Genomic DNA, 121,896 nt, shown 5'->3' on the forward strand with positions numbered 1-121,896 from the left:
GATTTAAACCTTAGGTGGGAAACTATTAGAATTCTAGAAGAAAATGTAGGAAAGACTCTTACAGACATTGGCCTAGGCAAAAAATTTATGAAGAAGACCCCTAAGGCAATCACAGCAACAACAGAAATAAATAAATGGGACCTGATCAAATTAAAAAGCTTCTGCACAGCCAAAGAAACAGTTATGAGAGTAAACAGACAACCTACAGAATGGGAAAAAATTTTCACATACTACACATCAGATAAAGGACTGATAACAAGAATATATTTAGAACTCAGGAAAATCAGTAAGAAAAAATCGAACAACCCTATCAAAAAGTGGGCAAAGGACATGAATAGAAATTTTTCAAAAGAAGATATAAAAATGGCTAACAAACATATGAAAAAATGCTCAACATCTCTAATCGTCAGGGAAATGCAAATCAAAACCACAATGAGATATCACTTAACCCCAGTGAGAATGGCCTTTATCAAAAAGTCCCAAAGCAATACATGTTGGCATGGATGCGGAGAGACAGGAACACTCATACCCTGCTGGTGGGACTGTAAACTAGTGCAACCCCTATGGAAAACAATATGGAGATACCTTAAACAGATTCAAGTAGACCTACCATTCAATCCAGCAATCCCATTATTGGGCATCTACCCAGAAGAACAAAAGTCATTCTATAAAAAAGACACCTGCACAATTCACAATTGCAAAGATGTGGAAACAACCCAAATGCCCATCAATTCATGAATGTATTAGCAAAATGTGATATATTTATACCATGGAATATTACTCAGTTATAAGAAATAACAGTGATATGGCATCTCTTTGGTTCTCCTGGAGAGAGTTGGAACCCGTTCTATTAAGTGAAGTATCCCAAAAATGGAAAAATAAGCACCACATGTACTCACCAGCAAACTGGTTTCCCTGATCATCACCTAAGTGCACATTTGGGAATAACACCAATTGGGTATCAGACAGAGGTGGGGGCTGGGGGGAGGGGATGGGTGTATACCTACTTGATGAGTGTGATGTGCACTGTCTGGGGAATGGACACGCTTGAAGTTCTGACTGGGGGGTATGGGGGGAGGGGATGGGTGCATACCTACGTGATGAGTGTGATGAGCACTGTCTAGGGAATGGACATGCTTGAAGCTCAGACTCGGGGGGACGGGGGGATGGGCAATATATATAACCTGAACTTTTGTACCCCCATAATGAGCTGAAATAAAAATAAATAAATAAATAAATAAATAAATAAAATAAAAATAAAATCACAATTGGCTGGGATCCAAAAAAAAAAAATTAAACAGTGTTCAAGTTGTAGAAAAAAAACATGTTAATCTGTGGGCTACGAGTCTCCCATATCTGCTCAAAAGAGATTCTTCATCACAGCCCCTCCAACTCTATCATAGGGAACAACTCTCTTGAATGAGTCTGTGACAAAATTGACAAAATTGAGGCAAAAAGTCCCACAGAATTCTGTATGTCCCATCTACCACCCTCCTGAGGACTAACGATTGGAACCTTTGGTAAGAGGACTGTGCAGTCATGATTAGAAGTGGATTCAGGCAATGTTCACTCTCGTCTGTCAATGATCACCGTAGTGTGTGAGAGAGAAAAGTGAAGTAGGCTGAGACTGCAGGGAGGCTCTACAGAAAGGTGGCTGGCCTTCTGCCAACTTCCATCAACTGCAGATGATTTAGCCAACCTCTATATAGAATGCTGAGGTGACAGAAAAGAGCTGAAGGCCATGGTTCTATTAACCCATGTCATACAGCTGTAGCCCTAAGGCTTAGATCCCAGCTCCTGACCAAGCAATGCTGGTGCTTCCTCCCAGTAATTCATCTTCTAAGCCCCATATTCCAACAGCTGAATCTCTTGCTGGAAGCCTTCCATCCAGTCACGTTACACTTCCGGGCACTGTCCCACAGGTGAAGGGCAAGAAGGAACTGCACACCTCCTACTGCTCCTTCCCTCTAAGCTCTCTCCAGGTGATGCCATTACAGGAGTAGGTGTGCTCTCAGGTCACTCTATCTTGCAAGCCTTTAAATGAACCTAGATGAGGTTTTAGGGAAAAAGCAAGAAGCTTGTTATGCAGGTCTGCTGTGCTTTAGACGAGAATGATGAAAAGAGAGTCTTTGAGGTTTGAACATGGTCAAGCCAAGCTCCCTAGGGTGATTTAGGCAGAATAGAAATCTAGCTACAAATATGCTTACTAGTAATTCTCCTAGGTCAGAACTCTCAGTAATAAGTGACAAAACAGGGTCCAATGAAAGAAAAGTGAGCTGGGATTCACAACTAACAGTGGAAAGTTAATTATTTTTCTTGCAGAAAAGAAGACTGTTTAAGGCAGAGAAATGCTACAGCATTACAACTTGCAACTACATCAAGATCAGCCAAGATCAGTTAATAAAGTCTTTTTTTTTTTTTTGAGACAGAGTCCCGCTCTGTCACCCTGGCTAGAGTGCCGTGGCGTCAGCCTAGCTCACAGCAACCTCAAACTCCTGGGCTCGAGCAATCCTTCTGCCTCAGCCTTCCGACTAGCTGGGACTACATGCCCGGCTAATTTTTTTCTATATATTTTTAGTTGTCCAGCTAATTTCTTTTTTTTATTTTTTAGTAGAGATGGGGTCTCGCTCTTGCTCAGGCTGGTCTCGAACTCCTGAGCTCAAACGATCCGCCCGCCTCGGCCTCCCAGAGTGCTAGGATTACAGGCGTGAGCCACCATGCCCGGCCGAGCAATTAGTCTTGTACAGAAATGCTGAATGAAGTGTTTGGGCTTCCTTTTTAATTCAAAAGAAACCAACTATCATTTCTTCACCATATCTTCACAGTAAAACTAGGTTGATTTCCATTTCCTTCTTATTCTTAGCTAAAATTTTTGAATATATTAATAAAGCAAAATCATTAATCAGATAATTTTCTTACTTTTAAGAATATGAGCCAGGCACAGTGGCTCACACCTGTAATCCTAGCACTCTAGGAGGCCAAGGCAGAAGGATCACTTGGGCTCAGGAGTTTGAGACCAGCCTGAGCAAGAGCAAGACCCTGTCTCCATGAAAAATAGAAAAAACAACTAGCTGGGCATGGTGGCAGGAGCCTGTAGTCCCAGCTACTCAGGAGGCTGAGGCAGGAGGACCGCCTCAGCCCGGGAGTTTGAGGTTTCAGTGACCTACAATGATGCCATTGCACTCTATCTACCTGGGGCAACAGAGCAAGACTCTGTCTCAAAAAAAGAAAAAAAATGTATATATGAAAAAAGATATGATCTGAGTTCCGTGTGCAATTCTAAAAATATTAATAAAGTATTGCAGAATATTTATATAACCTCTCAATCTGATTACTATCATGGGGACATTGCTCCTTGGGATACATATATATATATATAAGCAGGTATATTTGTTAAGAATTCACTTTAATCCCAGCACTTTAGGAAGCTAAAGCAGGATTTCTTGAGGTCAGAAGTTCAAGACCAGCCTGGGCAACATAGCAAGACCCAATCTCTACAAAACAACAACAAAAAAAAACAAAATCAACCAGGCATGGTGGCACATGCCTGTAGCACCAGCTACTTGGGAGGCTGAGGCAGCAGAATCGCTTCAGTACAGGAGTTCAAGGCTGCAGTGAGCTATGATCGTACCACTGTACTCCAGCCTGGGCAACAGAACAAGACCCTGTCTCTGAAAAAAATAAAATAAAATAAAAATTTTTAAATCACCTCAATAATTTTATTAAAAATTTTCTACGCTGAGTATTTCCTAAAGGAATCTGCATGACGCAGGGAGGGGCTAAATATTCTTGAGGCTGATGGCTATAGATGCAGCAGTTTAGGGGGCTAGAACTCTTTCTCATCTGAACTACCTTTATGCCCCTCTTCTGTCCTCCCTCCTCCTGTTTATGAGGCTCTGTGTAAACCAGTGAGCATTTTTTTCTTTCTCAGTCATGTGAGTCTGGCCCTGTTGAGAGAGCACATCCACTTTTCATTAGGAGCTCCAGAGACACGAAGAGGAAATCCCCACCTGTAGAAAGGCAATCAATTCTATGTCTACAAAGGCAATCCTTGCATTAGCCACAGGATGTCAGGATCCTGGGCAGCACACACAGGATCCAGAGTACCTTTTTGCACAGTGACGCTCAGCGTTGGCTGCCTCCTGGGGGCTGCGTGGTGCTTCTGGGCGTGGTATAACTGCTGGTGGAACTGCCAAGCGCCCTTCAGGGCTCCTCTTTGCTAGTCCTGAGAGTTTCATTCTCTAATAGTTCTCGTCAGGTTGGGTTGACTCCCTGAGCTCTAATGCAGTGACAAACCATTAGCTGCTCCGTCTCCAGCACTCAGAGAGTCATAACCCAAAGCCAAGGGGGAGTAATAGGAGAGTGAATAGCAAGGTTTTAAGTGGAGAGCCCTTAAGTAATAAATTTGGCCTTTTCCTCATAAGGCCGCATACACATTTTTAAATTCAGCATATTGCAGGCACCAATATTTCCCTTTGTTATTCCTGATTTTTGAGCAAGTCAGACAGTTTGGGAGTACAATACTTGATATTATGATATACATTTTGTCATTCGTGTCCTGCTTAAAAGGAGTTGGAAGATCCACCGTTGACACTATGTATGAGATGCTGCCACAGAATCTTTTGCAGAATTTCTATCAGAATTTTAAAATCTGACATCAAGAGCCTGGCTTATAATAAAATCAGATTAAGTCACTCTAAGAATTAAAAAGAGAGAGAGAAAGAGACCTTTTCAGTATTATTTTTTCAAATATATGGGCAAACAAGTTGAAAGAGGAGAAAGAAGTTCTTCTAGGCAAGAATTATAGCTTGTAAAATACTGTAACTTTGCATGGTTGATTGGTGGAATCCTAGCAATGCATAATGAGAATTTTATTTGTGAATTAGAAAACTCAGACTTCAAATTTTGCTCATTTGAGAAATGTTTTGCAAAAAAAGAGATTAGAGATCTATGAGCCATTTCTTACCTATATCACTTATGTACTCTCTGCACCCCTTTTTAAGATAAAAAATTAAAAGTAGTTGTCAGATGTATAATGTCCATTAATGAACAGTTATTTTACAGTTCTTCATACATCACTCAATTTTGTTTTCTTTATTATAAAAATATATTTGAGGCCTCTTTATTCCATAATGTCAGAAATATTTTTCTATATGTTTCTTCATAGCCTTTTTTGGCTATACCTGCTTATTCACAAATATTTCAATAAATTAAAGAAAAAAGATTTCATTCTTAGCCTTGACATATATGTCATTTCCTATGTGTTTGTGTGTATGGGCTTATATACATGTATGTTTACATATAGTGCTGTACTTATGATCAGAAAGTAGTTTTTTAGCTTCACCTCTTGGAGAAACTCTGTATTCACATCAAGTAACACTAGTACTACTCCAAACAAGAAGCACTCAAGCTCATTCTGGTTCTGTTTTAAAAGAGATTGTTTTGACAGCTCTAATTACAGCATACAGAAATGCCAGTCAGGTAGCTGAACTTGTGTTTCAAAGACTAACCCTTCAGGACTGGGTTTATTAAATATTAAATATGAGCATTAAGAATATCATACATTTTACATAGAATATTTTGGTTCCAACATGATTTCCTCACCGGAGTCATTGGTCAGTCCAACCCCTTTCTACTGTCTTCCCTGAATTATGCACGAGGCAAGGCATTTTCCTGCAGACATCAGCAAGTTAACTGGAAAAACCTCTCTGCAGGAAGCCCTGACGACATATATTACACTCCTTTTTCTGAATTATATTCTTAGGATAATAAAGTGAAGTAAGTTAAGAGAAGAAAATTAATTTTCTTTATAACAAATATCTAATGAAGTTTTTATTCGCTTATGACAGAGATTCACCACATGTTGAGAACTCATCCTGGGCTCAAAGAAAATATCAGATTTCATTCCCCACTCAAAAAGGAAGTGGGGCCAGGCGCGGTGGCTCACGCCTGTAATCCTAGCACTCTGGGAGGCCGAGGCGGGCGGATCGCTCGAGGTCAGGAGCTCGAGACCAGCCTGAGCGAGACCCCGTCTCTACTAAAAATAGAAATAAAAATTATCTGGACAACTAAAAATATATATAGAAAAAATTAGCCGGGCATGGTGGCGCATGTCTGTAATCCCAGCTACTCAGGAGGCTGAGGCAGTAGGATCGCTTAAGCCCAGGAGTCTGAGGTTGCTGTGAGCTAGGCTGATGCCACGGCACTCACTCTAGCCAGGGCAACAAAGTGAGGCTCTGTCTCAAAAAAAAAAAAAAAAGGAAGTGGATGTGACAAGATTTCTAAAGTGATACATTAGGGAGTTAATGACTAGATCACGAGGATGGAGACAAACATTTTAATCTAGCAAATATATGTAAAATATTGCTATTGTTATATCCTTCCTTATAAAGACCTAGACAGGATTAAAGGATTTACTAAAGACTACTGATGCCTACCACTGTGATTAAGGGTAAAGTGATAGATCATTTGCCTGGGATTAACATTCTGGTTTTTCTAATAAATCTTTATAACTACAAAAAAAGCATTAACTAGATGGTCAGGCTGTACAAGTTGGCTTTTTTATTTTAAGAACAAGAGTTATTTTAGGAGCAAGCCTGTATGTGAATATATCCTAACTCTATCAATTTTTCCTATTTAAAATCCAAAATGTTGGAAAATCCAAACACTTAGGATTTTTTTTCCATACTTCATTGTAAAAGTAGCCATTCCAAAGACCCTGAAACACTGCTCTGGCATTCCAAAAATGAAATTTGAGTTAGAAAAATATTTATCATGTTCAATGTCATGTTTTTAATGTTAAATATATTTAAATTATTTTAAAGTAGATATATCGTATACATCTTAACTCTCAAATAAGACACAAGTAGAAAGAACAGTACATTCTCCAACCATTCTAAATAAATGCAATTTCTACTGCACTTTTAGAGCTGTTAATAAATCTTCAAGGGTGAAACCCAAGGAATTTTCCTTTTGCAAGATTTGTTTTGATGGCTCCCAGGAGATGGACTAGAACAAAATTCATCTTATGCGATGTGGAAAGGGAGGCCATTTGTTTTATTTTTCAGAATAGTCTCTTCTATATCTTTATCTTAGGTGCAAAAAAGGACTTCTATAGAGGGAAAATTCTTTCAGATAATATATCTTTACAACAGTAAACACAGATTTGCTTATTATTTCTAGTCCACACTAAAACAAGTACCCCTACCGTATGCTAAACATATATGATGCCAAGAAATTAAAACACCAAGAACTAAAAGGGTTTTTAGAGACCATTCTATTCCTTAGTTATTAGTCCAAAAACCATACACATTGAGCATTATGGGCTCAGCATTGCACTAGACCCTTGGGGAGATAATGGCAAGCAGAAACTTGGCAGAACTTACAGTGCAGGCAAAGAGATGGACATTAATCAGCTATCCAAATAAATTTTAAAACTGTACCTGCAAAGTGTTATTAAAGAGAAGAACATAGCAATATATAAGTGTATACAATAGGGCTATCTGACCTGATGAAGCTGGTCGTGAAGCTTCTGCTGAAGAAGTCAATAGGCTGGGCACAGCGGCTCATGCCTGCAATCCCAACACTTTGGGAGGTTAAGGTGGGAGGATTGCTCGAGGCCAGAAGTTCAATACCAGTATGCGCAACAAGTAAGATCCCCACCTCTACCCAAAAAAATTAGCTGAGCATGGTGGCACGTGCCTGTAGTCCCAGCTCTTCAGGAGGTTGAAGTAGGAGGATCGATTGAGCTCAGCCTGGGTGACAGAGTGAGATCCCCTCTCTCAAAAAAAAATTGTTAACAAACCAACACCTGAGAGATGTTAGGAGTTAATGAGGCCAAGAAGAAAGCAAAGGCATTAGAGAGAGACATACACAACATGTGCAAAGGTCTTGCAGTGGGAAGGAACACAGCAAATATGAGCACCTAAAAGAAGGATTCTATATCTGGGAGAAAAGGGTAGCAAAAAAGAGAGCATGGCACATGACAAGGCTGTAGATGTAGGAAGAGGTTGACCATGTAGAGAGCATTTTAGCACATATTATGCTTTGTTTTTATTCTAAGTGCAATGAGAAGCCATTGAAGATGTTAGGTAGGAGACATACCTCAACTTCCCATTCCTTTAACCTAATTCCCCTATAAGCCTTACACTGACATTTTCCTCACTCTGTTCCAGGGAAAATGGAATTCTTTATCTAATATTGAATTTGGGAAGAATATCTACCCATGAATAGTTCAGCTCAGAAGCCCTTCTCCCTTTTGGGAGTGGGCATGCCCCAGAAGAAGCTACGATGTAAGCCTTACTTTGGCAGACCTCCCGTGTAGGAAGGCTGCCTGGTCCAGCACTGCCCGGGGATGGGTGGGCAAATCTTCCAGATTCTAAAGTGCTGCTAAGCAGTCCTTCTAGTGCTCAAGTAAACTACATTCTCTATGCACCTGCAAGGGATAAGAATAATATTAACATTTTGGTTCTTCTTTTAACTCTATTCCTGTTTTTTAATTACATTGTTTATAATCTAAGCAAGAGGAAGCATGCTGTTCATTGGAGGACCCCTCAGAAACTCAACAGGACAGTTCTAATGAGAGGGGACACATGATTAAGAAAAAGATACAGGTAGAAATAGCCATTGAGAAAAGCAAAATAGTGACTTAAGATAGGATTAGACAAGTATGGCAGCCTTTTTTGATATTGATTTTTGATATTGATCATGGATTCATAATATTATCATTGTTCTCTCTCTAAACTTTTTTCATCAAACTTGGCTTTTTGGAGGACGTATAAAGAAAGTGAATACTTGGCCTCAGCCAGGATTATAGTTTTGCTAGATGTGGTGACTCAAAGAGAGGGGCACAGGATTTCAGGATATTGGCCAGAGTTGGTCTGCTTATTTACTGCTATACCTCTAGTGCTTAGAACAGTGCCTGACACCTCTTGGGTGCTAAACAAGTATTTCTTGAATGAATGATAAGATGGATTAGAAACTAAAGAAAGTCAAGATCTGATGTAATAATAGAAAGTGCAGAGATGAATGAACTGGAATCCCTGTTGAGGTCAATGAATGATTATGGTGAAACTATTATATTTAGGTCATTAAATATGAAATGTCCGATTTTGAATCAAAAGTTTATTATATCTCAAACAAGAAGCAGTACAATCAAAGTATGCACCTAAACTATCAACATAATTTTCCCATCTTAATGGTAACTTGTTTATGCCTGTAGTGAAGAAGCCTGGAGAGTGAGTGGCAATGAAATCATGAAAGGCATTTTCCACAGCTTGTTGAGAATTGAATATTTTTCCTTGCAAGAAGTGGTCCAAAGCCTAGAAGAAATGGTAGGCAGTTGGTGCAAGGTCTGGTGAATACAGGGGATGCCAGAGAGTTTCTAAATCCAGCTTCTGTAGTTTAAGCAGTGTTGTTTTTTGCGACATGTGGTCTTGGAGGATTGGCCTGTCTCCATTGACCAATTTCAGCTCCTTAATCTCAAGCATCCTCATCATTTCGTCCAAACAGTTGCAGTAGACATCTGCTGTAATCAATTGACCAGGGTTCTTGAAGCTGTAGTGGATAATACCAATGCTAGACTACCAAACATACACTATTGTTTTGTTGTTTTTTTTGATGAATATTCAGTTTTGGACCTTGTTTCAGCACTTCATCTTTATCCAACCATTGTGCCGAATGCTTGCAATTGTCTAGAAGAATCCATTTTTCATCACACGTAACAATACAGTGTAGAAATGGTTCACCTTTATGTTGTGACAGCAAAGAAAGCCAAGCTTCCAGATGACTTCTCTGCAGACGCTCTTTTAATTAATGCGCAACCCATCCACCCAACTTCTTTACCTTGATCATTTGTTTCAAATGGTCCAATATTGGAATAGTAACATCAAACCTTGTTGCTAATTCATGCGTAGGTTGAGATGGATTCGCTTCCACTACAGCTTTCGGCTCATCATTATCCACCTTAGCCTCAGGTCGCCCATATGGTTCATTTTCAAGATTAAAATACCAGAATGGAACTTCTCAAACCATCGATGCACTGTGTATTCATTAGCCATATCATTCCCAAACACTCTGTTGATATTTCAAGCTCTTTGAACTGCATTGGTTCCACAACAGAACTCATATTAAAAAATAACTCAAATTTTTGACGTATCCATCATTTCACAAAAATTGATCTAAAAAAAAATGAAAGATAATCACAGGCCAAACTGTGCATTTGAAAGAATGAGGATGTACCTTCACAATAAAAATAAAACAAGAAGTGTCAAAGTGAAATGTCAGAGATATCAACTGTCAAACTTAGTGCTTAAGGAAATAGGACATTTCATACTTAATAACTTAATATGCTGGAAGGAGGTGGCAAGATATTAAGAAATGATTTTCAAGTTACAGATTCACAAGTGATGTATTAGAATATGGTACATGGAATGGGAGGTTGAAGAGAAATGGAGGTGATCATTGAGGACATGGAGGTAAAGGAACTTGGGGGCCATGGTATCAAACTATTAGCCAGGCTGATAACTAAACTAGGAAGAGGCAGAAAGACTATACACCTGATGCCTCTTCTTAATTCATTAAGAAATGAAGAAATTGATATTTAATATTTGGTACCAAGAGAAAGAAAAAATAACTTTGTCCTGCCTAATTCTTGTATTTCTTATAAATATTCATAAATTCTATTCATATCTTCATTCAATTCCTTCCTATCCTTAGGTTTATAGTCTAATTATGACTTTTAGCCAGGATTCATTTTCTTGAAATTAAATATTCGGGTATACAGGCGATGAGTCCAAAGAAGTTCTAACAGAGTTGTGCTTATAGGATTACCAGTGTCATAAAACTAGGGTATGATTCATGGTGAGAATATAGGATACCTTATCAGACAGCATAGAAAGTAGGGCGTGATAGTTAACAGGAAGGACTCAGGAGTCATAAAAACCCAAGTTCAAATGCTGGTTATACCACCATTTGCTATGATTTTTTAAAAATCTTTTCAAAAAGCCTCAGCCTCCTCATTTGTAAGGTATATGTAACAACAGAACATATTCCATAGGGCTCATTATGAAGATTAAATGAAATAATGCACTTTTAAAACTTTGTAGGATCCAAATACATAATAAACATTATTGGTAATTTTTATGTTATAAATTTTAAAGTATTTTTAAAATAAAGTAATAAAAGAGTAATATCTTACTACATACATATTTGTATCTATCTTGTGTGTGTGTGTGTGTATGTATGCTATCAAAAAGTACAAAAGAGGCTGGGTGTGGTGGCTCATGCCTGTAATTCTAGCACTTTGGGAGGCTGAGGCCAGAGGATAGCTCGAGGTCAGGAGTTCGAGACCATCCTGAGCAAGAGCAAGACCCCGTCTCTACTAAAAATAGAAAGAAATTATCTGGCCAACTAAAAATATATATAGAAACAATTAGCCAGGCATGGTGGCGCATGCCTGTAGTCCCAGTTACTGGGGAGCTGAGGCAGAAGGATTGCTTGAGCCCAGGAGTTTGAGGTTGCTGTGAGCTAGGCTGACGCCACGGCACTCACTCTAGCCCGGGCAGAGTGAGACTCTGTCTCAAAAAAAAAAAAAAAAGTACAAAAGATCTGATAATAAAAAGCAACAGTCCCTTCCCTACTTCTCTGGATAGAAGTCCTTTATCAAATATGTGACTTGTAACTCTTTCCTCTCACTTTGTGTCTTGTCTTTTTACTCTTCACCAATGTCTTTCAAAAAGAAGAAATCTTAATTTTGATACCTATACGTTAATCTTTTCTCTTATAGAGAATGCTTTTGGTGTCACATCTAAGACAACTTAAATTAATGCAAGGTCACAAAGATTTTCTCCTATGTTTTATTTTAGAAGTGTTATAGTCTGGAGTCTTACATTAGCTTTAGGATCCATTTTAGTTGACTTTGGTAAAAAGTATTAGGTTTAGGTGGAAGTTCATTTTATTGCATATGGGTATCCAATTGTTTCAGCATGAATTGTTAAAAAAGACTATCCTTTCTTCATTGAATTTCATTTGTACCTTTGTAGAATCATCTTTTGTATTTTTTACTTTTGTTCTTCACGTGATGAACTGGAGAAAGGAATCATCTTTTATTTTTAAAACACCTTCCTAAATTATACTACAACAAGATATTCGAAGTTCATCCATGTATATTCTCTATCCCAATCCTAGAATTAGCTATTTCTGCAAGGAGTGTGGTTACTTTAATGGGAAATATGTGTGTCCCCCTCTAGAGAGCCTTTCTGGAAGTCCCACCCAACAACTTCCTTTTATATTTCATTGTCCACATCCAGCTGCAAAAGACGCCAGAGAATGTAATCTTCTGGCAGACTTCCTATGCAAGAAAGAGAGACTCGATGATATCAGGAAGGAATTTACATTTGTTTATAGAGTAAATGATGTAATAGAGAATAATTTCTTACGACCAAAAACACAACTCACATTGATACAGTTGACCATATTACAATTAAATTTACTGTAGAACAAATAATGATTCTCAAAATTTGGTCACAGTGGGAGATTTATAACATTCAAAAGAGAGCTGGTGTCCAAATCAAAAGAAGCCACACGTGATTCATCTACTTTCAGATCTGATATGATCCAGATATCCTGGACTTTAAGCTGATGCTATAATTATATAAGTTTTTTTGGATCATGGAAAGGAATAAGTGTATTTTAAATATGGAAGGATATAAACTGTTGCCCCAAATGGCAAATTGAGGTAGACTGTCTGCAAAAATGGCTGCCAAGAAATCCTGTCATTCTGTATGTACACGCCAATCTCTTCATCAAGAAATGGAGTTTACTTCCTTCTGTTTGAAATTCAGCTGACCACATAACTTGCATTTACCCATAAAATATGGTATAAATTATGTTGTGTGAATTCCAGGACGTAGGATACCAAGAGGCCTGGAAGCTTCTGCTTTCACTCTCTTGGAGAACTGAGGCACCATGTCAAGCAGTCTAGCCATCCTGCTGGATAGGCCACATGGAAAGAGGCCCAGAGAGCCTGTTTCAGCCATTGCAGCTGAGGCATAAGACATGCAAGTGAAGTCATCTTGTATCATCTAGACCTAGTCAAGCCTCTAGATAACTACAGCTGCATAAGCAGTCCCATGAAACTAGCAGAGGAACTGCACACTTGACACCAGTCCAACTGAACTCAATATAGATATCAAAAACAATAAATGGCAGTTGCATTAAAGCACTAAGTTTCAGGTGGTTTGTTTTGAAGAAGTAGATAACTAAGTGTGAAGATACTTGTGACCCATGTGAATAATAACCAAAGAGCAACGTCAGTATAGGAGGATCTTAACAATCATGTGGACACAATCTGTGGATTTTCATCTTTTTCTCCAGCCACCCTTGCCCTTGCCCAATTGGCTCTTGAACAAAGTGACCATAGAAAAAAGGATGGAAATTATACATGGGCTCAGCAACATGGATTTCCATTTGCCAAAGCCAATCATACTACAATCACTGCTGAGTGCCCAAAATACCAATAGCAGAGACCAACACTGAGTCCAACACAATTTCATGGCTGGATCAGGCAGTCACTTAGTGCCAGGTTGATTACACTGGATTATTTCCATCATAGAAAGCTCAATGCTATGTTCTCAGTATAGAATAGACATTAACCATGGACATAGATATAGCTTTCCTGCCTGCAGTGCTTCTGCCAAAATCACCATCTGTGGACTTAGAGAAATCCATATTCCGTATCATGGAATGTCATGATATTCCACATAGCATTGTTTCTGACAAGAAAATTTATTTTTTAGGGAATGAAGCCTGGCAGTGGGCTCTTGCTTATGGAACTCACTAGTATTACCACATTTTCAATCACCCTGAAGCAGATGGCCTGATAAAGTGATAGAATGACCATCTGAAAACTCAGTTATAGCACAGTGTGGGATAACTGTGTGGCTGAGATAATGTCCTCCTGGATGTGGCACATATTCTGAATCAGCAACCAATATACGGTACCATTTCTCCCACAGTCACGATCCATGGCTCTGGGAATCAAGGGGTAGAAATGGGAATAACTCCTCCTGTAACCCTAATGATCAGTTAGCAAATTCTTTGTTTCCCATCCCTGCAATTCTAGGATCAGCTGGTTTAGATGTCTTAGTTTCCAAGGGAAGAATGGTTCTACCAGCACACACAATAGTAGCTCCATTAAACTAGAAACAGAAATTTCCACCTAGCCATTTTGGTTCCTCATGCCAGAAAACCAACAGGCAAATAAGAAGAGGGTTATAGAACTGACTGAGGTGATTGATCCTGATTATCAAGGGCAACTGGGTTGCCAAATACAACATGAGTAGGAGAAGGAGTATGTCTAGAATGAAGAAGCTCTCCAGTATATTTCTTAGCTTTCATGTGTACTATTGTGATAAAAGTTAATGGAAGAGTGATATTATCCAGAAGTCAGAATAGAAGAGTCGCCCTTTATCACTCCCCCAACAACAATACAAGTAGAAACTATTCAAAGACATGAATACCATCCTGAGTTCACAAAAACTCAGGGTAGAAGCAAAAAACCCCCTGGGCCCCCAGAATGAAAAGACGCCATGACCAGTAAGAGAAATTGTCATTTCATACTGTGCCACACCTTCCCACAAACTGACACCATTAACACCACTAACAAAGAATTTCCCTAGATGCACAGTTTCCAAGTTGAAAGAAGGGAATTGGAATTGAACATTCAATCTCCCCACTAGTCTGGGAATTTCTGTTAGAAAACCACCACAGTCCCATCCCATGGGAACCATCAAGAGTGCTAGGAGGGCTGAGGTGAACTGGAGGCAAAGAGTGGGGCAGAGATCACAGCAACTAGCACGTGGATCCTTACCACTACCAATCAGCAAGGATGCCACATCGAAGAGACTAGCCATAGTGCTACAAGGGAGCAAAATTTGTGGGAAGGCCTGATTACTTGGTGGGATTTTCCACAGCACCTACATGCTTGTGTGGACCCTTCTCCTGTCTTACAAACAACTAAAAGGTTGGCATTAAGTTCTGGTGCCCACTTAAGTATTCTACAGATTGAGAAATAATAGGAGGACAACAATATCATTCTGGGGCAAAGTTTAACAATTGCTGCTCACAATAAACCTTCCCCAGACCAGGAAACAATGGCAGGGCAGCAATCTAGTTCCAGAGCAGTGTGTTCCATTGTTCACTGTGTAAGTCTTCCTTAGACCAGAAAACAATAATAGAGCAAATTAGTTCCAGTGCGGTGTTTTAGTTCCAGTGCTCACTATAAGACCTCTCCATAATGGGAAGAAACAACAGGTTAGCATTTAAGTTTTGATACTAAGTAGTAAAAGGTCTAACACCTTGAAAGAAAACCTGCAAAAACTGGAAAAGGTGGCTGTCTCCTCAAATGCACAAACATCAGTGTGAAAACACAATTGTGAAAACTCAGGGAAATATAACACCTTGAAAAAAATGCAAAAAAACTCCAACAATGGACCCAGAAGAATTGAAGATCTATGAAATACATCTTATTAAAGATCTATAATCCTCTTAAAGAAGTTCAGAGAATCACAAGAAAATATGGATAGAAAACTAAATAAAATTTGGAAAACAATCCAGCAATGAAATGAGATCTTTGACAAAGAAATAGAAACAATGAAAAAAAATCCTAACAATAAAAAATGCAATAACTGAAATGAAAAACTCATTAGAAAGTTCAATAGCAGACTTGATCAAATGGAAAGAATTAGCAAGCTTAAAGAGAGAACATATGACATTACCTAATCAAAGTAACAAAAAAGAAAAAAAGAATAAAAATGAAGATGGCCCATGAGAATTAAGGGACACCATCGAGCAAACTAGCCTGCATATAAGAAAACTTCCTGAAGGAGACAAGAGGGGAAAAAAGCCTAGAAAGCATTACTAAGGAAATCATAGGTGCAAAATTCTCAAATCTAGAAAAAGATGACACCATTCAGATACAAAAATCTCAGAGATCATCAATCACATTCAACCCAAAGAGGAAATCCCAAGGCACATCATAATCAAATTAACAAAAATCAAAGACAAAGAATACACAAAGCATCAAGAGAAAAGAAGCCTATAACATCCAACAGAGCCCCAGTTTGGCTGTCAGCAGCTTTCACATCAGAAACCCTGCAGGCCAGGAGATAGTAGGATGCTACATTCAAACTGCTGAAGGAAAAAATATCTTGCCAACCAAGAATACTACAAAGCCATCCTTAAAACACAAAGAAGAGATAATGAATTTCCCATACAAACAAAAGCTGAGGGAATTCATCAATACAGGCTTGACTTACAAGAAATTCTAAAGGGAGTTCTTTAGTCTGAAAGAAACAGACACATGTAACAAGAAAACATTTGAAGGTTTTAAACTCACTGATAAAAGAAAACAGAGTAACACTGTATTTTGAGTACGTAAACCACTTGTATCTTAAGTATGAAGACTAAAAGACAAGACTATTAAAAACAATAACTATATCAACTGCTTAAGAGAAAGGCAATATGAAAAGATGTAAACTGAAACACCAAAAAGCAAAAATGGGGGGGAGGGAGGAAAAGTGTTAAAGTGTAGAGTTTGTTCTTGTTACTTTTTCATCAAAGTTAAGTCATTATCAGTTTAAACTAAACTGTTATAGCTATAAGATGTTCTTGTAAGCCTCATGATAATCACAAAGCAAAAATCTAAAATAGATACACTAAAAATAAATAGCACAGAATCAAACTACTAGAGAAAAATCACTTAAACACAAAGGAAGACAGTAAGGAAGGGAAAAAGCAAGTATGGCTCTACAAAATAAACAGAAAACAAGTAACAGAATGCAAGTACTAAACCCTTAACTATGAATAATAACTTTGAATGTAAATGGAACAAATTTTTCAATTAAAAGACCAAGAGTAATTGAATGGATTTAAAGAAAAAGGCGGGGGGAGAAGCCATGTGTGGTAGCTCACACCTGTAATCCTAGCACTTTGGGAAGCCAAGGCAGGAGGAATGCTTCAGGACAGGAGTTCAAGACAAGTCTAAGCAACATAGTGAGACCCAGTTTCTACAAAAAAAAAAACAAAACAGAAAAATTAGCTGGGCATTGTGGTACACACCTGTAATCCCAGCTACTCAGGAGGCTGAGATAAGAGGATTGCTCAAGCCCAGGAGTTTGAGGTTGTAGTAAGCTATTAATGACACCCCTGCACTCTAGTGTGGGCAACAGAGCAAGACCCTGTCTAAAAATAAAAGTATATATTTTTTAAAAAGACCTAACTATATGTTGCCTAAAGAAATTCATGTCACCTATAAAGACATACTCAGATTAAATGTGAAGGGATGAAAAAAGATATTCCATGCAAATAGAAACCAAAAAAGAGCAGAGTGGCTATACTTAGATAAAATAGATTTTAGGTCAAGAATGGTTAAAAAAAAAAAAAAAGACAAAGGCTTATAGGGGTCCAAGAAGATATAAAAAGTGTAAATATATATGCATCTCACACTGGAACACTCAAATGTATAAAACCAATATTGCTAGAAATTAAAAAAGAGATTGAATGCAATACACTAATAGTAAGGGACTTCAACATCCCATTTTCAGTAATGGACAGATTATCCAAACAGAAAATCAACGAACAAACATCAAAGTTAAACTGCACTCTAGACCAAATAAACCTACAGACATTTACAGAACATCCCATCCAATGGCCTCAGAATATACATTGTTCACCAAAGCACATGGAACAGCCTGCAGGACAAACTGTAAGTTAAGTCCCCCCCAAAAATTTTTTTAAATCAAAATAATATCAAGTATCTTTTCTGACCATAATAAAACTAGAAATAAATAACAGAAGAAACACTGGAAAATGTACAAATTCATAGAAATTTTAAAAATATGCTCCTAAACAATGAATGGGTCAATAAAATTAATAATTATTACTATATATTACAAAATAGCTAGAAGATTTGGTATCTTCCCGGACAAAGAAATGATAAACATTTGAGGTGATAAATATCCTAATTACCCTAAGTTGATGATTACATATTGTGTGCATGTACCAAAATATCACCCTATGTATGTACCCTATAATTATGTACAATCATTATATATCAATAAAAAAATAAAAATAAAAATTTTTAAAGTTCATGGAAGACTACAAGAACCCAATAGAAAGAAGCAGGTCTGCTAATATCACAGATCCCTCAAAAATTAAGATTAAGGTCACCCCAGCAAGTATGGAACCGTAACTAGCCGAGTGCTGCTAAGGGCAAAGGAAATATCAAATGGGCAGTGCAAGAAGAAAGTAAATAAAACTATGTGACCAGTTGCAGAAATAAGGGCTAATAATTATTAAAAATACTTCTGTTTTACTTTTAGATAAGTGTGTGTGTGATGTGTGTAAATTCTTTTTCTCCCTTCTATTCGCCTTCTATCTAACATAAGTTATCTTAATAGTGGTTAATTATATACTCTTATACCTCAGAATTTAAGTTATAGGATATCAAAGGTGGAGTAGGACCCGGCTAGACGGAAAAGAAACATCACCCAAAGATAGCTAAAATGACCCGGGACTGTATATACCCTTCCCTGGGGAAAAGCTAGCATCTTTTCTTCAGTTGTTCCATAGACAGGTACATCATGCTAAGTGGAAGCATGACTTTGCTATTGTCCTTATTTGGAAGTTAGATACAGTTTTAAAAGGTATGTGTGAATGCCAAGTAAGAGGTGAACTGTGTGTGGTCATTGTGTTGTCCGTCAACTTGGTTAAAGTGGAAACTCTATTTCCTGTATGCATCAAGGTTAGAGCTGTCCTGAAGAAGAAGTTGCTTGAGATTTGGGAGGTATGAGTAAAGCAGCAGCCATTAGTCTCTGAAGGTCAGATAAAGTGCCAGACAAATGAACAGCAGCCTGGCAGTTTCCAGTTTGTCCTCACTCTTCTCTCCTCTTCTTCCCACCTGCTAACCCAGCTGACCAACAGCAGCTCAAGGCCCACTAGCAGATGCCTGACTGAGAACCCACAGAGCCAATAACTACTCAGCAGCAATACCTCCTCCCAAGTTCCTCCTCACATTCCCGTACTGGTGGCTGAAAGTGCCTGGCTTCTCAGATATCCCCTTTAAGATCTCACTTGCCTAGGCCGATGTCTGAAAGGGTCTTCCCAACATCTTGTTCTAGAATTCTTAACGTTTCATGCCTTAGGTTTAAGTCTGTTATCCATCTTGAATTGATTTTTGTGAGAGGTGAGAGGTGGGGATCCTTAAGTGTTTATCAGGGGATGAATGGATAAAGAAGTTGTGGTATATGTACACAATGGGATATTATTTAGCCATGAAAAAGAAGGAAATTTTGTCACTTGCAGAAACATGGATGGAACTGGAAGACATTATTTTAAGTGAAATAAACCAGGCACAGAAAGACAAATACTGCATTTTCACACTCATATATGGGACCTAAAAAAAATTGATCCCATGGAGGTAGTGAATAGAATGGTGGCTACTAGAGGTTGGTAAGGATGGTGGGAAGGGGTAATGAAGAGGTGTTGGTTAATGGGTAATACTGTTAAATAGAAGGAAAAAGTTCTAGTGTTCAATAGTGCAATAGGGCAACTATAGTTAACAATAATTTATTATATTTCAAAATAGCAAGAAGTCTTCAAATGTTCCTAATATAAAGCAATGATAAATGTTTCGAGTGACTCATGTCCCAATTACCCTCATTTGATCATTACATGTTATATGCTTGTATCAAAATATAACAGGTACTCCATGAATATGTACAATTATTATGTATCAATAAAAAATTTTTTAAAAAAAGATCTCACTTGCCCACCTCTGCCATTGCTTCAGGAGGACTGGGTAGTGACTCCTTTTCTGATCCTCCAACTCCCTCTTTTGGGCCTTCACTTTCCCAGTTACATTCATAATTGTGTAAGGGCCAATTCCTATAATATGATGCCCTTTTCTAACACTCATATCGGTTCTGCTTCCCCAGACTAAACCCTAATACGAGGTTAAAGTCTAGATCATGTCTCAGTCCCTTTTGCACTGCTATAATAGAATATAACAGACTAGTTAATTTATGAAGAACAGAAATGTATATCCTCACAGTTTTGGAGGCTGAGGAGTCTAAGATTGAGGAGCTGGCATCTAGTGAGAGCATTCGTGCTGCATTATCTCACGGCAGAGGTAAAGGGGCAAAAAAGTAAGAGGGGAATGAACTTGCCCTTTAAGAATGGCACCAATCCCGGCTATGACGATGGACCCCTCATAAACTAATCACCTCTTAAAGGCCCCACCTCTTAATACTGTTACAATGGCAATTAAATTTCAACATGAGTTTTGGAGGAGACATTCAAACCATAGCAGATCGTTTATTTTAAACTATCTTTTTAATACAGGCATACCTCAGGTAAGTGAATATCACAATAAAACAAGTCACATAAATTTTTGGTTTCCCAGTGCATATAAAAGTTATGTTTACATACACTGTAGTCTATTAAGTGTGTGATAGCCTATGTAAAAGAAAACATGTAGATCCCTTAACTTAAAATATTTTATTGCCAAAAAATGCTGACACAGAGACACAAAATGAGTACATGCTGTTGGAAAAATGGTGCTGACAGACTGGCTCAATGCACGGTTGCCAAAAAATTTCAATTTGTGAAAAATGCAATATCTCCAAAGTGCAACAAAGCAAAGCACAATAAAACAAGGTATACCTGTATAAAAATTTAAAGCTACCAATTTCCCTCTAAGGACTTGCTTTAACTGGATCCCACACATTTCAATTATCATTCATTTCAAATTATTTACTAATTTCCTTTGTGGTTTTTCTTTATAAAACCTAGAGTTTTACCCTGCTCTTGAGGCTTTCCACTGTGTTTTGTACCTCCCTGAATAAATTCTTCATTTCCAAGAGTTCGGTTTGATTTTTCTTTAATATTTCAATTTCTTTAGTGAATTTTTCTTCTAAGTTCTGGATTTTTTTTTGTGGTTTCTTTGTGTTCGTTATCCATTTTTTCTTGCATATCATTCAGCTTTCTTACAATCCATGTTTGAAATTCTTCCTGTAACATTTTAGTGTTCTGAATTTGGTTTGTGTCCATTGCTAGAGAGCGTTCCTCTTTGGAAGAGTGATTTCCGTTTGATTCTTTATGCTCCCAGAGTTCTTTCGCTGAGTCCTTCCCATCTGGATCAATGGTTACTTCTCTTCTTTCAGCTTTCGTCTGGATAGTAACACGCCTTGTGCTCTGTTCCTAGGCTGCATAACAGCCTAGGTGTGTTGCTTCCTTTGTTACTAGGGGGAGCCACTTATGTGTTGTTCAGGATTCTTCTACCACAATGGGGGGGGGGGGGTTGTTCCTGGTGGTTCCAGCCCCAGAGTATTGTTTCACCTAAAACCAGTTTGACGAGTTAAGTCACTGGGCTGACGACTTTTGATCTGCAGCCAAGATTCACACTGGTTGCAGAGAGAAAGTGTCTTTTTCTTGTCTCTCCCTCTCTAGAGATGGTTTCTACCTCTTTCTGCGTGAAAGATACTGTCTAGGGGGAGGGGGTGGTGCCTCTGTTTGCCCGGCGCCGCAGCTGCTGCAGATCCCGTGGGCAATGGTCTGCCCGCCCCAATGTCTGCAAGGTCCAGCTAATGTCTCTGGACTGGGGAAGCGCTCAGAGTTCACACAAGGGCGGAGCTCCTAGGGAGAGTCCGAGGACTAGGGGAGGGAGCCCCCCGGCACCAAATCGCACCACAGTAGCCAGGCTGTTGACCCTGAAAATGGCGACTGCCCACCTGGAGATCGCCAGCACTGGTGGTGAATGTTCAGGGGTTGGCAGGTGCCGGAACTGGGGGCTGTGTCGTCAAGATGCCCCCTTGTCTCATTTATGTCGCCCTCCCACCATCTCACGCCTGTTCAGCAGGGGCTCTCGTTCTTAATAGCCCGCAGCGGTTTCCAGGTTAGAGTCCCCTAATTAGTTTTCATCTCCGTCAATCTGGACCCGCTGAGTGGTAGAGGCAGTTCAACTGCCTCCTAACTGCCTCCCCCGGGGAGCGCAGTCCTAGCACAGAGCTTGGAGTCCAAGCTGCTTCCCGCTATTGTCTCCTCTCCACAGAGCCCGCGTCTCCTGCGGTGACTCTGCACCGGCTTCAGGCAGATCCCTGACTGAGTGGGAGTGGGGGCCAGTGGGAAGCAAGATGTTCTCCTGTGGGACTGATCCCACCTCACTCGCCGGTGAGACAGGCGCAGCCATCCCACGCTCTACTCTCTATTGTTTGTCTCGCACTCTCCAGATTTTCTCCATCTTATCTCCTGTTCACCTTATCTTTTTCTTGCTTTTTGTGTCCCACGCTGATTCTCTGTGGATTCACACCGCTGTTCTTGCGGGGGAGCCATCCACTCGCGTTGTGGCAGGTCAAGATCTATGCCTTCCTCTCTGGAAGCACGAATCCAGGAGGTCACCTCCACTCCGCCATCTTTTCTCCATGAACTAAAACCTAGAGTTTTAGACCTAAAGTTTATTTAGAAGTGTGTAGCTTAATTTCCCATTATTGATTTCTAATTAAATACCATTCTTGTCAAAGAACATACTTTGTAGGATTTTAATCCTATATAGTTTACAGAGACTTGTTTGAAGGTCCAGAATACAGTCTGCCTTGAATGTCATATGTGCAATTAAAAAGCCTACACATTGTAAGTTTTGTGGCATAATGCTCTAAAAATATTAGGTCAAGTTAACTGATGTGATGATCATATCTTCTACATCTTTACTATTTGTTTTTCCAAGTACTAACAGAGGGATATTAAAAACTTCACCAATGATTGTGTAGTTTTTATTTCTTCCTTGAGTTTTGCTTCATGTATTTTGAAACTCTGATATGAGGAACATACATATTTAGGATTGTAATATCTTGATGAGTTGATTCTCTTTATTTCTGATAATCTTTGTCTTAAAGTCTATTTTATCTGAGATTACTATAGATACACCAGTTTTCTTTTGGTTTGCATGGTATATCTTTTTCCATCCTGTTATTTTCAATCTTGTCTTTATATATAAAATGTCTGGTGTCTCTTATAAATTTTACACTATTAGGTTTCACTTTTTTAACCAGTCCAACAAGTTCTGCCTTTCAACTGGAATCCTTAGTCCACTTTCACTTAATGTCATTATTGATACAGCTGGGTTTAAATCTCCCATCTTGCTTTATGCTACCTATTCTTTATTCCTATTCATTCTTTCCTTTCTTCCTTAGGGTTAACTCAATATGTTTTATTGTTCCATTTTATTTCCCTTATTGACTTTTTACGTATACTTTTTTGTATTATCAATTTTTAATGGTTGATCCAGGGAAGTGTTATCCAATCAAAGTTTCTCCAGTTACAGAAATATTTTATATCTATATTTTCTGATACAATAGCCACTAGCCATGTATGGCTACTGAACTTTCAACATATGGCTAGTGTAACTGAGAATCTAAATTTTTTAATTAATTTTTAAATTAAATAGTCACTTATGGCTACTGGCTACCATATTGAACAGAGCAACCACAGGGATTACGATATGATTCCTTAATTTATATAGTGCACTGTTTGTTAACATTATGCCATTTTGACAGCATAACTACATTTACACTCCTTGAATCCTTTGTGCTATTATTGTCATGTATTTTACTTTCATATGTGATAAACCCCACAATACAGGTTTACTATTTTTGCTTTAAACAATTACTTTTCAAGAATTTTTCAAAGAAAATAGTATTTTAATATTAACTACATTAAAATAGTCTTTTATGTTACTATTTTATAGTTATATAATGGCATTATATTACCATTTCCAGTGTAATGCCATTTCCTGTTGTAGATCCGAGTTTCCATCTGGTATCATTTCCCTTCATTCTTAACAATGTCCTTTAGAATTTCCTGTTGTGCAGGCCTGCTGGATATGAATCTTCTCAGCTTTTGTTTTACTAAGAATGTCTCGCCAGGCACAATGGCTCTTGCCTGTAGTCCAGCTTCTCAGGAGAATGAGGCAGGAGAACTGCTTGAGCCCAGAAGTTTGAAGATGCAGTGTACTATGATCGCACCTGTGAATACCCAAGGCACTCCAGCCTGGACAACATACTAAGACTCCATGTCTATTTTTCTTTTTTTAAAGCATTTAGCATTGAAAAAGAATGTCTTAATTTTTGAAAGTTTATTTTTCATATGGATATATGCTAATATTTAAAATGCCTTCTGTTGTCTTCTGGCCTCTATTATTTCTGATGAGGTTAGGTGCCATGTTTATGATTATTCCCTGTTTGTATCTTTTATATCTGTGTGCTTTAAAGATTTCCTCATCTTTGTCCCCAGTTTGATGCCTAAGGATAGTTTTCTTTGTATTTATCCTGCCAGGTGTTTGTGGAGCTTCCTGGAACTGTAGGTTACTATTTTTGATCAAATTTGGATAAAGTCTGGTCATTGTTTCTTCAAATTTTTTTTTTAATATATATTCTCTCCCCTGCAGTTAAACATGTTAGCCACTTAATACTGTTTCACAGACTACGGGGGTATGCTTTTTTTTTTTCCAATTGTATTCTCTCTGTGCTTAAGTTTAGATGATTCCTATAGACATGTCTTAAAATTCACTAATCTTTTTTTTTCTTGTTCTGTCCAATCTGTTCTTAATCTTGTCCAATAAATTTTCCATTTCAAATATTGCATTGTTCAGTTCTAGAATTTTTATTAAGTACATATATACATATACATTTTTTAACCAAATCTCACTTGGAATTCCGCCACCTTTTTGCCTCTTATAATCATCTTTTCCTGTAAACTCTAACATATTATCACAGCTATTGAAAATCTTTGTCTACCAATTCCAACATTTAAATAATCTGCAGGTCTGTCTCTATTGACTTTTTTCTCTTGACTACTGATCAAATTTTCCTGTTCCTTCACATATTTAGTATTTTTTTATTGTATACTGAACATTAAATAGTACACTATAGGGACTATGGACATATTATCTTCTTCTGAAGAGTACTGAGTTTTGTTTTAGCTGTCAGATCACCTTGAACTTGTGGAGGCTTGATCTTACACTTTGTTTAGGTAGATCTATTTCTGTTTCACCCTTAGTCCTAGAGCTCATCACTTAGTCCTGGAATTTAATATTTTTTCCAAAAACGTGGCCCTTCTGAAGTTTCAATGAAAAACCTGAGGTTTATACCAAATCCCTCTAACTTGGCAGGACTCACACTTCCAAACTCTGTTTCTCCTGTGGATGACAACAGCTGAAATCTCTATCTAGCTCTTTTAGAGATTTCTGTCATTTTCTTTTTGGGCTCCTTGGAGTCTCACTCACTTATACACTTCAATGGGTCAGTCAAGAATTTAAGGGCAGGTTATATGCAAATTTTACTCCAAACTAAGACTCTCCCCCACCCCCACCCCAACACACATACTTCAACTTCCAGTCACTCTATGATCCTAAATTCTGTCCTCAGTTCTACCTACTCCCTACTGTATAGACTGAGGAATAACCTCAGATTAAAAGCCATATAAAAATGAATGTCGGCTGGGTGTGGTGGCTCACACCTGTAATCCTAGCACTCTGGGAGGCTGAGGCTGGAGGACTGCTTGAGCTCAGGAGTTCGAGACCAGCCTGAGCAAGAGCGAGACCCCGTTTCTACTAGAAATAGAAAAATTAGCCAAGTGTGGGAGGCTCAGGCAGGAGGATCCCTTGAGCCCAGGAGTTTGAGGTTGCTGTGTGCAAGGCTGATGCCATGGCACTCTAGCCCAGGCAACAGAGTAAAACTCTGTCTCAAAAAAAGAAAAAAAAAATGAATGTCATTCACTCTGGGGTTCCTTCTCCCAAGGGTAAAAATTTCCTCAAGTTTCTGCCTGATTCTGATCATGTTCCAGTGCCCTCACACAGTTGTTTCTTAAATATTTTTTCCTCTACCAAGCCTCAGCATCATTTCTATGGTCACACACTGGATGCTGTCATCAGCAGTAACTGCACAAACTTTGAAATCTGAATTTCAAACTTCCTATTTTCTGACCCTCACTTTCCAGCTTATTTACTCAAGAATACCTATTCCAATAATTAATTCTCTGACCTCATTAAAACCTCCAGTCAATGACCATACCAATTTTTTACTATCCATGGTTCAGATGTCTTCTTTTCTTCCTTACCCAGCCTAGATTCTTTGGTCTAGCATCATAACACATCACCTACAACTCCTTTACCCTCTCTCTCCTTCCCTTGTGCTCATCTGACAACACCCCAATCCAATGATCTCCTTACTCTAGGACCACGCACCACAGATGGCCAGATCTACTTCAAATTTACAATCATATATCTGCAAGGGGGCACGTAACAATGCCAAATAATCTCATTCTCTTCCCCAATAAATTCATGCTCTAGATAACTATTTCATGTCCACTCTTTCTCCAATACATACATCTCCATATACCCCTTTACGCTTAGCCCATAACCTTGCCACTTTCTTCACAGAAAAAATTCAATTACATGAAAATTATCTCATATTTTCCTTCAATCAAGTCTACCAATCTACCCACATTGCTATCCTTAATATGACATATCTTTTTTAAAAAACCCTTCCCCTTGATCCCTTTGAACAATTATTTCTCTGAAAAATCACCTCCTCCAGCAAGGCTTTTCCCAACTTCTGTGATGGAAGTTTCATCATCATATTATAGGACCATTTTCATATCAGTTATAAATACCTGAAATTATTTTATTATGGTCTGACTCCAACCACCAGAACCTCAACTTCCTGGACATAGAGATTCTGTCTTCTACATCATTGTATAAATAGTGCCTGACACATAGTAAATGCTAAATAAAAATATCTATTGAATAAATGGATAGATTATTGGACTGATTATAGAGAAATAATAATTAAGTTAACCAAGATCTATCTACCAGTAGACATAAAAAACAGAACTTACAGAAAATGCAAATATATACTGAAACCCGATATTTTTATGAATATCCAAGCCTATTTTGCTACTGACACTATTATGTCCATTATTCAAAATAATGGTACATGTGTGAGGAGATATATTACCCAAAAAACTCTGCTCTTTGCTGCTAAATACTAGACATAATTCACATATTTCTAATTAAATATTTATGATATTTTAATTAAATATTTATATTTATGATATTTTAATTAAATATTTATATTTTAATTAAATATTTATAATTAAGAATCACCAAAAAAATAAAACACACCAATTACTTTTTAAAAAACAATTCAAATAACTTTTGTTATCAACAAAAAATAGCAAAGGCATTATCCAAAATAACTATTATCATTAGTGATTTAACTATGTCTTTTAAAATTAAAATGAGGCTTAGCATATTAGGAATTTTTTGAACATTAGATATTATAAATCACAAATGTTTAGTTCTAAGGCAAAACTATCAATATCCCATCAGTAAAGACAATAATAAACTAAGCTAAAATGATGACCAATACTCTTAAAAGTAATAAAATCAATCAGTACAAGTGAAAAACCAAGAAAGTAACACTATAATCCATTTTCTCTACTTTAGATTACTATATAAGCACTTTATAAGTGCTTTATAAGGATTAATCACTTTGTTAATATATTTTACCTTAAAGATACTCATTCTTTCTACTTGTGTTTACTTTTATCTTATTCACTAAATGGACTATTTTTCTTTTATAGGAGATTGCTGGGAGTTAGCTACTCTCCCAGCAAAACAGGTCCCAGGCAGGACTGTCGCAAGAGATTTGGAAATAAGAGAGACAGAGACAAAGTGTAGTTTAAAGTGATGGGGGAGTCAGGGGTCCTCCAGCATTCCTGTGAGCTGTGAGGCCCTGAGTGAAACCCCACATCAGTATTTGTTGTTACACAAGCAGTTGTCCCTGGTCAAAGAATTATGTGTACAGATCATTCGTTAAGGTTTCAAGGCTCCCCAAAGGTTTCAAGGGACCCTTACCTAATTCTGTCTACAAGAATAGACAGTTACAAAATTTTTCTAAGATCAACATTTTAAGTCCTAAGTTAAGAATAGACCTAGCTGACCATACAAATTAAAGATAAAAATGTGTAAAGCAGGAACACTGACTCTGTATACTAATCTAATCTATTTCTCTATATACAGAGACACATGGTCAGGAGTGAAGCAGGAATAGCCCTGAAGTTTAAGATAGTTCCAGCTACATGTTGTCTGCTGGGCTGGCATTTCGATCAGCTTCTTAGCTTTGGACCCAGTGCCGAGCTCTGCCTTCCACAAGCTCCAGGCTGGCTTGCAGGCCTCGAAGTCGCACTGCCTTGCAGACACTTCTGATCAGTGGAATGCCCCCCTTGTTGCTAAGCAGCTTCTAGTCTGTGAACTAACATGCCCACAGATTCCTTCAAGGCAAAGCTCTGAAAAACTTCTGAAACTTTTCATGTCTCTTAATTCTATATTCCAACAGGAGATGATATATGTCTTGAGTGAAATTATCTGTCGTTGTCTACCACACAGAATTTGAATTTGTAAGAGTTCTGAGAGTTACTATTAAAATATGATATTCAAAAATTGGCTTCATGTCTATAATTATAGATAATTTCAGAAATAGAAAAAAGGGAAGTTTACATTTTAAACCCAAAATCAAGGCTTTTTATGTACATTTTTATGTACAATCTTTCTTCACTGATTTTACTAGGAAAGAAGCAACTTTAGAAGTAAAACCACTTAATAAAGCCAAATAATAATACAATTATGTTTATAAAATCTGATGACCATATTATAAATCATTGCCAGTTTTCATAACTAATGTTTCCCATAAAATTACATTTATACAAAAAAAGTGAGGAGTTTTTTCCCTTGCAAATAACATATTTGGAGGCAGAAATGGGTAAATGCTATTTGCATGAAAAATCAATGAGGAATACTCCATGATGAAATCCTGAGGCAGATGTACTTTTTAAAATGTTTTAATCTTTAATACACTTACAAGTAACAAGTCATATAATTTCTTATTCATGGAATATATATTTCAGTTTTTTTTAAAAGCCTGATATTAAAGAGTTTCTTTAATGTTTATGTTAGTTCCAGTGAACAATTATTAAAAAGTGAAAGGCTATGGCCAGGTGCAGTGGCTCATGCTATAATCCGGGCACTCTCCGAGGCCGAGGTGGGAGGATTGCTTGAGGCCAGGAGTTCGAGAGTGGCCTAAGGAAGAGCAACATCTCATCTCTACAAAAAATGAATTAGGCAGTCATGGTGGTATACACTTGCAGCCCCAGCTACTTGGGAAGCTGAAGTAGGAGAATCACTTGAGCCCAGGAGTTTGAGGTTGCAGTGAGCTATGATGACACATCACTGCACTCTAGCCAGGGGGACAGAGTTAGAGCTTGTCTAAAAAAAAAAAAAAAAAAAAAAAAAAGGCTAATAAATAATTACCTATTTCTTTAATATGCTTTTTTAATAGAGTAAGGGAGCTGGTATGGTCTGAATGTTTGTGTCCTGCCAAAATTCATATGTTGAAATCCTACCCCCCAAGGTAATGGTATTAGGAGGTGGGGCCTTTGGGAGATGACTATGTCATGAGGGCAGCGTCCTCATGACTGGGATTAGTGTCCTTATGAGAGACCATGTGAGGACATAGCTAGAATGCACCATCTATGAAGCAGAAAGTGGGCCCTCAACAGACACTGAAACTCCCGAGGACTTGATCTTGGACTTCCCAGCCTCCAAAGTAGTAAGAAATAAATTTCTGTTGATTATAACCCACCCAGTCTCTAGTATTCTGTCATAGCAGCCTGAACGGACCAAGACAAGAGCCAAGTAATCAGCATGGTGTAAAAAGTCACGGAGCACTGCCTGATTTCCTGCACCAAATTTTAAATATAAAATTATAATCTGTTAAGACAACTACAGGACCTTTCGCAAAGAAAAATGCTTATACAAGGATACATGAATATTTGTAAAAATAAAAAGAGCTAATACACAGGATAAGCACAATAGAAAAGGGGACAATAGAGGTGATGAAAGAGGGAGAGGAGGAGCCTGGGAAGGAGAGACAAAGTGTGAAGAGAGAAGAGAGAGAATATGCATTAAGCTAATCAGTAAACAAAAATGTAGATTAGACACATGACAGGTAGTGATTCATTTTACCAAAAGCCTACTTACGGGACACAGTTAAATGCAAAGTCCCACTGCATCTAAGCACAGTATTATTTATTTATAAAAATACCCATTCACATCTGTTTTAAAGAACTACATCTACACAGTAAAGTATGGTTATAAAAAACTTTTGACTTTATACTAAGTCAGACCTAATTTTTTACTTGTAGCATCAATACAATTTACTTCTATACCAATAACAATTACATCCAAGGGCCAATAATTTACCTCCCTGAAATTCAGCATCCCTGAAATTCAATGGAAAAGATTATTTAATAACATTTTTAAACAGCCTATTTAGGACAATAAATAGGAATGAAGAAATTGAAGAAATTATGTAGAGGTGCTCACCTACACAATTCACCAACAATGGTGGTAGTGAGGAGCTTGTTTCTTCCAAAATCTTCAAAACAAACCCTAACATATTAGTGGTCATAGCTAAGGAAAGTTGTGTCTGAGGTCTTAAAGTTAGGGAAAATAATTTTTCCTAATACAATTATCATATTCCATGTAAGCAGTCTTATAATCCAACCTATAGAAAGCTGCCAGGCACCATGATTTACTTTGTATATTGTAGTTCTCAACTCTTTATACTAGTATGTGTGCGAAGTTTTCATAATATTCTCTCTCGTTACTAAGCACAGTGATTTTCAACCTCCCATAAATGGGTTAAAAGCATGGTCACCTTGTGTATGAGGAAATACTATTCTCTTAGCTATATGGTTTAAATAACAACCCACAAAATAATCTACACCACATCAAAGTGCAGTTAGAGTGTACCATCAGCTACAGATCCACAAAACCTGGAACTTCCAGGAAAAGTCCAGGAAAATCAGGCAAATATAAAGCATGTGAATTTAAAAGCCAACTATTGTAATACAATAAAAAGGTAACAAATTTCAAAAGCCAGATTAAATTTTCAGTTAAAATACATAATATTACACACTTTGAGAAATTTTTGTAATAAAAATAGTAATAATAGTTTTTAAAACTTACTTAAAACTGTTTAATGAGAACAGGTGACTAGAGAAACACTGTATACTAAAGAAGATTTAATAGAACCCCCTTGTTAAGCGGTCAGTAAAAAATAAGTGAAAAAATAATAAGTAAAGTAAGTATGCAGGTTAGCAAAACAATTTGAAAAACTATACATACTTTCTTAAAGAAAATTTTACACATTTATAAAACACTAAATTTTAAGTTTTTCAAGTATTAAAAAATACTCTAAAATGTTTTATTCAAAAGATAAAAATAAAACATTCTTAAAATCAACACAAATTAAAGTAAAATTTTGAGATATAAATGGTGTTTATGTAGGGATGGTCTTTTTAAAAAAATAAATGACTAAAGAAAATTTGTGCAGTTTAATTTCAATGTGAAAAAAATTACTTCAAAATTATTTCAGCCCATTTGGTAAAAAAACCAGTATAGATTATTATATATTATTTTTTCTCTATATGCCAAATAATCATTTAATATTAGGTGTTTGAGATTACAAATCAGTTAACTTGTTTTTGAATCTGAAAATAAGTCAACAATAAAAGACAGAAATCTAACTTTTAATATTTTAAAATGTTTTCTGCATAGTTTCCCCAAATATTAGCATTCTAATTGTGACCAGCATTATAGCTTTTTAATTAGGGTCTAATCCAGGGTAAAAATAAACAAATAAATAAGCATAACAACTGTCAGAAACAACCACTGGTGTATGCTCATGTTTCTCACACACACACAAATATTTATCAAGCTTGCTTTTAAAATACATGTTTAGCTTTTCCTTACAACTTAACACTGGATACAGGAAACTCTAGAAATCATAAAGACCAAAAGAAAGTCCCCATTTCTTGTGAAAATTTGTACATAATTGCAGTTGGATATAAATTTACATTACACACACGTCTCTTATTCAATACAAAATCTTAGCAAATATGTTCCCAATAGGGCAGGGGGAATTTGTTCTTTCGAATTAAAAGTTTTTGCCCATTAAAAAAGATTTAAATAGCCCTACTTACAGAAATATGTTCTCAAAGTAACAGCTGTATTATATTCTAGTTATTTTCCATATAAAAACTTCAACAAAAGCAGTTTACCACAATCAATAAACCTGTTCAGTAAATACTCAAAACTCATACAGATGAATACAACGAAAAATAAAAATTTATCCAGAGTGATTGCAAATGAAAATGTATGTGATTTCAAAATTACATGCACCTCTTTAAAAATTAGGGCAATTAATAGATCACTTAAATCACATTAGCTGAGGTCAAGTTTAGCCCCTAAAGAATACTTAAAGTTTCCTTATTCTTTTATACTATTTTATAAAATAAGTAAGTTGAATCTAAACTACTGTTTTCTTTTGCTACTTATTTTAAACTATGAAGTTCAGGTACTTGATTGTAAATTGATGTAGATATCTCTATTATTGCTCTACACCTAATTATCCATAAACATTAACGGAAACAATACTGTTCCAATCAGGCATGACTTCCTTCCATTTTATAGCAAGAACTTCTAACCCAGCTCAACAATTAATCATATTTTAAATTATGGATTTAAAAACATGTTTTAGAGGCACATTTTTAAAAACAAATACAGTATGAACTCTTGCTTTTTGCTGAGCCAGTGAAATTTTTTGTTGTTTTTATGGCTATTTGGTTTACTTCCTTCTTCTGGCAAGATTAGTATGTAACTTTCATTCTTCCTCAGAAAGTTAAAAACCCACAGATCTAAACTGCATGGAAACTTAACTGGGTATCCTCAGATAAAGACAAGTAAACTAGCACCATAGAACTGTACTAAATTTTAACACTATTCATTAACAGTTCCATTTTCCTGAGTTTGCGTTTGTTCTTTGGCATTGGCTTAGGATATAATCCATTTTTCAGAAGGTGTTCTTTGCTGAGGCGAATTTGAGCACCGTGCTGAAGCTGGAAAGAACATAAGGCTCGAAGAGGGCGAAGCAAAGTCTGTTAAGAAAAAAAAAGATACTAAAAAAAGTTATCTATGAAAATCATGATATTCTATCGACATTTTACCTTCAGAAACAGGACTACTATGTTTCTCTTTATTATTATTGTCTTTTAACTATGAAAAACAATAAGTACTCTAATAAATATATATAATTATTTCTAGATAATTAATATATTTAAACTCATAACTTACATACCACACTAAGGAAGTCTAACAAATAGGCACAAATACTTTACCTTCCATGGGAAGCTTATATTAAAAAAAAAAAAGACACAAATATTGATTTTCTATATAGGTATTATAATAAAGTCTGAACTTAGTTTTATACATTAATTTATTCAAACACCATGAAAAATTGATGCCATTATAAAAATTTAATCTGAAACAAGTAATCTAACAGAAACCTTTAGATACAAAGATAAGCACATCAAATTAGTTAATTCAGTTTCAATCACAAATTGATGCAAGCATACTGACACCTGGTAACAATTAGATGATGGGAGCAGTGGGCAAGTGGTTTACTACTTCTCTCACATTACTCCATGGACCACATACAAGTTAGATACCCATGTTTTGGTGCATTTGAAATCATTCTAACTGTATATGTACCTGTCTACATTCAAATACCTACAGGGCTAAGCATGTAATGTAAATATGTAAACTGAGTGGACTTATAAGCTAACAGACAATAGTTGAGATTGTAATACAAATGGAGTATATTCTCAGCATAAAGTTATTCAAAAAATAAAAAAAATAGTAACACTATGCCAGTGTTTTAAACACAGATTGAGCCAGATTCTTTCTTTGGGCCTGAGATCCCTGATCTAAAGCTTTTAAATAATAAAAACACAGAACTGCAACTAAACAGACTGTTAAAGGAGCACAAAAGAAGCAAAGAAAAAAATGAATAGATTTAACTACAAAGTTTCACAATGTCTATGTGAAAATTTATTCCTCCTCATATACGACATAAGTGGTAGAAAAGGGGTCAATAGCTTTAATTTACAATGAACTCTTATAAACTGTGGCAGTCACTGGCAGTTGCTTCTCCATATTCATTCGTTTCTTCCTTATTAAAAGAATCCAAATGTTACTCAAGGAGGCAATGTGTCCAGCCAGTAATATTACATGGACTAATGACACAGTCTATCCAATGAGGTGACGTGGAAGTGGTTGGGTAGGGCTTTCTAAGATACTCTTTAAAAGAGAACAGACTTAGCCGGCATAGGCTTTTGTTCTTTTTTCCTGCTTCGTACATGATTGTTGGGGGTGGTGGGTCAACCATCGTGTCACTACAATAAACATGAAAATTAAAGCCAAATATATAAGATGATGGAGAGAAAGATGGAAGAAACTTGGGTCCCTGATGTCCTCTGCAAGCTGCATTCTCAACCCAGGACTGCCCGTGTCAACATTTCTTACTCACAGGAGTAAAGAAACCCCAATGAGATTTAACCACTGCACTAAGGGCTCTGTTACATGTCATCAAACATAATTCCTAACAGATATACATCAATAAGAAAAAAGGCAAACATCTTCGAAAAGCTCTGTATAATATTATAGAAAGCTCCTTAGGAATGTTCTCTTAATTTCTTTTAATGAAGGAAACAAGAGAGGAAATAACTATATATTACTTTACCCACTTTACAGAGTCAACACGGTACACTGATTGGATTCTGAAACACCATACCTAGGACTACATACACACTGAGACAACTGAAGATTTTATTGATATTTTATGACATTTATTAGATTCTTCATGTTTAGGAGAGAATTAATATTCCTATGGTCAAGGGTTTCCAACTTTCACATCCTAAAGATAAGATTTTGTCAATTTACGGAGATAATTAAAAGAATGCATTTCGGAGATAGACCTGGATCAGATCCCCACTCCATCTCTGCAGTTGTCACTAGGGATGTTCACAAATATGCCAGTCTTCCTTCTTGATACATAATCAGGTTGCATTTTCTATCCCCCTTTAAAGTTAGGCATGGCCATATAACTTGCTTTGGTTAATGAAATGTGAGCACAAGTAATATGTGCCGTCTTTGGGCAGAAGCATTAAAAGCGGTGTAGGATTCACCACTTTCCTTGATGAAAGTGGAATGATGTGTCTGGATAGTTCCTCCATCAGGCCGGGGGCCTGAGTGACTGCAATGAAGAGGTCCTGTGGGCAATCCCACCGGACAAACAGCACGACACATGCATAAACCTTTGTCATGTTGTGCCATTTCAATTTTATAGAGTTTTAAATTACTGAAATCTAGCCTAACCTAGTAAATCCTTTTGTCTATATATGCAAAGTGACAATTTTCAAAGAACCATTACTACCAATCATTGGTGTCGTGTAGAGCTAAGGCACTTAGGATAGAGCACAAAGCTTTGCCATATCTATTTTTAAAAAGTTCATAAGGTAAAACTTCGTAAGTATCAATCTATAGGCAAGATCAGAGAGGCAAGGAAGGGCACAGGTAAAAGGATTGGAACTTTCTGAGTGCCCGTGTTGACAACTGTGGCAATTAACACACATTACCTCACTCAATTCTCACAATACTATGGGGTAACTATTTTTCGTATATTACAGATTAGAAAACAGCACAAAGAGATTATGTGAACTGCCCACTGGCAAAAGTGATGATAGTAAGTAATGAGGTTGTAATTCAAACCTACTTGAGAAAGTCCATCTCATGCTACTTCCAGGTAGCTATGCTGTCATATCATGCTACTTCCAGGTGTTTGAAAAACTGCTCTAGAATAAAGGATGACAATAAATCAACAGACTAACAATCCTATTCTGTGCCAAGTTGTTTATTTTAAGGAACTTTACCTCTATAGAATGAAGACAGGTGAAAATTTACTACTCTCCTCCATCATCTTAAGGTTTGATAATAATCGAATGCCCCAATAAAAGGTTACTGGAAAAAAAATATATGTCATAGCTTTCCTTCCCAGGAAAGGAAGAAAATATCTATGTTCAGAGCAGACAGTAAATGTGTGTCACAAACATGATAATTTTTTATTGTTAACTAGACTTGAACAGGCTGCACTTGGGGTTCTTCCACTAGGAAAGCAGCCTGTGCTATAAATTGAGTGGGGCCAATTTTTGCCATTATAATAATAAGCAAATTGGGATGCTTCATTACGCATTTCTTCTTCTCCTGATCCCACCAACTATCTCATCAGCACCTCCCAAATCACAGACTTGATTGTCAAACATCCTTTTTATACTCCTGGCCACTGTAGTATGAATACTCCTGACTACCAAAGCAAGCAGAATGAGGGTTCTAGGACCTCCCTATTACTTTGGGATTTTATGTTCAATTTGATTCTCAGACAACAATAAAAAAAGGTAAAGAGATGGTGGATGCTGTCACCACGCTATATCTTAAACTTTGCCTTTTGTTAGATATTATACTCAGAACATAAGATATTTTGCAAGTCTCAAGTTGTCATGACAAGGATTTCTTTTTTGTTTTAAAAGATACCATATCACAAAGCACATCCAATCTAGCAAAAGTCAATGTCAGCTTTGGGCTTTATGTCATCAGTGAGTGCTTTTGGTTGTATCAAAAAAAGTAGTCAAAGAATAAAAATTAAAATATGCTGATGGAGAATAAGCCCTAAAACAATATTAAGAAAGTTGCCCTAAATATATAATATCATTTTTTGAAAAAGTTCATTCTCAGGCAACTTTGAAAGAATTCATTCGATACCTGTAGAATCCAGAATACTTGTAAAATAGAACCTGAAACATTCTTGATGATACATTAATTAATGCCAGAATAATATCTTACAAAACTGGGGGGGGAGCAGTATTATTGTAATAGTAGTACAAACCCTAACCCTTTTATACTAATACAACTACTATTACTATAACCATCACTATTACCAGCATTAAAGCATCCATTTAAGATTGCAGTAAAGATCCAATTCCAATTGTGGGAATAAGAGATGTAAGACCATAGAGGATTCTTTCCAGAATCCAAAAGGAGAGAAAAGCAAGTTCCACATCTATAGCCAAAGAATACTATATTTTTCCCTCAAAATTTGAACTTTTAATGTGTCATTGGTCTGTCTGATGTTGTCTGATCCTAGAATTTTACATCAACAAAAAGGAAAGTACAGAGACTACACAGAAAGCAAGTTTAAACCACAGCACTGGGTTTTACTTTTCTTTTCAGATACCTATAAAAAGAATATTCTTTGTTTCTCAAGAATACACAGGGATGACAGTGAATGAACAAAACAGAAAGGCAAGTATAGGGGTATATAAAGTGCCATGTTCATGGCCAGGCATGGGAATAGGTGATAAGGTTGGAGGAGAAGGAAGAGAGTCTGAGAACACTCCCTGGTCATTTACGGTAGGGATCTAGCATCCTTTATGAATTTTTTCTAAAGGACAGAGAACAGAGAAAATGAAATTGCCTAGACCCAAAACAAAGTCTACTCACACACACATGCACACTCAAGAAAAGCCTACATATGAAAGCCTACTTCTTTCAAAAGAAGAAAAGTCTCCAACTCACATTTTCCACAGTTTAGGGCAGAAGAGAAGAAAAAAGTAATTCAGCGCTTGCTTCTGGCATTCTTTAACACTCCTTGCGCCTGAGATCTTTTTGTTCTCTTTAGGATTAATATCTTGGTAACTAATCCAGTTACTTTCAACTGAACTTGTAACCATCATTGAAATTTCCTTCATGGCTAAGGCACACTCTTATAATAGCAACCATTGTGCATAATGAGAGAGAAAGAAAACAAACAAAAAAGAGTACCTTCTATGCATATGTGGGGGGAGGGAAGGTATCAGAGGGGGAGTTATAAACTCCATTAAGTTATGTTCATTATCCTATGATTTTTCTCCTGGAGTTGTACTTATCAAAATTTTTCAATGATTAAAAACCCCTAACAATTTAAGTTTTATTTCGCTTTTTCTTTTGCTACAGACGCAGTTTCTTACATGTTCCAAAAGATTGAGCTGTTAATAAGCTCATTAAAATATTATTCTTTATTGATGCTTATTAATGATATATGAAATCATCATGCTTTCATGGAAATTAAATAAAATGGTGATTGTAAGTTATAACCTGTTCATATTCTATAGCAATTTTTTCTCAAAGAAGGTCTTTTTTACACTGTAAACAAGGTTAGTATGATAAACAAGAAGTTAGTATACATCCCGAAATAAAGGCACCAGTGCAAAAACAAAAATGTTGCTGTAGAATGTTCCTCTAACTAAAAAGAAAAAAAAAGTTGAGTATAAAAGAACAAAAAATACTAAAAAGAGAAACAGAAAATACTAAAAGAAAAATCTACCCCAAAAACTCTAGTTAATGTTGTGCTACTTAAATGCAATTTAGCATATTACAAATGCTGTTTGCACAGCTTAGTATGAATATTTAAATAATGCAATCTGGAATGCTAAACTAACACAGGAAAACACCAGAGGGGAAAAAAGGTTATAAAAGTACATAAATTTCTATCACAGATACATTCTACTTGTCACTAGAGTTACAAATTTAACAAGTTAAGCATATCTAAATTTTCTAGGTAAAATTTAACCAAAATCCTACTGTCAAAACCTACAACCTTCCAAAGACATACCTCTTGTATATAACTATTTTTCTCCAAGATTGAAAGAGCAACAGCTGCACACTCCAGTGTAGAAAGGCACCTATTAGTTGGTTGCATCCGAATTACATACTGACTAGAAATGTTAGTTTTTAACTGCACCTGAAACCAAAAACAGAATAGTACAATGAAATTTTTGTTTTAAATGTAAAATTATAAAGTCCGGGTTTTAAATACTAATTACTTTCCTTCCAAAAGTGTCAGCTTTTAATATTTAATAGAAATATTAAATATATCAATATCTTTCATATATATTCTTTTATTATTGGTAAATAATAGAAGTAAAAGAATAGTTACATGTATATCTGACAAAGATATATCCAGAACATATACAAATTACTACAAATCCAACATAAAAAGACTAGCAACACTACCACTCCCTAAGGAAAAGAGTAGTAGTGAATACACACTTCACAAAAGAAGATAGAAGAATGGCAAATAGGTACCTGAAAAGGTGTTCAAAATGATTGAATGCAAATTAAAACCACAGGGGATAACATTCCACACCCACCAGAGTAGCTAAAACCAAAAAGGATATGGAGTAAATGAAACTCTCATACATTATAGTGGGAGTTAAAATAACATAATCACTTTGAAAAAATTTGACAATTTTCTTAATTGTATGGTTTATCCTTCTTTCCTTCCTTCCTTCCTTCCTTCCTTCCTTCCTTCCCTCCCTCCCTCCCTCCCTCCCTCCTTCCTTCCTTCCTTCCTTCCTTCCTTCCTTCCTTCCTTCCTTCCTTCCTCCCTTTTTTGATACAGAGTCTGGCTCTGTTGCCCGGGCTAGAGTGAGTGCCGTGGCATCAGCCTAGCTCACAGCAACCCAAACTCCTGGGCTTAAGCAATCCTCCTGCCTCAGCCTCCCGAGTAGCTGGGACTACAGGCATATGCCACCATGCCCAGCTAATTTTTTCTATATATTTTTAGTTGGCCAGATAATTTTTTCTATTTTTAGTAGAGACGGGGTCTCACTCTTGCTCAGGCTGGTCTCAAACTCCTGACCTCGAGCGATCCACCCTCCTCGGCCTCCCAGAGTGCTAGGATTACAGGCGTGAGCCACCGTGCTGGCCCATTATTTCTTAATATAAACTGATAGATATACATCTGTGTGGATGTGTATATAAACAACAGACACACAAAGGTATATAAGTGTGTGTATATATACATCCTCTCTTTTTAGATGAAAAGTAGCATACCATACTTTGTATTATCCATAGGGATAATATTTTAGCTGAGATCTGATGACTGAGACAGAGTCGGACATGAGAAAGGCAATAGAAAATCAAATGTCAAAATTTTGGCCTTTGATTTCTATTTTAATTAAATGAAACTCAAGTAATTTTACACTAGGGATAAAGCTATATCCCTAGCTCACATTCCGATCAGAATCAGATTTAAGGATATGTGGGTAGATGATAATTTCAACGTTTGTTTATAAAATATGTGAACGTGGGGATTGGAGGTAGTGGTGTCTAAGCCTTAACGCATAGCAACGTATTAAAATCAGGTGCCCTCTTATTTTCTAGCATCCCCACAGTTGTATGAGTTTCTCATTCCTTTAAACCATCAAAACTCTCTCATCAATGGCATCTTGTCCCTCAATCCCTTCCCTCCTCTGTGTCTCATGCAGTTCCCATGATGAGAAATATGGTTCTTTACTCTGTGCTTTTTGTTCAAAGAATTCTTCTCTACAAGCTTGTATTCTTTCCTTCCTGAGAAAGAGAGGAGAGAGGAGAGGGGAGAGGGGAGAGGGGAGACGGAAGGGGAGGGGAGAGGGGAGAGGGAGAAGCAAGCTGCTGCTGCTACTGCTGCTAATTGAACATTATAAAAAAAATGTATATGATTTTGGAATACATCCTTTAAAGCAGATTTGAGTAATAGTGTTTTATGTATGATTATACTGAAATTACTCTGCACTTCTACCAACGAAAAAGATAGGAAAGAGATGCAGGGAGGGAAAGAAATGGAGGAAAATGGTTGAGAAATATGTATAGTGATAAAAGAAAGTTAGCCCATTATTAAATAACTAAGAGTAATTCACAGTGTCAATTAACAGTAATTACTAACAGCTTTGATATTTCATCAACGCAACTAGTAGAACAGAGTGCAACCAATTATTGGTTTCAATACTAAATTCCAAGTCTTCATTGGAGAAATTTATAATGACATCTGACTGCAATAAAATCTTTAAGAAACATGCTAAAATTCACAGTGAATTTTGCTTATTGGAATAAATTTGATTTTTTAAAAGAAGTTAGTTATTTCGGGGAGGAGTTTTATTTCTTAATGTAAGAAAACTCGGAATTTGAAATTTATCATGTTAAGAGACTTCAGAATATCCTTTACAAATCATCTCTCCAGCAACTAGATATAGTAAAAGACTACATAGCTATGTTACACTATTAACATGTGGTATTAGATAATAGCATGTTAATGTAACCTTCTAACAGCTCCTCCTTTTATACTTATATACTAGTCTACCTGCATCACACACTTGATTCAATGAGCAAATGCGCAAGAGCAGAAAGAAATCCTGTTAATCCGTCTTAAGAAGTCAGAGGCTTAATAAATAATTTCCAAGAAATTGCCTTGTCTTCTTAAATAAAAATTGAAGGCAAAGTTATTCTAAGAAAGGGAAAAAATTAATAGATGAAAATGTGGTAGAGAATCTATTAAAAGATGATGATGATTATTTTAAACTTGACAATAACTAATCAATCTCAACCAAGCCATTTCTTATTTTCTCTCAGTTGCTCCTTACCTATAAAATGAAATAGCTGTACCTGATGGTATCAAAACTTACCTTTTAGCTATCAACCCTAAGATTTGAAATATATATATATATAAATCTTACTTTGCAAATTTTGGAAGCTATGCTGACTCAAACAATGCTTCAGTAATTTTGATCTTTTTGGAAGTTGGTTCTCTATGGGTACAGGAAGTTTTAAGTGCTCTTAATGTAACTTTTATGTCAGAAACAAGAAAATCATTGACTGGTTCAGGATTCTACCAGTATAGTTTGTGGGCTTATATAACTTCTATTTTAGAAATAGTCAACTCTTCCAGAATGTCTACATTTAGCTTCATACCTTTTCCATTGGTTGTCTGAATTGTCTAAAATTTGGATTTCTGAAAATTATTTTGTTCCATTATCTTAAATATAACTTATAAGAATACCAGATAACAATTTGATAGTTATGATTACTGTTGAGGTGCCTTTTAAAAAGAGGTTTCAGGGCCAGGCACAGTGGCTCACGCCTGTAATCCTAGCACTCTGGGAGGCCGAAGCAGGGCGATTGCTTGAGCTCAGGAGTTCGACACCAACATGTAAGCACTCAATATAGGCAAAGATGTTGATGAAGATGGTACTGCCACTGATGATGGTGGTGGTGGTGGTTCATAATGTTTTCTTCACAATCCAATGAATAAATGTGTAGCAACTCAGCTTTACTACACAAAGCCAGATGAGATTTCCTAGCCAAGGGTGTGGGAGGAAATGGGACTTAGGACAGAGTCAGAAGAACGTCAACTTTTACAGGGGGCTGAAAAAAGAAAAGCTATGGAATAGGTAGAGAAAAAATCATCTAAAAGCAGGAGAAAGAAACAGAAGAAAAATGTCTTACTGAATACTAGAAAAGAAAGAGTTACTTTGGAAGGTAAATATTACTAGAGTTAAAATCCTGTTTTTTTAGAAAAAAGCATAAATATTTTCATTAAAGATATATATATACATATATATATATTTTTTTTTTTTTTTTTTGCCTTATTTTTGTTGCTGTTAAGACACAGTGTCACTCAATTGCCCTGGGTAGAGTGCAGTGATGTCACTGTAGCTCACTGCAAGCTCCAAGCCTGGGCTGTGAGGGATCCTTCTGCCTCTGCCTCCCGGGTAGCTGGGACTACAGTCACCTGAGGCAACGTCTGGCTGGGTTTTGTTGTTTTGTGTATTTTTTTTTTTCCATTTTGTTTTTCTTTTCTCTTTGGTAAAGACAGGGTCTCATGGTTGCTCAGGTTGGTGTCAAACTCCTGAGCTCCAGCTATTCTCCCATTTCAGTCTCCCAGAGAACTAGGATTACAGGCGTGAGCCACCGTGACTGGCCTAAAGATATATTTAGAAACAAGGACAATTTTAGTTTTTTACGCTTTCACCTTTTAAGTACATGGTCTGAACATCATTCAAATACGTAAAATTCACCTAAATAATCAGATCTTATAGCTCTATCTTTAGATAATTTTTTCTTTAGCTAATTCTTTTAAAATATTCCCAAACAACACTAACAGAAGAGACAGGCCAAGAATTCATAATAATTTCTGAAAATCACTTTTAAATGAAAAATTTTCATTTCTTGTATGATTTTGATTGAATGTTTATATCTTATCTACCTAATGTTTTCTACATATTGCCTTACCTTCCTCTACCTCTGCACATGTATAATATGTTTAATTGATTTAATGATAGTAAAAGTGGCAGACAGACATATAAAAGAGTTGGTTCCTTTGAACAATACACAGCACAGGATACCTAAATAGTAAGAAATTATGGGTTGCAGAGTATTAGAAGTTTTAAGAACTGGGCTTATTTATAATCAATAGTTTGATTCTTCATGTATAACTGAATCAAATATGTAAAATTATAAATGCTTACATGCTAATGTCCCAATAATCACACTCTACTTTACTTTTTAATAAATTTTATTGTGTATATTTAAGATATACAACATGTTACGGAATACAGAGAGACAGCAAAAAGGTTAGTATAATGAAGCAAATTGTTAATAATATGTCTATCATCTCAGTTACCCAATTTTTTGTTTTTGTGTTAAGAGCAGCTAAAATCTACTCATTTAGCATAAATCCCATAAACAGTATAATTATATTACCTATAGTCCTCATATTGTACATTAGATCTCTAGACTTGTTCATCCTACATATCTGCCACTTCATATACTCTGATACATCTCCCCTTTTCCTCTCCCCTCCCCTGCTACTCTGGTAATCAATGTTTTGTTCTCTATTCTTGCTGTGTCTGGCATATTTCACTTAGCATAATGTCCTCCAGGCCCATCCTTGGCAAATGGCAAGATTTCGTTCTTTTTTAAGGCTGAAAAATGTTTCATTATATGTATGTACCACAGTTTCTTTATCCATTCATCTGTTGACAGACACTTAGATTGTTTCTATATTTTCATTATTGTGAATAAGGCTATGATGAATATCAGAGTACAGATATCTTTATGAGGTAGTGATTTCATTTTCTTAGGGTATATGTACACAAGAAGGATTGCTGGGTCATATGGTAGCTCTATTTTTAATATCTTTAGAAACATCCATATTGTTTTTATAATGGCTGTACCAATCTATATTCTCACCAACAGTCTGTACTTTATTGAGCAAATTTACAGAAAACCTAAATAAAAGGAGATATATACTATGCTCATGGAATGGAAGACTCAATATTGTACATATGTCAATTCTCAAAAATTGATTTATGAGTTAATGTTATCTCAATAAAAATCTGAAGAGTTTTTTGCGGGGATTTCATAAAAGCTGATTCTGAAATTATATGTTAATGCAAAGGGCAAAAATATCAAGATCCTCTTGAAGAACACAAAAAAAATTTTCCTACCACTCAGACTTACTATAAACATTAATTAAGACAGTATGGAACTGGTGCAGAGACAAACAGATCAGTAACAGACTAGACTTTGAAGCATAGAAATGTACTTTCATATACTGCACAAATGATAAATGACAGGTAATATTGCAAAGCAGTGAGTTTAAAAAATGATCTTTTTAGTAAATGGTGCTGGGACTAGTGGGCAGCAGAATGAGGGGAAAAAAGTGAAAATTAGACCTATACCTCACATCAAACACAAAAATCTATTATTGGTAGATTAAAGACAAATGTAAAAGGTAAAACTCTAATGCTTTTAGAAGGTAATATAAGACTATGAGCTAGAGATAAGAATGAATTTCTTAAACAAAATACAGAAAATACTAACCATGAAAAAAAGACATTAAAACCCAAAATTCCAGCCTTAGCCAAAATAGCTCAGTTGGGAGAACATTAGACTGAAAATCCAAAATTCCATTTATCAAAGCACAACCAAAAAAAAAGAGTGAAAAGATAATCACAAAAGAAATTGGCAACTTAAATAACTGTGAAATGGCTCAGAGTCAAAATACATAAAGAATTCCTAGAAATCAGTAAGAAAAACAGCCAAAATGCTAAAAGAAAAATGGTTAAAAGATGTGAACAGGCACTTTAAAAAAGAGAAAATCTAAATGACTAAAAAACATCTTAAAAGGTGTTAAATTTCATTAGTAATCAGGGAAATGAAAATTAAAACTGAATGAGAAAATACTATACACTCAGAAGATTGGCAAAAATTTTAAATGTCTGACATTATCATGTGTTAGGATAACTCCCACACGTTTTGGTGGGAGTGTGCATAGTTAAAATCACCTTATAACAGTTTGGTTAAATCTAGTAAAATTGAAATGATGTTAAACCCATGACTCACCTATTTCATTTCTAGCTATATACCTGAGAGAAACTCTTGCACATGTGTATCAGGATATCTCACAAGAACATTCATAGCAGCATTTATCATAATAGCCCCAAGCTGAAAACAGTCCAAATGACCATCAACAATAGAACAAATTGTGATATATTCACATAATGGGATATTACACAGCAATGAAAATGAACAAAGTACAACTATACACAGTAACACAGATGAATCTTAAAGATGTAATATTGGAAAAAAGATACAATTTGCATAAAGTTCATAAATAGGCAAAGCTGTGGGACCCATAAATCTATTTTATTTAGGGACCCAAAAATCTATTTTAAAAAACCAAAAAAGTGTTTACAATAAAGGTCAGGATATGGTTACCTGGCAAGCAAGAAAAAGGTGTATGAAGGGGATATAACACAGACTGGAACGTGGACCTTTTGGAGTGTAGAACACTTTGGCAATGATCTATTTCTTGACTTGCATCGTGGCTACAAGAATGTTAACTTTTTAAGTGTTTCATACTCTACACATATGTTTTATGCACATCTCAAAATGAAACATGTTATTAGAAATTCTCTTGATAATTATTAGATTAATAAATATACCTTCCTATCAGAAGTTTTTTCTGCTATGCAAAATATTAAAATCAAATTGAAAAATGGGATGGCGGCCAGGCGCAGTGGCTCACACCTGTCATCCTAGCACTCTGGGAGGCCTAGGTGGGTGGATCGTTTGAGCTCAGGAGTTCGAGACCAACCTGAGCAAGAGTGAGACCCCGTCTCTGCTAAAAGTAGAAAGAAATTATCTGGACAACTAAAAATATACATAGAAAAAATTAGCCAGGCATGGTGGCGCATGCCTGTAGTCCCAGCTACTCGGGAGGCTGAGGCAGAAGGATTGCTTGAGCCCAGGAGGAGTCTGAGGTTGCTGTGAGCTAGGCTGACGCCACGGCACTCTAGCCTGGGCAACAGAGTGAGACTCTGTCTCAAAAAAAAAAAAGAAAAGAAAAAGAAAAGAAAAATGGGATGACTGTCAGTAATTAGCTATGTGATCTTGGGTAAATTACTTAATTTTTAGTGTCTCATTTTCCTAATAAATGAAATAATGTGTTTAAACTTATCCTTAAAATTCCTTCAGGTTCTAAAATTCTTGAATTTGCTTTATCTCCCATGACTCAGCTGAATACTATCAGAGCTCCAGTTAAATCTCATGTATGCTTCCTATGTTCTTTCCATTCTCCACTGTACAGCAAAATAGAAAAAATTACATGTGCAATTTCAAATTTATACACATGCAAACATAATATTTCACTGTTATTTAAAGGTCAATAATCAGCCAAATTGTGAGTGTGGATTGATGTCTTTTTGTCAGCCTAACAAGTGCCAGGGATATGAACAGACGCTGATTCATTAAGTTTTAAAAACTCAAACATATAAAAACCACTCTGGGAGCTGAAAAGGTGTGAAAGAGAAATATAACATGTATTATATTTTGTGGTGTTGTAGAATTTTATTAGCACCAGTGTCCATTCAAGTGTAGTCAAAACATATTGAGATATTAAATAATGCCTGTACTTGTTCTGTCAATTATCTTTTTAGACTATTTAAGAGAGAGTAAAATCTAAAAAGGAAATCGGATTTCTTAAACGAATCCACTTCAACACAGTTGGGGCAACATAAAGTTCCATGAAATAATCATTAATGGCATATAATACATTCCCCTCAGAAAGATGGCATAGGCTGGGCGTGGTGGCTCACACCTGTAATCCTAGCACTCTGAGAGGCCGAGGTGGAAGGATTGCTTGAGCTCAGTAGTACAAGACCAGCCTGAGCAAGAGCGAGACCCTATCTCTACTAAAAATAGAAAAAATTAGCCAGGCGTGGTAGCACGTGCCTGTAGTCCCAGCTCCTCAGGAGGCTGAGGCAGGAGGATTCCTTGAGCCTAGGAGTTCCAGGTTGTAGTGAACTATGATGATAGCACTGCATTCTAGCCGAGGCAAGAGATCTTGTCTCAAAAATAAATAAATAAAAAATAAAAGATGGCATAATTCTGTCAGCTTTCTAGTATGAAAAATATGTACATAAACGTCACATACTAAGTTTGACAAATTAAGTAGTTTTTAATGACACATATAAAGCTAAAAAAGTGCTACCCCAAAAAGTGATGAAACGCTGGTAGTGCAGTGAAGAGTGAAAAGAATATGGAAAAGGAACATGAGGTGGAAATTTCTTACAAATTATAGGAATTTCTTTTCTATTCAGTAGGGGGAAAAAATCTGATTTCAAATTAAAACTGAATTTTCCTAAAGCTCATCACATGATTTAAATAAAAACTCTACTACGTGGTTAATTGAAACACCTAATAGACCTAATGGTGTGGCATGTTAATTCCATGCTTCCTCATACAAAGCATTAATTACAATAAAAGTCTCACTATGGTGATACATAATCTTTAACAAACTGTGGTTTATTGTTATATTATGTTTTACCATCTGCTTAATGAATGCTTCTCCTGTACTTTATCCCAGTATTATCTTACTAAGATTCCCATCACTTTCTTAATCCATATAAAAGTTGTTTGTGTAAATTTAATTTATTGGCAATATCTAGAACCTAATTTCATCTATATGACTTAGTTCTTTCTACTGGGCAAGGTCAACATCCTAATTCAGGGACACAAACACACAAAATCTTTGTAACTATTATCATGGCTTTTATTTTTAAATAATTCTCTCCACAATGACAGTACCCAATTCCAAGTCACCATCCTCCCTAGCTTCGATCTCTGCAAAATATAAATCATTCTCTTTGCATCAACCAAGTGATTTTTAAAAACACCAACTGATCAAATTATTACTCTGATTAAAATCCTTAAACAGCTTGCCACTAAGCAAAATCCTTACCATGGCCCATAAATCATCCATTTCATTGACACCACTCTCTGCCTCCTCTTACTACATACCATTCAGACTAAGGGTGATCTGTAAGTGTCTTTACCCCACCCTTTGCCTGGCTAACCACTACTTATTCTTCAGTTCTCAAATGCTAGAATGGTCTTTCTGAATTCCCAACCTCAATAAAATCAGCATTTTAAAGTACCCCTTATTTAAAGCATTCACAGAATCTACCTTAATTTGTAATTATACACTAATCTATGTGGCTATTTATTTCTATACTACATGTAAACTCCATTAGGACATAAACTGTCTATTTTACTTACCATTGTATTCTACTGCCTAGAACAATGTCCAACATAGTACCTGGTGCTCAAAAATATTGGCCAAATTAATAAATGCCAATCACAGTCATTAGCAAATAAATAACTATAGCTATGAATTATCAATGCCAAATCTAGCCATTAATACTTAAATTTTGGGGTTTTGTGACTTTACTGGGGAAGGAGGTATGAGGATGAGTAGTGGAGAAAAAGACTTTTTAAAGAAATTAGGGATCTGTGTCTGAATTTAAGTTTATAAAGTTTAAAAACAACTGCTTTATTCAGTTATTAAATTTTATATGGAAAATGTGAAATTGGTAAACAAATATATGCCATAATATATATCTTTTAAGGTACTTTGTTAAGTTTATAAAACAGAAATAGCCCATTGATAGCACAAATCTTACAAAAATTACAAATTTAGTCATTTTTCATATTATAAAAATGTAATACATCTCAATTTAAGCTGAGAAATCTATAAAAGCTGTTTAGACTTTTGACTAAAATATGAACTCTCTTTAATTATAAAATATTAATATATCATGCTTATCTAATCCTTTCCTAGGAATATTAAAAGGATTGCTTTCTTTTATTCTATGCAATTCTAATGTTTTTTTATAAAGCAAAATCTAAAAAATTTACAAATATTTTCATCAATTTCTTTTAAAATACAGGAAAAATTCAACCAGAACAAAACTCAGCATGTTACTGAAATATACATCAACAACATAAATAAGTTATCTTTTCCAAACATTATGCCTTAATTCAAAGTGACATTTTTAGAGCACTCATTTGGAAAAAAATTTCTAAAGGGAATTTTTTCCCTAAACATCATGCAATTTTTTAAATTGTATAGTCATATAAGAAAAGTAGATACGACAAAGACTGTTTCTACAACCATTATTTGTTTAATCACATACACACACACAAACACACATATATTTATTCTCCCATAAAAATGGAGATACCAAAATTTTCTAAATTATCAACCCAAGAAATAGGTATAAACTTGATGTCATGGGACATCAGGGTTTCATGATCAATTTTTTTTAACTTACCTATCTATCTCTCTATTTATTTGAGACAGTGTCTTGCTCTGTTGCCCAGGCTAGTGTGCAGTGGTGCTCACTGCAGCCTTGCACGCCTGGACTCAAGAAATCCTCCTGTCTCAGCCTCCTGGGTGTACCACACCTGGCTATTTTCCCTATGTTTCAGGGAAACTTCTGGGCTTATGTATATGTGCTTCACATTTATGAGTATACATCAAAAAATTAAAAAAAAATTCAAATAAGGGTTCCATGCTTTAATTGCTTAGGCCTTTGAATTTCATCATAGACCTATTGAGCAAAAGATTTAAATCTTTTCCTATTGTATACATAACAAACAGGGACAAAAGATTCAAACATAATAGATAAAGAATATTCTCAAATTATTACAAAACAAAGAGCTACACTTTAAATTTTCTATGAACAAGCATTTTTAAGTTTTTATGTTTACTTATTAGTCCAAAAGTACAAGTCAATTGCTTATATTGTTTAGCATGTTTTGCACTATCGGAGAATGTAAGTATCTTAAAAGAAGCTTAAAATCATGTTGAGGAAAAAAACATGGGAGGGGAATGACCAAGAGTTAACTGGTATTATATATACTCTAAGTACAAGAGGAAATGGAAATAAAGAGAGAGATCAGAAGACTATATTGAAGAAGTACGGATGTAAACAGTGGTTATTAGTGGAATACCTCTAAGAACCAGGGAAAGTGACAAAAGAAGTAGCTCAAGTCTTAAGCATATTTCTTAAACACCTATTTGAACTTTTGATCAACTTGTTACTAAGAGGACTGACAGATTATTAGGGCCCATTCTTCCTTAAATATATTTTCTGGTCTTTAGGCTGTTCAACAGTTTGAACCAGTATCTGTAAAGATTCATATAGCCTTGCCTATTATAGCATAATCAACTTTAAATTCAAGAACCAAAAATAACATTTAAAGCTGAGGAAAAATTGTAATTAAAAAATTCTTATTTATTTCCAACTGAGTAATATTAGCAAGAAAAGATGATGTTTAAATTAAACAAATTGCTTTTGAAATACAAACTATAAAAAGAACCACTTAAAATACTAGTGGCAAAACATAAATAGATGCTATTAAAAATATCAATGAAGATAAAGTTATGTTTTTCACCTATTCCTAATTCTAAAATTCTAGCAGATTTATTATGTGTAAAAACTGCACATAATATCCCCAGTTGTCATATTGCTCACTTATAAAAACTTCCCTCTTAGCTGTTGGGTTGCCAAAGCCAAGTTACTCCCTTTGACATATTTTCTCATAAATGTAAGAGGAGTAGCTCTCCTCTTGGATGCCATATCAAATCCCTTTTTGCCTAACAAAATTGTTACTGAGAACACATATTGTCTGAAAAGTCATTTAGTGACAAATTATTACAATGTTGATGCTAATTTAAACACACACACAGTATATAACGTACATATCTTTCCAACCTCACCAACAAATTTTTACCTCATAACCTTAAGATACACCCACACTTGAGCAGTTAAATTTTCTGAAATACATTTGAATTTGATAACAAACATTCCTTCACAACTTGTAGCCTTCAATCTAGGCTGATTTTGGCTTCACTAATGATAATCACTTTACAATAAGATAGAAAGGCATTGTAAAGGGTGTTAAATGACACTAAGACTAGCTTACACTATATGCAGATACAGCAGGAATGGATAAAAGCACTTCCTGACTCAAGAATCACTGCCTCAGAATCATGAATATATTTACTTCTGTATATTTACTTTCCCCTTCAGTTTGTTTATATACTATATAACAAAAATATTTATATAAATATAAAACAAAAACATCAGACAGAATCATACATATAAATACATACATACTTGGAAAGGGAGAGGAAATAGAGCTTAAAATGTGATCCTTTACATTTTGACATAGCCACGTTTTCTCAAACTTCCTCTGAAGTTAATTTAAAAAACTGTCTAAATATATTAAGTGAAAAATTTAAGAAATACAACAGTAGTTAAAGAGCCATTACATCTCAAGGAAAAATTATATTCCTTATTTTGCCTTACCGTGGCCTCATTTTTAAAAGCTAGGAGACTGATGGAGGCCAAAATGTCCTCATTTTATCTCATTGATTTATGTTAAACAGTTCAAAAATGGAAACACTGAATTTTTCATTTTTCTCATAAATTATAAAATATAACCTATCTTCTTAGGATTCAAAAAGTTTGAAAATAAGAACCACTTTTAAGTTGATTTGTAACATATATACTTAAGCAAAAACTTACCTTTCTTATAGACTTTAATATCCACAGACCCTGACCCAGAGTAGTCGACTACCAGTGAAAGTATTAATATATAAAATGTACCAAAGGTCTAAAAGGGGTGAGTGTGTGTGTGTGTCTGTGTGTGTTCGTTTGTGTTCTAGGATATAGTAACTACACCTTAGAAGGAAAATGTCTTAATATATTCCATTTTGGAACAACCAGGCACAAAAGTTATGAATCTAAAAACTGCTAAACTGTTACTTGCTTTAAAAAAAAAATCTCTCCCATTTAAAATTAATTAACTGTTTAAGAGCAGACAAGTCACTTAAATTTCTTGAGATTTATTTCCTCATATGAAAATATGACACAGTACTACAGACCTTAAAGTTACAAAATTTTATGATTCTTTAAAAAACAATGAAAAGAATCCAAACCAAACCATTTCTACAAAGCATAACAGACACACACTGCCTTATGTCTTACAAGAAAACCACATGTCAATTTATAATAATATTGATGCAAAAATTCTTGAGTAATTAATAATTAACAAATTGAATCCAATTGTGTGTAAAAATGGAGATGGGCAAGACACACATGAACATTAAAACTCTACAAAGGAACACAAAAGAAGACTTGAAATAAATTGAAAGGTAAAATTTGTAAGGAAAGGAAAGGAAGAATTTGATGTTGTGAAGATATGACTCTTTAAATAATCTATACATTAAATAAGTTTTCAAAGAAATACCAAAAAATATGTTGTTGTTGTTACTATTAGAGTCAGAAAAAAACAGGAAAATTCTGAAGAATGCAATGAGAACTCCACTAGATGTAAAATATATTAAAAGCTTAGTTAAAAAAAAATTTATGTTGGCCTGAAATAGGCATGTTAACAAAATAGAATAAAGGGCATGAGGTAATGATTTATATACTTTATGGCAGAATATGTAATACTTTAGTTCAAAATTAAACAGCATACATAATCTAACATACCTCAAAGTAACTGATCAGAAAGAAAAAATTCACTCTATGAATCCAAGATACAATTATTCTGAAAGAATTTAAAGAATTCCACAGGAAAAAACATTTTTGTTTACAACTATACTGCAGCTGAACATCTGTTTTCCAATTAATTATTTATATTACCTATCTTCTGCCTTTTTAGCAAGATAATTTTTTAAGACAGCAAAGTGAATGAAAACTCTCTTGAGCCAAATTGGCTTCAAAATAGGCTTGCCACTTTCTAACAGCGTGTCCTTGAGCAAGTTAGCTAACCTCTCTAGTCTTCCATTTTCTTAACTAAGTATTATGGAATCAAGTCAGGAAAATACATACAATTACAGCAAGATGGCATATTATGCCTAAGATTAAGCCCAAGAATCTATTTCCTCCCACTGAAAATTCCTTAAATTGGTAAAAAAGAAAAATATACACAAAAATGCTGTTATCCACAGCAACACTTAAAAAAACACGAAAAGACACTGCTGAAAGAAATTAAAGAAGATAACAATAAATGGAAAAACATCCAATGTTCACGGATTGGAAGACTTAATATTGTTAAAATGTCAATACCCAAAGCAATCTACAGATTCTATCCAATCCCTATCAATATCCCAATAGTATTTTTTGCAGAAATACAAAACCTATCCTAAAACTCGTGGAATCTCAAGGTACCCCAAATAATCAAAACAATCTTGAAAAAAGAACAATATTGGAGATCTCACACTTCTTGATTTCAAAATTTATTACAAAGGTATGGTAATCAAACAGTTGTGGTACTGGCATCAAGACTGACATACCAACCAACAGAATAGAATAAAGAGCCAAAACTAAACTCTGGCATATATAGTCAAATGGTTTCCAACAAGGGTTACAATCCCATTCAATGGGGAAAGGACAGTATTTTCAAGAAATGCTGTTAGAAATATGAGATATCCACATTCAAAAGAATGAAGTTGGTCCCTTAGCTTACACCATATATAAAAATTCACTCGAAATGGATCAAAGACCTAAACATAGCACTAAAATTATTAATATAAAACACTTAAGGAAAACCACAGGGGGAAAGCGTCATGACACTGATTTCTTGGATGTGATACCAAAAGCACAGGCAACAAAAAAAATAAATAAATCAGAATACCTTAAAAAATTTTTTAAATGCATCAAAGAACACAAGCAACAAAGTGAAAAGGTAATCTAAGAAATGGGAGAAAATACTTGCAAATCATACATCCAATAAGAGGTTCATATCCAGAACATACAAAGAAGTCCTACAATTCAAAAACAAAAAACCTGTTTTAAAAAATGGGCAAAGGACTTGAACAGACAGTTTCCTAAAGAAAATAAATAGCCAATAAGCACATGAAAAGATGATCAACTTCACTAATCATCAGGGAAAAGTAAATCAAAATCACAAAGAGAATCCCAGAGAATGGGGAGGCGGGAAGAGAGGGAGAGAGATGAGGGAAACAGCTGGTCAGTTGGAGCAGTCAGAACACACACATTTATTTATCAATTAAGTTTGCCATTTTATATGGGCACAGTTTATGGTGCCTCAAAACAATTACAACAGTAACATTAGAGATCATTGATCACCATAACAGATATAATATCAATGAAAAAGTTTGAAATGTTGAGAGTTATCAAAATGTAACGGAGAAACACATTTTGAGCACCTGCTGTTGGAATAATGACATCTAGAGATCTGCTTGAGGCAGGGTTGTCACAAACCTCAGTCTGTAAAAATCACACTATCTGCTAAGCACAATAAAGTAAAACACAATAAAACAAAGTATGCCTGCATACCTTGTGTGCTGACGTGGAAAGATATCTACAGATAGGGAATTATATTTTAGTAGTCAAAGAGTTCTAAAGTTGGACTAGAGCTCAATTCACAACCAGATTGCAATGTTTTTGTACTTTAGATGAGTTATATTATGTTTTTCTGCTTGTGAACATTAATCTTGTATCTCACTGATTCATAGACACATTTTCTCTACATATTTTAGCATCTCTAAAATTAGGGCATGTCTTAAAATAAGCAGAATTTTAGATTCCCAAACATCAATACAACCTGTTTTAAAAATACTTATAACCAAATCGTAACATTTGGGATTCTCTTTGGAATTTTTATATATCTCTTTAATGGATCCCACCTAATTTTCAGGTGAAATTAGTTTTTTCAATAGATTCTGGACACTACTGAACTGTTATTATTTTTCCTTATTTTTCTTTTAAAAACACGGCTCGGTTTTTTTCATTCACATTTTATCTCAATTCTCATATAATTGTTGGGCTCTACGATCTCTACAAACTCAATGCTACTGGCAAATATACTAAAATGCACTCAAATGGTGCTATGCTTCACATAAACGGTACTCATCATTCTGAAAATAAAATGCTAACTATCTAACTAGTTGTTTCTTTTTACACATAAAAACAGTATTATCTTTCTCATATATTTCATAGTCTTTCCTAACAGGTTAGTCTAAAACTGCTAACCACTGAAATAACTGTCAAAGGTCACAGCTAAATTTCTATGTGAACCAAGACCTTAAACTTCCTAGTTTGAATGGGAGTTTTCTTTAACAATTAAACCAAGTGTGGCCAGGCATGGTGGCTCACATCTGTAATCCCAGCAACTTGGGAGGCTGAGGCAGAAGGATTGCTTAAGCTCAGGAGTTTGAGACCAGCCTGGGCAACACAGCGAGATCCTGTCTGAAAAAAATGAAAAAAAATTAGCCAGGCACAATGGTGCACACCTGCAGTCCCAGCTATTCAAGAGACTGAGGTGGGAGACTCACTTGAGCTTAGGAGTTTGAGGTACTACTGCACTCCAGGCTGGGCAACAGAGTGAGATTCTATCTCTAAAAAAAATAATAAATTTTTTTTTAAAGTATCCTTCTCAGTATTTTTATACACCTGCTGGAATACACTGAAAATCATTTCAATCACCTTCAAACTCTAATGCTATCAGCAAAACACAGCATGCAAATGATTAGATCATCTTAACTTATTAACAGCTTCATGAAACAGAATTAATCTCATAGTTTTCATTTTAATATTATAGATTAGATTTTGAATGCATTCTAATATATATCTATTTTGGAAAAAAGCATTTTATTTCTGCAACAAAACAATATGCAAACTACCCATGTTTCTCATACTATGTTTAAATTCACACAGAAAAAGTAAATGTACTGCATTGAAGGTGTAAATACCATTTTTAAAATATCTATTAAGTCACATGAATTTTATAAGAATGAGATTCAAATGCTATCTTCGTTTTCTCTGTTACCGCAGATTTAAATGTTATGATTCAAAGGATTCAGTATGATTCAAAATTATTCAATATGATTCAAATGCTATCTTTGCTTTCTCTGTTACCATAGACTCTAAATACCATGATCTAAGATATAATTTTTTTAAATCTTCACTGCTTATTTCAAAGAATGAGATTTGAGTATTTGAAAAGTTCATATACCTAAGAAATAACATGTTTCATAAGAGTATTAATAATTTGAAAGTATTATTTCTTTCTAATGACTACCAGTATTTTTTGAAACTCATATTTTTCTAGAACCTCAATATTTCTTTTAAAAAAGAAATAAAAATCAAGCTTGGCTCAATGGCTCACACCTGTAATCCTAGCACTCTGGGAGGCCTAGGTGGGAGGATTGCTTGAGCTCAGGATTCGAGACCAGCCTGAGCAACAGTGAGACCCTGTCTCACAAAAAATAAAAAAATTAGACAAGGCATGGTGGCATGCGCCTGTAGTCCCAGCTACTCAGGAGGCTGAGACAGGAGGATCACTTGAGCCCAGGAGTTTGAGGATGCAGTGACCTATGATGATGCCACTGTACTTTATCTGTGGTGACAGAGCAAAATTCTGTCCCCCCACCAAAAAGAGAGAGAGAGAGAGAGAGAGAGAGAGAGAGAGAGAAATGAAAATCAAACACTACTGGTCTTAGAGGATAAAACTATTTCAAGATCTTTTTATAGGAGAGAGAGAAAGAAAATAAAGCTGACAAAAATGACACTTCAAAATGGTGGTACTATAAACTTTATAAATATTTATAGTTCTGTAAGTAATGAGTAAAAGAGAGAATAGTGTAGTTCAGGATTAGACATCAGATTTTTGTAAATTTATAAGGGTTTTTTTTCTGTAGATACAATTTTGAAGTTACCAGATGAGAGAGGATGGAAACTATGATGAACATTTCCCATCTCTATTTAATCAAATCCAGAATGTTCTTAATAAACTTTTTGCAGAAGCACTAACATTTGAGAGAAATGTACGCTTCTCACTTTACCAATAGATTTGTGCTTTTACATACATATACATGTAGTTCCTTTTGTATGTATTTCAAGAACACCCACAGAATCAGAACAATACTAAATTCTTCATTCTTGTTGGCTATTTCAAGAACTATTATGCTGTCTTACTTATTATGAGGTCTAGAAATATTAACTATGTAATGTATTACTTTTATAAAAAATTAAATCCAAAAAAACCTGAATGATAATTATAGTCCTTTCAACAACTATTTAATTATTGTGATGCAAGAAAGTGATCAAGTTATTGCTTTCTAAGACTAAAATGTATCTCTTAAAAAGCACAATTGTTCATAAAAGAATGAAAACTTTACTCAGCTCTCCACTAAAACTCAAGACCCTCTGCCTTCAGAAACATATGCTTCATTCCGTCATTATTTGGTAATAATATGGTGCAAAATACAATCTATTAACTAAGAAAAATTAATTGAAATAAGAAAGTCCCAGCTACCCAACAAAAGTAACTAAATGTCAGTATATATAATATCAATAAATAATACTCACTACAAGCCAGAAACCATACTGAGTGCTTTACATGTATTATCTCTTTTAAATCTCACAACCATCTATTAAATAAATGCTATTAATATTATCATTTTACAAATGAGGAAACTAAGGGCGGAGAGGTAATTGGCCATGTTAAACAGCAAATTAAGTTGTGGAGCCTCATGTAAAGGCAGGCAGTCTGACATTATGACACATGGCCTATCCTACACATTTCATTACACTAGGTACAATAAAGTTCTAAACAGATAGTCTTAGGTACTGTTCAGTACTTCACATTTATAAACTCTAAGGTTCTTAGATTTTAAATTAATTCACTTAAATTTTTATATATCTTTGAAAACATGGGGACCTTACTTGTTGACAGAATGTAATCCTAAGGGTATAAATTAAAGCAATCAACAAAATCCTAACTTCATGAGTTTTATGCCCTGATTACATATTAATAAATTACTCTCTTTAATTCAGAAGCCAAATGAATGTATAGGTAAAAAGGTATTTTTTTTTAATGTGTATAGTTCATTATTAAGCACATAGAAGAATAGAGCAGTAATATGTGGAAGGCTAAATGTGAAATTCTCCAGGGTGAAAAATGCCTGTATACTTATACAATTTTACTAATAATGAGATTTCATCAGTAACCTCCAGATGCAGTGGAAGAGATTTTTTAATAGATCTTTTTCTTTTGATTAAATTTGGCTAAATTTTTTCCATTTGTATTCAGGTTGTTTTCCAAATCTATACAAAATTCTCCTGATTTTTTAAAAAAATTATTTCATTATTAGTATGAACGGTATTAGAAGGTCAAATATAGTTTTTAGCCATCTGTTCCCAGTATGCAATCCACATTACTTCATAAACAGAGACAGTTTTACCTACCATACCCTGTAATTGAGGCACATAATCATACCAGCTGCCTGACTATGCCAATCTTGCCTGCTATGCAAACAGCTCTTCTTTCTCTGAATTAATTATGACCACTGGACCAATATAATACAGTGCTTCTCCAACATTACCTTTGCCAACTTTGACAGCTGTTGCAAGAAAGTGTATAATGCATACACCACTGCTCACAGCCTACTCTCAATTGTGGCTGTGCAGAATATCTCTGAATAATGTACTGCTCCAAAACAATGTAAGCAATTAGAGGTTTAAACACCATCAGTATCATAATATGGCTCACTAGAAGTTATAGTAACTTGGTAAATACAAGTAGTTTGGTAAATACAAACACAAAGTCATTTCACTTTATTATATGTTATAGATATGATTTTAACCCAGTAAGATCCAGAATCAAGGAATAATATTTAATGTATAAATAAAATGTGTTATAAACCTTACTAACAGAATGTTTGAAATGATTAGGATAACCAATTACTAGTAATTGAGTTAAAACCAAATTGCCTTTAGCTCAAACCTCTCTTAACCTCAAACATCCAGAAAATACCCACAAACTTTTATACAAGCAAGAAAAGAAAATAATCTAGCTCAGTGCTAATAAAAATATAAGCTACATATGCAACAATTTTCTAATAGCCATAGTTGAAGAAGTAAAAAAGGTGAAATTAATTTTAATAATATATTTTATTTAAGCCAATAAATCTACCATAAAAATTATTTTAACATATAATCACTATAAAGATTATTAATAAGAAATGTTATTTTCTTTTTTTAAAAGAATCTTTGAAATCCAGCATGTATTATATGTAGAGAGAGAACATCTTAATTAGGGGGCTAAATTTTAATTAAAAATATTTAATCTATATTTAGATTTTATAAAATAGACTCGGGAAAAGTGTTCACATATCTAAGTTGTTCCAAACATACTTCAAAGTTTTCTAATATCACAATCATGTACCACATAAATACCTTCCTTTAATATTCCCATACACATTGACAAAATTGGTTCGTCTTTTTAAAATCACTGGAGACAGACAGTAGAATGATAGTTACCAGAGGCTGGGAATGGTAGCGGCGAGTGGGGATAAAGTGGAGATAGTTAATGGGAGCAAAAATATAGTTAGATAGTTAGACTGAACAATATTTGATAGCACAACAAAGTGAACATAATCAACAATAAGTTTGGGTATGCTTTAAAATAACTAAGCGTGGAATCGGAATGCTCCTAACACAAAGAAATGATAAACATCTAAGGTGATGGATATTCCAATTACCCTGATTTGATTAATATTGTATGCCTATATCAAAACATCACATGTACCCTGTAAAGATATACAACTATTATGTGCCCATAATAATTTTAAAAAATAAATAAAATCCCTGATTTAATTCAGAAGCAAAAGTATATCAGTTTAAAAACTATGACTGTCCATAGTAAGTAAATTCATTAAAACCACAATGAAGTATGATCAAAATTATTCTCCATCTTTACTAAGGATGATGGCATTATTCTACATTTTGATTGTGTAGTGGTTATGTGAAATGTTCATTTGTCAAAACGTCAACTCTATATTTTAAATAAATTCATTTTATTTTACAGAAATTATACGTAAGTAAAGTCAATTTGAGATACCATTGGTCACCTATCCAATTGACAAAATATTCAAAAGCTTGACAACAACTTTGTTGGAAAGCTATTGGGAAACAGGCACTCTCATGATGTGTGTATGAGTATGTAAAATGGTAGAAAATCAAAGGAAGGGATTTGACAATATTTAACAAAAGTACATATGTATTTTCCATATGATCCTACTTCTAGGAATTTACCCTGAAAAAACACCTCCACCAATATGAAACAACATATGTACAACATTATTCAATGCAGTATTATTTGTCAGAGCAAATATTAGAAACTATCTAAATGCATTTCTATGGAAACTGAATAAATTATAGTACACCCATTTAAACGACATAAGAAATAAGGAAGCTTTAAAAAAGAATAAAGAAGATCTATGAACAGATAGGGAATGATTACTAAGATAATACTATTAAGTGAAAAATAAAGCAACATGCAAAAGAATATATACAGTGTGATACTTCTGTATAAAAATGTGGAAAGGAGACTATGAAAAAAAATATATATATATGTATCTACTAGTTTTCTGGAAAATGTAATAAAGGGAGAATGAACAAAAAACCAATGACATTTATTACCCATAGAGGGTATGTGGAAATAAGAAAGAAGGGATATGAAAGAGACTTCCCTGAGTATACTTTTCTGTAGTTTTTTTAATTTTTGTAGATGTGATCAAATTAAATATGTTGAGTTAGGGAGATTATCCTGGATTATATGGTTGGACCCAATCTAATCACAAGTCCTTAACATTTTTCCCAGAATAGCTGAGTCAGAGAGATGAGACTGAAAAAGGAAGAGAAAGCTTAAAAGGGAATCAACCCACCATTGCTAGCTTTGAAAATGGGTGAAGAGGACCACAAAAGAAGGAATGTGGACAACCTATAGAAGATAGGAACAGCCTTCTGCTGGCAGCCAGCAAGGAAACAGAAATCTCACACCTATAAACACAAAGAACTAAATTCTACCAACAAACCAAATGAACAGGAAACAGATTTTCTCCAGAGGCTCCAGAAATGAACATAGTTGGTAGACAACTTGATTTTATCCAGTGAGAAACGTACCAAATTTCTGACCGTCAGATTGTAAAATAATAAATTTCTGCTGTTTAAGGCCACTCAATTTGTGGCAATTTTTCATGACAGCAATAGAAAACTGACAGAGATTTGTTCAAAAGTATCTGCTTGCTCCTCTACAGCCTACCACCAAAGCCTTTCTCCCAGTCTTAATCATCTATAACTTAAACTATGGCAAACTTCTGTCTCTAATCCTGCTTTCTTCTAACCCCCTCCCGCATTCTGTCAAATGAGTGAGCTTTCTAAAATGTAAATCTGACTGGAAAAGGCCATTTCACTCTCTCTATCCTTCCCCACTTGTAATTCAATATATAGAATCCCAATCCAACTCCTAGCAAGTTTTTTGTTAGAGAACAAAAAATTGATTCTAAAATTTATATACAGAAATGCAAAGGAAATCCAAAACAATTTTGACAAAAAAAAAAAAAGGAAGAAAGAAAAGAACTAGAATCTAGAGTCATAAAAACTCCATTCTCATTCCAGTTCTTCCTTCTTCAAGCTTTATGAACCACTCTCAAGCCTCAGTTCTTCATCTATGACATGCAACTATTAATAATACTTATTCGAACCACCTTATAATTTGTTTAAAGAATGAAATTATACAATGCATGCAAAATTACTAACATGTAATAATATCCCATAAAGATGTCATTTATTGTTAATGTAAAATAAACATGATTATTGAATATAAATAAATTGATTGAATAACATTCACTGAAGAGTACTGAATGAACTCAAATGTGAAAATATCAAACTGTGAGCTAAAATGTATAATAGCCACTGATAGGATTCAAGGATTTTTTCATGTTATTTCATAAAGAAGGCTGCGAGGGCTCTTAGGAACTACAAACCAGTGAGTAAACAAGAAACATTTCTAATCACAGATTGGAAAAATTTCCATATTAAGCAAGAACAATTTCTAGTCATAAAAAGCAACAATATTTTCTGCAAAGAGAATTCATGCCTTAATAGTTATTTTGGAGAACAAAAATTATGGCACATCTGAGCCTACATTATACATATAAGTCAGATTATTCATTTTCTCGTGAAAAAAAAAGAATCTGAAAAGGGTTGAGATAAAAACAACCAGAATAGACATTCTCAAAAGAGGACATAGTAAAAACATTAATTCTCTTAGAAACAAAGAGCTAAGAAAGGATGTTACATGTTAATAAACTCACAGAAAGTAGGGAATAGAGTTTGAGGATTTATACTATCTGATTGCAAGTCTTACCACAAAGCTACAATAATCAAAGCAGTTGTGGTATTGATATTAAAGACATAGATAAATGGAACAGAATAGAGAACCCAGAAATAGACTCACAAGTACATGTCTAAGACATTTTCAAAAAATGAAAGTATCTTAAAAAAAATAAGGTATTTTATTTTAGGATAGACTGGGTGACATAGTTAATAGATTAACCTAAAACCAATGATGAGAAAAATGACTCAAAATCATATTTCCTGCTGTACTTACTATTATAGCAGAGGTTCTTGTCAGGGCTCAGAAGCAGAACTCCAAAATGAAGGCCTCAGAAGCAGCCTCAGGAACAAAAGTCTTTCTCTAACCTACTGTCCTCCTATCACTCAGCCCCATTCTTCCCGGAGGCGAGCCACAGAAATTAGAATCCCTCTTCCTCAAGGTAGGTCATAAAAGCCAGACCCCTTTTCCCAAAAGCCAGCCATAAAACTTAAAATTATTCTGTGTAAAACCTGGCCATAAAAAAATTTATCTGACCTACCTTTTTGACTGTAGGTCTTAAGACTCCCATTCCAGAGAAGGCCCTGCCCCAAACCCAGAAGGAAGAAGTACATGCTCAGAGAAGCCAACAAGAATCTTGACAAAGAGGCTTTGCTGGGCTTCCCCACCTGGCCTAATAACATTAGATCATACTCTGTTTGTTCAATTATATTTCTATATAGCTATTCACACTTTCTTGAACCTAAGCATAAAAATGGAAAATTTCCCCGTATCTTTGGGTCTTGATTCTGAAGGCTCCTTGTGTATACATGTTAAATAAATTTGTATGCCTCTCCTCCTACATTAATCAATCAGCCTCACGTCAGTGATTTTTCAGCAAACTTTTAGGGGGCCAAGGCCTTGGTCCCTACATTTCTCAATGATAACGATTTTCAAAAATCATTATCACTATTCAAGTATTTATGTATTCACATATATTTTACATTCTCTCAGCATTTAACTATATTATGAAATATAATATGTGAATATAATTAAATTTATAATTATAATAAAGACTGTTAGAACTTCTAATACTAGTCAGTTTGTATATTTTCTCTAAGATATTTTACCCGTATTTTTTGGTAGCCATGAGACAATCAACACCCTATGATTTCCCCGTAAATGACAAAATTCAAAACAGTTAAAAGGCCGGTGGGGGGGGAGGGTGTTCCAAATGCACATAAGTACACATATTATACCATAAACCATATAGCATAAACCATAAACATGCTTGATAATCTAGGAATTCACAAAGCATAATAAAAATAATGAAGCAGCATTAAAACAATCAAATTTGAGGAAAATCAGACAATATAGTTTCATCATCCCTCATCAGATTCATTACTAACAAGTGGGTCTTTTTTACTGACAATCAAATTAAAACACAGAGACCAGAATGCCTCTGATGATTTTTTATCTTGCCTAAGTCACAACTTGCATATAGTTGAAGAAAATGTTATATACTGGTATACAATATATTACAATATATTATGTGGCCTTAAGGGAAGGAGAAACATTATATCTAGCTAAGAAAGTATCTACTAAGTATTACCATGGGCTGCAGGTTATGTCAGAGACCTGTTAATAAAAATTAAAACAGTAATAATTAAATGTGTCCTAACTATCCATAAAGTAGATTATCTCCCCAGATCAAGAAATTAAAATGACTTAATTACAAATGTTTATTTCTAACCCAGGCTAAACTCAAAATTAAATCAGATGATTGACTGTAACCTTAAATTCTTTTAAATGATTCATACTTAATTCCTTTTTATTGTTTATGTGTTTTGGACAATTTCCCATTAAACATACTCTAAAGCTGGGCACAGTGGCTCACACCTGTAATCCTAGCACTTTGGGAGGTCAAAGTAGAAGGATTGCTTGAGGCCAGGAGTTCAAGACCAGCTTAGCAAGACCTGTCTCTACAAAACATAGAAGAATTAGTTGGACATGGTGATGCATGCCTGTAGTCCTAGCTGCTCGGGAGGCTGGGTCAAGAAGACCTCTTGAGCTCAGGAGTTTGAGGTTGCAGTGAGCTATGATCATGCCACTGTACTCTAGCCTGGGAGACAGAGCAAGACATTGTCTCAAAAAAAAAAAAAAAAAAAAATTCTAATAATGTGTCTATATAATCACATAACATACCTTTTCTCATCATATGTTATTTCAACATGTTACTGTATCTAGTGATCCTCTGAGAAGCAAAATAATTTATGAAAGTATAATTATTTAAATTGATGAAGTACTGAATAGCAAATGTGCAACTTGAAATATCAATGAACAAATGTTCAAAGCCAAAAAGAAAAAAAAAGTCCCTTGTGTTAAATAGTAACTAAAACATAGTAGAGGCTGGGCGCGGTGGCTCACGCCTGTAATCCTAGCACTCTGGGAGGCCGAGGCGGGTGGATCGCTCGAGGTCAGGAGTTCGAGACCAGCCTGAGCGAGACCCAGTCTCTACTAAAAAAAAAAAAAGAAATAAATTATCTGGACAACTAAAAATATATATAGAAAAAAATTAGCCAGGCATGGTGGCGCATGGCTGTAGTCCCAGCTACTCGGGAGGCTGAGGCAGGAGGATCGCTTGAGCCCAGGAGTTTGAGGTTGCTGTGAGCTAGGCTGACACCACGGCACTCACTCTAGCCTGGGCAACAAAGTGACACTCTGTCTCAAAAAAAACAAAAAAAAACATAGTAGGAACTCAGTAAACATATATAGAATGAATGAAATATAACTAGGATATATCTGTGGGAATAAATAGCTAAAATTATAAGACACACAAATATATAACTATAAGCCGTTTATATTTTAAAATAGATCAAGGAATATATCATAATATCAAAGTATATTCTGGTAAGAGTACTCAGATTTCTGTAAACCAAAGAATTATATTTTTAGGTGAGATGGCAACTTTACAGTTAAATTTACAGTTACATCCAAATATTTATTATAATTCTTCTTCAACATAATTATCTCAATGGGTCTTATTTACATTTAGAGAAAATATATATATATAAAGTTTCTGATCAATGTAGACAGTAAAAATAAGAAATGCACTTTCTTCCATTAAAATCACCCCTATAAACATCCATGTGGAAAACGTAAGCCTGTTACTTTCTGTGGTAATCATCACATTATTTACAGTAGACTTAACACTTACTGAAATTCTTAAGTCTATAGGAAATTTTTAGATATCTTCTACCCTGTATACACAAATGATTGCCATATGAACCTTGAGACTTGGACTATATGCAAAGTTGTTAATGATACCAAAGGACCAGAAGCTCTAGGTTTACGAATCATTAAAATGTTAATATCCTTTCATAACACATAAATAGGTTTTATATGACCACATGATCTCTTTATATATCTGACATTTATATTATATCCTTTGGGTATGTCTACACATTATATCACATCATAATCAAAACCAAGTTTTAATACTAACAAATCTGTGTTAACTTAGTCATTAAAAGTAATTTAAAATGATTAATTACAGGGAAAACAATACATCTTAAAACTCCACATTTTTCACCAAAAATTTGGTTATTAACATTCACAATGCTAAAAGTGGTAAAAACTTAAGTCAGTAGTCCTCCAACATAGTGACAACAATATTGCCTAGAAGGTTTTTCTAGGAAACAAATGAAATAAACATTAAACAGCTTTGAAAACTATAAATTGCTATATAAATGTTAAGCCTTATCAATGTTTTCATAAGTACAAAGAATATTGATAATATTTCTTATTCTAAAAAGACAAGGACAGAAATTATGAGAGAGAAATGGAGAATGTATACCATATTAACTAAGCAGCAATAACAATCTCCTTTATATAGTGCTACTTGTTTTGCTTTTTGTTTCTTGAAATATCAGCTACAAACTATAACATAGTGGGAATACTAATCAGTGTCAAGGGATTGGAGGGATTCCAACTGCATACAGTGAAAATTCAATTATACTTGAGGCCAGCTTCAAAATACTTTAAGAATACAAGTATGATCTTGTCCCCAGAAACCTATTAGAATTTTCAAGAAGTATTAGGATCTCCAAATCTCTAGCTAACTATGTAAAGCAGATTCTTACCACCCACATAGGTTCTTTAAAAGATCATTCAGTATTACAAACACTATCTTACCACCCACATAGGTTCTTTAAAAGCTCATTCAGTATTATAAACACTATATACTGTCATGAAGATGAAATCCTATTAAAAATAAAATTGAAGTTCCTGGAAATGTAAAAAAGTGTTATGATGTACAACAAAAAAGAAAAAATAAGATCTCTACCATCTTTATCATCATCATAATCTTATCTACTTATATGTGTGAAATTCAATCAAATGAAATGGAAGAGTTAAAGAGAAATAACAGCGGTCTCTAAAAAATACAACATCCCTATTAGAGAATTTTATATACTATTAGGATGAAATTATGTCACAAAGAATAAAGGATCAAAAGCTTTGTATGTCCTTATTTATAATCATAACCAACATCTGTTAATGCAAACCATAGTGTCTGTATTAAATGTAGGGTTACACCAAGAATTGGTGGTTTCGTTAAAAAGACATTCAAAACAATAATCAGATACTGCTTTATACCATCATATTAGCAAAAATTAAAATGATAACATAATATCCAGGACTGTTGAGATTATAAGGCCACAGATAACTCTCATAAACTGTTAGCAGAGACTGATCTGGCAGTATCCTTCAAGATATAAAACATATATACCTTTTAACCCAAAATTCACCTCTAAGAATCTAATAAAAATACCCACATGTTCAAAAAGCTGATGCGTTCAAGGATGTTCACTAAAATATGGCAGTCACACCCTACCCTAAGTGAACACTTAAATGAATTATCACACTTGTGTACTATACAGACATAGAAAAATATCCATGATATAGTTTCAAACATAAAAAAAGCAAGTTCCAGAATAATATGTATAAGTGTGGCACCATTTTTTATGTAATGTGTATATGCACACACATACATTTATGTAGAAGAAGTAAAACATTTTTTGTTTTTTTTTTTAATCAGCTGACATTAAGGTTTCTGCCTGTGTTTAGGATAATTCCTTAGATAAGACTCGTACATAAAGAGACTGAATCAGAGATACCTAAATCTCTCCAGAATTTGGAAATAGTGACAAGTTGAAAAGCAAAAGAGATGGAAACAGGAGATAGAAGAAACAGACAAGCAGAGAGAAAGAGAGAGAATATGGTAAGAAACAAGAACTGGGAGCATATGGAGAAAAAACAGGGTTATTAAACATTCACCTTGTTACAACCCTCCCCTCACCACTTTATCTACCCAAACATTCACTGAAGACAGCATTTACACACAAATGCTTTCTGAGAGTGATGCTGGGTAAATTGTAGGAGAGGAGCTATATTCTACATCTGAATAGGCAGGAAGTAGAGAATAGAGGACATTCCTGGAAAGTAAGTTTAATAGAGCAGGAACTCTGAGCAAGAGGTGACCATAACATTTTCCCGGGAAACTTCCACAGCATATTTGATAAGAGCTTGAAACAATTTTATTTAAATCTCAAAAGACAGAGCAAACTCTGCTAACAATTTCATATGTTTATGTATTTATGTACATTTGTGTGTATATAAGGGTATATATATGTAATACTAATGTATATGTCTATAAGCATGTTTTAAAAATAAAACATTACCTAATTTGATTTGTTAAAATAAATTTTCCCTTTTATTTCACATTGTAACTATTTGATGTTCTTTTCTCCAAAGAACTAGTAACTAATGGAATTTCGGATTAGCTTTGAGAACACAAGCCCTCCCAATTGGAGGAACTGCTAATTGGGAATTCAGAAAGGAATCTCAGAAAGATGAGAAAGGATGCCCCTGCTCTCTCTCCTGCAGCTGCAGAGGGCAGACCATTCTGAGCCAGAAGGCCTGTCCTGATAAGACACAGAACTGAAAGCATTCACAAGAATATCATAAGTATAGTATAGAGGCTGTGTGTCAAGTTATGACTGTAATCATCCTGTTCTATATTCTATGATAAAACAGGTCCTACAAATGTTATTTGTAATAAAGGAGTTTCTAAAGCCATTTGGATTCAAAGAATCTGACTATGCCCTGTGACTCTAACCTGTATCTAAAAACCTCTGGTTTTTCAATTGGTTACCTTGCTTGTTAAGTGATTGCCCTGGTAAGACTATTTTAACTGACATTTCTATTTCTGAAGATAAAAATAGTTGTAATATGGCTTTGGTAACCAGAAAAGCTGTAAAATTTTATCTTTTCCCAGCCTTCATGCATAAAGGTAAAATAAGCTAACTAATTGGTTAGATCCTTTATCTTAAAAATCATGCATGTGAGGCTGGGTGCGATGGCTCATGCCTGTAATCCTACACTCTGAAGGCCAAGGCGGAACCAGCCTAAGCAAGAGTGAGAGCCCCCATCTCTATTAAAAATAGAAATATTAGTCTCTACTAAAAATAGAAAAATTAGCCAGGCGTTGTGCTGCATGCCTGTAGTCCCAGCTACTCAGGAGGCTGAGGCAAAGGATCACTTGAGCCCAGGAGTTTGAGGTTGCAGTGAGCTATGATGACACCTCTGTACTCTAGCCAGGGCAACAGAGCAAGATTCTGTCTCAAAAAAAAAAAAAAAAAAATCGTGTATATGAATTTACAACTGATTACTTGGATTTCATCAAAATTAAGAAATTCTTCACTTCCATAGAGATTGCTAAGAAGATGAAAAGACAGACTGGTAGAAAATATTTGCATATCACATATGTGATAAAAGACTTGTATCCAGAATATGTAAAGAACTCTCAGACTCATTAATACGAAAACAAAGAAGCTAATATAAATGGGCAAAAGATTTGAATATACACTTCACCAAAGAAAACATATGGATTACAAATAAACAAATGAAAAGATGTTCAGCATCATTAGTCATTAGGTAAATGCAATTAAAACCACAATGAGGTATCTTTACACAACTATTAGAACAGGTAAAATTTAAAAGACTACCCATATCAAGTAATGTTGAGGATGAGAGGAAATTGGATCTCTCATAAACTACTAGGAGAAATGTAAAATAGTACAACCATTTGGGAAAACCATTTATCCATTTCTTAAAAAGTTTAACATACACCTACTGTAAGAATCCAGGCATTCCATTCCTAGGTAATTATCTTAGAAAAAGAAAGCATATATCCACACAAAGACTTATATATGAATGTTCATAACCACTTCATTTGTAATAGCCAAAAACTGAAAACAACCCAAATGGTCATTAACAGATGTTCAGATAAACAAAGTGCAGTATATCCACACAATGGAATACTATTGAGCAATAAAAAAGGAATGAGCCTCTGATATACCCAACAAAAATGAATAGCAGAATAGTTATGTTAAATAAAAAGCCATACAGGAAAGAACATATAGTATATGATCATATTTATATAAAATTCAAACTAATTGACAGTAACAAAGAAGATCACTGGCTGCTTAAGGATGGGTAAGGGTGGGAGGAAAGGATTACAAGGGAGCTGGAGGGAATTTAGGGAGTGATGGACATGTTCATTATCTTTACTGTGCTAATGGTTTCACAGGTGCATACATATGTCAAAACTTGGCAAACTGTATGCTTTAAACATGTGTAGTTTATTGCATGTGAGTTAAAAAATAAATTACAGTTTCCCAAAATAATACAAGGCAATGTTATACTAAATTTTTAATAGGCTTTATGAGAAGAAAAGGTAGTGTGTGAAGGAGTATTAGACAAAGAAAGAGAGAAAAATTACAATTATCATTTAAAAAAAAACAAAGAAAATGAGACTGGGAATAATGATGGCAAATTAGGCTAACATCATAGTTTTACTTGAAAATTTTTCTGTTTACTTTTTGTAAACAGAACTATATTCCCATAGAAACTGTGCTAGAGGTATTCTCATCCAGTGGACTATGTGGTATATTACAACATCACTTCCTACGGATCTGAAAGCTTTTCTCCCCTCTCTTTTCAAATATAGTTGTTTTTGCCATTAACTTAGCTGACCCTAATCAGGAAATTCATTTAGTTGTACTGGGATTAATTTTCCTCAACATTTTTAAATGGTAAGGTTAGACCTGTGTTAGTCAGGATTCTCCACAGAAACAGAACCACTAGGATATTTATATATATGTATAGAACACAATTTCTTTTTTTTTTTTTTTTTTTTTTTTTTTGGTTTAAGAGCACTTTATTATTGTTCTTAAGGCTACTTTTAAGTACAAAAAAAAGATGGCTTGCCAAACCTTTTTTTTCTTCTTCCAGGAAAAACAGGCCACGGAGACTGGTATATTACAGATATACATACATGGAGAGAAGGGTCGGAACGCGCTGCAGACGGCTCGGCTCTAGGAAGAACGTCACGGAGCCCCTTCTAGCACAGGGAGGGTGCTCTTTCTCAGTGACAGGTTTGGTTTTCTGCTGCCCCCTCTGCCCGAGGCCCCTCCAGGGTCCTGCCTATCCCAGATAGGTCAGTGCACCAAGGGCCCTGCCATCAGCACCGCCGACCCTCCCAACACAATTTCTTATAAGGAATTGATTCAAATGATCATGGAGCCTGGCCAGTCTAAATTTGCAGTGTGGGGCAGCAGGCTCAGACCCAGGAGAGCCAGGCGCAATGGCAAGTGCCTGTAATCCCAGCCACTCAGGAGTCAGAAGTGGGAGGATCACTTGATCCCAGGAGTTAGAGACCAGCCTGGGCCACACAGTGAGACCCTATCCTTTAAAAAAAAAAAAAAAAAAAAAAGACCCAGGAGAGGCCAATGGTGCACATAAAGTCCACAGGCAAAAGTCTGCTGGAGAATTTTTCTCTTACTCAGGGGAAGGTTGCTCTTAATGTTCTATTCAGACCTTTGACTGGATGGAGCCCACTCACATTATGAATAGCAATCTGCTTTACTCTAACAATAAAATGTTAATCTCACCCAAAAACACACTCAGAATAATGTTTAACCAAATAGCTGGGAACCCAGTGGCTCAATTAGATAGACACATAAAATGAACCATCACAGGACCATATGAACTTGAAGATGCCTTCCAGCTCCAAAATTCTGTAACTTCATGGTTATTAAAAATGAGCTCAGGAATCTGTGCCCAGGAAAATGGAATTGTTGGACTTTTTCCTGCTCATCCTGCTAAGTACAACAAAAAACTCTGGATATTACATATTAAAAAAAAAAAAAAGGGAAAGACTCAAAAGTGAAGAGAAGAAAGACTGGATAGGGGCCTCAGGATGCTTAGGACCAAGGAATGACATGAGGTGAGTTCCCTGGATTTTCATTTTTCTCATATAATGCCTGGCTTGGAGCTAAAAAACCCAGCAATCTAGATAATACAATAGGTATAAAAATAAAACCCCACTTCGATGCATTTCTAGGGAGACTGGGGCTCAGAGAAATTAAGTGAGCCATCTAGTCAAAGAGCTAGGAATTAAGAAAACAGAATTCAAATCTAAATCTTCTGATGTCAAACCATGTCTCATATAGGCTAGTAGCTAAGCCAAATAACAAATGAGAGAAATGTAGCTGGAGGCACAAATGAATTGGGTAATTGTATGGATTAATAAGTGAATGAATAGATTTATACTTAAAAGACGAAAATTTCTAAACACAAACTAAAAATACCAACGCTATCAATAAGATGAAATTCAATTTGAACCAAAATGAAAGTGGATTCCTGGTGCTGATAACGAGAGTTTGTATGCATAGTTCAGGGGTACAGTTACTAAGCGAAAGAAATTCTTAAAGGATCTTCAAATATTTCCCAGCTTAGAAGAATAGGAGCCAGAGACAAGGCTGATTAGGGAAGGGTGAAAGCACTCCACCTAGGAGTCCCTTGGGCAAGAGGGATTTCTGCCAGCAGACTACCTTTGGACTCGATCTGCAACTCGTCCATGGGTCTCCAGCCTATTGGCATTCCCCGCAGATTTTAAATTTACCAAGCCCCCACAATCCTGTGAGACAATTCCTTAAAATCAATCCTCCCCTATATATATACATATACATACACACACACATATATATACGGGAAGATATATATACACACACACACATATACCTACATACATAAAATAGTTCTGTCTCTCTGGAGACCCTTGACTACTACACTGAGTATGGTCCACAGAGTTTTGAAGTAAAAAGGATATTAAACTAAGAATTTTACACAAAGCCAAGTTACTTTTAACTTGTCACAGGACAAAGATACTCTTAAGTATATAAGAGTTCAAGAAGTGAGGCCAGGTGTGGAGGCTCATGCCTGTAATCCTAGTACTCTGGGAGGCCAAGGCAGGAAGATTGCTTGAACTCAGGAGTTCGAGACCAGCCTGAGCAACAGCGAGACTCCATCTGTACTAAAAAATAGAAAAATTAGCTAGGCGTGGTAGTGTACACCTGTAGCCCTACTCCCAGCTACTCAGGAGGCTGAGGCAGCAGGGTAGCATGAGCCCAGGAGTTTGAGGTTGCAGTGAGTTACAATGATGCCACAGCACTCTACCCCAGGTGACAGAGGAAGACACTGTCTCAAAAAATAAAAAAACAAACCAACAAACAAAAAAATCTCTGTTCAAGAAGTATATTGAATTTATATATCTTCCTGAAGCCTATGTTAAAAATACAGTCTAGGCTGGGCGCGGTGGCTCACGCCTGTAATCCTAGCACTCTGGGAGGCCGAGGCGGGAGGACCGCTCGAGGTCAGGAGTTCGAGACCAGCCTGAGCAAGAGTGAGACCCCGTCTCTACCAAAAATAGAAAGAAATGATTTGGACAGCTAAAAATCTATATAGAAAAAATTAGCTGGGCATGGTGGCGCATGCCTGTAGTCCCAGCTACTTGGGAGGCTGAGGCAGGAAGATTGCTTAAGCCCAGGAGTTTGAGGTTGCTGTGAGCTAGGCTGATGCCACGGCACTCACTCTAGCCCGGGCGACAAAGCGAGACTCTGTCTCAAAAAAAAAAAAAAAAAATACAGTCTAGCTAACTAAAAAAGTGAAATAACCATAAGAAGTCATAAAAACTAGGAAACTATAGAAAAAAAGTACTATCAGTGAACAATAAATTGATTTAAACATGATTTAAATAGCTGTGATAAATATGATTATAAAACCAAATGTTAACTATTGTAATCTCTCAAAGAAAGCCATATAATATAAAAATAATTTAATGACTATAAACTTGAGAAAAACAATACAACCAACACAAACTTCTGGTTAGGCTGGTAGTATAATTTTTTTTTTTCATTTTATAAGAAGGTAAAAAAGCAAAAGAGCATTAAAAATGTAAGTTAAACCAAGTATACATTAAAAATAAATATGAATGAAATAAACTGCTTACAGTTAATTCAATGTGATATTGGTTTTTGTCTCTTTACACAGAAAGAATAAATATATTGCTCTGTCAATTACATTTCTAAGTGCTAATATAAATAAATACTGTACTTGATACATATGAGCCTTTGCAGAAAAAAACTACAGGCTTTATATAAAGGCACTTTTCAAGATGCTAGAAATGTTCTCTATACCTTGATTACAATGGTGGTTACAGTTGTATACATTTGTCAAAATTCATCAAACTGTATATTTAAATGTAGAATTTATTGTATCAAATTATACCTCAGTAAAGATAACATTTTTTAAAAAATAAAAAATGCAGAATTTATCGCAAACTATTCACAAATAGAGAAAAAAGTACTCCTATGTTATGGTTATTCTACATATTTGTTTTCACATTTTCAGAATTAATTAGAGCAAAAAAGAATACTTAACACAGTATTAAATAAAAAGCATTTTTCCAACAAATTAAAAGCATCCAATCTTTCTTTTCTTTAAAATGGCTGATTTTTTTTTTTTTTTTCATGCTTCATATGATACCACAATACAAAATGGGTCTTTTCTGCCCTGGAATGAAAGGTCCTTTTGTGGAAATGTAAAACATTTATAACACCAAGTGTTCAGCATCCAAACTCTAGGAAGTTCCTGTGACCTACATTTTCATTGAGAGCAAAGAGAAATATATACACTGGTTTTCTAATCCACAGTTAAGCATTGAATTTTCAAAAAAAAAATAACAATAATAAAAGTAACCAATTCAGCAAATGTCAAATAAAAATAAATAAATAAAACTGTCTTTTTTAAAAGCCCTAAGTATTTAAACACTTTAGTGGAAGTGGAACATTTAGTGCCAGACATGAATCACTCCTGAAAATATAAACTAAATTTAAAAGAATCTTCACACATTGATAATAAAACAAAGATCCAAACTGCACACAATATTTATTTACCTGGAGGTCTGGATGAGCACATCTATGCAGGCTAGGCATTAGCTGTTCAGGCATTAGGTCTATCTATACAGTTAATAGGCCCTATATTACCGCATGTATCAGGGATCATCAGTTTTTCTCTCCTTCAAAGCCTCACTGGGGATCTTGTTAAAATGAAGATTCTGAGTAGTTCTGAGGCAGGACTTGAGAAACTACATTTCCAAGCTCCCAAATGATGCCAATGTTGCTGCTCCAGGGACCACAGTTTGAGAAGAAAGGCAGAGCACATCCTTTCACACTCTGCTACTGTATATCTCTACCTGATTTATTATACTTCAGGAAAAAATGCCTTTACTTTAAGGCACTAAATAAGACTAAATAATTTGTGGCATAAAATCGTAAGTTTAGGTTAATTTTAAAACAAAGTTCAATCAGGACTTTTTAAAATTACAATATTTGAGGGATCACATGATATACTGGATTAAAATGCAGGAGACCCAGATTCTACTCCTAGTTTTCCCCTTAACTGGCTGCAGCGTTAGAAAGGTCATTTATTGCTCAGCTGTTGCTTCCTCATTTCTGAAATGCTGAGGATTTATTAGTTAATTTTTAAGATTCCTTCCAGTTCAAAAATTATATTATTACTTGCCAAGGGATTTGACAATTTCTCCCAGTAAGAGGAGTTCACAGTTAAGAACTCAATAAAGAATGGATGGAAGTAGGGAGGCAGGCAATTCCATGGTGAGATCTCTGATAACCCTTTTTAATAAAATTATCCTTTTACAGATAGTAAGATCATACATAATTCCTATCATATTTTCTTCTATCACCCAGAATCATAGAAGCAAATGTTCTTCCAAGTTAACTCAAGTCCTATATGTAAACACTATCTACAACCTCAGAGATCAGCCTCATGGCCTATGAGGAGTACACATCTCCCAACCCATAGCCAGAAAGATTCAGGTGTGGATACATTCTTCCAACAAAATTATGCATGCAAAGATCATAAAAGCAAATCACTGATGTGTAGACCTTTGATATTCTGGATTTAACACTCAACTCTTCTGGCTATACCCCAAAGACAGAGACGTTTCATGACATAAAATTATTATTTTGCTATGGTATTAATTTAAAGCATATTTACTGAAAGGTACGGTACAGAAGTCACTTAACAAACATTAAAAGGCTATTTAGAATCTACATCTCCATGAGACTGTGTTAAAAAGTAAACCAACTCCCAATGTTGATGATAGAAATAAAGACAATTGAAGTTTTAGATAAAATAAGGATAATGATGAATTTGGTAACAGATCAGACATATAACATAAACCAGTCCATAATAACTCTATGTGGACACAAGAAAAAGTTTTCATGAACATATCTGAGCCAATGAGTGCTCCCAATAGTGCTCTGCTTATCAAGTGAGAAATTAAGCTTTAGTATTATGTTTTTTGTTTTTTTTTTTTGAGACAGAGTCTCACTTTGTTGCCCGGGCTAGAGTGAGTGCCGTGGCATCAGCCCAGCTCACAGCAACCTCAAACTCCTGGGCTTAAGTGATCCTACTGCCTCAGCCTCCCGAGTAGCTGGGACTACAGGCATGCGCCACCATGCCCAGCTAATTTTTTTCTATATATATTTTTAGTTGTCCAGATAATTTTTATTTCTATTTTTTTTTTTAGTAGAGACGGGGTCTCGCTCAGGCTGGTCTCGAACTCCTGACCTCCAGTGATCCACTCGCCTCAGCCTCCCAGAGGGCTAGGATTACAGGCGTGAGCCACAGCACCCGGCCTAGTATTATGTTTTAAAGGCAGCAGAGCAAAGATATACAAATACACCATGGAAATATGTTTATGAAAAAAGCCAGGGGCCTCTACAAACATTTCCATATTCACCTTGGATTTATTCCTACAAATGTCAAGGGTCTCTTGTGTAAAATTCCCCCGAAGGAAGAGAGTCACTGCCAAATGGTCTGTATATATTAGAATTCCAGATTAAAAGGAGGCCAAGTTAATGCATTTGCACTACAATTCTCTCATTCCTCAATTATGTAAGTATGAAGTCCACATATGGTTACTTGCTTATTAGGAAGGAAAAAAACTATATTTCTTCTGCAAAGAACTCTGGACTTTAATTCTGATTTTGGTTTCTTTTCTGCATTTTCCTCTCATGCATCTGGAGCAAAATTTTTATACTATTATAGAAACTGAATGGATCAACTAAACTAAGAGCAATAACTAAGACAATTCCGTGCAAAAAAAAGGTATGTGGATATATGCATATTGAGGGTGTGGTAAGAAAAAATTTAACATTACATTTAGAAATACAACTGAATTAATTTAAACAGCATTATTTATAGATTTGGGAAACTTAGACAAAAACGCATTTAAATTTTCTTTTTACATTTTTACTTTCTAGAATATAAGAGTGAATTATTAAAATATTTCCATAGAACACTAACCTTGAATAAACCAATAAATGTATAAGGCAAATATATATTTACACAAATAAACAATATGAGTAACAGATTGTATCATCTAGGGAGAGACTTTGCCCAGTCATGCTTTTAGATCATCTTTTTGAAAACAACAGGATGTCTTCTGAGGAACTTCCTAACTCAGCAGTCCTGCTGTCAATAATGGTATTATTATACTTTCTACCCCAGCCTCCATAAGGCCATCCAGGATTCACAGTTACATGACCTGTATATTTCCTTGGTTTTTGAGTTAGGTCGAGTTGAATTTCTGTTACCCAAGAAAGAGGCACATTACTTTTAACTTATCTGTATTCATCTATTAAAGCAGGGACCCTAGGAAAGTCTATTATGTAATAAAGTAAGTTTATTTTCATCCACAAAAGCTGAGGAACAAGGTTACTAATTAACTGAACATTGTGATACACTAAAAATCATCACATAAGAATAGTGAATTTTTCAAGAAGTGAAAAATATATTTAAAAATGAACAAACCCTTCTAGTATTACATAAGGTCATTGAGAACTCATCATAAAATCACTACAATTATCACTAGCATTTTACAATTTTATAGATACCTAAAAATATGTAGATAGTTACTTTAAAAATCAATACTTCTTTTAAAAAATCAATGCCGTTTTCAACTCAATTTATCTGCTTATCTGTTTATATATATAATTCTTTTAAGAAAGAGTAAATGTGCAGATTTCATTGTTTTTTTGTGACAACTTCCAGAAACATATTTTGTGTGGCCAAGCCGTACTCATGTATTTGGACTGGATATATGAGACTCTCATATGCCATACACAATATTATTTCTAGGATGATCCATATTTCCCAAGCATATTCAGATGAAACTGTCCCAAGATATATACCATGTTTTTTATAAATTGGGTGAGGTTTTATTATTACTTTTTTTGTTTCCTAAAATATTTAGGAAAAAACAATCTTGATGGTCTTGAGCTAGCAAAATTTCTATTTCAAAAAGTAAAATCTATTCTTTACTCTCAAATGGTTCAGAAAAACATAATTATACACAAATGCATATGTAGAGAGACAAAGAAAGAGAAAAAGAAAATAAGGCAAATATGACATAATGTTAACACCTCAGGAATCGAGGTAAGGATATTCAGGTGTACTTGGCATTATTCTTGAAACCTTTCTGTAAACTTGGAGTTATTTCATAAAAGTTTACAAGTTAGGATCTTATCATATGATTACTAGGGTAAATGATGATTTGTATAAGTACATTTATTTTCTATTATTTGAACTTCGTTTTCATATATTTGGCCTATTTTTTATTGAGATTTTTCACCTTTACCTATTCATTTCTAAGAACTCTTAAGCTTAAGAAGCCTTTATCTGATTTCATAGTTCTCCAGAAAGCCATTTGCCTTTTCATTTGAGTTTAAGTGATATTTTACACAATATAATCAAATCTAGCTGATGTTTCCTTTAAGTATTTTGCATTTATCCTATGGTTATAAAGCATTACTCATCTCAAGGTTAAATAAATATCCACCTGTATTTGCTTTTGGTTTAAAAAAAAAGAAGAAGAAACGGTGATAGAAATGTACGGCATTTCTGGGACTGGGAAAATTAATTTATATATTCCCTCATGTTCCCAGTGATTTGAGAGGCCAAAGAAGGACAATCAGTTGAGGCCAGGAGTTCGAGACCAGCCTGGGCAACATACCAATAGCTGTCTCTACAAAAAATTTAAAAAGGACCCGGGTGTGGCAGCATGTGCCTGTACTCCCAGCTACTCAGGAGGCTGAGGCAGGAGGATCACTGGAGCCTGGGTGTTTGAGGTTATAGTGAGCTATGATCACACCACTACACTCCAGCCTGGGAAACAGAGCAAGTCTCTGTCTCTAAAATAAAATAAATAAATAAATAAAAGTTTTTAAAGTGTGTGTGTGTGTGTGTGTGTGTGTGTGTGTATTTCCTCATGGGCTGTTCAATTTAGAGGAGAAAATTAATTTTGGTGAATTTTATTTCTTAAAATGGATTTTAATCTCTTTAATATAACTACGTGCTTCATCTCTGTGGTTGTTGTGCAGTTACCTCAAAATGTATTAAAAATGTAGACATGAGATATCATGAAATAAATTTTTCAAATATTTGGACTAGAATGCTTTACAAATGTAACACTTTCATTGAATTTTCTCCATACATTGGGTAATATTTAAATGTAACATGAACATAAAATTTTATCTGGAATGCACCACAATCTAGGCCGGGTGCAGTGGCTCACGCCTGTAATCCTAGCACTCTGGGAGGCCGAGGCAGATGGATCGCTCGAGGTCCGGAGTTCGAGACCAGCCTTAGCAAGAGCGAGACCCCGTCTCTACTAAAAATAGAAAGAAATGATTTGGACAACTAAAAATATATATAGAAAACAATTAGCCGGGCATGGTGGCGCAAGTCTGTAGTCCCAGCTACTCGGGAGGCTGAGACAGAAGGATTGCTTAAGCCCAGGAGTTTGAGGTTGCTGTAAGCTAGGCTGATGCCACGGCACTCTAGCCAGGACAACAGAGCTAGACTTTGTCTCAAATATATATACATACATATATATATAAAATAGAATGTACCACAATCTAACAATATCCATGCCTTTTATGAGTTTCGTTCCAGTGGAACACAATGAATATTTAAGAAGTTAGATGATTTGTCTATCTTCTTTTGAAAAATTTTGGTTCATGTCTTTTACCAACTTTTTAATGGGGTTACTTTTTTCTTGCTGATCTGTTTGAGTTCTTTGTAGATTCTTGATACCAGTTCTTTTGTCAGATGTATAGTTTACAAATACTTTCTCCCATTCCGTAGGTTGTCTATTCACTCTGTTGATTATTTCCCTTGCTGTGCAGAAGCTTTTCAATTTAATTAAGTCCTATTTATTTATTTTTGTGGTTGCTATATTTGCCTCTGGGGTCTTAGGCATAAAATCTTTGCCTAGGCCAATGTCTAGAAGAATGTTTCCTATGTTTTCTTCTAAGATTTTTATGGTTTCATGCCTTACATTTAAATCTTTTATCCATCTTGAATTAATTTTTGTATATGGCAAGATAGAGGTCCTGTTTCCTTTTTCTGCATGTGGTGCTCCAATTTTCCTAGCACCATTTATTGAATAAGGCTTCCTTTCCCCAGTATACGTTATTGTCCACTTTGTCAAAGATCAGTTGGTCGTAGTTGTATGGTTTTATTTCTGGGTTCTCTAGTCTGTTCCATTGATCTATGTGTCTACCAGTACCATGCTGTTTTGGTTACTACAGCCTTGTAGCATAATTTGAAGTCAGGTAATGTGATGTCTCCAGATGCGTTCTTTTTGCTTAAGATTGCTTTGGTTATTCAGGCTCTTTTTTGGTTCCAAATGAAGCTTAGGATTATTTTTTATATTAAATAGATCTGTGAAACATGACATTGGTAGTTTGATGGGGATTGCACTGAATCTGTAAATCACTTAGGTCAGTATGGACATTTAAATGATGTCGATTCTGCCAATCCATGAGCAAAGGATGTTTGTCCATTTATTTGTGGCATCTATAATTTCTTTCATCGGTGTTTTGCAGTTCTCCTTGTAGAGATCTTTCACCTCCGTGTTAAGTATATTCTTAGGTATTTTATTTTCTTTATAGCTATTGTAAATGATATTAAGTCCTTGATTTGACTCTCAGCTTGACTATTATTAATATACAGAAATGTTACTGATTTGTATATCTTGATTTTATAACCTGAAACTTTGCTGAATTTACTTATCAATTCTAGGAGTCTTTTGGTGGAGTCTTTAGATGGCCAACAAACACATGAAAAAATGCTCAACATCATTAATCATCAAGGAAATGCAAATTAAATTACAACGAAATACCATCTGACCCCTATCAGAATGGCCATTATTAAATAGTCATAAAACAACAGATGCTGGCGTGGATGCAGAGAGAAAGGAATGCTTATACACTGCTGATGGGACTGAAAATTAGTATAACCTGTATGGAAAACAGTATGGAGATTCCTCAAAGAAATAAATGTAAAACCACCGTGCAATCCAGCAATCGCGCTGCTGGGTATCTACCCAAAGGAAAAGAAATCACTTTATAAAAAAAGACACCTGCACTTAAATGTTTATCACAGCACAATTCACAATTGCAAAGATGTGGAATCAACCTAAGTGTCCATCAATTCATGAGTGGAAAAAGAAAATGTGGTGTATATATACTAATATACATACCACGGAGTACTACTCAGCCATAAAAAGGAATGAAATAATGTCATTCGCAGTAACTTAGAAGAAACTGGAGACCATTATCATAAGTGAAGTATCTCAGGAATGGAAAAACAAACACCCTATGTTCTCGCAAATAAGTGGGAGCTAAACGAGGGTGGGTACACATGGGCACAAAGAGATACAAAGGACACTGGAAACCAAGAAGTGGGGAGGGTGCGGAGGGGAGGGATAAATACTTACCTACTGGTCACAATGAACACTATTCTGGTGACAGGCAAACCAAAAACCATGACTTAAGCATTACACAAGGTACCAGTGTAACAAAAACATTTGTACCCTCTTAATATTTTGAAATTTAAAAAAAAGCTAAAGAAATCTAAAGAAGCTATTTTACGTAAATATCCTCCACTGAAGTTTTCCATTTAGGACCATTACACCATTGTGTTTAAGACTACATGCTTTATCTCTAAATAAGATGGGTTCAAATTGCAGCTATGTTGTGAAATAGTTACATGATCTAAAGCAAGTTATTTCACATCTCTGTGCCTTGGTTTCCTCATCTGTTATCTAAGATAACAATACTTATTGCCTCATGGGATTTGGAGAAAGATTAAATGAGCTGATAACATGCAAAGCTTTTGGAATTGGGACTAGCACATTCAAAATACTCAACGCATTAGCTATTTTTTAGAATTGTTTCATATATTTGAGTCTCATCTAAAAACTATGTCTGCATTATGGTTGTAGGAAATGAAAACTAGAAAGAATTTGAGATTAAAACCTCAGAAGTCAGGGTTCCATTGTTATTCTTCACTAAACGCACGGCTTGTATGCACCTAACAACAAAGCAGATAAATCCGTAACACAAAAACTACTGGGAATTCAAGGATAAAATCATTAAAAATACATAAGGGCTGAAGGTTTCCATAAACCTTTTCAGTAGCAAATAGCCCAGGTATACCAAAAATAAATGCATGAAGAAAAATGCAATTCCAAACTTAAAAAACGATAATGTGGTGGCTCACACCTGTAATCCTAGCTCTCTGGGAAGCCAAGGAGGGAAGACAACTTGAAGTCAGGAGTTCAAGACCAACTTGAGCAAGAGTGCAAGCAAAACCCCAACTCTACAAAAAATAGAAAAATCAGCTGGGCATGGTGGCATTTGTGTGTAGTCCCAGCTACTCAGGATGCTGAGGCAGGAAAATCTCTCGAGCCCAAGAGTTTGAGGTTGGAGTGAGCTATGATGACACCACTGCACTCTTAGTGGGGCAGCAGAACAAGACCCTGTCATTCATTCATACATACATACATACATACATACATAAATGAAAATGCTTGCATCCCTAAATAGAGAATGTACATTTTTTATATTCACAGAACAGAAACAAAAATCTACCATGAACTTATCCACACAGAAATCATAAGCTTATTCAAAATATTTCAGCCAATGTTCTTTTATCACAATCCCACAAAATGAGAAATAAAAATAAAACAGTAACCACAATGAGAATTAAGAACTCACTGATAATCTATGGATAGAAAGAAAGCAAAACAAATTATCTTAATGTCATCAACATAAGAACACTTCAACCCAAAATGATGGAATACAATGTGTGGAATAAAAATAAAACCCCAAGCCCTTGACAGACTAAACTGAACCCTCTTGGCCAAGGAGACCCCAGAAAAACTTTAAAAACTGAGTTTCCCAGCCATGAGAGGATAGGAGGTCAGTCACACCTCAGTATACCTCCTTTCTCACTAACCATTACCAGACTTTTCTCCTATGAGTCAAAAACAAACAAGCCCTGGAAAACAAAGAACCAAAGATTTCTCCACCGACTTCAACTTCAACTAACTGCCTGACACTGCAGCCAGACTCCCCACCCTTTTCCTGGTTTTGACAGGACAGCTGACCAATTTCACAACACATTCCTTCCTGATAAATGACCACTGACCACAGACTTGTTCTGGCTGGTTTACAGAGGCTACGCACAAAGCACCTTTGTGTCCTAAGTTTCATCTTTTGACATAGAGACTCTAATTTTACCACATTTTAATGTTAAGTCTCCACCCCAAAGTGAACATGGGATGTATTTAACATGTATGTTTGCTTTCCACACATTTATGTGACCCCCTTTCGTGAATAGTCATAGCCTCCTATAACCTGTTAAATATATATGGTTAGCCAACCATTTGCATAAAACTCCTGTCCCACCCTCCCTCCCTCCCTCCCTAGAAGTGCCTGTTTTCAGTCTCCGCTGAAGGCTCCACTTCCCAGTTCGCACGTTGCAACCCATGAGAAATAAAGTTCTCCTTTCCAAATTTACAGATTTTTTGATTTTAAGTCAACAAATGAAAGTTATACTAAGAAGGAATACTGCAGCCATCCTTCTCTTTAGTATTCAAGAGGGAATTCAGTAATCCTTAATAAAGAAATGTAGTGCTTGTCTGAGTCAGCTTGGGCTGTTATAACAAAACATCATAAACTAGGTGGCTTAAACAACAGACATATATTTCTCACAGTTCTAGACCTAGGAAGTCTGAGATCAGGGTAACAGCAGTGCAGGGTCCTGGTAAGAACTCTCTTCCTGGCTCTCAGATAGAAGTCTTCTTATTGTGTCCTCCCAAGGCAGAAAGAGAGAAAGAAATCTCTCACCCTGTCCTAAGGGCACTAATTCCATCATGAGGGCTCCACCCTCATGATCTAATTACCTGCCAAAGGCCCCACCTCCAAATAGCACTACATTGGAAGTTAGGGCTCTAATATATGAAAGGGAGGGAAGGGAACAAAATTCAGGCCATAGCAGTACTCTTAATATAAATCTTATAAAATCAGATAAGGAACATAAGAAAATAAGCTGAAAAAAGTGAAAGAAGAAAATGATCAAGAAAAAAAACCTAAACTTTATGAAATAAATAAAAATAAAGTATGATAGCCATTACTAACAATCTGAAAGCTTATATTAATACTTTTAAAAGCTCAATAAAGAAACCTCTTTTGGGGGCTGGGTGCAGTGGCTCACGTCTATGATCCTAGCACTATAGGAGGATTACTTGAGCTCAGGAGTTCAGACCAGCCTGAACAAGAGCAAGACCCCATCTCTACTAAAAACAGAAAAATTAGCCAGGCATGGTGGCGCATACCTGTAGTCCCAGGTACTAAGGAGGCTGAGGCAGGAGGATCACTACAGGACTTTGAGGCTGTAGTGACTAATGATGACACCACTGCACTGCTCTAGCCCGGGCATGTGACAGCGAGACTGTGTCTCAAAAAAAAAAAAAAAAAAAACCCACAAAAGCTTTAAGAAAAAAACGAGAAAATTCTTTTGAATCTATGTATGAAAAAAATGTTTTTGTGTCTCTACATCTATGTATATGATTAGAAATGAGAAAGAATACATTTAAGAGAAATTACAATAATTATTTAAGAATATATGTAAGTATACAGCAATCAATCTGCTAACTTAGAGGAAAGAGATAATTCCCTAGAAAAATAAGTTATTAAAGACTGATCTAAAAAGAAGAAGTGTGGATAATTTCCACAGAAGAGTTTGAAAGGATTTAAAAGCTACCATTTTTAAAGAGATCAGGACCAGGTAGTTTCATCAATGAGTTCCACCCAATCTTTAAAGAGCAAGGAATTCCAATATAATCCAGGCCATAGAAAAATATTAAAATCTCTCCAATTCATGTTGTGAAGTTAACATTACCTTAGTACCCAAACCTGATAATAAAAGTACAAAAATACATAATTTAATGCCATTAAATCAATTATAACTTTCAACAATATATCAAAAAATTTTGATAGTCTACTCAGTAGAGTGCATGCCAGGAACACAAGAATTGTTCAGTATTAGGAAATATATCTTCATAATTAATTACACCAAAAAATTGAAGAATAAACCATATAATTATAATAATGGATGACAAAAAGTATTTCATGAAAATCTGGTCATTCTTAGTAAGAAATAGGTATGGTAACTTAGTAACCAAATAAAAGCATTTAAATATAATAACATTTCTTAACAAAAAACATTTAACTTCTCAGATTAACTGTCTGAGAGACTCTTAATATAGCCAAATGCCTAAACTACAGTGAAGTTTGACAGTAGGAATTGAAACAGGATGACAAATTTGAAATTTTCTACATATATATAAGTATAAATATATATATTCAAACACACACAAGCATATACATATCTATGTATATAATATTCACACATATAAACACCACCAAATTATATATAAAAAATGCATATTCTTTCACAGAGAACATATACAATATACATAATTAGACATTTGCATTTATTCTCTGTTAAAATACTAGCTTACCTGTTTGGGAAGTCGGAACAAGGAATTCTTATAGAAAATGTCCTTAGCCTGGCTCCATGTACCATCAATGATGATGATTGTGGAAGGGTAAACAGGAGAATCTAATATAAATTCTTCCAAATTAGCAGCGTCAGCCCCTGGATATAATATTAATGTACCAGACTCCCGGCAAACAGTTGAAAGTTCAGGATCTCTAAAAAAATTTTTTTAAATATATCTTATTAGCTTGTGAAGAAAAAACATTTTATTATGCTTATTGAATTTCCTAATTAAAGTTCCCCTATATCTAGTCATTTGTCCAATCAAACAGAGGTATTAATTAGTTCATAAAGTATGAATTAAAACATTCAAAATTGTGTGTACTCTTTACTTATTCATTAGCCACAATTTTGCCACGCTCCTCCAGGCTTCCCAGTCTTCACAATTCTTCTCCATTAAAGCTTTTTTATCCAACTGTCAGTGATATAACTTAAACCTCCCAAAGAAGTCTTCCTTTTCTCACTACTGCTTTATCTGAAATTTGATCTACCTTATCACAGCAAACAACTGGCACAAACGATTCTACCACAAACAAGCCCAGGACAATCCCAGTAGCAACAGAACCATAAGGAGAAGTTATGTAACATAGGTTATTGGCAAACCAGATTCTTAAATTCACCTTATATTATCTATTGAAAAAAATTCCAAGTATTTTTCCCCAAAATATGCTTCTTTGACATATGCCATCTTTGAGATGGCTGTTCAGAGGGCCTGCAAACAGAAGTAGCCCTGCAAAGCTGTGTTTTGTGGGAAGACTTGCATCTGCAGAGAATATATGCATTATACAGCCAGGCTTTCCCTGAGGGCATTCCCCTGTCCAGATCTAGGAAAGATTAATTGAGAGTCTGACACTGTAAAGATCTGAAAGAAACATTAACCATCTATTCCCTCTGAGAGCTGCTACCTATGAGATTTCATCTGCATAACAAGATCACCCTTGCTAGCCAGGCCTCCCCTCACCCCGTCCCATATCTATTTTGGCACCATAGCCTACTAGGCCACACTCCAAGTCTCATTCTTTCTGTAAACTCAAGATGGTATAAAAGCATCAATCATCTGGCCATTTCTTTGAGTTCTTCTATTTTGTAAGACTTTCATGGATGTTAATAAATTTGTATACCTTTCCTCCTATTAATCTGCCTAGCAAACCTTCAGAGGGCAACGGGGAAGTTTTCCCTTGGCCCCTACATCATCCAGTTCAGTTATAAGGTTAACTAACTCAATATTCATTCAAAAATACATGTCAAAACATTTTGGCACTGGAGATGTAACAATTAATGAGATAGTCTCTGCTCATAAACAAAAAAAAAATTCTCTTGAAGGGTAAGGAGATAAGTAAAAGTCAATTAAAGACAATGTGATAATTTAGACTTCCAATTTCAGCTCAAACATACAAAGAGCTTGTAAGTCATCAAGCTCATCCTCGCAAGAAAAATGATAACAAACTGAAAACCAACAACTTTTCTTCTATCCATCAAAGAATTGAAGCCACAGGGCAAACACTCCAAAAATTAGAGAGACAAGGCAAAAACAGAGAATCAAAGCCAAAGCAGTTCACTGGGGAGCAGAAACCACTAAAGCTAGTAACTGGTAGGAACATTTGAACAGTCATTGACAAATTACCAAAGGCTGAGTGTGGACTAGCTCGAGAGTTAAAACTCCCAGGGGCCCAGTCTTGGCAGGGAGGGCCCCTACTTTCCTGGGTTTTACATCCAAGAGTTCCATTAAGTTCTCATAATGAAGGTCTGAGAAAAATCCTCTTGTGCTTTAAGGCAAGGAAAGGTGAAAAGTAATCAGCATTCTCCAAAACAAAGGCCTTCCCTCAAGGAAAACTACTTTACCAGAGCTTTTTTCCACCTATAATTTGGCCATAAAAAGAAATCAGGTATTACATATTACAGCATTCATGAACCTTGAAAATATTATGCTATCTGAAAGAAGCCAATCACGAAAATTCACATATAGTATTCCACATATATGAAATTACTGCACATATATGAAATATCAGATATCAAATAAGCAAATCTATAGAGACAGAAAGTAGTCGAATGTTTGCTCAGGGCTGGGAAAGGGCAGGGAGATGGAGAGGAGAGAGAGGATAAGGGATGGGGAGGGGATAAAGGTACAGGGTTTCTTTTTGAGGTAATGAAACGTCCTAAAATTGGTGATGGTTGCAATTATCTTTGAATATGTTAAAAATCACTTAACTTGTCATTTTAAATTCGTAAATTAAATGCTGTGTGAATTATATCTCAATAAAGCTGTTTCAAAAAAAGAAAAGGGAAAGAGGAAGGTAGACCATGATAACACTAATCAACAGATAACTGCAGTAGCTATATTAATTACAGACAAAGCTGACTTCAGAAGCAGGAAAATTATCAGGATAAAGGACAATAACATAATGAGAAAGGAGTCAATTCTCCAAGAAGACATAACAATCTTTAACATGTATGTGCTTAACAACTCAGTGTCAAAATATGTGAGGCAAAAACTGATAGAAATTAAAGGAGAAATAGACAAATCCAGTAGTACAGTTAGATACTTCACACAACTTTGTCAGTAATTGGTAGATCAAGCAGGCAAAAAATCAGTAAGGATATATTAGCCTGAACAGTATTATCAGTCAACCTGACCTAATTGATATTTATAGAATATTCCATCTCCCAAGTTCACAAGCAACATTCACCAAGATAGACCACATTCTGGGCCATAAAACATATTTTCACAAGTTTAAAAGAATAGAAATCACACAAAGCATGCTCTCTCAGACCACAATGGAATTAAATTAGAACTCAGTAACAGAAACATAGATAGAAAATTCCAAAAGATTTAGAAATTGAACAACACACTTCTAAATAAACCATGAGTCAAAAAAGAACTCTCAAAGAAATTTAAAAATATTTTGAACTAAATGAAAATGAAAATACAACTTATGAAAATTTGAGAGACAGGGGAATGGAAGTGGAAAAAAAATCTGAGGGACGCAGCAAAAGCAATGCTTAGAGGGACATTAATAGCATTAAAATGCACATATTAGAAAAGAATAAAGACCTAAAATCAATAGCCTAAGCTTCCTCCTAAAAAAAAAAAAAAAAAAAAAAAAAAAAAACTAGAGAAAAAAAGAGCAATTTAAGCCTAAAGCAAGCAGGATAAAAAGAAATAGTAAAACTTAAGATGGAAATCAATGAAGTTCAAAACAGGAAAATAACAGAGAAAATCAATGAAACCAAAAGCTGATTGCTATAGAATGAACTGCACCCCCCCAAAAAAAATTCATATATTGACATCCTAACCCTTAGTACCTCAGAATATGACTGTATTTAGAGATAGATAAAGCACCTATAAGTAGGCAATTAAGTTAATATGAAGCCCTTAGGGTAGGCTCTAATCTGACTAGTATAAGCATAAGAAAAGGAAACTTGGACATACAAAAGAGACACCAGGGGCACATCTGCACAGAGGGGCAACCAAGTGAAGAGGCAGTGAGAGGGCAGCCACCTGCAAGCCAAGGAGAAAGTCCTCAGGAGAAACTGAACCTGCTGACGTTTTGATCTTGTACTTCTAAACTCCAGAACTGTGAAAAAATAAATTTCTCTTTGGCTACCCAGTCTGTGGTATTTTTTATGGCCGTCTTAGAAAATTAATACACTGGTTCTTTGAAAAGATCAATTAAATATATAAACCTACAGTCAGGATAATCAAGAAAAAGAGAAGACACAATTAGCAATATCAGAAAGGATAGAAGGATGGTCACTACTGATCCTATGGACATTAAAAGAATAATAAAAGAATACTACAAAAAACTCATTGCCCACAAATTTTATAATTTGGATGAAATTAACTAATTCCTTAAAAGACATAAACTACCAAAATTCACACAAGGGGAATTAGGAAAACTAAAAAGCCCTATATCTATTAAAGAAATTGAATCAATAATTAATAATCTTCAAAAAAAATCTTCACCAGTCCCAAATGGTTTCACCAGTAAATTCTCTCAAGCATTTAAGAATATCAATTTTCTATAATCTCTTCCAGATAATAAAAACAGAGAGAACATTTCCTAATTCATTCTATAAAGCCAGCATTACCCTAATATCAAAACCAAATAAAGACATTACAAGAAAAAAAAAAACACAGACCAAGACCTCTCACGAATACAGATGCAAAAATCCTCAATAAAATATGAGTAAATTAAATCCAATGATGTATAAGGAGAATTATTAATATTAATATTTACCACAACCAAACAAGATTTATAATGGGTATGGAAGGCTGGTTTAACATTCAAAATCAATAAATGTAATCAACCACATCAATGGACTAAAGAAGAAAAGTCAAAGGACTATATTAATTGAGAAGAAAATACATTTGACAAAATCCAACATCCATTCCTAATAAAAACTCTCAGCAAACTTAGAGGGGGAACTTCCTCAATTTAATAAAGAACATCTGCAAAATATCTATCGCTAACATACATAATAGTTCCCTTAGACTGGGAACAAGACAAAGATATCCTCTTTCACCGCTGATACTCAACCCCTTGCTACTGCAATGAGACAAGAAAAGGGAACAATAGACATGCAAACTGAAAAGGAAGAAATAAAACTAACTTTATTATCAGATAACCTTACCATCTGTGTAGAAAATTACAAGGAATTAACTAAAAAATAACTCTAAGAACTAATAAGTGAGTATAGCAAGATCACAAGATACAAGGTTAATACACAAGGCAACTGCTTTCCCACATAGTAGCAATGAACAATTGGTATTTGAAATTTTTTAAATACCATTTACAATAGCATCCCCAAAATGAAATACATAAGTATAAATCTAATAAAATACATACAGTACCAATATATGAAAAACTATGAAAGACTGGTTTAAAAAAGCAAAATAGATCTAACTGCTTTGGATTTACAGAATTATTGCAAAGATAGTACAGAGAGTTTCTATATAAATTATAGCCAGTTTCCCCTATTACCTAGAAATAAAATATATAAAAACAATAGCACCAAAAGTGAAAAGGTGTTGCATGGAATTATATTTTTATAAGGTTCTTATAAATTTAGTATATAACATTAATTCAAGGTAGACTGTGATAAATTAAGAGTGCATAGTATAGGCCAGGCGCAGTGGCTCACACCTGTAATCCTAGCATTTCTGGGAGGCTAGGATCACTTGAGGTAAGGAGTTTGAGACCAGCCTGAGCAAGAGCGAGACCCCCTCTCTACTAAAAAATAAAAAAAATTAGCTGCACATGGTGGCATCTGCCTGTAGTCCCAGCTACTTGAGAGGCTGAGGCAGGGGGATTGCTTGAGCCTAGGAGTTTGAGGTTGCTGTGAGCTAGGCTGAAGCCACGGCTCTCTAGCCAAGGCAACAAAGCAAGACTCTGTCTTAAAAAAAAAAGAGTGCATAGTATAATCTATGGACTAACCACAAAAGACACACCTAAAAAGCCAACAAAGAGATAGAATAGAATGCTAAAAAAAAAAACAAAAAAACTGAATAACCCAAAAGAACTACATAAAAGAGGAACAAAAGATCAAAGAACTGAGAAGACTGACAGAAAACAAATATCAAGATCAGTTACTTCAAAGCAAAGCAAACAAATCAATAATTACACTAAATGGAAATGGAATAAACTCTTCAATTAAACAGACTGTCAGATTGGATTTAAAACCCTAAGACCCATACCATATAAACACTAGCATCACACATAGTAGGTTTCAAGACAAGGAGTATTACCAGAGATAAAGAAAGACAATTAATAATGATAAAAGGGCCAATTCATGAAGAAAACATAACAATACTAAATACATATTCACCTAATTAAAGAGTTTTAAAATATTTGAAACAAAAAGTGAATGAACAAAATGTAAAAATAGACAAATTTATAATCATGGATAGAGATTTTGAGCATAATTTTTTTTGTTGAGAGAAAAAGTACACATAAAATCAGTCATAATATAGTAAATTTGAACACTATCAATCTAATTGATAATTTGACCTATTTGATCATTTGTGTAATAATGCTACATCTAACAACTGAAGAATGCAGTTTTTTCTTGTGCATGCATTCACCAAAAAACAGACCACATGCTGGAACATAAAACAAATATCAATAAAATTTTTAAACCTAAAATCACAGAATACAAATAGAGTAGAAATCAAAATAATTATAATCATAATCCATCTAAAACTTCCCCAATTATTTGGAAATTAAGTAACACACTCCTAAACAATCCACGTGTCAAAGAAGAAATTACAAGAGTAATTTAAAAATATTTTGAACTTAACAAAACAAAAGCACAACTTAAAATTGGTGGGATGTGGCTAAAGCAATGGTTAAGAGAATTTAAATGTTTAGATGAACAAAGAAGAAAGGTTTAAAATCAGTTATCTAATCTTCTACTAAAAATTATGAAAGGAGGAAATTAAGTCCAAAGCAAGCAGAAAAAAGAAACAAACGTGAGAGTAGAAATCAATTAAATAGAAAAACCAAATAGGGTAAAATAGCACAGCCAAATGTTGGTTCTTTAAAAAGACTGACTGAGACAGACTAAGAAAAACGAAAGCACACAAATTATCTAAATTAGAAATGAAAAAGAGGCTATCAGTACAAACTCTGTAGACATGAAAAGACTAATAAAGAAATACTACACAACTTTATGTCAATAAATTCAACGATTTAGATGACTTGTACCATTTCTCTGAAATGTGCAAACTACCAGAACTAACACAAAAAGAAAAATCTGAATTTCCTTATGTTTCAAAAACAAATTATGGTTTTTAAGAACCTTCCCACAAATAAAAACTTAAGAATCAGATTAAGTAGTAAATTCTATCGAACATTCAAGAAAGTAAGAAAATCATACATAAATTCTTTTGGAAAATAGATGATGAATGGAAAATGACCAAATCATTTTATAAGGCCACCATAAACCTGACACAAAAACCTGACAAGAGCATTATAAAAAAGGAAAATCACCAAACCCAAATCCCATTTAATAAGCCAAGAAATCAAAATTTTTCCTCAACAAAATACTGGCAAATCACATCCAGCAATATACAACAAAGATACCATAATTATGACCAAGTGAGCTTTATCTTAGGAATGCAAGGGTATTCAATATTCAAAAATCAATCAATATAATATATACTATTAACAGAATTGAGGAAGAATCTACATGATCATTTCAACAGATGCAGACAAAGCATTTCATGAAACTCAGCAAACCTCTCTTCCTTAAAAAAAAACTCTCAGCACCTTAAAAACTGATAAATGACATTACAACAATGAAGATCTGCGGATCTACTGTACCGCACGGGTGCTTATAGTTAAGAATAATGTATTGTGTACTTGAAAATCCTTTATAAAAGAATTTGTTCTGTAAAATTTGGATTTGGTCAAAAGGCCACGTGTGGCCCCAAGGCCGTAGGTACCCAAGAGACCTTTAATAAAGGGCCACATCTCCCCCAACCCACCCAATGGTTGAGTGCCCTGCTGTCTTGACTTCCCATTGGCTTCCCATCAATACGCTAACCCCTCTGGTGCCCATGAGTAATAAATGTCTTTCATTTTATGTGTTTTGGCTTCACTTTCTCACTGTATCTCACCTGACGCACCCATACCATAGTGTTCTTCCCAATATTATTTAACATCTTTAACAAATCATAACAACTATGTCAAGTGATAGGTATGTTCATTAGCTTGATTGTGGTAATCACTTCACAATGTATACATATATGAAAACATCACATTGTATGCTGTAAATATACACAATTTTTATCTATCAATTATCTCTCAATAATGTTGAGGAAGGGGGAAATACAGCCAATATATTTAACAATGTCCCCTGAGACTGGAATCAAGGTAAAGATGTTGGCTTTCACCACTTCTAATAAACATTGTACCGAAGGTATCAGTTACTGCAATACAGCAAGAAAAAAAATTAAAAGTATAAAGATTAGAACAGAGGAAGTGTAAATGACTCTATTTGCAGGTGATAATGGTGCTTACACAGAAAGTTCCAGGGAATCTACAAAATGGTTTCTACAACCAATAAATGAGTTTATAAAGTCACTGGATATAGATTTAACATACAAAAATCAACTGTTTTTGTATACACTAAAGACAAATAAATGAAAATGAATATTTTAAAATTCCATTTACAAAGTATACCAAAGCAGTAGGTCTCTTAATCATTTCCCCATGATTACCTCTAACAAAAGCCTCAATTAATCATTCAACTATCAAATTCATATTAAATCATCAATCTGTTTTAATTTAAAATTCATCAGGGAATAATTTACTTAGTAAGCACTATATTAGGCACCATAGGAAATAGCTGAACTAAACCTAATACAAGAACCCTACCATCCTGAAGGCACTTTTAATAAAAAATGGAACAAACAATAAATATGTTTGCCTTTTATGTTCAACATATATTACTATGGAATTCAGATAAGGCTATCATTCATTTACTTATTTATACCATTTGGTTTGTGTGTTTTGATTTCTATTTTTGTTTTGCTTTGGCTTGTCTTATATGATTTTGTTGAGTGGGAGGCAGAACTTCAATCTTTTGGCCACTTCTAATTTCCAGTTTTTAGACCATGTTCTGGGTCTAATGAATACATTGAAGAAAACCATTTTTAAAGGTCTGTATAGAAAAGAATTATTTTAAATTGCCCTAAAAGTTAATTTACCTTTCTTCGCTGAAGCGACGACCAATCTTTACTTTACACTTGTCCTGGGGGAGGCATGCTCCTAGTAGAGGAACTGTCCGCAACACTTTGTTTTCCTTTAATTAAAAAATTAATTACAACATAGATTTTTGCTTAAACACTTCTAAACCTTTTATGATGAAAATCTGACAACTTTACATATAACTTTCACAAGTCTTTTACTAAAGACCACACTTTAATAAAAAGAGGTAAGTTTCTCTGATTTATCAGTACTAAGCATAATACAAGCATACCTTTTTATTCTATTTGGATATGTTTATAGGTTTAGTAATCAAACAAGATAATATTAATCTATATAACGATCAGGATTATAAAAATGTAAATTTGTGTTTAACTAAATTGAATCATTTATTCTGACAACTTTTTTTTATTTCAACAGTAATCACATTTTTGTACATCAGCTTGAAGATAATTGCTTAGATCTTTATGCACAAAAAGCAAGGTAGTGTTCAAAAAACAAAACAGTGGGGCAAATCAAAGGGACACAGAAGCCAATCTTATCAATGGCTAAAATGGAACAATTTCAGAAACATTATAAATAACATAGTATTGGGTTATAACCCAAAGTGTAAAATAGAGTCTAGAGTGATATGAATGAATAAATAAATGAGGGAGAAGGAACAAATCTTCCTCACAAAAGAATTCTAAGTAATAAATGTAAATACTTCCCACTCCAGAAGGTGGAGCTTAATCTCTCCCTTCCACCAGAGTGTTTTATGGCCTTGCTTCCAAAGAATATAGTATGGAAAGAGAACAAAATAATGACTTTAGAGTAGAGAAATCTGGTGACCATTTCTGAAAATTCCATTAACTTGATTATCATCAGTGGTTTTTTTCAACATCCTAGTTTCCAACATTGGAAACCACCTTTCTTGTTGCCACAAGAATTCTATCCTTAGTCCTACAGAGCCAGGTGATTAGCTACTCTGTCTTAGGTGGTTTTAGGACATTTTTCAGTGTTTCATATAATGTCCTTCCCTCCTTACCACCACCATGAGACTTTGACAAGGACTTAATCACTTCCCCAACTTTTATCAAAGTAATAAATGTATCTATGTCAAATTAAACAGTGACAAAAGATTTAAAATGCCACACCTATTCCCAGATATACACCCCACTACCACTTCCCAGAGGCAATCACTTTAATTCTTTTAGCTATTTTTTTCTGGTAGTTATCTCCATAAGCCCATATAATATGTGCTTTGCTATTTCTTATCAATTTTAGATATTATCTAAAAACTACCAATTATCATAACAGCTAACATTAATGTAAATATATATGTTTGTGTATATATATATATATATATATATATATATATATATATATATAAATAAAGGGAGAGAGAGAGAGAGAGGAAGGAAGGAAGAGAAATTCATTTACTTTTCAAAATAAACTGGTAAAGAAATTTATCTTTTGTTGCGTTCATTTTACTAATGAGGAAACTGAAACACAGACAGGTTACTGAACTTGCCCAGGGTTACAGAATTTACAGAACTATTAAGGATTTGAACTCAGGCAATCTGGCTCCAGAGCCCTCATCTTAACTAGTCCACTTTAAACTACAGCCTCTCATAAAAAATGAGGATTTAGCTTTCTAACACCAATCCTTAACCTCACATCTTCTAATATTTTTAGTTAAATCAATAAACAGTTGTGGTATTATCACATATATTTGTTTTTATCCATGGTTCCTGGCTCATAACTTCCATAATCCTTGTTATAATGTTGGGGCACTTTAGGCCTCAGGAGAGAATCTCTCTGACCTTCTCCTGCCCTCCTTTCACCTGCCCCAGGCAGTACCCTGATCTGATTGTGGGTCAGAACACCCTCAGTCCAGAGAGGGTCCTGCACCATACCCTGGAAGAAAGAATGTTGCACAGAGAGGCCAGGAAGCATCTGAATATACAGGCTCTGCTGGGTTTAGATCAAGTGCTTTTTGTCCAGTCACATTTCTACACAATTGTCAATTTTTATTATAATGAAGCCTCCACAAAAACATACGAGGACAGGGTTTGGTGAGCTTCTGTAAAGCTGAACACGTGAGGGAGATAGAAGGTGAATAAAAACTCATCCCTGTGAGTTGGCACACCCCCACTCCATGGGGACAGAAGCTCCTGTTCTCAAGACCCTTCCAGACCTCACCCTATGTATCTCTTCATCTGGCTGTTAGTTTATCCTTTGTAATAAACCAGGAAACATAGTGTTTCCCTAAGTTCTGTGAGCCACTCTAGCAAACTAATCAAACCGAAAGAGGGGGTTGTGGGAATTCCAACTTGAAGCCAGTCTGTCAGAAGTTCCAGAGGCCTGGACTTGCCACTGGCATCTAGGGGAAGGGGACAGTTTCGAGGACTGAGCCCTCACCCTGTGAGATCTTCCAGGAGATGGTGTCAGAATTGAATGAGAAGATACCCAGATGGTGCCCACTGCTGGGTGTGTGGGGAAACCCCCACGTGTGGTCACAGACGTCCTCCTCTGTGTTGATGACTGTTGTGGTGTGACAGTAGAGGGAAAAACACAGTTTGAGAGTTTTTCCCAAAGCAACAGTGTTTGCATTATTGTGGCTAAATATATACTGTGCACAAAGGCCAAGTAGTTTAACAAAACCCTTCTGTCTTATAAAGCTTTTTGTGATTTTTGAGATAACTGTTTTGTTTTTATCCTTAAGTAATTTTCTACATATTTATACCTACTCTTTGAAATGCTCCATCATATCACTTCCATATCATCTCTACCAAATTCTCCTTTCCCAAAGCCCCCTCCTGGAGCCTATCCAAATGGTTTTTAATCACTTTTTTAGGGGACAGTCATCAAATTAGCATCCTTTTATTGAAAACAGTGAAGTTAAGCACAGGTAGCCCAGTATTATTGAGTTAGATGAAGACTGGAAAGTTCCTTTGTTGATAAGAAACTGTATAACTATATCTATATATGCATAAAATACATTTGTAGCACACACAATTATGGATGGATCATCCAAATCACGGGCTAAGCATGGTAAAAATTAAATTAAAAAAATAAAAGATTTGAAAACATCAAAATTGCTACAAATCAATGAAAATATCCACATTTCAAAAGCCATCAACTGAGTGTGGTGTTTCACCCCTATAATCCCAGCTACTTGGGAGGCTGAGGCAGGGGGATTGCTTGAGGCCAGAAGTTCAAGACCAGCAAGACCCCATCTCTAAAAAACTGATTTTTCAAAAGTTAGCCAGGCGTGATGGCATGTATCTATAGTCCCTGCTACTCGAGAGGCCAAAGCTAGAGGATTGTTTGAGCCCAGGAGTTTGAGGTTACAGTGAGCTATGATGACAGCACTGCACTCTAGCCTGGGCAACAGAGTGAGATTCTGTCTCAAAAAAAGAAAACAAAACAAAACAAAACAAAACAAAACAAAAGAAAAGAAAAGAAAAGAAAAGAAAAGAAAAGAAAAGAAAAGAAAAGAAAAGAAAAGAAAGAAAAAAGAAAAATATATATATATAATAAAAAAACCCAAAACCTTACTTATACATTTACTTTGTAATACTAACATGCTAAAGCTATTGCTACTTCAGCAAGACATCAAGAAACATAAGCTATGACCAAAATTAAAAAAAAATGATTTTCTTAGCTCTTTACTCACAAAAATCTCATCTTTTCTTCATACAAAGTTGTTGGAGTTCTAAATTTCTACACTATTCAGTAACACAATTTTTATGAACTCTTATCTGTCCCTAAAGCATATGACTCTATACTATCACATGATATATAAAAGAAACAATTTTTTCTCAAGGAGAAAGCATTTATCATCAATTTCTTTCCAGAAATGCTAAAGAGCTGGGAAGGATGACTATGTTAATCTGTGTGCTTCCTCTGTTGTGCTAATATTCTATTTGAAATTACATAATTTACAAAACCTTACCTCTGCTGGATGCTGAATTATGTACAAGTGGGTGGAGATATGCAAAGGGTGCACTGGTAGAAATGGACACAAGCACACTTTCTGAGGCCGGCTAAAGGGCAGAAAGAAAAAGAAAACTTGTAAAGTTTTTAAATACAATGATATAACAATTTCCTAAATCCCACTTCTTTTATATAAAGAGGTTTGCTAAAACTGCATTCTTTTCAAAATGAAACACCAAGAATGAATTTAATCAATCTGACTTCAGACATGAGAATTTGGGAAAAAATTCAAGTAAATTCTTTACCATCTACATATTAATAAAGCACCTCAAAAAAGTCTTATCTTAGTCATCTTTAATGGAAGATACTCACAAGTCACCATGGTCCTTTTATTCATAAAGCAACACTTCTCCTAACTTCTATTCCAAATCAAGAACAGATCTCGCATCAGAGAGGAACCTGACAACTCTTCTACATGAAGGAATACCTTTACATTCCCTCTCACCTCCACCGGGGGATCCTTTTCTCCACTTACACAATTTCCTATCCCATCCCTTCATTTTCTTACATATCAAATTTTGATTTCTCCTTCACACTCTCTCTATTACTTAAGCAATTAGTTTGTATTATAACTGAAATTCAGAGCATCAGGTCTTCCTTTGTCATATTTTATGATCATTTTAATAAGCAATAACATATAAAAGGCAAAAATATTCACTGAACAAAATATTTACTAAAGAAAAAACAACTAAGCACTTTATGTGTAAACATTGTAACTGTGATTTAAGCTAAAACTAATTGCTTTGGCTCATGTTTTGATACGCTCATAAAACATCATTACCTATTTATTTTAAAGCATGTCCTCTTTATTAACCTAATTCTAATTACAATTACTTCAAACTAATAAAACTATATTTCTTTAAAACATTTTGCAATTCCAGCTGACCAACTTTACATTTAGCAAGTTACTTTAAAGATGAATTTGTGCTTATTTGCTACCTTAATATCAATCTTTCTCCCGCTGTCCTCCTCTATAATGCTCTGCATGCACTATGATGGTGACTAGAAACCATCTCTTACTACACTAGTGCCTGAGTGCAGAGTAATTGCTCTCCTCGTCCTAAAATCTTTTTCCAGGTAACAAAAGAACTCTCTACATCCAAACCTAACCCCTAGAAGGTTTAAATATTTCAAATTAATAATGGATTAAGTAATTTATAAATTCAACAAATTTTTATTCAAATATTTACTGCACACCTAAGTGCCAGATATTAGGCATTTGGGACAACAAAACAAACAAAGATTCCTGCTTTCATGGAGTTTATTTGTTCTCACCATCCATGCCCGAAAGGACTTTTTAAAAGTTCCTTGCTTTGCTGGGCATGGTGGCATGTACCTGTAGTCCCAGCTACTCAAGAGCTGAGGCAGGAGGGTCGCTCGAGCCCAGAAGTTTGAGGGTGCAGTGCACTATTATGGCTCCTGTGAATAGCCACTGTACTCCAGCCTGGGCATCACAGCAAGACCCCATATCTTTTTAAAAAAAAATTTTGTAAGTCCCTTGCTTCCTATGAACTATTATACTGAACAGGAAAAAAATAACACATAACTGCATATCAAAACTGATTATTTGTAAATAATGAACATTCATTTTAAAGTAAAAAGCTACCCATAGAATTTATATAGATCTGAGGAATAGATTAATATATAAAGAAATATAAACTGGCCAACTGAGTATAGTTTGGAGAATAACTATTAAGATGTGTCACTGTCAATGTCACTGTCTTGCTATGTGACCTTAGGCCTGTCACAGGTTTTCAATTTCCTCCTTTGTAAAACTGGTAACACTAAGGAACCAAGAAAATTTTGAAGAATAACCACTGAATTGCTGGCAAACATTATAAAAATGTAATCATCATTTGCTATTATTTTGAGCTAATTTATAACAGAATGACCAAAGTAGAAGCTGAGATTTTCCCTTCTCTACATTTACGGTATACTATAAAGGTAGTATAAACACTATTTTTCTATGTATTGTTAAAATCTATACAACTCAATGAATGTTAATTATACTCTTAAAATATAAATCAAACCTTCAAATAATTTCCCTAAGGGAATTTTATAAAATAAGTTTTTTCTTCTTTTTCATTAAGGATGCAGAAATAAATATGTCGGCTTCCTGTCAGACTAAGACTCACTCGCTTCCTAAGTGAATGCTATAATACAAAGCTAATCTGTCACTCTGGGCATGCTATCTTTGACAGCCTGTGGGCTAATAAAATTATATCTGACATATGACTAGAGATGTTAGGACCTATAAAAACATCTTTCAAAGGCTTAATTAAATTTCTTCCATAATATTCACTGAAAGCTTTTTTCCTCATAGTACTGATTTTAATCAAGATAATCTCACATAAATTAATTTTAAAGATTAGTGAATAGATTTGCAATAATTACTATTTTTAAGGGATTTCTTTTACCCACTAAAAACAAATGTAGAACCCAGAAAAATAATGCACCTCAAATTTTCCAACTCACAACAAAATTTTTATAGTCCCAACAGAGTGAAAAACCAAGGAACAAAATGTTTCATAGCTTTTCATTGAATTAGTTGAATAGATACACTGCATTACACATAAAAATGGCAACAACTTTTCCAATTTTAAAACAGGCTTTGAAAAACTAAATACCACAGTGCCCTCTGCTGTCATTTTAAAGACACTAAAACGATCTGTAAGATAAACTCTAGTTTTTCAATTTCTGAAACTATATATTTCACATAACCAATGAAAGGAGAAATAGCTTTTCATTATGAATATCATAATAAATTTTCATCTCTTAAATAGAAGCAAAGTAGATAACATCTTGTATGTCTCACTGATTCAAGTATAAATAACAATGATATTCTCACATCCCCCAAAATTGTTTTTCTTACTAGATTCTTTTTCCTTATAACTAGCTTCAGGAATGGAGGAAGGACAAACTTAGAAAAAAATCACTGTTGTAGGACAGAAAGTAACTCTATAAATATCTTTAGATGAGAGTTTCAGAGACCTGTGCCTCAGAGGGTATGCCTAGAGCAGTGGAAAAGTTATCATTATTTGAACTGTGGATTCACATCTCATTGTCACTAACAATGAATCTCACCCTAAATATATACTGTACTTTGAAATAATGAATAATGACAGTGAGATTCCATCATAATATCATTATTTAGCAAGACATTTTTAAATAGCTTATTTCACCATTATTTCTTATTTTTAATATCTATTTTTGTGTTTTTTATGAGGCACATGATAAATATATTATAAATGTAAGTAATTATAAATAAATAAGTATATCTAATAGAAATACATCCTAAATTTTTTTAATCAATTGTAGTATATAATCAAAATAATTATATCAATGGCCTACAGGTAAGTTTATTCCTACTACAGGATCTACAATTACTAAAGTTTTGGTGACAATTATAATTAAAGAAGGGTTCATAGAGGCCAGATGCCTGGAGAACAAAAGCTTTGGGTGCAGCAAGATGACTATATACAGAAGCTATACAAAGCCCCTGCTGAAACTGTGATGACAAAGTGACAGATCAACTAAGACTGAGAAGCTTATCATAATCATCTTACATTCAGTTATCCTATTATTTACTTCCTTTCATAGAAATACAAATATAAAAAATAGCAAACAGCTTTCTTAGTAGCAAAGTAAGCTAATCATTCTTTTCTCTACAAATTCTTGTTTTATACTTCTACAATTTGTCTTAAATATTACTTAGACATGTTTTCTCACATATAATTTGCTATAAATTCTTCAGGAAACAGTTTCTTAAATCACTTTTGTATGACCCCAACTGTGCCTATATTGGGTATTGGATATTGAATAAATAATGACTGAATGAAAAAAGAAACTCCACATGATTTATCAAACTGAGCCTCCAGGTCTGTGTGTAGCAGAATTCTACACTCCTTATCCACTGGCCAACCAAAGGGAACACCATGGATGTTCATCCATACAAGCAAGAAGTCAAAGATCAAGCTAGAGATATTTTACAAAGAATAGAAGGAGGGGACCATGTTACTCAGAAACATTTTCATTTTGTTTAGTCTCTGATCTCCTTCCCTTATCTAAAAACTGTCTATATTTTAAAATACAGATTTTATACAGCTGATTTATTGGGGGAGTATTCCTCCTAAATTTAAATAAATGTCCATTTCTTCAAAAGAGCACAAAGAGATTTGAGAATTTTCTTTGATATAAAATAGAGAAAATATATTAAGAGTTAGGTTAGTATTACCTTACTACATAAAAGAATGGGATGGAGGTATGACTACATGGTGAGTGCCAGGCGCACTGTCTGGAGAATGGACATGCTTGAGGCTCTGACTCAGGGGGATGGGCAGGACACAGACAATGTATATAACCTGAGCTTTTGTACCCCCATGAAGAGCTGAAATAAATAAAAAAAAAAAAAGAAAGAAAGAAAAGCCTAGAAATATTAAAAAAAAAAAAAAAGAATACAATATTGTTTGGAATAAGCCACCGATTTTGATGCCCCTCCCCCAAAAAAGTGGTTTTCATCAATGCAACATTTATGTTCAGCTGATAACTGAGTACTATTGAAAGCCCCAGAATAACAAACTCTCCACCATGAGGCAATTTATTTATGGTGGCCTGAAGCATTAACATATGCAAAATTATTGACCTTCCAATGGGCTTCTGAATCTAGAAAAAGTCCCTTACCAGTGAAGAAGCTGGATAATAGCAAAATAGACTAATTTCATAAATAGTAATAATAATTTCATGGAGGAAAAAAAGGAAAAAGGAGGAGGGAATAAAGAGAAGGAAGGAAAAGGAGAAGGGAGAGAAAGAGGAAGGAAAGGTAAAGAGAAAGAATATTTACTGTACATTTTTATGTTACAGGCACTATGCTAAATATCTTTATTTTATTCTCACAAAAACTGTCAAAAGGAGGTGGTATTATTCTCCTAATTTAAAGATGAAGGCTGGGCACAGTGGCTCACGTCTGTAATCCCAGCACTTTGGGAGGCCGAGAGGAGGATCGCTTGAGGCCAGGAGTTCAAGACCAGCCTGAGCAACACAGCAAGACGCCCATCTCTTAAAAAGTTATCCAGTCATGGTGGCATGTGCCTATAATTCCATCTACTCAGGATACCGAGGCAGGAGGATTGCTTGAGCCCAGGAGTTCGAGGCTGTAGTGAGCTATGATTGAGCCACTGCGCTCCAGCCTGGGTGACAGTGTGAAACCCGGTCTCTGAAATAAATAAATAAATAAAGATGAAGAAACTAAGGCTTACAGAGATTAAATAACTTTCCCAAGAGAAAAGAGACGTGGGACAGAACATTTCTGCCTGACTCCAAAATGCATGCCTTTAATCAATTTATTTTATTAAGTCCACATAGGCAGTTAATGTTAATTGGAAAGTTTTAACACATAACTCTATTTAACTGCCCTAGGCCCCAGAAAGCCTAGCACTAGAATTAAAACATTTGGAGATAAACAAACCAACCTGAGAGATTGAAAGAGGATCCAGAAGCAAAACAGCAAAACCAAAACATCCATAAAATTTTCCAGTATAACATGGCTTAAAGTAATTAAGGATACCATAAGAAATATGAGGAAGCCAATTCACAGGAAGCTAACAGTATAGTAGAAAACATAGACAAAGGAGTTAGAAGAATAAACGATTCAAACTTGGAAGACAGCAGGACGGATAAGAAATGGTTTCCTGCAAGACATGGCACTTGAGCTGGACCTTGAAACTGTATGATGGCAGACAGCAGAGATGAGGGAGGAACCCTTTCATAGTGGAAAAGTAACACAACAAAGGCACAGAGCCAAATATAAAAAACACCTGGTTAGGGAGCAGTTTGACATAGCTGGAGAAGAAGTATGTGAAGGGTATGGCAGAGGTGGAGACAAACAGGCAAGCTGAGGACTGATCTGCAGGACTTTGATATCACACATGAGTCTGAAGCTGAGGACTGCCCTGCAGGACTTTGATATCATATACAAGTCAGAACTCCTTTCTTTAACTAAAATAAAAGCACAGAAGGTCTCAAGTAAAGAAATAAAATGAGTAGACTCAGATGTTAAAAAAATAATGAACTTAGTTGAAAGGGAATTGGATAGATGACAAAATGCAGGTTGGAAAACTACTTCAATTAGTACAGGACTGTAAAAATTCATGGCAGACCAATGACATGAGAAAAGCCAGGTACTAAAGAGTAGTTTAACTACCACCTTCCCATGAAGCTCTATGTAGTGGGTCCCTCCCACCTCTGTGCTCCTAAAGCACATTATTCATGTTATGTTACAGTTATCGGTTTGTATGTATTTCTCCCATTAAAGTTCCTTATGGTAATAGCAAAGTTTCATTCATGTTAATAGCCCCAGTACCTAGCTTGGTAAAAGCATACACATAATAAACATTTGCAGAATAAAATATCTGATATGTGTTCACTCAGTAATGAGATGTGACTGCAGAATGAGACTGGTTCCAAACCATACTTCATACAAGGCCAGGGTGATAAATTGTACCATTCAGACTAAAAGTCATGCTGCCTATTTCCTCTCCAAAAAGAGGCACTACTGATCTGATTGAGTCCAACTAGATTCCAAGACATGGACTGAGCCACATTTCCTAGAAGCTCAAGTCACTGCATGGTAACAGGTCCAGTACTCAGAGAGGCCTTCTCTTTGTTTGTTCCTTCCAGTTGGATAGATGTTCCTAGAGACAGAACTGACCATTACTCTCACCCTATTTTATTCTATATTTTCTTTATTCTATATTTCCCTCAAAGAGAGGAAAGTTCTCTCCTCAGCCATTTAGGCTAGGTAAGGCTCTGACCCAGCTTTCTAGAAAGTTCTGTATGAGGGAATACAGGCCCAAGCAAAGCTGACAACAATAGTACCTTCTGTCAGGGTCTGAGCTTTTATTTTACCCCACTTGAAAGCTAATAACAGACTAATAAATTCTGTTTCATGGATGCTAGCAGAAGATAGGAGACTCCTGAATTAGAGAAAAAGTGCTTTATTATTCATGGTACTGTAAGCAGCCCAAATGATGTTTAAATCAGTTTTCCATGTCCCCAAGTCCCACAGCAAAGTGGAAGATGAGTGGATTTTGTTACAGGAGAGAAACACTGGGGTTGGGAAATCACTGCTTCCATGGGAAGCAGTAAACAGCCTGCTCTTTGCTGGGAGAAAGATCTCATCTCTCAAGTTGTTAGTATAAACACAACTATGAGAAATGACCCAGGTAAGAGTATTCAAGACCTTGAATTCTTAGCATACCCAGAAAGATGTGTAGAAGTGTTAGAGACTATACTAGGTTGAACAGTGTCAACCAAAAAGATATGTCAAGGTGCAACCCCCAGTACCTGTGAATGTGACCTTATTTGGAAATCAGGTCTTTGCAGATATAATTAGGTTAAGGATATGAGGATGAGATCATCCTAGATTTAAGGCGATTTTCAATCCAATTACTGTTATCCTTATAAGAGAAAGGAGAGGAAGATCTGACACACAGAAGGAAAGGCCACATGGAGGCAGAGACTGGAGTGATTACTCTACAAGTCAAGCAACATCAAGAATTGCCAGCAGCCATCAGAAGTTAAGAGAGAGACATGCAACAAATCCTTCCTCAGAGATTCTAGGAGGTATGTTCACAATGTCAGGTTCATAAAAAGAAAGAGAGAGAGACTGATTTCAGGAAAAAAAAAAAAAAAAAAAAAAAACCCTACTGACACCTTGATTTTGGAATTCTGCCCCCAGAAGTGAGAGAATAAATTTTTGTTGTTTTCAGCCGCCAAGATGTAATTTGTAATATCAGCCACACGAAAGTAATACAGAGAGCCAAGAAGGAGCATCTCCTAATACCTATTTCTCACCTGCCACTGTGCCTTAATGCGCATACAAGTATTTCTCTCCAGAAACTTATAAAGATATTAGCTGTGGTTTGGGGGCAGGCACTAGCGTTACTTGGTAGCCTTGCCAGAACACAATCTTAATACTATCAAAATCTCTTAATACCTCCCAATATCTTTATCAGTTTCCCAGACATATAGTGGGATTTGGCTGTTTCTCTACCATTCTGACCAATTTGCAAGAGTAAACCTCAAAAGAAAGCTACAAAATGTTCAAGTTTAAAAAATATAGAACAGTAATCTGGTATATGTGGATGGACAGTCGTTATCATAGGGGTCACAACTGATTTTCAGATGTTCCACTTACTGTGTGATGTGTGGCTTTTTCTACGGAGCATACACCTCTTTTGTATTCAGATAAAAATATTTTTTTAGAAAAAAGCACCAAAACAATGTGACCTCAAGGTTTCTCTAACAATCTGTGTTTTCCAGATCTTTTCACCAGAAAAGATGTTTAACATTTTCTTATGATCATACTTAGGCAAATTAGTTAACAATATGCTACAATGCTAGTCTTATCTCTTTAGTACATTATATTATATAAGACAAAGTAAAAAAAATAAATTATGGGAGGAAAAGCTGATTAGGAGCTAAACCTAAGTTAATTAAATTGATAAAAGTTATCACCATTAGAATCCATCTCCCGGGATGCTGCTTTCCCTAATAGTTCTCCAGGATTGCAAATTAAAAGTCAATTAGTAACAGGGCTATGGGTTAGCAATACTGAAATGACTTTATATGTATACCAGAGTTGAACAAATAAGTATATATGTTGTAGATAAGGAGAGTCAGATTTCTCATTGTCAAAGAAATAAGCTGCAAATAGAGAAAGGAAAGAGACTAGAATGAACCTGGTAGTATTGGATGAAATTTATAGTTTCTTTATATATGTGTACACACAGTCTCATGTTTGCAAAGTCACATAGATTTGGAAATAAATACAGATATAGGTATATGCATGACTCAGTACATATACAAAAATATCCTAGTTCTGGCCACTGATAAGATGGACATTCCAGCAGCAATGAGCACACTTAGTACTCATATCTTGGTTTCTAATACAATTCTACAATAAACCAGGGCTTCTTGAAAAAATGGTTGAGTCCTGGCTGGGGCAGGGAAAATACAAAATGAGCTTGGACCATCTTATAGTGCTAGAAAGTAAGAAAGTTTTCAAAAAAGGATAAGAATTTCAAAAGAGTACAGGAACCAACCTGAAAGAACTCCCAATGGCCTAAGAGGAAATAATCTGAACAACAAAATAAATAACAATAGTACTAGACTATAACCCAGGAATAAAATAAATATCCATAATCCCATACAGGTATAAGCAAATAATTGAATAAGTAAATAAATAAATAAATAAATAAATGGGAACAAGAGACAGCTCTTCCATGTGGAAAAATTCCAATCAATAAATACAGAAAGAATGGGGGAAATAGAAAATCACTATCAGAACACCACAGCTGTAATTGTTGCAAGCAAGAACCCCTGACAGCTGCTAAAATCAGTGGGCAAAACCTTCAAGAGAAACAGGATATATGCAAAGTCTCAAAGTAACTACCCCTCCAAGATATTAACTACATAGAGAAGAAGAATAACTTTATAGTAGAAAAAAGTAGCAGATACCACCTTCACCAAATGATCAGGGTTAATTTCATGAGAAATATGACATATAGATATCATGTACCTCTGATACAATACGCTAAGAAGGGCACATCACAATATAGTTATTCTTGCCAAGAATGTATAACCTAGTTCTAATTATGAGAAAATATGAGCCAAACCCAAATAGAGCAACATTCTTCAAAATAACTGACCAGTACTCTTCAAAAGTATCAAGATCATGAAAAATAAGAAAAACCTGAGGAAATATCACAAACTAAGAAGACTGATAAAACATGACAATTAATGCAATGTGTGACCATGAGTTAGATCCTAGACTAGAGAAAAAGGACTTTAGTGGAAAAACAAGTGAATTCTGAACATAGTTAATAGTGCTATACCAATGTTCATTTCTTAGTTTTGATAACTGAATTTGGGAGGTAATTCTTCATCGGTTTCCTACATTTCTGTATGTTTTGTGAGTGAGGCACTAACCCTTTGCTCTGAACTATCTTTCCAAACGTGTCTGTATGGCAAACAGTCCTGGAAGACAGAAATAAGTTCTCCCTCTGGGAAAAGGGCAAGTTTGCTTGTAACTCAATATAAAAAATTCGGGAATCCTAAACTAAAGGTTCCTCAGCCATGATGCAAACCCACTGTGTGCACAGCATCTACCTAGTCTTCCCCCCTATAGGGCTTGGACTGGGAGGGGAGAATAAGGGGAACCAACACAAACATGATGAAGTTCATGCTAGCTGCTGTGCCACAAGTAATAAAATCCTTTGTTTTTGACTCAGCAATTTTTGCTTTTTTTTTAAATTTAATTTTCACAAGAAGATTCAGAAGAGAAAAATTTCATGTCTTTTGCCAGCATCCATGAAATTCCAGAAGGCTAACTTCCCCACTTACAAATAATATAAAATCTCAGACCCTTATAATTCTTGTCAGCACTATGGTCATGTACAATAACCACATTGAGTTACTGAATAAAGAATATATAGGAATTCTCAGTATTATTTTTGCAACTTTTCAGTAAGTCTAAAATTATTTCAAAATTAAAACTTAAAAATAAAATCAATCAGTAGCCAAATACCAACTCCTCCATGTCAAAAGAAAACAATAGTTCTAGATGGATTCTTGTTATCAGCCCTTTATCAAATGTGCAGAGAGAAAATATTTTCTCCCATCCTGTAGGCTATTTGCTCTAATGATAGTTTCCTTGGCTGTGCAAAAGCTTTTTAACTTGATCAGATCCCATTTATTTATTTTTGTTGTTGCTTTGATTGCTCTGGGGGTTCTTCTTCAAAACTTCTTTGCCTAGGCCGATGTCTGAAAGGGTCTTCCCAACATCTTCTTCTAGAATTCTTACCGTTTCATGCCTTAGGTTTAAGTCTGTTATCCATCTTGAATTGATTTTTGTGAGAGGTGAGAGGTGGGGATCTAGTTTCAATCTTCTGCATGTAGCTATCCAGGTTTCCCAGCACCATTTATCAAAAAGAGATTCTTTTCCCCAGTGTATATTTTTGTCCATTTTGTCAAAGATTAGATTACCATATGCGGATGGTTTCATCTCTTGATTCTCCGTCCTGTTCCAAAGGTCTATGTCTCTGTTCTTGTGCCAGTACCATGCTGTTTTAATTACTATAGCCTTGTAGTACAGCTTGAAGTCTGGTAGACTGCTACCACCCAGTTTGTTCTTTTTACTTAAGATTGCTTTGGCTATACGAGGTCTTCTCTGGTTCCATACAAAGCATAGAATTATTTTTTCTAGATCTGTAAAGAATGATGATGGTACTTTGATAGGGATTGCATTAATTCTGTGGATCACTTTAGGTAGTATGGACATTTTAACGATATTGATTCCACCAATCCATGAGCTAGGCAAATTTTTCCATCTGTTTACATCTTCTACAATTTCTTTTCTTAGTGTTTCGTAGTTCTCCCTGTGTATGTCTCTCACCTCTTTTGTTAAATATATTCCTAGATTTTTAATTTTCTTTGAGGCTATTGTAAAAGGTATTACATTTTTTATTTGAATTTTAGCTTGACTGTTATTGGTGTATATGAATGCCTCTGATTTGTATCCTATTGATTTTGTATCCTGAGACTTTACTAAATTCATTTATCAATTCTAGGAGTCTCTTGGTTGAATCCTTGGGGTTTTCTAGATATAATACCATATCATTGGCAAAGAGTGAGAGTTTGATCTCATCTGCCCCCACTTGGATGCCCTTAATTCCCCTCTCTTGTCTAATTGCTCTAGCAAGGACTTCCAGCACTATGTCGAATAGAAGTGGGGATAGTGGGCAACCTTGTCTGGTTCTGGTTCTAAGTAGGAATTGTTTCAATTTTTCCCCATTCAGTATGATATTGGCCATGGGTTTATCATAAATGGACTTGACAATTTTAAGGTATGACCCATCTATGCCTATTTTGTTAAGAGTTTTTATCACAAACGTGTGCTGTACTTTGTCAAATGCTTTTTCTGCATCTACGGAGACAATCATATGGTCTTTGTTCTTGCTTTTATTTATGTGGTGAATTGCATTTATAGATTTGCATATGTTGAAACAGCCTTGCATCCCTGGAATAAAGCCCACCTGGTCATGGTGAATTATTTTTTTGATATGCGGCTGAATTTGATTTGCTAAAATTTTGCTGAGAATTTTTGCAACTATATTCATGAGGGATATTGGTCTGTAGTTTTCTTTTTTTGTTGTGTCCTTTCCTGGCTTCGGTATCAAGGTGATATTAGCTTCGTAGAATGAGTTAGGGCAGGTACCATCTTTCTCAATGTTGTGGAATAATTTCTGTAGTATAGGTATGAGTTATTCTTTGTCTGTTTGGTAAAACTCTGAAGTGTAGCCATCTGGTCTGGGACTTTTCTGTTTTGGGAGGTTTTTAATTGCTGCTCCAATTTCTGAGCTTGAGATTGGTCTATTCAGAGATTCTGTAACCTCCTGGGTGAACTTAGGGAGGTTGTATGATTCCAGGAATTTGTCCATTTCCTCCTCATTTGGGCATATAGGTTTTTATAGTAATCGAAAATAATATTTTGTATTTCCGTGGTATCTGGTGTGATCTCTCTTTTTTCATTTCTAATTGAGTTTATTAGAGTCCCTTCCCTTCGAATTCTTGTCAATCTCGCAAGAAGGTGTCAATTTTGTTTATCTTTTCAAAAAACCAGCTTTTGGTTTTGTTGATCTTCCATATAGTTCTCTTATTCTCAATTTCATTTAGTTCTACTTTGATCTTAGTTATTTCTTTTCTTCTACTAGGTTTGGAATTGATTTGCTCTTTCTTTTCCAATTCCTTGAGACTGTTTATTAAATTGTCAATTTTTGAGCTTTCTGTTTTTTGGATGTGAGCATTTAATGCTATTAGTTTTCCTCTAAGGAATGTTTTTGTTGTATCCCACAGGTTTTGATAACTAGTGTCTCCGTTATCATTTAGTTCGAAGAAACTCTTGATTTCCCTCTGTATTTCCTCCTTGACCCAATAGTTATTCAATAATAGATTGTTTAATTTCCATGACTTTGTGAGGTGGTGAGTATTTCTGTTGGAATTGAACTCTAATTTTACACCACTATGATCAGAGAAGATACGCGGTATAATTTCTATTTTTTTGAATTTGTTGAGGTCTGATTTGTGGCCTAGTATGTGATCAATTTTGGAGAAAGTACCATGGGCTACTGATAAGAATGTATATTCGGCTTTACTTGGGTGGAATGTTCTGTAGACGTCTGCCAGACCCTTTTGTTCTAGAGCTCTGTTTGCTTATTTTCTGTTTGGAAGATCTGCCTAGTTTACAAGAACGGAAGAATAGGCTCCACATGTACTCACCATCAAATTGGCACTGACTGATCAACACTATGGTGCTCACACGGTAGTAATATTCTCCAGAGATTATAGGGTTAGGAGGCAGTAAACTCACAACTAATGGATGCGGTGAACATTGTAGAGGGGAAGGGCATGGCTCTAATCCTCCCTTGGGTGAGGCAAAGCCATAAAATGTAACCAAAACGTTTGTACTCTCATAACATCCTGAAATAAAAAAAAAAAATAATAATAATAATAATAATAATGGGGTCATCATTGGCACTATATAATTGGTATGTTTTATATTAGGTTCTCCTCTCAAAGAATTCATGGTTTGCTTTAGCAATGATAATCCCTGCATTTTTTTCAGTGACTTCCTCTGTTTGGGAGTTTGCATTAAAGATTCAATTTCAAGTACATTAAATGTTATATATATGCTTTGTTTGTCAACTATGTATCATCAGTTTCAATGGCAATTATGCTTTCAAGAATTCACCCTACTGGGGTGAGAGTGAAGTGATTCAGAAACAAATTACCCTCCTATGGCAGGGGAAGACTATGCTTAAATACCACAAATACCTCATTACAAGGTAACTTTGCTTTCAGGATAATGCCATGACATTTGCCCCAAGAGCAATTATAATGAGATAAGTTTATTTATAAAACCAAACAAAATCTCCTAATGACAAACATTAGTAATTATGTTACCTTTCCCAAGTTAATTATACTTCCCGTATTAATTTTTTTATGTATATTAACCTATTTGATCCTATAAAGTAGGCTAAATCCCTGTTGCAGGTAAACAAAGCCACCAAGAACTCAAGTATATTGACCAAAGTCACACAGTTGATTAGTCACAGAGTAAAACAAAACTAATTCAGTTCAGTGCTCTTTCTTGTCACTATGGAATGTCTCATTTTCTAATGGTTAAAATGGCAAATTTTATGTTATATATTTTTTACAATAAAAAAATGTTTTGAAGCTCAAAAAAATATATTTTATACAATAACTAGAATTCACTTTTCTTTCACAAGCTAAATAAAGCAAAGCATTCTGGGATTCATAAAAATAAATATAGCTAACATTTATTGAGTACTTAGCATATAAAAGGCACTGTTCTAATCACTCTGTCTATATTATTAATAAGTCACTTGATCCTCATAAGAACACCATGAAGCAGGTAACTATTATTGTCTCAGTTTTACAGTGGGTGAAGGTGAAATACAAAGATGCTCAGTAACTTATTCGATGTCACAGAGCCAGGATTCAAACCCAGGCAGTCTAACTTTAGAGCTCATTTGTTACAATTAGCCTGCCAAAAGGATTTGAATAGACATTTCTCCAAAGAAGATACGCAAATGGCCAAAAAACATAAGAAAAGATGTTCAACATCACTGGTCAGTGAAATGCAAATCAAAACCACAATAAGATATCACTTCACACCTACTGGGATGGCTATAATTTTTCTAAAAGGAAATCTATAGAGCAGAAGAAGGCAGAGAAACACCTCACTACAAATATTTATTATAAGCAATAGAAAAACAAAGGCAGTCACACTGTTCATTTAAGTATAATTCGTTACTATGTGGCATAGCAATAAAAATATGAAAGCTGGGCCAGGCAGGGTAGCTCGTGCCCTTAATCCTATTGCTTTGGGAAGCTAAAGCAAGAGAATTACTTGAGGCCAGGAGTACCAGACCAGTCTGGGCAACATAGTGAGACTCTATCTCTACAAAAAATTTTTTGAAAAACTAGCTGGATGTGGTGGCACATGCCTGTAGTCCTAGCTACTCAGGAGGCTGAGGCAGGAGGATCGCTTGAGCTGAGGAGTTCAAGATTACAATGAGCTATGATCACATCACTGCACTTTAGCCTGGGGGACAGAGCAAGACTCCATCTCTAAAAAAACAAAGAAAATGAAAATTAAAGCAGCTCTGCCTCTTCCAAGTCACCTGACCTTAAAAGTCCATAAAAGAGAATAACACTATTTAAATCACAAGGCTATAAATCATGTATTAAATAAAATATACATGTAAAAGCACTTTGTAACTTGTGAACTCTTTATAAATGATACCAAATTTTAGACTAGACTATGTCTGAATACATTCTCTAACTACATAAGCACTAATAGAACTATGAATTATTAATTTTGGGCAAATGAACCAAAGGAATTAATGTGCATTGATGGTCTTTGAAGAAAACATCTATCTATCAGAGGGTAATAATTCTTATTTTTCTTAGGAAAAATTAATCAAACATTTAGAAAGCTCTAATGTGGTTTTCAAAACTGGTCTCCTCTTTGGAGACTTAATTAAGGTTAAGAAGAAAATTCCCTCTTGACATACATCATCTTTGCTCAACTTTGAACACACAATTAGCTTGCACAGTAATTTGTAAATCAGTGAGCTTTCCACATATATTATGAATGAACTACTTCAAAGAATAAATATATTTTCTATACTAACAGGAAAGAACAAATTATTAATAATTTTCTCTTGGGAATATGATACTTTTGATAAGCACAAAAAAATAAATTTTCAGAATACCCAAATTTTTACCCTAAAAATTATCACCAATAATTTAGTTGATTTTAAATTTACCAAAATAGTTTGTTTTCTAAGTGTTGATACCAATTCAACAGTTTCAATTTTCTAAACTAATTACCCTGGGAATTACCACTTTTTACTTTTTTCTACCAAACTTGCAGCCTGATTTACCCTGCTGCTCAGTCAGACCCGCCACAATGAAGTACAGGAGACCCAAAATCACAACACAATTGCCCATGCGGGGCCACCTACTAACCACAAATGAGCTAAGCAGGAATGGCTGGGAGCTACGGAGACCTGGACAGATCATGCCCAATGCAAGGCACAGCTCAACCAACTACTGCTCAGGGAGATGGTCCCTGAGTTGCCACATCTTCCCATTCTCACAGAAGCCAGAAATCTGGATTTTTATATAAAATATCTTGATTTTTAACAAAACAAAACATCCATGGGCTGCCAGTTTGTGGCTCCTGCATTCCTCTTAAACACCTGCAGTCTTTACTCCTCTCTCTCTCTCTCACTCTCTCTCATGATTTTTATCCCTATCACTTTTTTCTCCAGAATATCCAAGCCTAAAGACTAAGGAGAAGATTAAGATATGTGGAATAAAAAAGCTAAAGAAAATACTAAAGCTCAGGTATCTTGTTAATAACTTAAACAGTACGAACATCAGAGCTACTCTTGCAGCCTTAGTGACTCCACTTCAACTGGTGACAATACCTACGACGCAAACAAAATCCTAACATTCTTCAGCAAGGAGCGTGGAGTAAGGTCAAGCACTTGCATGAGCTTGGGAGCCAAGTGGACTGGACCTGGAGACCCAACTCTGCTACTCGCCTGCTACCTCTACCTCCTCATCATTTAAAAGCAAACAGTATCATCAATTCTAGAAGGTTGTTAAGAGAAAAAATATATAAATTATACGCAAAATGCAATATGTAACTGATATGTAACTGGAAGATGGCTGGTGTTTAATAAATGAGTGCTAAATATATAGGTGTGGTTTATTGTAATCCTTACAACTTTGTACTTTTTTGAAAAGAAAACCTTGGAGAAAGAAAACCTTCTGTCTCAAGGTCTGAGTCAGTTCGTATACATGCTCTCTGCTGTTTCTTCCCTTAAACAGATTTAAAAACACACAGTTTTTAGATACTATTCCATTATTCCTATGACCAATGATTTGTAAAAGGTTTCTGACCTATCCTCAAGCTCACAGTAATATCCACATAAGATAAAAAAGTATAATTATGCCTACAATCTTTCTGGAATGAGGCCCTAACTCTTCCTAGTCAAGCCTTTTACCATTTTATCCCCATCCAGTCTGCTTCTTTTTTAATAAAATAAAGTATAAATTATACAGCTAAAAGCCACCTATAGACGTCAAATTTGTCACCACCATTCAAATATAAAAATATTTAAGTGGATTGCTGAGTTCTAGAGCATTGGGCCCAACCTCCTTGACAGAGCTTACCTGGCCCTTCCTGGGGCAACCACCACTCATCTCTGCAGCCTCATCTCTCACCACTCCTTCCCTTCTGCCAAACTCTCCAAACACACTGTGCTCTGTATACTATACTTCCATACATACTGTTCCTTCTACCAGAACACATTTTCCCTCCCTCAACCCCCCACCAGTCTCTTCCCTAATTAATCCTAAATATTAGAACCTAGATTAAATATTTTGTTATGTCCTTCGGTCTCAGCGTAGATGTCACTTACAAGCCTTCCCTGATCTTTTCCTCACTGCCACCCCAACGTAACTGGGGTTAGGTGCACCTTCCTATGTGTTCCTAGAGCACCCTATACAGACCCATGTAAGAAGCAAGCTAATCACGTGAATCCAACAAGAAAAAAACAACAGACTCATATGCATAACATATATACACTACATTTGATTGCCTAACAAAATTAAAGACTCTAGTAAAATCTCTGAAACCCTAATAACATGCATCCTCTCATTTCCAACTCTTACTCCCATGTTGTCCTAATTTCAAAAACTGCCAAAGGATATCGAATAAATATAAAAAGTGTTTAAATCTTCCTACTGTGACGTTATATAATTTAAATAAGGCTTTTTTAATTAACAAAATGATTTTAACCTGAACAAAGTTATTTTACAGATAATTTTACTTTGAAAAATCCAGAACACCCTTTTTGCTGTTTTCTCAGAGTCTCAAAAATTCAATGGTTTTCAAACTCTTTTTGAAGACATTCTGTATTATACACCTGTGCATGTGTGTGTGCGTGCGTGTGTGTGCATGTATGTAACAAAAGTCTCATCATGGTTCAATTACCTATAATTTGAAAACATTGCCCTAAACCAGACTTTTAATTGAGGGCTCCCTATATCAAATGGATTTGCCATTTTCCACTAGATCCCGAGCTACTGGAGAGTTGAGGCTATCCCTTATCCATCTTTGTTATTTCACAGTTATCTGCCTATCACACTGTCTATAAATAGGTTCTCCAAAAATATTTGTTGAACAACTGAACTTTACTAAAAAATTCAGGAAATCTTGTGTGAATCTACCATGCCCCCGATACTCAGCCTTCTTATTTCTTCTCAAATAGTGCTAATGACACATAATTTGGAGAGATCAACCAAGATTTTGTCTTTATCTGAAAAAAATTAATTTGATATGTTTGGGAATGGAGACTAGGAAAGAGAACAAAGAGGTAAATAGAATATGGTCAGATTTTGTAAACAAAACACACATAAGGGAAAGAATAAACTTACTGAACGTATGCTTTGCAAAAATTACAAGTTTGGGATCTTTTAAAGAATGTTCCATTCATGTATAAGATATGTTGTATTTCTAATGAGCAAGATTCTGCTGAAAAGTTAAATTGATTTTGCACCTCCTAAACAAACCCAATTTCTGGAACTCCGTAGGCTGTGACAATTATAGTAATGTTTTTAGAGAAATGAATACTGTTCACATAAATGGCCAAATAATTGTGACTTACTGATCACTCAAATCTAAGAATGCATTTTTAAAATTATTTTAAGCATAAGTGTAAATAAATTCACCCAGTGAACTAGAAGAACTCAACAGTCTACTGGAATAAAATATAAAGAGCCATCAATTATTTTATATTTTGCTGATACTACCTAAGTATTCTCCATAATTCTAGAATTGTATTCCACTCAATTAAAACAAAATGCATAGCATGCCAAGGGGAAGAAGAGCTTTTAAAAGGTAGTAAATTTCACTAGAAATAAGCAAAGTGAAGAAATGTTGGAATAAATTATAATCCTAAAGTATTAACCAAATGTAACTGAAAAAAGTTAAAATTCAGCAAGTCATTTTTATTTTTTAAAAAACAGATCAAGGCTGGGTGCAGTGCCTCACGCCTATAAACCCAGCACTTTAGGAGGACGAGGCAGGAAGATCACTCAAACAAATTAGCAAGAAAAAAACAAACAACCCCATTAAAAAGTGAGCAAAAGATATGAACAGAAGCTTTTCCAAAGAAGACAGAAAATGGCCAACAAACATATGATAAAATGCTCAACGTCACTAATCACCAGGAAAATGAAAATTAAAACCACAAAGAGATATCACTTTACCCCTGTCAGAACGGCTTTTATTAAAAAGTCCAAAAACAATAGATGCTGGTGTGGATGCAGAGAGAAAGGGACGTTTATACACTGGTGGTGGGACTGCAAATTAGCACAACCTCTATGGAACACAGCATAGAGATTTCTCAAAGAACCAAAAGCAGACCTATCATTTGACCCAGCAATCCCACTACTGGGTATCTACCCAAAGGAAAAGAAAGTCATTTTATCAAAAACACACCTGCACATGAATGTTCATCACAGCACAATTCACAATTGCAAGGATGTGGAATCAACCCAAGTGCCCATCAATTTATGAGTGGATTAACAAAATGGGGTGTGTACGTGTGTGTATGTGTGTGTGTGTGTGTGTATACATATACATACCATGGAGTACTACTCAGCCATAGAAAGGAATGAATTAATGTCTGTTGCAGCAATTTGGATGGAATTGAAGACCATTATCCTAAGTGAAGTACCTCAAGAATGGAAAAACAAACACCATATGTATTCTCTAATAATGTGTAACTAATTGATAGGCACATATGGGCACAGAAATAAGTAAAAATCATTGGAAATCAAAAATGGGGAAGGAGGGAGGGAGGAAGGGAGGAGTAAAAACCTAGCTAACAGGTACAATGAACACTATTCCTGTGATGGGCACACTTACAGCCCTGACTAAAGCATTATGTAATAAAAGCTGCCCATGTAACAAAAACATTTGTACCCCCTTAATATTTTGAAATTAAAAAAAAAAAACCTTTCAAAGATTCCCCATAGTTCTCAGGACAAATATAAATTCCTTGAGTGGCCCACAAAAGTCCTTTTTAATGGGAACCAGACTCATCTTTTACCTTCCTCACCCTTCAATTTTGCCTTCCAGCCATAGACAATGTTGTTACCATTTATGAAGGAACAATGTTCTTTTTCATCTTGAGTGATACAGGTGCTGTTTTCTACTTCGGAATATTATTTCCTTCTTTGTCTTCACTTGCCTGTCCCTTTCCCAGATTTGCCTAGCCAACTCTTATCCTTTCAATTCTTTTTTAAGGTCTTTTAAAAAATTATTGTTATTGATATATATCAGATGTGCATATTTTCAGGATATCTGTGATAATCGGACACATTCACATAACCATAGGGATATCCATCACCTTAAATATTTATCTTTTTTTTATGCTAGGAACATTCAATTATTCTCTTGTACTATCCTTTCTATTCTAAAATGTCATTCCCACTTTGCTGTTGCTCCTAATCTGAATTGAATGCCTTTGCTCTGTATTTCAGAAAGTCCCCCCCCCCCACCTATAATAAAATTAGCTGGGCATCGCGGTGTGGCCTGTAGTCCCAGCTACTCGGGGAGACTGAGGCAGGAGGATCGCTTGAGCCCAGGAGTTTGAGGTTGCTGTGAGCTAGGCTGACGCCACGGCACTCACTCTAGCCCGGGCAACAGAGTGAGACTCTGTCTCAAAAAAAAAAAAAAAAAAAAAAAAGTTCACATTTAGAGTTTGGGTTGAACAGGTGAAGGAGATTAGGATAGAGAAGTCAGATAAATCAAAGGGAAACTAAAGAAAGAGTGTATTTCCAGAAATGAGTATTCAACTACAGAATGCTGCCAAGAGTTCTAGTAAAAAATGAACAGAAAAAGACCCGCTAGATTTCATCTCATGGAGGTTACTGGTGGCTTTAGCGAGAGCCATCTCAGGGCACTGTAGGATCTGACAGCACACTGCAGAGTGATTCTGAGATGAAGAGGTGGAGGCACTACTTGGTAATTAAATCGTGAAGGCCAACAGAGAGACAGATGATAGATGGAGACCTTTAGTAACCAGGGAAAATGATCCTGGATACTCAGGAGTTAAAGAGAGCGGCGTTATCTGCATAGCATGAGATCAAATAAACAGGGCAAGCAAATCTCACAAGCCTGAAGTACAGAGCACACCGAGATAATCCTAAAAAGTACTTAACAGTCAGGCAATTGTGAGCATTCAATGTTAGTTGTTTTGCTTGTTGTATACATGTCTCATTAGACTGCAAGTGCCCCAATTAGGGCAAGGACTATGTCTGCTGTATTCATCGCTACATTCCCCGGACCTAGCACAGTGCTTTGCACACAGCAGGCGCTCGACAAATATTTCTATTCTGAATACAATCTTAACTAGTGTAGCCTTGCTTGTCTCTCTCCTCCAATTCATCTTATGCATTTTTTAATTGTGAGATCACCGTGTCACTTAAGCATGAAAGTCTAACTATTACAAGTATTACTGTCATTAGGCCTTACTTCCCCTGTCAGACTGTTAAGTTTCTTAGAAACAGAACTTAATGTCTGCTCATCCCACGATAGGCTCAACGTCTTGCGGAAAGTAAGGGTAAATAACCACTAACCTGGATAAAAGGCTTCTAAGGCGCGGTCAGGCATTTCAGAGCGACGCCAAGGTCCACCCACCCCGCCGCCCCAGGAGCAGCGCTGCCCGCGCCGCCAGCTCCCCGCCAGGGGGCGCCGCAGCCCGCCCCGAAGGCCGCCGCCGGCCCCACTCCCCGCCCGGCCCCGCGGTCACCTGCAGCGGCTGCACTCGGGCCTCCGCTCAGCCGGCTCCACGGGCAGCTCCCACAGCCCGTCCGCACACGCGCCGCCCGCCTCTGCGTCCAAAGCAGCCGCCGCCGGCGCCTCCTCGTTCGGCGTCTGACACCGCGAGGCCCCAGGCGGCCGCACTACGGTCTCGCACAGCGTTCGCGCCTCTTTCTGCGGCTCCATGGCCGGCGCTCAGGTCAGGCCGTCGCATTGAAGCCCCGCTACCGCCGGGAGGCGCCACGCGCTGGGGAGACCGGGCCGCGTCGCACGGCGACACGCACGCACGCCACGTACGGGGGGCGGGTCTCGGAGGCCCAGGCCCGAGGTCCCGCCCCGCTGCGGGGAAGCCGCGAGCCTATTGGTCCGTGCGACATTTCGCCTAGAACCAGGAAGGAAGGCGCGGAGAGCGCCGGAGTGCAGGTGAGATTAGGTAGCGTCAGTGGGAGAGGTTAAGGGAAGCCTCTCCGGATCCGTCCCGATACCAAGCCCGAATTTAACTCTTGTAATTTAACGCTTTAAAAATGAAAGTAGGTCAGGCGCGGTAGCCCAGGCCTGTAATCCCAGCACTTTGGGAAGCCGAGGCGGGAGGATCGCTTGAGACCAGCTTGTGCAGTGGCCAGACCTTCAACTCTACAAACACTTTTTCAAAATTAGCCGGCATGGTGGCGCATGCCTGTGGCCCCAGCTACTCGGGAGGCTGAGGCAGGAGGATAAGGCTTACTGGAGCCCATGAGTTTGAGGTTGCAGTGAGCTATGATGATGCCACTGCATTTCCAGCCTGGGTAACAGAGCGACAACCTGTCTCATGGTGAAAATAAAATGGGATTCTGCATTTTCCGTCTTAGAATGTCGATTTAATAATTTGCTGGATTCCCACGGTGAGTGCATGCATAGCAGTTGCAACAATTGATGTACTTGATAGTTAAAGGCCAACAAAGGAGAGGTTGTGCCCACTAAAAACCAGAGTCACGTCTGGTCCGTTTCATTATGTGAATGTCTTGCTCGAAAAGGGCAGAAACGTGTGTCCTGTGTCTTGTACTTATTTGGTATTTCTTCTCGGCAGTAACAGCAGTAGTGATTTTTTCAACTATTTTTTCAATGAGGTTTTTAAATTGTCCACAACGCCTAGGATCAGGAGGCAATAGGAGAGCTAGGTGAGATACAAATAGATTTTGTTTCAGAAAAGAAGCCCTAGAAAGGTAACTACATTGCCCAAGTATTTGTAACTACTGAATTAACAGCAAAGTAGCCTGGTAGCTCAGGGTTCTTTTGTTTTGTTTTGTTTTGTTTTTGCTTTTGCTTTATCCATCTTCCCAGATAACCAAGGTGTTTTAAACGCCAAAATGAAGTCTGTTAGAATGAAGTGAGAAATGCTATTTGCCCAAAATGGGTACTGATTTCTTGTCTTT

At 35.4% G+C, this 121,896-nt stretch overlaps 1 protein-coding gene across 2 annotated transcripts; it reads right to left on the minus strand.

Annotated features, from left to right (window-relative positions):
* Positions 1 to 31,688: 31,688 nt before the first annotated feature.
* On the minus strand, positions 31,689 to 120,726 carry DTWD2 (DTW domain containing 2). Of its 2 annotated transcripts, XM_045565974.1 has the most exons (6): positions 120,474 to 120,726; positions 98,456 to 98,546; positions 94,518 to 94,612; positions 85,770 to 85,962; positions 38,718 to 38,846; positions 31,689 to 33,111 (listed from the first exon to the last, which is right to left on the minus strand). In XM_045565974.1, the coding sequence occupies exons 1-6, from the start codon at positions 120,668 to 120,670 to the stop codon at positions 32,941 to 32,943; spliced, it is 876 nt and encodes a 291-aa protein (XP_045421930.1). In that variant the 5' UTR covers positions 120,671 to 120,726; the 3' UTR covers positions 31,689 to 32,940. The 2 variants fall into 2 exon arrangements, with proteins under 2 accessions (XP_045421930.1, XP_045421931.1); XM_045565975.1 differs by lacking the exon at positions 38,718 to 38,846.
* Positions 120,727 to 121,896: the final 1,170 nt, after the last annotated feature.

This window comes from Lemur catta, chromosome 12 (assembly GCF_020740605.2).
Source record: "Lemur catta isolate mLemCat1 chromosome 12, mLemCat1.pri, whole genome shotgun sequence".
In the NCBI taxonomy this organism is placed as follows: Eukaryota; Metazoa; Chordata; class Mammalia; order Primates; family Lemuridae; genus Lemur; species Lemur catta.

Excerpts from the sequence above, each read along its gene's own strand:
- DTWD2 (XM_045565974.1), bottom strand. The coding sequence starts at position 120,670 with ATGGAGCCGCAGAAAGAGGCGCGAACGCTGTGCGAGACCGTAGTGCGG. Across the intron at positions 98,547-120,473 it reads CCCGAGTGCAGCCGCTGCAG|CCGGCCTCAGAAAGTGTGCT; the intron begins GTGACCGCGGGG and ends TCTGCCCTTTAG. Across the intron at positions 94,613-98,455 it reads TAATTCAGCATCCAGCAGAG|GAAAACAAAGTGTTGCGGAC; the intron begins GTAAGGTTTTGT and ends TTTTAATTAAAG.